This window comes from Sinohyriopsis cumingii, chromosome 12 (assembly GCF_028554795.1).
Source record: "Sinohyriopsis cumingii isolate HCF-2022 chromosome 12, ASM2855479v2, whole genome shotgun sequence".
NCBI lineage: Eukaryota > Metazoa > Mollusca > Bivalvia > Unionida > Unionidae > Sinohyriopsis > Sinohyriopsis cumingii.
Genome location: NC_142972.1, coordinates 42,974,145 through 43,118,323, shown reverse-complemented (window position 1 = coordinate 43,118,323; position 144,179 = coordinate 42,974,145). Strand labels below are relative to the sequence as shown.

General features: G+C 37.0%; 4 protein-coding genes across 6 annotated transcripts; all 4 read right to left on the bottom strand.

The window, feature by feature from the left end:
* Positions 1 to 31,544: 31,544 nt before the first annotated feature.
* On the bottom strand, positions 31,545 to 38,299 carry LOC149786344 (ubiquitin carboxyl-terminal hydrolase 45-like). The gene is made up of 4 exons (XM_089976760.1): positions 37,909 to 38,299; positions 34,279 to 34,370; positions 33,098 to 33,187; positions 31,545 to 32,497 (listed from the first exon to the last, which is right to left on the bottom strand). Exons 1-4 carry the CDS (start codon positions 38,297 to 38,299, stop codon positions 32,381 to 32,383), a joined length of 690 nt encoding a protein of 229 aa, XP_089832886.1. The 3' UTR covers positions 31,545 to 32,380.
* LOC149786343 (uncharacterized) lies at positions 38,300 to 40,714 on the bottom strand. The gene is made up of 2 exons (XM_089976755.1): positions 39,280 to 40,714; positions 38,300 to 38,847 (listed from the first exon to the last, which is right to left on the bottom strand). The coding sequence occupies exons 1-2, from the start codon at positions 40,712 to 40,714 to the stop codon at positions 38,300 to 38,302; spliced, it is 1,983 nt and encodes a 660-aa protein (XP_089832881.1).
* Positions 40,715 to 40,741: 27 nt separating this feature from the next.
* On the bottom strand, positions 40,742 to 56,599 carry LOC149786342 (uncharacterized). Of its 3 annotated transcripts, XM_089976756.1 has the most exons (3): positions 50,262 to 50,547; positions 44,755 to 44,811; positions 40,742 to 41,839 (listed from the first exon to the last, which is right to left on the bottom strand). In XM_089976756.1, exons 1-3 carry the CDS (start codon positions 50,364 to 50,366, stop codon positions 40,742 to 40,744), a joined length of 1,260 nt encoding a protein of 419 aa, XP_089832882.1. In that variant the 5' UTR covers positions 50,367 to 50,547. The 3 variants fall into 3 exon arrangements, with proteins under 3 accessions (XP_089832882.1, XP_089832884.1, XP_089832883.1); XM_089976758.1 differs by lacking the exons at positions 44,755 to 44,811; positions 50,262 to 50,547 and adding an exon at positions 56,581 to 56,599; XM_089976757.1 differs by lacking the exon at positions 44,755 to 44,811 and having other exon boundaries at positions 50,262 to 50,546.
* Positions 56,600 to 57,331: 732 nt separating this feature from the next.
* On the bottom strand, positions 57,332 to 88,993 carry LOC149786341 (ubiquitin carboxyl-terminal hydrolase 16-like). Its single transcript, XM_089976759.1, has 10 exons — positions 88,833 to 88,993; positions 87,365 to 87,489; positions 86,852 to 86,937; positions 68,310 to 68,450; positions 63,175 to 63,278; positions 62,603 to 62,688; positions 60,499 to 60,618; positions 59,428 to 59,516; positions 57,979 to 58,104; positions 57,332 to 57,475 (listed from the first exon to the last, which is right to left on the bottom strand). The coding sequence occupies exons 4-10, from the start codon at positions 68,355 to 68,357 to the stop codon at positions 57,338 to 57,340; spliced, it is 711 nt and encodes a 236-aa protein (XP_089832885.1). The 5' UTR covers positions 68,358 to 68,450; positions 86,852 to 86,937; positions 87,365 to 87,489; positions 88,833 to 88,993; the 3' UTR covers positions 57,332 to 57,337.
* Positions 88,994 to 144,179: the final 55,186 nt, after the last annotated feature.

Below are 144,179 nucleotides of genomic sequence, written 5' to 3'. Positions count from 1 at the left end.
TGACGGCACGTCAATTACTCCAAGGAATCATTCAGATTCCTCATCAAACCAAACGCTTTTTCGATCGAAACAAAGTCGCTTTGGTCCAACTGGCCGATCCCCGCATCGACACTCAAACCAAAAAACAAATCATTTTGAAACCTGGAGGGAGCGGTACTCTAGGAGGGGTCATCATTCGCTCACTCTTAAGATGGGATCCTAATGCCCCCAAAGTTATCCCCAAGACAAAAGTCCAACGAAGCCCCAAGAAGAAAAAGAAAAAGACCAGGTCCCCAAGAAGAATAACTTCTCCAGTGGCAGGACCCTCCTCTTACCAGACACCACCACCCCGGAAAAAGAAAAGAAGCCCCCAGAAAAAGAAACAGAGAAAAAGTCCCCAGAAAAAGAAAAGTCCACAGAAGAAAACTAGTCGCAAGAGAGGCACTTCGGCCAGGACGCAACCTTACACTCGCAAACCACGACCTGCCACGGCAGTGACTGCGTCTCCGGCATCCTCACGTTCATCCACTTCTCCGTTGATGACACCCAGAACTGAAGAGTACTTGGAGACGTTGATCACACCAAGAACATCTCCGTTGATGACCCCCAAAAGAACTTCCCCAGTGGCAGGACCCTCCCATTTATCGGCAGTGGCTGCTGCTCACAAAGTACCTTCTCCCAAAATCAAAGTCCAAGAAAGATCGGGCATGTTACAAAGTTTACTGGATTTGTCCAAGCAAGAACTGGCTCGATTTAGTCCGTTGCGTACCCCTGCACGACGTGTCATGCCTGTCCTCAAACTGATAAAACGTAAAGACAATCAGTGGCGACGCGTTCCAGTATAAAAAGAGCCTGTGACCAAGTCGGGGTATCAGTGAACTTGTAAAAAAGATGTCACCTCCAAGAAGCCACAAAAGAAAGAGACAAAGGCAGACGCGTCATCCGACAAAGCGCTTAGCCAAGCATCGACATTACCCTAAGAAAAGACACAGTCGTTCCAAGAAAAAGAGGCGTCAACAAAGGGGAGGATTCCTTGGTGATTTTGGGAAAAACATTGTCACCTTTATGACAAAGCGATAGTCCCAAAAAAAGATAAAAGGGTGTGCGTTAAGTCATCGACGTTAGTGTCTGTTCGGTGAATGTCCCGGAACCACAAGCAAAAAATGTCACCCTCCAGAAAACCCCAAGGAAAGAAAAGGAAAGGACTGCCACCACGTTTAGCTAAACATGGGGACCTGTTATCTGTCCTGTCCAAAGCTTCTTCACCCCTACGAAAAAAACTCATTCAAACGGCCTCCAAAGAGGTCATCGATACCGTGTGCGAATGTTGTTTGAACGTTTTGAAAGGCACGATCCCTTTGTCCAAACACCAGAAACAATGCTTAGGCAAACATCGTCACGTTCTTCGCCAAATGGTTCAAAAGAAAATTCCCATTCGTCAAAAAAAGAAGATGTTGGTCCAACGTGGAGGCATTTTACCTCTCTTGTTAGGCCCCATACTGAAAGGAGTCTTGGGAACCATGTTGGGAGGACTGGTGGGAGCAAGATAAAAAGGCCTCGGAAGTTCCAAGATCTCAGAATCGACCCCTGACAACCCCATGGAAGGACGAAAACTAGCTTTAGTGCCTTACAAACGATGGATGGAATACCATCGGTGGCAAGAACAACGCACCCCGCATTTACCTCCCAATCCCAATTTGAGCGAGATGTCCCAGTTACAACACGAATTGCAATCCTTGATGGATCGCCAAGATTTGTCCGAAACAGAAAAATCGCAAAAGTACGGTCAACTCTTGCAACGACTGCAACTCTTTCACCAGAAAGCTTTAGACGAAACAGCTTTACCCACTTTGAAAGATTTTAAGACCTTGATGAAAAGTCCAGCACCATCACCAGTACCAGTACCAGTTCCACCACTACCCGTGACCAAGACAGAAAAAGGAAAAGAAGAAGAAGGGTTTCAAACTCCACCAGAAAAAGTACGCAAGTTAACAACACCACCTACCTCCAGAATTGGATGGATTAAAAAGATGATGGCCACCCCTTCTTCATCACAAGAGAAAAAGAAAGTGAAGACAGAAGTGAAACAAGAACCGATATCCCCCGCTCAGACATCCTCCTCTTCAACACCTATTGCCGGTCGCACACGCAAAGCCTTGCAATCCAAGAAAATACCCCAAGAGAAAAAGAGTAGCCTCTTCCAAGAGTGGGTGCCTTATTAACACACCAATCAACACAAAAAAATGGAAAAAGTCTTAGCTAGCATTTACTACGATCCCTCGCATCCTGCAGGTTACGCAGGAGTTCAAAAATTGTATCGTGCTGCCAAAACGCGACTGAAAAGTCTCCGTTTACCTCAAGTGCAACGATGGTTACAAGAACAAGCTACCTACACTTTACACAAACCCATTCGACGCAAGTTTGCCAGAAGTCGCACCCAAGTGGAAGGCATCGATCATCAATGGCAAGCCGATTTAGCCGATGTCTCTCATTTGGCCAGCTACAATCGTGGCTACAAATATCTGTTTTGTGTCATCGACGTCTTTTCCAAATTTGCCTGGGTCGTGCCCTTGACTTCCAAATCCAGCAGCGAGTTAGTGCAAGCCCTGCAACGAGTGTTGAAACAAAGCGGCCGTCACCCTCTTCGATGGCAAACGGACAAAGGCACCGAATTTCTGAACCAAGCTTTCCAAAAAGAATTAAAGAAACGTGACATTCATTTTTTTACCACCGAGAATCCCGAAACCAAAGCCAGCATCGTGGAGCGTTTTCAACGCACTTTGAAAGAACGCATGTGGAAATATTTTACGCATCACCACACTCTGAAGTACATCGACATCTTACCGCATCTGGTGCAAGCGTACAACCAATCTTACCATCGAAGCATCGGACGTGCCCCGCAAGACGTGACTCCCGACAACGAAGTGCTGGTGTTCGAGCGTCTGTTCGGTACGTCCCCGACGAGGGCTGTCCCCAAGAAAAGTGGAGAGTTGACCGTAGGAGATTGGGTGCGCATTGGCAAAACCAAACGCACTTTCGACAAAGGTTACTTACCTAACTGGACGACCGAATTGTTTCGCGTCACTGGACGAGTGCATGGCCGTCATCCTGCCGTCTATAAATTGGAAGACATGAACGGAGAAGTGCTCAAAGGAACGTTTTATTTGCCCGAGTTACAACGTGTCACCAAAAAAGAAGACGACGTGTACGACATCGAAAGCATTCTCGAACGCAGAACCCGTAAAGTGGGCAAACGACGTGTCAAAGAAGTCAAAGTACGTTGGAAAGGATATCCACCCAGTTTCGATTCTTGGATCGACGCTTCGCAAGTCATCGACTATAAAAAGAAGTGACCATCATGCCCTTTCACACAGCAGACGCAGCTACGTCGACCACTCCTCCTTCACCTAGTTCTTCTGTGCAAGATTTACAAAAACAACCCTTGTGGGTGTGGTGTGGAGAACGTGTGCCTAAAACGCAAATCGTCTTTTTCTGCCAAATCTTCGTGGTGTATTGTGTCATCGGGGCAGCCATCGCCAATTTGAGTTTGCAACAAGGAGACAAACAATTGTGGACCATTTTATTGAGCAGTTGCATCGGTTACCTGCTTCCCAATCCCTCCCTGAAATTCTCCTCGAACGGGAACGTTGTGTCCAGTGCCAGTGCCAGTCACCAGTCCAACCACAATCAGAACCCCATTTTGGGCGGAGACACACCTCTGACATCCACTAATATTCCCTCGGACAGCCACAGAACTCTGGAATTATGAGTCACCAAAACCAATTTTACTTAACCTTACCCAGTGACAGTTCCATGGAGGTGTTTCCCAACAACACGTTGTGCTGTTACACAGCCAAATTACCTCAAGCCATCCAGTTAGATCACGAAGCCCATTGGGAAGTGGCTTTAGTGGAAATGATTCACCCGACCCAAGTCCACAATGTCCTTAACAATCAAAATACTTTTAAGGTAGAAGTTCATGACGAGCAATTGCAAGAGTACTTGGATAAGAATGTCAAATATGACAATAAAACCCATGATGAGAAACTTAAAACGTGGACCTACAACTTTGTGATTCCTCCAGGCTATTATTTCAGTGGTCATCATTTGGTCAGCGCCATAGCCTCCAAGTTTAATGGTGTGTTTGGGGAAGTTTTTAAGAAGGACAATTTCAGGAACAAAAGTGTCACCATGGAGTACCACAAAGTAGCTCGTCGCTTCTTGATGAAATTTGAGCGAAGTAAAATCGTCTCCATTATATTTTGTCCCGAATTGTTTGACATGTTGGGCGGTGACATGGAGCTGAGGAAGAACTTAGAACGAAAAACATTACCCGAATTACCAGTCATTTTCGACAACGTGACTTTTGGCCAGTATTTTCGTACCCCGGTAGAACTGAACCAAGGACTGAATTTGATGTTCGTGTACTCCGATGTGGTGGAATACAACGTGGTGGGACACACCTCCGTACCGTTACTGCGTGTCATTCCTTTCAAAGTGGATTCTGCCACAAACGCTGACGAGGAAGGTGGAAACACTTATCACGTCCACCGCGAATTTGTCCATCCTCACTATTTGCCGGTCACTAAGTCGTATTTGGACACGGTCAACATTACTATAAAAGGAGATTTGGGACAAAATATTCCATTCACTAACAAAGGAAAAGTCACGGTGAAACTCCATTTTCGAAAACGGTTCTCTCACGACTCGTAAGTAAGTCATGTATCCAGTGTACCAAGGGGTGGCTCGACAGCGAGGACACGGTTTAGGAGACATGTTAAAATCGGCCTTTCGTTCGGTGGCCCCAGTGTTGAAACCGATGGTGACACGAGGATTGCACGCCTTGAAAGATGCGGCACTGACACAAGGCAAAGAATTTCTCCAAAATGTCATCATCGACAAACAGAACCCTAAAGAAGCCTTCATGAGGGCAGGCAAAAATGTCTTGCTGCAAACGGGCAAAGACATTTTAGGCCGACGAGACACACCTATAAATGCCCTGCAGGCTACCGAGTCAAGCATTCAGCAAGGACAAGGCAGAAAGAGACGACGAAGAAGAAAACACCCTTTCACCAGACTTCAAGCGAGAAAGGCCAAGAAAAGAAGAACCGTTCGAGACTTAGACGTTTTCGATTATTGAAACACAGCAACAACAAAAAGTGATGCACCGAGAGTCTTGCGCTTGTTCCAAGACGGAACTGGATCTGTTTGCCATGCCCCCCACCATGATGACCATGCAAGAATCCCAATGGGTGGAATTTCATCCTGTCTCCTCATTGACAGCCTCAGCTCCCATCGAGTTTGAAATCAAAGGACAGCCCGAAGATTACATCGATCTGAATAGCAGTTACTTGTACCTGAAAGTCCAAGTTCTAGATAAGGAGGATGGTGCAGTAGAAGACACTGAGAATATAGCTCCCGTCAACAATTTCATGCATTCCTTGTTCAGCTCAGTGGACTTGTACTTGAATAACAAACTAGTCAGCAGTAGCATGGATACTTACCCTTACCGTGCCTACCTGGAAAATCTCTTGACGTACGGAATAGATGCCAAGGATACTCATCTCAATGCTTGTGTGCTGTGGGAACCTGACGAAGCGAACGAGTTCAACACATTAAAAAAAGACAATGACGGCTTTGAGGAAAGACAAAAGAAAATCCTAGGTGGAAAGAGTTTAGAACTGATGGATCGTTTGCATTTGGACATGTGGTTGCAAGAGAAATATTTGCTGAACGGTGTCAATGTGCGCCTGAGACTGAATCGCAGCAGTGCCGCTTTCCATTTGTTGGCTGATAGTGATGCTACTAAAGGTGGCAATCCTAAAAGCACAATCCTACAAGCCAGACTCTACGTACGGCGCGTGGAAGTGTTACCCAAAGTGGCAAACGACATCAGTCAGACGTTGAGCAGAACGACAGCCAAGTATCCCATCCGACGCGTGGAAGTGAAAACGTTCACCATTTCTGCTGGACTGCAATCCATAACCGAAGATCATCTGTTCCAAGGACAGTTACCCAAACGTTTGATCCTTGGTATGGTCACGAATTCAGCCTTCAACGGAGCCTTCGGTGAAAATCCTTTTAACTTTCAACACTTTTTAGTGAAGAAAATCGAAGTCAGTCGTGATGGCAAGACCTTGTGTACCCGACCTTTCGAACCTGACTTTGCCAAGAACAATTACTTGAGATCGTACTTGTCCCTGTACGAAGCCACCGGACAGTTAGGAACCAACACCACTCACGGCATTACGTACAACGATTATGACGGAGGCTATGCTTTGTGGGCTTTCGATTTCACTCCAGACCAAGGCAGCGACGAGGGACATTTCCACCCTATAAAATCTGGCCAGATTCGTGTGGAACTTCAGTTTGCAAATCCTCTGACAACAACAGTGAACGTCATCCTGTATGCAGAATTCGATAATACGATAGAAATCAACAGTTTGAGAGAAGTCATTCTAGATTATTAGAAACCATGGAAGACTTTTATCCCTCTTTACAAAGTGGAGAAACTTTGGAGACGGAATGTGAGGAGATCGTGGAAGAAGGATCCCAAGACAAAGACGAAGAAGTTGTCATGATGAAGTCAAGATGGCCAGAACAAGAAGCCCATTTAGTCTCCTGTTTTGCCAAACACTTGGTCGACAAAATGACGGAATTGATCAAGAAAAATTGCTATGGATGTCAAAACGATCATCCCAGTCAAATTCAACACGATAAATGCCTGATGTTAAGTCAAGAAGAAAAATTGGACGAGTATCTGGACGAAGCTTGGAGTCTCATCTCAAACAAAGACGTGTTGCACCAGTGGTATAAAGACTTGCGTGAGCATTCTTGTCCACCATTAACCACTCAAGAGATCCATCGTATCGAAGCTCTCCTGAATCAGAGTGAGGAAACAGAACGAATAACCGTTTATTCGTCAGACATTTTCAAGCAAAAAGTCAGGATCGAATTGACGACTTATTATTACCTGTGAAGAAGAAAAAACACAAATCAATGGATACCTGGGAACTTTATTACCTTTTGAACCACAGTTCGTATACGTCTTCTTGGAATCCTGTCGTCTGTGCTAAAGATGAACTCCCTCATCGCAAACCTAAAGACCATCAAGCTTACGTGATCAACACGGACGACAGTCATCTCCCAGGAACCCACTGGGTAGCCGTCTACTTTCCTCAAGAAGGCTGTGTCGAATATTTTGATTCGTACGGATTGCCCCCTTTGGAAGACGATATCATCGACTTTATGAGAAGAAATGCTCAAACCACCCGATTCAATAATGTGAAATTACAAGGCACAGATTCCTTGGTGTGTGGACAGTACTGTGTGTATTTTCTGCATCATCGCAGCCTGGGCTATTCCTTAGAACATTTAGTGACTCATTTCGATCCTCGTTCTTCTGCTAGAAACGATGTGAAAGTAGATCGATGGTTTTGTGACCATTATGCTTATCTTTTGTCTCAAGCTAGGAAACGTAGTGTCCATCAATGGCCTAATGATTTCCAACAGTGGAAATCACAATTTCATTCACAACGTTGTCAGCCCTGTTTAAAGTAGATTGTATTTGAAGAAAAAAATGTTTGTGATTTGAAAAAAATTGTTTGATGTTATAGTGTTGGATTATTGTTAAAAATGTTGTTGTTTAGTGTTAAGTGATTTTTGAATAAAAAAATGTTGTGTTTTGAAAAAATGCTTTTGTCTTTTGTTTAGCTATAAGAATGTTGAATTGATGCTCTTTCATTTCTTACTATCCCTCTCATGACACTCACTGAACGTTGCGGCTCGAAAACCGTGTGGGGGATGTTTTCCTTCACGTCCGCGCTTTCACTTTAAGAACCGGGGTTGTTTCCAGTCTAACCATCCATTGTCGACTCATCCTCCTACGAAGATGTGCTCCAAACTAGCTAAGCTCAACGAAGCCTACGTGAATTTGCATAGGGTCAGACACAGTCTGATACCGAAGCCAGAAGAAATAGAGAATGTGAGAATGTTAAAAATCACTGAAGACCTGATAGAAGAGCTCTTCAGAGAAGAAGTGAACAGGGAGAAAGAAGAATGGACAGAGAAGTACAGACTTCAAAAACAGCAGCAACAGCAACAACAACAGCAGCAGCAGCAACCTGAACCTGACAGAGGCTTTGTCGATTGCCGTATCGACACCAAAGAGTTCTTCTTCTCTTTCCGAAGAAGCAGACCTATTGCCAGAAAGTCTATAATCAGAGGACATCGCATTCTTAGAAACTAAAAAAAGAATGCCATAGCAAAACAAAAAACAGCCCTTTTCAGGGCTACCCAATACTCTAGAAAAGAAATAACTATTAATTTGCCAATGTGTGTAGGTGGAGTAGTGTGTATATAAACACTAACTCTTTTATAAAAAATGTGAGGGTATGTGTTTGTGTGTTTGTGTGTTTGTGTTTGTAAGAGCTCACGTAACTTGGTATGGATAGTAGATTAAAATGATGTTAGTTTTTTGGCTGTTAGAGGTGTATATTTGGGGTTAGATTGGATTGCTTTGCGTATGTGGATAGTCCACTGAAGTGATTAATAAAAAATTTTAGAATAGTGAGTGAGTGTTTCTTTTAGGTCCGCGCGTTGTTGTTGATTTTGGTCACGATCTAGGTAAGATCCATTTTATGTTTTTTAGGGGGATGTTTTCCATCACGTCCGCGCTTTCACTATAAATTGAAACTCGTTCGGCAGTCCAGCTACCCTTGTTGATTGATCAACACCAAAAAATGAACACGAGACTTGAGAAACTGTTGGAGCTTCATGTGCATCTGGAATATGCCAGGCGCATATTAAATGAACTGGCCGCGGAAGCCATTGTCGAGGAGGGAAGGATAAGAGAGGAGGAAAGAAGAAACAAAGAAGAGGAGGAGAGAAGATATAAAGAAGAAGAAGAAAGAAGATATAAAGAGGAAAGAAGAAACAAAGAAGAGGAGGAGGAAAAGGAGAGAAGAAATTTCAAAATCCCAGAGAGCGAAAATTGGGATTCTGAAGCGAAATATCCTGCCTCTGCTCTCTCCCCCCAAAAGGTAAAAAGTAACTGGGGGATAAGATGCGTATGTGGCGCCAGGCCTGGAAGGTGCCACCATTAACCACCTGTCCATGAAGTTCCAAACAAAACAGCCCTTTTCAGGGCTACCCAATACTCTAGAAAAGAAATAACGATCGATTTGCCAAAGTGTGTAGGTAGAGTAGTGTGAAAATAAACACTAACTCTTTTTTTAAAAAATGTGAGGGTATGTGTTTGTGTGATTGTGTGTTTGTGTTTGTAAGAGCTCAGGTATGTTTGTGTGAATAGTAGATTATGGGTTTCTTAGCGTATGTGAAGAGTATAGTTGGGGTTATATTATATGAAATGAAAAAAGTGGGGATGTTTTCCTTCACGTCCGCACGTTGTTTGGTCATGATCTAGGTAAGATCAATTTTATGTTTTTAGGGGGATGTTTTCCATCACGTCCGCGCTTTTTGTATAAGAACCCACAGTATTCGTGGTTCAAACCATTCTGCAAAGAATAAAAAAAGAAGATGGCTTCAAACCACCTTAACAAAATGGAAAAATTGCAAAACGTCATGGACAATTTAGGAATGTTTGAGCAAATGTTGGTTAACCTAAACGAGGATCACTACTCATATAGTCCCCATAGAGTGAAGATGGAGATAAACAATTTACGAAAAATGAAGGTAATCATCAGTGATCTGTTGAAAGAAATAAAGGAGGAAAAGGAGGATGAAGAGGAAAGAATAAGAATACGCAAATGGAACGAAAAAATTGAAAAAGAAGAAGAAAATGAAAAGAGGAAGAAAGAAGAGGAGGAAGAGAAGAAGAAAGAAGAGGAGGAGAATAAAAAAAAGAAAGAGAAGAAGAGTGTAGGAGATAAAATAAGAACTTGGTGGAGGAAAAGAAGAAATTAGAAGAAGAAGAAGAAGAAGAAGAAGAAGAAAACCCAAAGGCCCTTTTCAGGGCCAGCCATATATCTCGAAAAGAGATAGTCTTTCCATTGCCTACCCCTTTTTTTATTTTTTATTTTTTTAAAAAAAAAAAATCCCATGTTAATTTCCTTTGTCGCTATATGTTCCCACGATTTTTCTCCATGTTCAAATCCCCTTGTCGCTCAACAGTCCCACGATTTTTCTCCATGTTAATTTCCCTTGTCGCTATATGTTCCCACGATTTTTCTCCATGTTAAATTTCCCTTGTCGCTATATGTTCCCACGATTTTTCTCCATGTTAAATTTCCATTGTCGCTATATGTTCCCAAGGGGTCCTGTAATGCTAATTTTCATTGTCGCTCTATTATCCCACTTAACTACTCATTCCCCTTGACGCTAGACAGTCCCACGATTTATTCCCATGTTAAATTCCCCTTGACGCTAGATTGTCCCACGATTTTTCTCCATGTTAATTTTCCACTGACGCTAGATTGTCCCAAGGGGTTTTGTAATGCTAATTCCCATTGACGCTAGGGTATCCCCTTTCACTACTGATAAAAGTGTAAACAGGAAAATGCAACAAAAGATCAAATCATTTGGAAGTGTGACAGCTATATGAAAAAGTTCTATTTTGCTAATTGTATTCATATGATCAAAATATGTGGAAATGACATGAATGCCAAACGCCGCTTGGTTGCATAGTTCTGAACATAAAAATCAGCCTTACTTAATTGCCAAATCAAGCTTGTCCTTTATGATGTGTTTGTCTTGAATATGTAACTTTATTTATTTAATTTAAGATACCTCCTGAGACCGTAAAACGGACAGGACATTTAAAATGCAATAACGTTTGTTTACCATTTATGAAGAAGGTAGAGCAGGGAGCACTGTGATGAGTAGATATAATGCTCAAGTTTTAACTGCGATTTGCCTGTTAAATATTAAACCCAGGAATATATCGTAATAATATGAATGATACGACCATAGCAAATTGCATGTTATATGTAAACCCTGAATATATAACACGATAATATGAACAATACAATTATAACAAAATGCATGTCAATTGTAAACCCCGGGGATATATTGTAATAATGTGGCGATGAAAACAAATTTGTATGTTATATGGCAGTTATGGTGTCGTTTTGTTGAATGATCTTCGTTTCGAACCGAGTGTCGTACAAATTTTGGTAAAAAGCACCTGTGTATCCAATATGCAAATTAGCCATAACTGTACACTGGGATTTTAAGACCTGATGAAGACGTAGCCACACACACACACACACACACACACACACATTAAATGACATTTCACTCACACCCATACACGTCGGGCAATAAAGTAAGAGTAAGCAATACAAATAAAGATAATATATTTGATTTTAATCTAGAATGCTCTGAATAATATGTAAAAAAGACAGTTTTTAAAACAGAACGATATTTAGTATTAGATATATAACAAGTTAAACAGTTCCAAGGAATATCTGTTGAATTCGTAGTAGTATTTGTTCGAGCTTAAGATAATAAAAATTGCTTTTCAGCGATGGTTTGTTCATTAAGAGTGTGTCAGTGATAGGTTTTAGAACATAAATAAAATACACAGAAGAAAGATTGTTGATGTTTTGTAAAAAATCAAATAATTATGCTTTTATTTATTTGATTCACATACAACCAGTGGTGTAGCGTTAAAGAAAGAAGTGAGAGAACGCAATAAAGAAGTCGGGGTACGCAGGTTACTCAGCCGGGAAGGGGGGGGGGGAGGGGCACAATGGCGATCGCAAAAATCGTAACGCGCAAAAAGTAAGGAACGCCGTTCCAACAGCATTATGCCCCTACATGCAACTAGCTTAATTTTCGAAACACAGTTATCAACGTAGTTTAAAATTCAACGGTTACTAGAAGTAAAAGCAGCATTGTATTTACAAATTAGGGGCATAGACAACATACAATAAAACAAACAAGAGCATGAAGACTAGCAAATGTTTACATTAGGAGACTCACGCTGTATTTCGTAAACGTTTGTGTATATATCAATAACGAAAAATAGCAGTATGTCTAGCTGTGATATTCCTATTTGAAAGTATAATGCAGCTGCCTTCCAAGATTGGTCAACTATATAATTTTTACATATTTTTTATATTTTAACAATATAAAAAAATTTATAAGCACTTGTCTTTTTCCAACTGAACGGTCTCTTAGTTCCATCTACATTTCGTATTCTAAAATAAAATAAAATGATATTCGTCTTCAACTACATTAGAAATGCAATTTTCACAGATCCTATTTAGTGTGGAGTATTTTGGTAGCGACTCAGTCAGTAAACTGTGACATGAATGACGCAAATGTTCGAATACGTTTCTTAAACTTGAATTGTTTCCTCATGATAAGCACAAAAGTGTTGGCGCCATAAAGTGTGTGAAAGTCACGTGTCTTTAATATTAGTTATTGCATTTAACTGAATTATTCCGATATTATTACCACAGCAAAACTCTAAGAAAACTATTTTAAACAATTCGCTTCAGATATCAGCGGTATAGCATTACGGGAGTCAAAGACAAGAGTGTTTCATTTCTCATCCACGAGACAGATATCTAACTGAATGGTTACTTTGCTTTTCTTACCTCGCTCCGCTGTCTCAGTCCGTTAGAGTTAGCCACGCTGTATGCGCTAGAAACTACATTTATCATGGAAAGCGACCCTTGTTGTCTTCTGTTGTGCCTGACGGAGTTGCTTAAAAATAAGACAAAACACCGAAACTTTAACAAATTGATATAGTTACCGCAAAGAAACAGAAACGCATAACGTAAAACCTGCTTCTTCTAACTCTGCCAAGCAGCTCCTCTTCTGCCCTGGTTGAATTAGAAATAAATATGCAATTAAAGACGAAAATACTGCACTTACCAATCAAAGTGGATGATTTATTCAATCTCACGTTATTCCACAAGCATATTTTTGTGGCCTATTCCTGCTCCAGTAAAGAACAATATTCGTAGTATTTCCAAGACAGATAATATCAGTTTTTCACGAACCCATATAAGCAGACAGCTTCTCACATGGGTATCAGGTGGGTATTTCGGTTGTTAGTTCTTTCATACACGGGGTAATATAGATTACGATTCTAGTAGAGCACAGTTCCGTCTCTTTGATAGAAAATGAGAGTTACATATGATAGTGACACGAGTGGCGTCGCAAGGGTTGGCGGAGTCCAGGGGCAATGTTCTAAATTAGTGACACCCCTACTGACACTCCTACTTTGCTACAGAGAACAGCGTTTTGTCACTTTTCAATTACCGACCAACCCCTCCCTCCTAAATAAAAGTTTCGTGAACAATTGCCCCGGTTACACTGTGGTGGGGGTGAATTACTCCGAAACTTTGCCAGGCGCTTAAAGGGGAAGGAAATTTCGGTTTCAAACCTCAACCTATCGCACAGCAACTGTTAATAATCCAGCACATGGACAATCACTCAACATTTTACTCTACGTTAGAGCTGTATACCCAGTATCGTGTCATTGACAGCAGCATAACTTTTCGAAATTAGAACTAATAAAAGTTAAATGTTATCATTATAAAAATAGTTATATATGATTATTTTCATATTACATCCATTGAAAAAATGTGATAATGCCTCAATGCTATCGAATGTTTTATGTCGTTATTTTCTCACGCGTAGAACTTGTGTACTTCGGTTCGATATATCACATCACAGACCCCTTTAACATTGTAGGAATGCACTGTCTTTATAAAACAATAGCTCATTGCTCGAGACATCATGGTGTAATACTTACAACATGTAAAAATTATAACTGTTAAATGTTTGGTGCGTAAGTGTGCCTCTGTCTCTGTGTGTGTGTGTGTGTGTGTGTGTGTGTGACATTTTTAGATGTATTGCGCTGAGATGATTTAGATTCTCATAAAGCACTGTAGATAGAATGACCCTTAGGAAAACGTGAGGAAATAATAGTACCTCATGACTAATATATGTATGTTGTATGCGCTAAGCTATAGAGTACATTACGAAGTGATTTTTTTTAATTTTAAAGGAAAACAAAAAATGGGAGAGAAAAATAATCTATGGAAATCTCACTCGTTACAAATAATGTCAATCATTGACTGGAATATCCTTGTCTAGGTGCAAACTGCAAACAGAGATGGGACCAGTCTACAAATTATTGCACTATATATTACATACATGAATTAGTAGTGAAGGGGAATACTTCAGGGTCACGTAGACTTCTATGTTAAATTTGGGTGTTTGTACTATAGGGTCAAACGGGACTTTAACATGGGTGGGATACTCTAGGGTCAATAGTAGTAAATGGGGGCACTTTACCGTCAATGGGAATTAGCATTACAGAGACCCCTGGGTCAGATTAGCGTCAAGGGAAATTTAACATGGAGAAAAATCGTGGGTCAGATTAGCGTCAAGGGAAATTAACATGGGAATAAATCGTGGGACTGTTGAGCGACAAGGGGGAATTGAACATGGAGAAAAAATCGTGGGACTGTCTAGCGTCAAGGGAAATTGAATATGGGAATAAATCGTGGGACTGCCTAGCGTCAAGGGGAATTGAACATGGTGGGATTGTCTAGGGACAATGATGGTAGAGGGTCAAACACAACAGAGACAGAAACATACATACACTAGTACAAGCGTGAGATTTATATATAAAGCATTACCAAGACCTGAAATCTTGCTGGGGTGTTCAAAAATTTGCATAATTGTAATGATGCTATAAATAGCTATAATCAAGGAAATGCTCAACGACAAAATGGATGTGACTAAAAGTAACGCTAAAATGACGAAATTGTCCCAGAATTTAAAGGAAAATAAACATATCCCCGAAAATTAAGTTACAATGGTTTAGACTAAAATGGATAAAATTAGTAACTACTTACAATATCAACTTCTGTGACGATCGTGGATAAATACCTATGTATCTATAATCAGCTGAAATTCCTATGAAATCCCACTATCTATTTATAGCTCCAACTTGTGGGTTTTTCCTTTGGAAAATCCCACTATCTTTTTATAGCCTCAGCTTGAGTGACGTTCCTGTTTATGAATTCTAGTATATATGTATAGCTACAAAATGTGGAAATCCCCAAGTCGATATTTATAGTCTCAAAATTTCCAGCGTCAGTGACGTCACTGTACTGAACACTAGGGGATAAATGGCAACAGTGTTGCAAGTGGCTGACCTGAATACGCGCTACTGTAGGTAGGTAGGTAGAGTGTATCTGATAGGGATAAAGTGAGTTTTATAGGGACAAACAGAGACCAATACACACACACACACACACACACACACACACACACACAACATACGCGCGCAGACTCACACACACACACACACAGAGGGAAGAGGAAAAAACAAACCCCAAAATATACTATCCACACTCGGGAGGAAGAAAAAAAAACAACCAAATATACGATCTACACAACGTACGCGAACAAACACACACACATACACACACAACATATGCGCGCAGACTCACACACACACACACACACACACACACACAGAGGGAAGAGGAAAAAACAAACACCAAAATATACTATCCACACTCGGGAGGAAGAAAAAAAACAACCAAATATACGATCTACACAACGTACGCGAACACACACACACACACACACACACACAACATACGCGCGCAGACTCACACACACACACACACACACACACATACACACACACACACACACACAGAGGGAAGAGGAAAAAACAAACCCCAAATAAACTATCCACACTCGGGAGGAAGAAAAAAAACAACCAAATATACGATCTACACAACGTACGCGAACAAACACACACGCACACACACACACACAACATACGCGCGCAGACTCACACACACACACACACACACACACACACAGGGAAGAGGAAAAAACAAACCCCAAATATACTATCCACACTCGGGAGGAAAAAAAAAACAACCAAATATACGATCTACACAACGTACGCGAACACACACACATACACACACACACACACACACACACACACACAGAGGGAAGAGGAAAAAATAAACCCCAAATATACTATCAACACAGAAGGGAGATAATACAAACCCCAAAAAAACTATCCACACAAACGTACGCGAACGCATGCAAACCCCAAATATACTATCAACACAGAAGGGAGATAATACAAACCCCAAATAAACTATCCACACAAACGTACGCGAACGCATACAAACCCGAAATATACTATCAACACAGAAGGGAGATAATACAAACCCCAAATAAACTATCCACACCAACGTACGCGAACGCATACAAACCCCAAATACACTATCAACACAGAAGGGAGATAATACAAACTCCAAATAAACTATCCACACAAACGTACGCGAACGCATACAAACCCCAAATATACTATCCACACAACGTCGCTAACGCATACAAACCGCAAATATACTATCCACACTCGGGAGGAAGAAGAAGAAAAACAACCAAATATGCGATCTACACAACGTACGCGAACACACACACACACACACGCACACCACAGAGGGAAGAAGAAGAAAACCATTATACACTATCCACACGCAGTGAAGAAATAACCCTTTATATATATACTATCAACAGAGAGTGAAGAAAATAACCCATTATATTCCATCAACACAGAGTGAAGAAGAAAAAGTTTTTTGAAAGCACCTAAGCCCTCACCTGCAATGACCAACTCTGCCAAACACCTACACCCCACCCACCCCCACTCCCAACACTACAAAACCCATTTAACCCGTTATTTTATGGCATCAGTGTGTGATTTAGGAAACATCAAGACACAAAATGATGGACGAATAGACTGACTATTGTTTACGGACTTGCATGCCTAAAGAGCGCGCGTGAAGGAAAACATCCTTCCATTTCAATTCTAACTAAAACATGATCCAGAGGGATAGAGAGAGGTGAAAGAGCACAATTTCATAAAGTGTGAGTAAAAACAAAACACGCCATCCTTATTATACAATGTCAAGACCAAGAGACACTTACGTTTTCTTTCTGGTCTATTCTCTTTTAGAAGGTAGTATGAAATTTCACATCAGGGCCAACGCATCGGCTCACATTGTCAATTTTTCCATTTCCATGTCTTTACTGGCAGAAGTTCTTCATCATCTTCAATTTCTTCTTCTTCTGAATCCCTCTTCTCTGTTTCGTCTTGTTTTTGTTTCTTCTCTTTTCTCGTAGGGCACTCTGAATTCCAGTGTCCTTTCTCCTGACAACGATATTAGGTATCTTGACTTTTGTCTCTCTTTCTTAGACGAAGCAGGTATTCTGGAGACAAATACCCATTTACCTTTGCAGATATAGCAAACTTCATTAGCACTTACACACTTTCGTTTGACTCTCATCAAATCAACGACCAAAAGAGTAAGTTTTGTTGCCACTTTCGCATGTGAATTATGCTTTCGTATGACCTTTAGCAAATATTTGACCAGCAGGTCGATTTGTGCTGACTCTTCCATCTTCTTGATCGTTTGAGAGCGGAATGAATACTCTGACGCTAAGACACTCTCCTTATATACAGAGACCTGCCGCGTATGTAACCTAGTCAAATGTAATTTTGCAATAAGATGAAACGATTTCATTGATGAAGTAAAAGGCAATGATGTACCGTATCGCCTCACACAAAACCTGAAGTGTTAGTTCAAATCCGTGTCAGCGATTTCGAAGACGACATAACTGGGCTTTAATCAATGCTCTCCAATTATGACACAAAACCACGAGTCCTGATTCACGACAAAAGAAATTTCGTTCGGTCCATAAAAAATAGTATCACATCTGAGAAACGCAAAAACGAACTTCCAGAAAAATGAGAACGACGGCTTACACCTACAACGTAAATGTATGAGTTCAAGTGGTGCGTAAAACTTAGTCAAATTAAATTTTTATAGTCAAGACGAAACGATCTCTTTTCGAAGAAGAAAGCAGACACCAAACGACAATGGCGATCCGTGTCACACAACACTTTTCAAAATGTGTATGATCAGAGGTTTGTTCTAGCGATCTGCACGGTTAAATTAAATGTTGATGTATTTTGCAATACGACGGACACAATTTCCATGGGATCGCCCATGGTACGATTGTTCGTGCATTAGTTTAATTTTTTAAAATATTTTTTTATGTAAATCGCCTATAGGATAGACCCAGTAAAGCATGGCCATTCTCGTCACTGTCTGAATAGCTACTCAAGTCAATTCGAAGCGAACGCGGTAAGAAAATAAGTATAGCCAATGAAATGGCTTACAACGGGTGATGCATTGTTTTGTTCTAGGACTGTGTGGCATAATAATCCCTATGTTCTTGCGTTGTTACCATTACAGTGCAGACAGACTGAAATGTGAACTTACAAGCCCTCTTTGTGTGTGTTGTACCATTTCCTCTTACCACATCAAAATACTGAGCGTCACAGTATTGGTTCGCGTTTTCAAGCTGACCATTTTTTTATATCTCACTTAAACATTTCGACATAAACACTCACATCGGTAGAGTCAGAACAGACGTGTTACAGTATTGAGGGGCATGTTATCTTTTCTTTTTCAAACTAATAAATTTGGGGTTTGTATGAAGTAAAGAACCGAAAGTACAGTGAAACTCAAGGATGATGACCCAATCTGTCTGTCTATTGATGCGTGTATTTACTTAAGAAGAAATATGACCTCTAAAACACAAAGAGATACGGCAAGCATGATTAGATTAAACACAACGATGTTTTCCTTCACGCCCGTGTAATTTAGAGTTTCAATCGTCTTTGAAGACAAACTTGGTCTCCTTTTGTAGGGCTTGAAATAATAAAAAAGCTGAAAAATCTTAAGCACTTTGCTATAGATAATTTCATCAACAGACCAAACAACATAAATACCGTTACAACAATAGAAAGCCTTAAATCTTCTATCAAAAAGAAATGCATGAAAAAAATTAAAGATTAACGATAACTAACCAATGAAACCGAATTTAACAAAGGCAATGACATGTGAAGAAATGCCTCTCACTTTGGAAAGGTAGGCGAATGTACTCTGTCATGCACCGTCAACTTGAAAAAAATTATAAACAGAGAGAAATCTGAATTCAAAATTCAGTTGTTTCTTTTTCTTCAAAATTATTTCGTTTCTTTTTTCTTTCTTTTTTTTGGAACAATACTAAGCACTAATATAGAGTGGAAAAGGGAAAATGCACATACAAGCTTTGATATTTCTGAAAAAAGGAGGGGATATTCCTAACGTTCATAACCACCTATATATGCTTGGACTTGTCTGTGACTTATCCACAAAACAAGATATACATATTTCTGGTCAAGCTGCAAGTGTGTGCGTGTTTTTGAAAATGGTAAAAATTGGATATACAATTTTCTCGTGACACTTATAAAGTGAAGAGTCTGTGCAAGTGTCAAAAGCCAAAGTCATATAAGTTTTGTATTTTGTACGGCTTGTAAATATTTCTACTTTAGAAAATGTGAAGTATCACAAGTTATTATCACAAACAGAAGTGGAACATAGGGGCTTGCAAGAAAGAAAATAACCCAGACAGTTGGTGTCATCAAGAGTGCTAGAGACGGTACCCGAACTTGCTTGCCTGCTTACTTGAATTAAAGTGATTTTCGCTCTAATGGAGCATGTATCACTGGTTTAATAACGCACCGCGTGATTTTTAATTACTCCTGGGGAAGGAAAGAGAGCCTCATCCCCCAGGCTTTTATGTACTCACAGACTATTTTTAAATTTAGCCACTCAGGTGTAGGACTAACTAGTCCTTAACAACCTGACTGAAAGACTTTAAACATGAGTGGGAATTGTCTCACCACACACTCATTTTTCTGTCCGAGCGTGGTAAAGGAGGAAAAAGGTGCTCAGCAAGACAGCCATGGATGTTAAGTACTCACCAAAACGCTAGCCCGTACTTATTTCAAATCAAGTCCCGTTTTTGCTAATGGACAATAAAAGGTACCAATAATGTGTTAACCACCTGTGCAATTAGTTCAAATCTAACGAGTCTGTTAAATTTCCTACTTCCTAACATATCTGTCTAATATTAGTACTTAGTGTACATAAAAATAGCCATACTGATCTTATTTTAAATTATTATGTCTAAGCGACATATACCAGTTTGGTCACTGTTAGGTTTAAAAAGTTAAGTTTGTTGTGGTGTTCCAATGGGTCAAGTTTGTTTCGAGAATAGTTTAGTCAAGGAGGGATACCAAGCCAAATATGGTTCCCTATTTAATAAAAAGCAATCTTTTGGAGCCCTAAAAAAAGTCTGTTTTTTCTGTTAGAAGGTAACACGTCTCTCTTTTGCTTTCACGTTCTTTCCCGCACTCCTAGTCTCATGATTCTTGATATCAGGAAATGCGTAGCCATGATGGGCGGTAATGTAAGCAGCGGTTTCTACCAGTTGACTGAGGGGGTATCCAGTGTAGGCTTGTCTGTAGAATTGGGGAAGAACTCTGACCCCTAATCCCCATTGAGAAGGTCTTGGTTAAAAGGTGTCTAGAGATTTGTAGGCAACGTATTGTATGGCTGTAATAAACTGCCCTGCTATGTTGACGTCATACAATGCTTGATCTAGCCCCATTTCGGTGTACTTCTCAACGAGGGTCAGCGTCCCCCTCCTCCTCAACCGCCTCAATTTCCTCTTCTGGTTCTGATACTAATTCTTCAGTTGAGGTAGATAGTTTCGAATCCGCTGCTATGGTGTCTGTCGCTGTTATTGTTGTTGTGGTTGTTCTTTCAGCTGAGATTGCCTGTAGTATCGGAGTGAGAAAAGAACGTAGTGCCTCCGATAATTACATTTGAGTTTGCCATACCGTTTGTGTAACATAATTGGACCTTTGTTTTGCCACCACTCTTTCCGGGACGGGTTGTTTGTTAGGTATAGTCGGCTGTTGACTAGCTGTTATTTGTGTTCTCGAGGTGGGTGGAGTGCTAACTGGCTAGGTCTGAATTTCTTGCTCCCGCTGCTGTTGCGTATATTTCTTCCCTCCACACCGAGTTCTGGACCTAATTCTTTAAATTTCGTTGTACCCGAACTTACATTATCCATATTATCACCAACAAAAGAAAACAAAACGCACAGACCTAAAAGAAACACTCATTCACTTTTTACAGAACATTACTATTTAGCACTCCACCCACCTCGAGAACACAAGCCTACACTGGATACCCGCTCAGTCAACTGGTAGAAACCGCTGCTTACATTACCGCCCATCATGGCTACGCATTTCCTGATATCAAGAATCATGAGACTAGGAGTGCGGGAAAGAACGTGAAAGCAAAAGAGAGACGTGTTACCTTCTAACAGAAAAAACAGACTTTTTTTAGGGCTCCAAAAGATTGCTTTTTATTAAATAGGGAACCATATTTGGCTTGGTATCCCTCCTTGACTAAACTATTCTCGAAACAAACTTGACCCATTGGAACACCACAACAAACTTAACTTTTTAAACCTAACAGTGACCAAACTGGTATATGTCGCTTAGACATAATAATTTAAAATAAGATCAGTATGGCTATTTTTATGTACACTAAGTACTAATATTAGACAGATATGTTAGGAAGTAGGAAATTTAACAGACTCGTTAGATTTGAACTAATTGCACAGGTGGTTAACACATTATTGGTACCTTTTATTGTCCATTAGCAAAAACGGGACTTGATTTGAAATAAGTACGGGCTAGCGTTTTGGTGAGTACTTAACATCCATGGCTGTCTTGCTGAGCACCTTTTTCCTCCTTTACCACGCTCGGACAGAAAAATGAGTGTGTGGTGAGACAATTCCCACTCATGTTTAAAGTCTTTCAGTCAGGTTGTTAAGGACTAGTTAGTCCTACACCTGAGTGGCTAAATTTAAAAATAGTCTGTGAGTACATAAAAGCCTGGGGGATGAGGCTCTCTTTCCTTCCCCAGGAGTAATTAAAAATCACGCGGTGCGTTATTAAACCAGTGATACATGCTCCATTAGAGCGAAAATCACTTTAATTCAAGTAAGCAGGCAAGCAAGTTCGGGTACCGTCTCTAGCACTCTTGATGACACCAACTGTCTGGGTTATTTTCTTTCTTGCAAGCCCCTATGTTCCACCTCTGTTTGTGATAATAACTTGTGATACTTCACATTTTCTAAAGTAGAAATCTTTACAAGCCGTACAAAATACACAACTTATATGACTTTGGCTTTTGAACTTGTACAGACTCTTCACTTTATAAGTGTCACGAGAAAATTGTATATCCAATTTTTGCCATTTTCAAAAACACGCACACACTTGCAGCTTGACCAGAAATATGTATATCTTGTTTTGTGGATAAGTCACAGACAAGTCCAAGCATATATAGGTGGTTATGAACCTTAGGAATATCCCCTCCTTTTTTCAGAAATATCAAAGCTTGTATGTGCATTTTCCCTTTTCCACTCTATATTAGTGCTTAGATTTGTTCCAAAAAAAAGAAAGAAAAAAGAAACGAAATAATTTTGAAGAAAAAGAAACAACTGAATTTTGAATTCAGATTTCTCTCTGTTTATATTTTTTTTCAAGTTGACGGTGCATGACAGAGTACATTCGCCTACCTTTCCAAAGTGAGAGGCATTTCTTCACATGTCATTGCCTTTGTTAAATTCGGTTTCATTGGTTAGTTATCGTTAATCTTTAATTTTTTTCATGCATTTCTTTTTGATAGAAGATTTAAGGCTTTCTATTGTTGTAACGGTATTTATGTTGTTTGGTCTGTTGATGAAATTATCTATAGCAAAGTGCTTAAGATTTTTCAGTTTTTTTATTATTTCAAGCCCTACAAAAGGAGACCAAGTTTGTCTTCAAAGACGATTGAAACTCTAAATTACACGGGCGTGAAGGAAAACATCGTTGTGTTTAATCTAATCATGCTTGCCGTATCTCTTTGTGTTTTAGAGGTCATATTTCTTCTTAAGTAAATACACGCATCAATAGACAGACAGATTGGGTCATCATCCTTGAGTTTCACTGTACTTTCGGTTCTTTACTTCATACAAACCCCAAATTTATTAGTTTGAAAAAGAAAAGATAACATGCCCCTCAATACTGTAACACGTCTGTTCTGACTCTACCGATGTGAGTGTTTATGTCGAAATGTTTAAGTGAGATATAAAAAATGGTCAGCTTGAAAACGCGAACCAATACTGTGACGCTCAGTATTTTGATGTGGTAAGAGGAAATGGTACAACACACACAAAGAGGGCTTGTAAGTTCACATTTCAGTCTGTCTGCACTGTAATGGTAACAACGCAAGAACATAGGGATTATTATGCCACACAGTCCTAGAACAAAACAATGCATCACCCGTTGTAAGCCATTTCATTGGCTATACTTATTTTCTTACCGCGTTCGCTTCGAATTGACTTGAGTAGCTATTCAGACAGTGACGAGAATGGCCATGCTTTACTGGGTCTATCCTATAGGCGATTTATATAAAAAAATATTTTAAAAAATTAAACTAATGCACGAACAATCGTACCATGGGCGATCCCATGGAAATTGTGTCTGTCTTATTGCAAAATACATCAACATTTAATTTAACCGTGCAGATCGCTAGAACAATCCTCTGATCATACACATTTTGAAAAGTGTTGTGTGACACGGATCGCCATTGTCGTTTGGTGTCTGCTTTCTTCTTCGAAAAGAGATCGTTTCGTCTTGACTATAAAAATTTAATTTGACTAAGTTTTACGCACCACTTGAACTCATACATTTACGTTGTAGGTGTAAGCCGTCGTTCTCATTTTTCTGGAAGTTCGTTTTTGCGTTTCTCAGATGTGATACTATTTTTTATGGACCGAACGAAATTTCTTTTGTCGTGAATCAGGACTCGTGGTTTTGTGTCATAATTGGAGAGCATTGATTAAAGCCCAGTTATGTCGTCTTCGAAATCGCTGGCACGGATTTGAACTAACACTTCAGGTTTTGTGTGAGGCGATACGGTACATCATTGCCTTTTACTTCATCAATGAAATCGTTTCATCTTATTGCAAAATTACATTTGACTAGGTTACATACGCGGCAGGTCTCTGTATATAAGGAGAGTGTCTTAGCGTCAGAGTATTCATTCCGCTCTCAAACGATCAAGAAGATGGAAGAGTCAGCACAAATCGACCTGCTGGTCAAATATTTGCTAAAGGTCATACGAAAGCATAATTCACATGCGAAAGTGGCAACAAAACTTACTCTTTTGGTCGTTGATTTGATGAGAGTCAAACGAAAGTGTGTAAGTGCTAATGAAGTTTGCTATATCTGCAAAGGTAAATGGGTATTTGTCTCCAGAATACCTGCTTCGTCTAAGAAAGAGAGACAAAAGTCAAGATACCTAATATCGTTGTCAGGAGAAAGGACACTGGAATTCAGAGTGCCCTACGAGAAAAGAGAAGAAACAAAAACAAGACGAAACAGAGAAGAGGGATTCAGAAGAAGAAGAAATTGAAGATGATGAAGAACTTCTGCCAGTAAAGACATGGAAATGGAAAAATTGACAATGTGAGCCGATGCGTTGGCCCTGATGTGAAATTTCATACTACCTTCTAAAAGAGAATAGACCAGAAAGAAAACGTAAGTGTCTCTTGGTCTTGACATTGTATAATAAGGATGGCGTGTTTTGTTTTTACTCACACTTTATGAAATTGTGCTCTTTCACCTCTCTCTATCCCTCTGGATCATGTTTTAGTTAGAATTGAAATGGAAGGATGTTTTCCTTCACGCACGCTCTTTAGGCATGCAAGTCCGTAAACAATAGTCAGTCTATTCGTCCATCATTTTGTGTCTTGATGTTTCCTAAATCACACACTGATGCCATAAAATAACGGGTTAAATGGGTTTTGTAGTGTTGGGAGTGGGGGTGGGTAGGTGTTTGGCAGAGTTGGTTATTGCAGGTGAGGGCTTAGGTGCTTTCAAAAAACTTTTTCTTCTTCACTCTGTGCTGATGGAATATAATGGGTTATTTTCTTCACTCTCTGTTGATAGTATATATATAAAGGGTTATTTCTTCACTGCGTGTGGATAGTGTATAATGGTTTTCTTCTTCTTCCCTCTGTGGTGTGCGTGTGTGTGTGAGTGTGTTCGCGTACGTTGTGTAGATCGCATATTTGGTTGTTTTTCTTCTTCTTCCTCCCGAGTGTGGATAGTATATTTGCGGTTTGTATGCGTTAGCGACGTTGTGTGGATAGTATATTTGGGGTTTGTATGCGTTCGCGTACATTTGTGTGGATAGTTTATTTGGGGTTTGTATTATCTCCCTTCTGTGTTGATAGTGTATTTGGGGTTTGTATGCGTTCGCGTACGTTTGTGTGGATAGTTTATTTGGAGTTTGTATTATCTCCCTTCTGTGTTGATAGTATATTTGGGGTTTGTATGCGTTCGCGTACGTTTGTGTGGATAGTTTATTTGGGGTTTGTATTATCTCCCTTCTGTGTTGATAGTTAATTTGGGGTTTGTATGCGTTCGCGTACGTTTGTGTGGATAGTTTTTTTGGGGTTTGTATTATCTCCCTTCTGTGTTGATAGTATATTTGGGGTTTGTTTTTTCCTCTTCCCTCTGTGTGTGTGTGTGTGTGTGTGTATGTGTGTATGTTCGCGTACGTTTTTTTTTCCTCCCGAGTGTGGATAGTATATTTGGGGTTTGTTTTTTCCTCTTCCCTCTGTGTGTGTGTGTGTGAGTCTGCGCGCGTATGTTGTGTGTGTGTGTGTGTTTGTTCGCGTACGTTGTGTAGATCGTATATTTGGTTGTTTTTTTCTTCCTCCCGAGTGTGGATAGTATATTTGGGGTTTGTTTTTTCCTCTTTCCTCTGTGTGTGTGTGTGAGAGAGAGAGTCTGCGCGCGTATGTTGTGTGTGTGTGTGTGTGTTTGTTCGCGTACGTTGTGTAGATCGTATATTAGGTTGTTTTTTTTCTTCCTCCCGAGTGTGGATAGTATATTTTGGTGTTTGTTTTCTCCTCTTCCCTCTGTGTGTGTGTGTGTGTGTGAGTCTGCGCGCGTATGTTGTGTGTGTGTGTGTGTGTGTGTGTGTTTGTTCGCGTACGTTGTGTAGATCGTATATTTGGTTGTTTTGTTTTTTCTTCCTCCCGAGTGTGGATAGTATATTTTGGGGTTTGTTTTTTCCTCTTCCCTCTGTGTGTGTGTGTGTGTGAGTCTGCGCGCATATGTTGTGTGTGTGTGTGTGTGTGTTTATTGGTCTCTGTTTGTCCCTATAAAACTCACTTTATCCCTATCAGATACACTCTACCTACCTACCTACAGTAGCGCGTATTCAGGTCAGCCACTTGCAACACTGTTGCCATTTATCCCCTAGTGTTCAGTACAGTGACGTCACTGACGCTGGAAATTTTGAGACTATAAATATCGACTTGGGGATTTCCACATTTTGTAGCTATACATATATACTAGAATTCATAAACAGGAACGTCACTCAAGCTGAGGCTATAAAAAGATAGTGGGATTTTCCAAAGGAAAAACCCACAAGTTGGAGCTATAAATAGATAGTGGGATTTCATAGGAATTTCAGCTGATTATAGATACATAGGTATTTATCCACGATCGTCACAGAAGTTGATATTGTAAGTAGTTACTAATTTTATCCATTTTAGTCTAAACCATTGTAACTTAATTTTCGGGGATATGTTTATTTTCCTTTAAATTCTGGGACAATTTCGTCATTTTAGCGTTACTTTTAGTCACATCCATTTTGTCGTTGAGCATTTCCTTGATTATAGCTATTTATAGCATCATTACAATTATGCAAATTTTTGAACACCCCAGCAAGATTTCAGGTCTTGGTAATGCTTTATATATAAATCTCACGCTTGTACTAGTGTATGTATGTTTCTGTCTCTGTTGTGTTTGACCCTCTACCATCATTGTCCCTAGACAATCCCACCATGTTCAATTCCCCTTGACGCTAGGCAGTCCCACGATTTATTCCCATATTCAATTTCCCTTGACGCTAGACAGTCCCACGATTTTTTCTCCATGTTCAATTCCCCCTTGTCGCTCAACAGTCCCACGATTTATTCCCATGTTAATTTCCCTTGACGCTAATCTGACCCACGATTTTTCTCCATGTTAAATTTCCCTTGACGCTAATCTGACCCAGGGGTCTCTGTAATGCTAATTCCCATTGACGGTAAAGTGCCCCCATTTACTACTGTCAATGGGAATTTAACATAGGATTGGGACTGTCTAGGGTCAATAGGAATTGGAGAGGGGTGACATGACGGTACTGAACACTGGCAACAATGTTGCAAGTGGGTGACCTCAATTGGGTCGGATCCTGAATACGCGGTACTCTAGGTATGGACAAATACAACAGAGAGAGACAGACAGACAGACATACACAATAAAAAATTCCCTAGATTTATATATAAAGCATTACCTAGACCTACAATTATGTTGGTAGTGTTCATAGATTTGCATAATTGTAATGATGCTATAAATAGCTATACTCAAGGAAAAGACCAACGCCAAAATGGATGCGACTAAAAGTAACGCTACAATTAAGAAACTGTCCCAGAATTTAACGGAGACTAAACATATCCCGGTACATTCCGACACTATAGAAACAAAATGTATTTTAACAGGGGTGGGACTGTCTAGGGACAAAAGAAATTGATCATAGCAACAATGGATTGGGACTGTCTAGGGGCAATGGGAATTTAATATATACATATGTAGACATATACAAACAAACAAATACATCAATAGGGCAAAGAGAGAATATGCATTTTTTCGAGTCAGGTGAGGGGCCCTGAAAAGGGCCTTTGGTTTGTTTGTTAGCATAGAGGGCATCTCACGAGTTTTCTTCTCTTACTCAAACTTCGTCTAACTTCTGGATCCTTAGATTAAGACTCTCTTCAGGCAGCAAGCAAAGGAGTTAGTGCTTATAGTCACACTACCCCACATTTACAGAAAACAAACACACATGAGTGTAGGGAAAAGGGGTTTAATAAAGGAAAAAAGACACACACACGTACGCGCACTCACACAAATAAAAATACACTCGCATCAACGTTTGCCAAAATAAAATCAAATTCAAATCCCTATTTTGCCTATGATATACGCGTGCGAGTGCGTGAGTGTAGGTTCTTATTGTAAATATCAAAACCAAGAGACTTACGTTTTTCTTTCTGGTATATTATCTGGTAAAAATATACAATCCAATGTCACAACACATCACTTTAAAAAGTTCATAAACGTCTTCTTTGTTTTTTCACTCTCCTTTTTCTGAATTTCTTCACTGTCATAGGATGTTTCTCTTCTTTCTCACTTTCTTCTCGTCTTCTTTTCGTCTCTGTCTGGACGTGTCTGGGTTCTTCCTTTTCGGAGATTACCTCTTCTTCCTCCTCGGAAATCCTCTCTTCCTCCCGTTCCTATTTTTTCTTAGGGCGGTCTGAATACCAATGTCAGATCTGGACCTTTGTCTTTTTTGACGCCTGTTTTGATTTGATAATGTGGACATTCAGAAGACCAATGTCCTTTCTTCTTACAGATATATCAAGTATCATGACATTTATCTTGAAAGGAGGAGGAGTAGTCCGTCAGCTTCTCTGCAGAAAACTTTCATAAGACACCACGCAAAGCTTTGATCAGAAGTTCGATCTGTGTTGGCTCTTCCATCTTTCTGCTAGGATTGAGAGTGAAATGAATACTTTGAGAGAAGAGGCTGACCCTTTATACTGGAAAGGCGCGGGCCTTACATTGATATAAAGGCGTGTATAAAATAAGTCATTTAACGTTTTGCAATCAAGATGAAACGATCATCATTTCGTGAAGAAAGGAGAAGAACGTAATAGTCAGAAAATCCATAATGATTTCATGAACACATGAATAGTATTTTTTCCAGATGAAGACAGTTTCATCAATTACAGTGAACCTGATGTATATTCCAACTGATCCAGAAGAGACCTGATATTTTCAACTTTTAAAAAAGTCTGTTCTTGTAATCCAAAGATGCACTGATATCCATTTAATGTCCATTTTGCACACATAACTCTGTTACAAATTTATGAATTTGTAAGACTTTAATAGAAAAAGATTTCTTCCCAATCTCCTATATTTGTATTGGCTTTCTTTGATGCCTGTTTCCACTGAGTGAGCTTAATTGTTCCAAAGTTGCATTTAACCTACACAGCCTATCAAATCTGAAGTTCTTTTAAACATTACCTGCATGCCCTAGTACACATGCAGTTCTTGTAAACGTTGGTGGAAACAAATTGTCTCCAGATGACCATACCTGGAATGGAGTTTGTGCATACAGAAAAAGAACAAATAACAATGTTCTTTCAACTTTTCTCTTTAACCATTAGTTTTCATGTTTGGACAAAAAAGTTGTTTTTGACAACAGATCTTTTAGAACAAGCTTTGTGGCAGACATAAAACTGAAATAAGACATCATAGAGTTTGGAGAAATGTACAACAAATGGTTCAGAGAGCAAGATAGATTGAGAGAGAGAGAGAGCAAGAGAAAAGGAGATAATGTGAGTGGAATAAAGACGTGGAAGAAAGAATTCTCCATAATTCAGCCATGAGCAACTGATGTGGGGAGAAATGAAGAGATGTGAAAAAAGGGATAGATGAGGAATGAATAACTGAAGGAAAGAGATGGGAAAGAAAACAGAAAAAGAACACAGGATAGGGTAAGGAGAAATGAACAAGAAATGGGTAAGAGAGAGAGAGAAATTCAAGGAGACAAAGAGAAAAAGGCAGAAGATGGAAATACGAATGCATGGAAGAGAAGGGAAAGAGAAAAGAACAAAGGAGGAAACAACTATAAATGTGTTCATATGACACTGATGTCCCAACCAATATAATGCAATATAGGGGTGTAGTTTTGAATCAAACAAGGCCATATCTCCATATAATTTTGGCAGAAAATGGATAAAATCAAATATGACTTTGAACTTCATAATGCACAGCCTTGTACAAAATTTCATCTTGTTTTACCAATAAAGAATTACGAATTTGCCTGAACGATCCAATGAGAATGTGACTGACCTAATTTCAAACATACTAGTGTAAACCATAGATTATCCATATATGACAGTGTAGGTCAAACATGCTTTGAAAAATCAATGCTCACCAATGGAACTGGTGTCATAAGAGGTCAGTGAAAATACAAGTGATATGAAGCAAACTTTTAATACAAGGTTTCAAAGTTTTGGAAATCTGAAATGGAGTTATGTATATCAATAAGAACTTTAATGACATTCATCGATGAACTAAAATGGAGTTTTGCATGACATCATTCACTGATGGACTGAAATGGAGTTATATATACCAATAAGAACTTTAATGACAGTATTCATCGATGCACTGAAATTGAGTTATGTATACCAATACGAACACTAATCACATATTCTTTAAAAAAAGTTGCTACGCTTATTTGACCTTTATTTCTCTCTTTATTGGCTTGCAAATGAACTGGAAGAATGCACTTTTATTCTCACTGCCTTTTGAAATTGCAAAATATACCCTATATACTTGCTTATAAGTTGAGTCCAACTGCTAACTACACAGACCCATATCTGCCAATGCATAATGAGCCAGCACATCCAACTCCATGAAGTTTATTAGGAGCAATCAGCAAAACAAACAAAACAGACCCTGACTTGATGGCACATTATGCAATGGAAGATCAGTATCTATGCTGCTTGCTAAATGACTTGATTTATGGTTAACTATGAAGGGTAGTGAAGTGAAGATGAAATTCTAATGTCTGCAGTAATTGTTTGGTGTTGATGATGTATTTCCAATATTTAAATTTTTTTTCTTCTCAGGAATGTCCACATTTGGTTCTAAATTGATAAAATATGTACAAATTTTTACTGATAAGTCATCCTTACCTAAATGAAACTGCAAAAAACAATATTTCTACAATAAATCCTACTCATGCTTACCACATGTTTACAAATGAAGCATACACTTTTAAATACACAGAATTATTGAAAGCACAGACTTTTAAATACACAGAATTTTTGAAAGCATAGACTTTTAAATACACAGAATTATTGAAAGTACAGACTTTTAAATACACAGAATTATTGAAAGCATAGACTTTAAAAAATAGAATTATTGAAAGCATAGACTTCTAAATACAGAGAATCATGGAAAGTTATAGGTACTTATCTTTAAAATTTGTGAAGGTTGTATGTTTATTTCAAAGATCTGTGAAAGTCATATGTTTATTTACATTAGGCATTTATTGTTAGGGAATTTTGTGGTAACAAAATACTTTCTAAAGTTTTGATATTAACACTTAGCAATTAATTTTAACATATTGATATTATTTCTTTTTGTTAGTTTTACTTGAATTTTTAACACATTACTGCAACATAATTGAAGCCATCTTATAGAAGCATAAGTCTGTTATCTAATGCAAAATGCATCAACTTGACAATTTCAACTTACGCTGGATTTTAAACTCTGAGAATGGGTATACTGTATTGGTTGAATAACTGAAGAGGCTGACTCACTTTGTAGATCAAATACTGAATGGACTGGTTGGGTGAGTAATTCAGTTTATAGATCAAATATATATATATATATATATATATATATATATATATATATATATATATATATATATATATATCTATAAGCAAGACCCAATATAAAGATGCGCTATAAAGAATATTAAATCCTGTGAAGTAAATAAATGAAATACTGTACAATCAAAACCATAAAGGTAAATACTTGGATTTTACATTAATGAAGGCCAATTACACTTACAGGGCAAATCTCCAAAATAAGAAGATATGAAGAACATATGCTTTAAACACAAAAAGTGAACTTTGGGTTTCTTTTATGAAATATTTCAGTAAGCACACTATCCAGCTATAAATAGATAAGAAATTGACACTTTTTCTGTCTATTAGACAAGAAGAAGTTCAAACACAAGAGATGTATTTTACTTTTCATATATTATATAGGTGCTTATATTGACTACAGAAATAGGAAGGCATATATATATGTACATTTTATTTTTACATGGGTACCCGTTATCCTAATTTTACTGTAATTTCTTTGTTCCTGGGATAAAATGAGATGGTTACACACAATACAGCATATGCATAGAAAATTCTTTCTTAACAACTATAATTTTCTTTATACCATGAAATCACATGAATAAAATAAGCAGAATTATAATACTTCATTATTAAACTAAACTAAAAAATTATATCATCAACAATCAACTAAATTCAATTGAATCTCTAATATATTCTTTCATAAAAAACATATATGCCTGTGCATGTTTGACAGCGGCTTCCGTTACTTTGCTAACATGGTCATCACTGAAGTGGAACTACTGGCCTGGTGGTACCATGATCTCACTAACATTATCTTCTTCCATCTCTTCTACCATCTTATCACCCATTTGGAGGACATTCTCTGTGTACTGGTCAAGGTATTCTTTAACAGAAACCTGATTAGTACTGAGGAAGTTGGTCAGGGACTTGGCCGGACTTTAACATATGCTGTATAGTGGCCACCCTTCAAACCTCCTTTGTGCTCAACCACACCGTAAAGAGAATTCAGGATTTTCTTCTGGCCTGGTTTTACATTCTGCAAGAAGAAACAGCCAGAACTGAAAATCCTACTTTTAAAATTGAAGGTTGGAAGAATTTATGAAACTAAAAATGAACAAGTCAAGGAAAGTGAAAAGATTGTTTTCTATGTTTATATGCATTTTGTATGAGTGACATCTTTCAGAAAAAAAAAAGAATTCTGCTGAGTTGCATCATTTGTGTTCCACCAGGCAAAACCTCTCAAAAGACAAATAATATAAACCCTAGATTGGGGTTTTCTTGTCTCAGTGCCAACTCTAACAGAGATTGCAATAGTCTTGCCCTACTTATATGCCATGTAAGACAAAAATGTATAGCATTTGCCTAGATCAAGTTATATTGGTAAACTCTGGCAAAAGTTTTGACCAAAATGTCTCTGTACCAAATACAAATGATTGATTATAAAAATACAACAATTATTTAAGTGGCTCAAATACTTAAACATCTCATCTAAATATACATAAATTGGTTTTTCTTTCAACATGCTAACAGGTTACTAGCACAAAAGGTTTGCGTGGGAATGTATATAAATGAACATTTCAAAATGCCTCTGCTGTACTTGCAGTGAAGACATAAAAAGCCACAACCCCCTACTTACCTGGCAAAGAGCACTGCAATATGGAGACAGATCCAGGACAAAAGGAAAATCCACATGGCAGTCCGGCTTGTTGATGTTCTTGATTTCAAGCTACAATCACAAAATGATACAGGTATTGCTTAGAAACTACAAAATAAACAAGACCTCTGCTGAGGACAATGTCTTGCATTTAATTTTGTTTAACTTGTAACCTTGAGGTGATGCTGCCAGATCCACCAGCCAAGCACTAATGTATATATTTTGTTAAACAATATTTTAGCACCAATAAATTTGTGGCATTTCAGTAAACTGCACAGCTTTAAACTGATAATTGTTGTCATTTTTTGTCATTTTCTCACTGGCAATACACTAAATGAAGAAGAAATAGAAGACATATTCATCCTACTTAGATATTGCCGAGTCAGCAAAAAACACCCCTTCTCTTAATACTAAGCTGTATCGATAGTTTGAATCTCAAATATGATACACTATTGTCTGAATCTCACATGTGATACACTATTGTCTGAGTCTCACATGTGATACACTATTGTCTGAGTCTTAAGTGAAATTCACACAACATGATTCATATATAATGGCTTTACACATAACAGGCCCCACCACACAACAGGAATGTTACAAGCTAATTCAAAATCAGAGTAAGGTTTACCAGCTTTAATCACCTCATATGCAGTTCAGAAAACTCATGTATTATGCATAAATAATTTTTCTTCTTTTGTAGCCTTTTGATGTCAAGATGAATAGGCTTTCTCCATACCCCAATTGCAAGTTATCGACAAAGTTTGCACCAGGTCTGTGATATAGACCTGTTATTTATGAAGAAATGATTTATTTTCTTTCAGTCTGTGACCTGGATTGTTGACCTTTTGACCCCCAAAATAATATTTTTTTTATTTCTTCATCAAGAAAAACTTTCCTGTTAACTTACACAGGTAGGTGTTGCATAACTTAAGCTATCATGTGAGAAAAAAAAGTTAACGGGCAGATGCATGGACATTCTGGGCCTGCCAAAAGCATGTGTACAATCCCGGACTTTTGAGCTTTTCCAAGAAACCTAAGAAACGGATACCAAGTCTGGTGAATTTCCATTTAGGAGTTTAAGTGGAGATAAGGTGATAGAATGAAGAATGGACAGACAAAGGATTTTAAAATATCTCCACTGCCTTTTAGAGTCAGCAACCTACCTGTTCAAAGCGTTTCAAATGCAGGGTTAGTACAGCTGGTGGCTGGATTATTAGGTACTTCTTGCTGGCATTGGAGTAGACTGTTTTTATCTCTGTATGAAAAAAATTAAGAACATCTGTGATCCAATTTGGAATAACCTAATTAAATTAGTTCTTTTAAAAAATGACATATAGTTTTGGATTTTTTTTCTCACATCTGCATGCAATGGTAATCCTCATAATATTCAAATTATTTACAACACTTTCCTGACAACATAAGCATGGAATTTGTATACATTTCAACCCCATATCCCTCTGCCCTTGCATCATGTTGGAGAGTTGAAAATTACTGGAATATGGTGCACGTCTACAAACATTTCCAAATAAATCCCATTGATACAACACACAAAATTGTTGCCTGCCCGCTGATCTAATGCCAGCCAATTTCACTGCATATTGGTGCAAAAAACGAGCAGCCAGTCTGTCTGTTGAAATTTTTAGGCATATATTTATCTTTTCATTATATTAAAAGAAATATTTGTAAAAAAAGTGAAAAAATAAAAAACAATTCTTTCTGAGGATCACTCATAAATCATGGTGACATGAGAAGATAAATAACTCGTGTTTAATCTTTGTTCATTAGACTCTTATATCTCCAAATAAAGTCTCTTCTGCATCTATATGTTATGTTTCATGACACCAAATACTTCCAATTCCCTAGGTGAACATGTTGAGATATGCCTTGATGTCAACAGAGACTAAAAGACCAAATAAAAACAAAGGAAAAAAAACTATCTAAAAGTAATAGAATACTGTGAAACAAAAATGAGAGTTGCATAATTCACTTAAAATATGTAAACTGAATGTATGACTTGACCACAATAATACTATAGTTTGTTCACCTCAAGATCATGAATGATATCTGAGACAGTCACTGTAGCTCAGTGAATTATCCTGTGAGCTTCTCTAAATGAAGCTGACATAACCGATTTTCTTTTGCACATGAAGGATTTCACCACCATTTGTATCAACATACTGAGAAACACTATTTTGTTTAGTATATCCTGAAACAGAGTGGTCTGTGTATATGTAATCAGCCATGTTGCTGCTGGAATTACAGAAATGCACATGAAGGATTTCACCACCATTTGTATCAACATACTGAGAAACACTATTTTGTTTAGTATATCCTGAAACAGAGTGGTCTGTGTATATGTAATCAGCCATGTTGCTGCTGGAATTACAGAAATGTTCATTTTTTATGCAGGACTAAAACGTTAAGGGAGCCATCACATGCCAAGGTAAACAATCCTGGTCTATTCATTAGACAAATACATTACAAACATAAATGAAATAACAGTGTAAATTAGTTTCAAGAAAATTAGATGATGCAGATGATGTTTGAAATAGGAAAATTTATCTACATTTCAAGGCAATGATGTTAACTACAAACACAGATATCATTCAAGATGCTGAGTTGAAAAAACTATAAGCTGCAATCTACAGATGTGAATGCCTTTAATACATTTCCTTTTCCTGCAATATACTGCTGAATCGTAGCTTTCCACAGACCCAATGTCATGAGCAGCTGTACATTAAAAGGCTGGGTCTAGTTCTCATAACTGTCCTCAATGACAAGTCAATCAAAGAGGATCCTGCTTTTTAATTCAGACTATATTCAGACTGGCCATAATGGCCAAATTATGATGACTCTAAGTAACTTGTGTATTGACCTACATCAGCTGGACAGTAAGTATCATTGTCCTGGACAGTAAATAGTGGCCATCTTGTGCTAATTTAATAAAATGTAATAAAGTTTGTATATGATATCAATATTCTGTGTTTTTCATCATCCTCTAAGTTTTCATTATATTGTTGTTGTTGTTGTTGTGGGGTTTAACGCCATTTTTCAGCACATGATAGGCTATACATGGCGGCCAGTATTAGTGGTGGAGGAAGAACCTGGGAAAACCCCGGAAAGAACCACCGACCCACGAGAAGCTACTGGCAAGCTTTCTCACATACCCACATTGGCTGAATCCGAGACTCGAACCCATGCAGACAGAGGTGAGATGGCAGTGATCCGTAACGGAGAGCGCTTTAGACCACTCGGCCACTCGAGGCCCCCTGTTTCATTATATAAAGGTCCTTATTAAAGGCTAATATTCATGTCTACACTGTCTGATGAAATGAAGGACCAGTTACTTACAGAATGGACCATTAGTATTTTCAGGTTACTGATTCTGTATGATTGCATGATCTTTTGGCAAGTTTCATACACTGCATGGGTATCAAGTCTCTATATCCCATGGGTATCAAGTCTCTATATCCCATGGGCATCAGGTCTCTATATCCCATGGACATCAGGTCTCTATATCCCATGGGCATCAGTTCTGTATATCCCATGGGCATCAGGTCTCTATATCCCATGGGTATCAAGTCTCTATATCCCATGGGTATCAAGTCTCTATATCCTTTGGGTATCATGTCTCTATATGCCATGGGCATCAAGTCTCTATATCCCATGGGCATCAAGTCTCTATATCCTATGGGCATCAGGTCTCTAGAGCCCATGGGTACCAAGTCTCTAAATATCATGGTATCAAGCCTCTCAAGACCATGGGTATCAAGTCTCTGTATCTCATAGGTATTAGTTATCTATACCCCATGTTTATCAGATTTATAAATCCCATCGGCATCAGGTCTAAATACCCCATGAGCATCAGGTGTCCATATCTCATGGGTATCAGGTCATTATAACTCATTGGTGTCAGGTCATTATAGCCCATGGGTAACAAGACTCCATAACCCATTGATATCAAGTCTCTATATCCCATATTTATCAAGGCTCCATATTCCGTAAGTATCAGATCCCTATATCTGACAAGCATCAAGTATCTAAGTTACTGAGTTAAGATCAAATGAAGTGACTTTATGCATGTATATGGACCCCAGTGCATACATGTACACCAGGTCAAGACCGCAAAGTCCCATGTTGTTTTTGAAAAATTACAATAAAGATGAAAGCTATAAAAAAAATGTCCAGATTTCTAAACTTTTTTACACAACCTTCCAACTACCACCCACTCTCACCCCATCTCCCTTGGCAACATTCAAGATTTTAATCCTTCAGTGTCATTTAATGATCCCCCTGAAACTTCATACCAACATCATACCAAAATATATCCCTCTCACTGAATTGGTGTACATGGTGTTTAGGTTACAAGGCAAAGTCAATACTGCCTCTGAAAATGTAACCTTTGACACCATCCCCACCTCTCTTAGAAGGTTGTATCCAGGATGTCATACCATCACTGTCCCCACTTAACTCAGCCTTCCAAAGCATTCTACCAATTCTTCCTCAATTGGTGTGGAAGAGTTCAGTTATATGGAGAACTGAGTAATGGACACTCATATGGATATATGATACAGATAACAAGTATTTGTAAAACAGTTACGAATATGAAACACTAATCATGGGGTAAGGATACAAGAAGTACATATATAATAACTGGGGCTGGGGTAAGGATAAAAGAAGTACAAATAAAAACGGGAAAGCATATGGATAAAAGAAGTACATATATAAAAACGGGATGGGAAATAAAAGAAAAGAAATACAAAAATGGTGGTAGATGGGAGAAAAACACTTACCTGTATTAGGATTTAACTTCTTCTTAAGCTTTGTGCAATTCTTGCAGCCAAACTTATTGTTTCCAGTCAAAAGTTCTGGAAAAGTGAACAGATTGAGACAAGACTCAAGTGAGCATTCACTGGAAGTTGAGTGATATCTTGGTGCTAGAGTCAAGACAGATTTTCTCTGCCCCTCTCTCCAGATCTCTTTACCTGACCTCACTGGCTGTGGATCCTCAAACTCTGATGGTTTCAAGTACTGCACATTGAATGAAGCAGATATATCTTCATCATTTCCAGCTTTAAGTGGAATTTCATGGTTTCCTAAAGTGGCTGAGTCCATACTTCCAGTTCCTTGTAGACATTCCTGTATCATCTGAAACATTGGACTGACTAGACTTGACTGGTGCATCTAAATCTTTAACTTTCTCAGACTCTTCACTGGATTGGTACAGCATATTCTGAGACAAATCTTGTGAAAAACCTGAAGAACCAGTCTCACTGACACTTGAGGTGTTAAATGTTTGTAACTAGAAGAAGACAACAGAATGCTGCTGGCAGCTGCCTCCAGTTCCATTGGATCCTTGGAGCTTGTATCGCCACTTCCAAGATAACCACTGGCAATTGGTCCATTCATATATTCTACATGTACAGTGACTTTTGATTTATGCATCTCTTGATTAGCAATATGACTCTCCTTGCTGGACCCATCAGTATCTTCTGTCTCCCATACTGCAACACCACTGGGAATCAAGTTGTAGACTACACTTGCATCTTTTGTTAGTGTAGTTTCAGCTAGAGCAGGTAAGCTGATGTGAGGGGAAATGTGGACAGGACTTTGGGATGGTTCCACGCCATTTTCTGCACTGCCAACCGATCCAGAATCACTGGTCATGGAAGCCTCAAGAGAATGGCTATACTTGATTACGTCCCTCTCCAAGTTCTCTTCTATACCAGCATCTGTTCAGATACAGAATAATGAAAACATGATATAAATCTTGCCTGCTAACCAATCCTGTAATGATGTGTCATACAACAGCAAAACAAGTATTAAACATGAAGATTACAAAGTTTTTATTATGACAAAACATGATAGCATTGCTGAAAAGAAAGGGAGAATGTACTAAAGTTAGGTAAAAAATAAAAGCATTTCCAAGTTACTTGGCACACTATGATATTTTCTACTCACATATAAAAGCATTCCCAAGTTATCTGCACTCTATGACATTCTCTACACACAGATAAAAACACTGCCAAGTCACTTGGCACTCTGGGACATTCTCTACCCACAGATAAAAGCATTTACAAGTTACTTGGCACTCTATGGTATTCTTTACCCACAAATAAAAGCATTTCTAAGTTATCTGGCACTCTATGGCATTCTCTACTCACCAGATGATGATTTTTCTTCCTTCATATCTTTGGTATCCTCCATATCTTTCTCAATGTCTCCTTCCTCCTCCTTGCCTAACTTCTCCCATTCCCGAGGGACCATATCCTCCTTCACATCCTCATCCGTGTCTCCTTGCTCCTCCTTGCCTTCATACTCCTCTTCCACATGGACAATATCCTCCCTCATATATTCCTCCAAGTCTACTTCCTCCTCACCTTCCCTCTCAACTTCCATAAGGACAATATCCTCTTTCACATCCTCATCCCTGTCTCCTTCCTCTTTGCCTTCCTTCTCCCCATCTGCAGGGATCATTTCCTTCTTCACATCCTCCTCCATGTCTCCCTCCTCTTCCTCAACTTCCCTCTTGCCTTCCACAGGAACCAGATCCTCTCTCATATCTTCCTCCCTATCTCCTTTCTCCTCCTCGCCTACATACTCCAGTACAACTAGGACAATATCCTCCCTCATATCTTCTTCTGTGTCTCCTTTCTCCTCCTCACCTTCCTTCTCCCATTCCACAGGGACCATATCATCCATCATGTCCTCATCCATGCCTCCTTCCTCTTCCTTGCTTTCATACTCCACTTCCAAAGGGAAAATATCCACTTTCACATTCTCCTCCCTGTCTCCTTCATCCTTGCCTTCCTTCTCCCCTTTCTCAGGGACCATATCCTCATTCAGATCATCTACTTTGTCTCCTTCTTCCTCCTCATCTTCCTTCTCCAATTCCACAGGGACCATAACCTCCATCACATCTTCTTGCCTGTCTCCTTCCTCCTTCTTGCCTTCCTTTTCCCCTTCCACATGGACTATATCTTCATTCAGACAATCCATCTTGTCTCCTTTCTCCTTATCACCTACATAGTCTCCTTCCACAGATACAATATCCTCCCTCATAACTTCCTCCCTGTCTCTTTCCTCCTCCTTGCCATTCTTCTCATCTTCCACAGGGACAATGCCATTTTTCACATTCTCTCCCCTGTCTCCTTCCTCTATGCCTTCTGTCTGCTCTTCTTTAAGGACCACATCCTTATTTTGATTCTCCACATTGTCTCCTTCCTCGTTCTCATCTTCCTTTTCCCATTCCACAGGTAGAATATCTTCCATCACATCTTCCTCCCTGTCTCCTTTCACTTCTTTGCCTTCCATTTCCCATTCTACTGGGACCACATATTCCTTCACATCCTCTTCACTGTCTCCTTCCTCTATGCCTTCCTTCTCCCCTTCCACTGGGGCCACATGCTCATTTAAATCCTCCACTTTGTCTCCTTCTTCCTCCTCATCTTCCTTCTCCCATTCCACAAGGACCATCCTGTTTTCTTCCTCCTCCTTGCCTTCATTACCTCCCTCCTCAAGGACTATATCCTCATTCAGATCATCCACATTGTCTCCTTCCTCATCCATGGCTATCTTCTCCACTCCCTCAGGAACCATATCCTCATTGAGATCATCTACTTTGTCTCATTCCTCCTCATCTTCCTTCTCCCATTCCACAGGGACCATCTCCTCTATCACATCTGCCTCCCTGTCTCCTTCCTCCTCCTTGCCTTCCTTCCCCCCTTCCACAGGGACTATATCCTCATGCAGATCATCCACTTTGTCTCCTTCCTCTTCCCACTCAACAGGGACCATAACCTCCATCACATATCCTCCCTCATTCTCATCTTCCTTCTCCCATTCCACAGAGAGAATATCTTCCTTCACATCTTCCTCTCTGTCTCCTTCCTCTTCCTTGCCTTCCATTTCCCATTCCACAGGAACCACACTGTCCTTCACATCCTCTTCCCTGTCTCCTTCCTGTATGCCTTCCTTCTCCCCTTCCACTGGGGCCACATCCTCATTTAAATCCTCCACTTTGTCTCCTTCCTCCTCATCTTCCTTCTCCCATTCCACAGGGACCATCTCCTCCATCACATCTGCCTCCCTGTCTCCTTCCTTCTCCTTGCCTTCCTTCTCTCCATCCACAGGGACCATATCCTGCTTAACATCCTCATCCTTGTGTCCTTCCTCCTCCCTCACTTCTTTCTCTCCTTCAACAGGGGTCATATTCTCCTTCACATCCTCCTCTCTATCTTCTTCATCCTCCTTGCTTTCTTTCTCCACTTCCAAAGGGACCATATCCTCCTCCACATCTGATTCCTTTTCTGCCTTCTCTCTGGCTTCCTTCTCCCCTTCTACAGGGACCATATCCTCCTTTACGTCCTCCTCCCTGTCTCCTTCCTGCTCCTCACCTTCCTTCTCCACTTCCAATGGGTGAATATCCTCCTTCACATCTGCCTCACAGTCTCCTTTCTCTTCCTTGCCATCCATCTCCCATTCCACTGGGACAATATTCTCCTTCACATCTGCCTCCCTGTCTCCTTTCCCTTCCTTGGCATCCATCTCCCCTTCCACAGCAACAATGTCCTCTTTTAGATCTGCCTCCTTGTCTCCTTCCTCCTCCCCTTCTACAGGGATAATATCCTCCTTCATATCTTCCTCCCTGTCTCTTTCCTCCTCTTCACCTTCCTTCTTCCCTTCCACAAGGACAATATTATATAGAGATGCTATACTAGGTCTCTGAAATGAGAAAAAATCAAAGTTTAATACTAATGTACTGTCAGTGGGACTAAGAAAACTGCAGAGCATAACCTCAGTAATTTCTCTGCTTTTCACAGAAATTAGCAAGAGAAGATTCAAATGAATATAATCAATACTAGTGTAGTCATATTACATGGCTTTCAGAACCAACATACATGTATTGTATGACAAGAGAAAGATCATTTTATTTTAGTTAACTATGTTTCTCCAAGAATATTAACCTGATCACACTAATGTGATCTCTGCATGATAGAGCTAAAGGTTGACCGTGCATAACAGTCAATGGTTTCTATAAATCTCTGAATTGTAATTGGATTTCTCTAAGGAGATCTATCATAAGATTGAAAATATCATTCACCATAAGTTGTCCATGACTTGTTCATCTGACAGAGGTTACCAGAATAACTTTGCAAGTCTAGTTCCTGATTTTCTGAATGACTCTGAATCAGAACAGGTGAAGGGAAAGTGTAGGCCCTAATCCCACTGCAGCTGACTGCTTGAGAATCCATGGCTCAAGCCTCTGGATATGGGACTGGGGTGAAAAAGGTTAGCAGCTTGCCCCCAAAGTGCATAAATAAACTGAAGAATCTACAGCTAAAGTGACCTCTTGATTGGCAACATCTGACCTGTTCCTTACAAAGAATTGACCAAAACATTCAGTTTGCCCAGAATGTGTCTTATCTAGACTGGATCCTGTGCTAGAAACACCAGCATAAAAACCTCCTTGACCAAGATACTTATATTGGGCGATTTGGTAATCCTTCCATACACCCCACCCACAACTGAGGTGGTCAGCAACTACTGCAGAATTGTTCAACATTACCAGGATCTCTTTTCCACACAGGTGATCACTGCAGCAATGAATGGCTTTCCTTACAGCCTTCAATTTTAAAAGGTGTATATGAAGTGCTTTCTCCCTGGGCTCCTGTTGTCACTTACCATCATCAAGTGAAGCAACAGGTGTCCCCCCCTCCACTTCTGCCAGCTGAATGAACTGATGTTCATACAAACCATACCACCAGATTTAGGCTTCTCCAGAAGAATTCCAATGATATGACATTACATGTCTTGCCACTGTCAGTGGAATGATTTTATTTTTGGTCAGGTCCTGGATGGCCGAGTCGTCTAAAGTGCTAGCCTTTATCAATTGCTGATATCTCACCTATACAGATGTGGATTAGAGTCTCAGGCTTGGCCAATGTGGGATGTGAACAATCTTGCCAGTAGCTTCCACTTGGTTGTTGGCTGTTACCAAGGTTTTCCAGGTGTAACAGCCAATTCTTTCCCTGTTACAAGGGGTAAATTTGGCTACTACACCAGGTTCCTCCACCACCAGTTATACTGGCCACCATGTATACCCTATTTTGTGCAGAGAAATGGCATTAAATCCAAAACAACAACAGCAAAACTTTTGGTCAAGATCATAATGTGCTTATCTAGAAGTCCAGAAAAGGAGCACTACTAGGCCAGCATTGCTATTGGGAGAGGGCACAAAAAACATAGCTTAGAGGAATCACATCTGCCGCTGCATTTAGTACACAAAGGTATTACAGAAAATATCTCATAGAAACCCACTTCCTGTTTCAGATCAGAATTAAAAGCTCTATAATCCATGCAATTCATATTTGAGGGATACAAATGACATTTAGAAGGGTTAGTAATTCCATACACACAGAATACGGTACAGCTTAACATTTAAGAAAAAAAATGTAGCTCACAAACTTTGAAAAATATAAAAAACTATTCACTGAATAAAACAAAGGTTACCATTCCTTTTACAGAAACTTTAAAACACAATTTTATACCACAGTTATTGATGAGTAGATTAAAATGAAGATCTTTTAGGAATTGTATAGACAATGTAGGACAATTTTATGGATAAGTTTAAATGGCAAAGAAAATGTTGATGAGTAATCACCTCATGGTTGTAAGTTGAGGGATTAGGTAAGAGTTTTTTTTCCTTTCTGTACATGACATATGGATGGGGAAGACAAAAGTTTTGTTTTTCTAGGACTGCTAGATTTGAGAGATGGCAGAGCTTATTTCCTAACAATGATGTCATTTGGAATGTATTCAATGGAGAAATATCACTACTGGTATGCAGTAAACATTGACTTGTTATAATCAAGGCAGAATGTTATATTCAACACTGATAGACCAAAATAATGCGCCTAGTAATATGTTCAATATTTCATGAAATCTGGCTGAATTATAAACAGCATTTACTGTATTAAGGCAAAACAGCACAGTCAAAAACAGCTTACAATGCAGTGAGTGTAGCTTTCACATTTAAATGTATAACAGTTATACTTCAATGATACAACATATTTGTAAAGTTGCTGCATTAAGCAAAATGAATATAACTGCTGTAAACAAAAAGAAAGATGTTGTGTAAGTCATATAGAGTTGTTAAATTATTCAAAATCATTACTGTTAAAGAAGGAGGAGAGCAAGAAAAAGTTCAAACTGTGTAGAGTGACAATTTTAAGTAAAATAGATAGTACCAAGGAAAGAGAAGGATGAAAGATAGATGAAGCTAAACAAGCACTGCACAAGAGAGCCATATCTGATACCTTCACCAGGTTTTTGCTTGCCTCCTCTTTCTCCTGTCCAATTACATCCACTGGCAAATGATTTTCAAATTCTATCCAAGTTAATTGAAGCTGACTGGACAGCAAGTTCTTGATTATATGATTATACTTGCAACTGTGTAATTACACTTGCAACAGCTCAGCTGTTGGCCAATTTGGTCTATGGATACAGAAAGTAAAATGAGGGATATTGGATTTCAAAGCCAAGTAGCTACTATCTAGATTCTACATAACGCATTTAACTGTAAAGGATCTTTTTAAATATAGTGAATTAACTGCAGTTTTCACTGTAAAAAATCTCACTTTTTCTTCCTGAACAGGTAAAGACAAATTCAGAAATGGTTCTAAAGTCTCAGAGATCTACAAAACAAAATAAAGTTACAAAGATTTAAAAAATTACAACTTCAGAAGAAATAAAACTACATTTATATGCAGCTGCCTAAAGAATTGGGACTCCACTGGTAAACATGATAAAATTAATTAAAGAGAAAATCCAGGGTAAGAATGTTTAAAAAAACATTCATTGGATAGGGTTCACATTATAATAATAATAATAATAATAATAATAATGAGGACTTTGTATAGCGCCTAATCTTTAGAAGCTCTAAGCGCTTACAACATTTGACAATACCTATAACAAAAAAACATATAATGATATGATTACAAAAACAAACACCATGAAATTAGAAAACATTAGAAAACATGCTGAGAATATTTAAGGTAGGAAACATTATTATGTCTTTAAGTTTGTTCTTGCAGTCGAAGTAAGAGAGTTTTGAGAACACTCTTGAATGGGATCACTAAGTCTTTGTGTCTAAGTTCAGTGGGCAATTCATTCCATGTTGTTGAGCCCTGGTATGCAAAAGAACACTGTCCATATGACTTTGTTTTCATAGTGGGAATAATGAGTATACGATTGTCAGATGAGGAACATACATATCTTGCTGGTGTGTACACATGGGTGATGTCAGATAGGTATGTTGGACTGGAGTCTGTCAGTGAAACGTACCACAGAGAACAAATTTTGTGTTTGATTCTGGATCGAATGGATAGCCAGTGTAGGGTACAGAGCAGTGGGTAGGTGTGCTCTGATCATGGTATTCTAAGTATGATCCAAGCAGCTGTGCTTTAAACTTTTTGAAGTTTCTGGAGTAGATATTGAGATGAACCAAACAGAATTGAGTTACAATAGTCCTGTCTCGAAAGTACTTGTGAACACACAAGTGTTTTAGTGGCATCAACTGAAAGATAATTGCGAATGGAGCTGATGTGTCTCAGCTCAAGATATGCAGCCTTGCATATGTTCATAACATGTTGGTGCAATGTGAGAGTATTGTCCAGAGTAACACCTAGGTTTCATACTGATTGTGTGAATTTAATGTTGGTGTTGCTGATATTTATTGTTTGAGGTAAAGGATGTGAATGAGAAAGTCTTTGTGTTGTGATCAGAATGGCCTCAGTTTTATCATCATTCATCTGCAGCTTGTTTCATGTCATCCATGATTTTACATCAGAGATGTACCTCTTTACACCTTGTATGGTAGCATCAACTTCAGTTGGGTGGCTAGATTTGTATATTTGGGTGTCATCAGCGTACAATTGGTGAGACACTGGATGATAATCTATGACACTTGAGAGTGGCTGATTGTATAGAGTGAAGAGAACAGGTCCAAGAACAGACCCCTGTGGAACACCACAACATAGATTAACTGGGCTAGAGTGTATTCCATTTGCAGACACAGTTTGTGTCCTGTTCACCAAGTAGGACTTGAACCACAGTAAGGCTGTATTACATATAAACAATCTGAGTACAGTTGGTCCACCAGTTTAAGAGAAAACTTTTAATATCTCAATTTTCAAGACAAAGCACAGTTTTGCCATTCTCTTGCAGAGGGCGCTGTGTTTATGACATTTAACCAGCACTTTCAGCAATTTCTCTGTTATCATCCTCTGTACTGAACTCAAACTAAGGTTTATAAAGTAGTTTCAATTTACCATTATTTTCTAATCGGACCTATTTTGAAGTTTGATAAGATCCATCCTGTCAAATAACATCCACAACTCACATCGTAAACATTTCACTTAACATCTGGCACCATTTTCTTTAAAAGTACAGACTGGTTCACAACATCCTTAGCTTATTAATAAAATGAATCTGTGAAACAAAGTTCACATTTGAAGAAACCCATCTGTTTTCTTGGAAATAGTCATATACAGTTGCTATAAATAGCAAATAAGGAAAGTACTTTTATGCTATTCTCATTCAGCAGTCACCTTTTTAAGAATATTCTCAAATTCATATCAGTGGAGTTAAAGAGATGATAATAAAAATGAAAAAAAAACAACTTTTTATTGCCAAAAGCATAATGGTTGGCATGTAAGCAAGAGCCAGAAATATGAAAATACCATAAATCAATTTAGTTTACTTTAAAGCTGATACAATGCATGTCATGAGCTTCCAATAAAAAATACATTTTTTGCAATGGTCACAACTAGTAGTAGTTTCTACCCCTAAAAAGTTGTTATATTTGCCAAACAAGAGTCCAATGAAGGGGTAATGCTCTCCTATATGCAATGAATGTCCATGTATCCAAGATAAAACTGCTTCTCTGTTTAACTGCAAAGTGCTGAAAAGATCCTTGATATTCTTCAGTGAAAACAAGATTTACAAGATGGTCACTGTGGTGGCCACAAGAGATGTAAAATTGGCCCCATTTTTCATTTAGGACCAACTGGTCATCATAAGAAGTTTTTGGTGTAAACCCCATGTCAGTATGACCATTCATTTAGAAGGACTAGCAATACCAAGATTTTCAATGTGGCAGCCATTTTGGATGTAAGATTGGAACCATGTTCATTGAGAAAAATCTAGACATCTTAAGAGTTAAATGTCAATATGATCATCCAGTCTGGGAAAGTAATGATAACAAGATTTTCAACAAGGTCACTATGGTCATATTGGATGTCATATCTGCATAATTTTCATTAATGATCAACTAGTGAAAACACCATGTTTAGATAAGTTTCTTTTTAGCAGGTGTAGCACTATATGTATCAGCATGACTATATTAAAAGTCAGATCATTTAGGACTAACCAGACTTCATATGAAGTGAAAAACCTTTGTTAATATGACCTGCATCAAGACACCTGAAATTGCAATAACAAAATTTTCATGTTGGCCACTAATGTGGCCTTATAAGAAGTCAAATCAAGATATTTTTATTTAGGACCTCAAGACCTAAAAATAACAAACATTTTAATGAAAACCTAAAGTTGATGTAATCATTAATGCAGGTGTAGCAATAACAAGATTTTTCAAGATGGCCACAAATGCAGCCATGGTGGCGATCAGATCAACACTTTACAACCAACTAGATAGATACTTTAGGTGGCGCTCTACAGTTTCCTATTTTGCATAGGGTTAAGATTTTAAAGAAGGAAGAATTTCTCCAGCTTTCCTCACTGGTTATACTGGCTATTTAAAAATGACCTTGTATATCTTAGGTATAATTCAAAGAACCTTTAGTTCCCTTTATTTTGGTATACGATTGATGGGTGCAATATGGGTTATAGAGTATACAGCTTGGCCTTACTTCAGATGTGCACCTTTCAAAAAAGTGTTAGCTCCACTTGGTCATTTTCATTTTCATTTCCTAATCTTCAGAGGTAAATTGTATAAAAAAGAGCCGATAACTTTTTTTACGTTTTATATATCTGGTAATTCATTCATTGTACTTTCAGAAGCTGGTATTGTCTAGTCTGGCAAAATTCGTTTGCCCTATTTTAATAGCTGATATGGATAGTGTACTTTAGACTAATTCAGGCTCATTTTTTAGCACAAGGGACCATTCATTTTAGCTAGCAGTGTGTTTAAATCATGTACACTTTCCTAAAGTACATTATCCAAAGAAATATCATCCACATTACATTAATGTAGCATAGAGGTATGCCACCATTCTCTCCATTGTGCATGTTTTAAATGCAAACAACTTCACTTTACATTCGTCACTCTCTCAAAAGTACATAATAACTGGTGAGCACCCCGATAAAGAGAATATAGGTATTATTATTGTATGATTTAATTATGATTTTATGGCTGAAACATTTAAGTCGCAAGCATCAAAACAGTCCTTTTGAATAATTCTCCTGCATTTCCCACCACAGAACAGTATTTATGAGTGTCAGAGTCTCTAACAAGTCCAGCCCCTCCCATGATAAAAAGTGAGCTATTTTAAGAATGCACATTACATTTTGTAAACACAGCAACCAATGTTATGCTGAATGACAGAAACATGAAACTAGCCAGAATTATTTCTGAGATATCAACAATGAATTTTACAGTTTGAAAAGGGATGGAACACATCAGGTTCATAAAGGTCAAAGGTCAAAGTGTAAAATATATGTCTATTGTTTAATATGGAAGAAGTGAATTCACTTTCTCATCATTTATTATTTATTTCATTGCAAATAAATGAAAAGAAAAATTTTCACTATATATTTCTTTTACTTATTACAACAGTTTTAAATTTAAGTTGACTCTATTCCTATATTCTAAGACTTCTAATTTCCCCATAATTAAGGTCACTACTCACACAAACATGCCTCATGGCAAATTATATAAGCAAGAGCAAAATGAGCATAATTTGCTTATTTTCATGCTTAACATCAATATGAATGTACCATTTTATTCAGAACATCATACATAATTATCTGAAAATAAAAAAATAATTGCATACATTTTTATATTTGCTTTAAGGTGGCGCTCTACAGTTTCGTATTTTGCATAGGGTTAGGACTTTAAAGAAAAAGAATTTTCCTGGCTTTCCTCACTGGTTATACTGGCTATTTAAAAAAGACCTTGTATATCTTAGGTATAATTCAAAGAACCTTTAGTTCCCTTTATTTTGTATACAATTGATGGGTGCAATATGGGTTATAGAGTATACAGCTTGGCCTTACTCCAGATGTGCACCTTTCAAAAAAGTGTTAGCTCCACTTGGTCATTTTCATTTCCTAATCTTCAGAGGTAAACTGTATAAAAAAGAGCCAATAACTTTTTTTACATTTTATATATCTGGTAATTCATCCATTGCACTTTCAGAAGCTGGTACTGTCTAATCTGGCAAAATTCATTTTCCCTATTTTAATAGCTGATATGGATAGTGTACTTTAGACTAATTCAGGCTCATTTTTTAGCACAAGGGACCATCATTTTAGTTAGCAGTGTGTTTAAATCATGTGTAATTTCCAAAAGTACATTATCCAAAGAAATATCATCCACATTAATGTAGCATAGAGGTATGCCACCATTCTCTCCATTGTGCATGTTTTAAATGCAAACAACTTCAACTACTACATATGTCACTCTCTCAGAAGTACATAATAACTGGTGAGCACCCCCTAAGTCCTTGGGTGAAAACTTCAAACTGAAGGTGTAGTAATAACAAGGGGTTTTGATAGACTGTTGCTATGGTAGCCATATTAGATCTCAGATCAGCCCCATTTTCATTTGGAAAGAACTAGACATTATACAAAGTATTTTGGTCAATGAAAACCATATCATGGAAAAGTAACAATAACAACATATTCAAGATGGTCACTATTGTGGTGTCAGAGTGGTACCATTTTAAGTTAGGACCAATTTATACCTTGCGATGAATGTGTGTGTAATGTTTTCATGGCAACCCTCCATGTGGTTCAGGAGTTGCCTTAACAAACTTGTGCTAACAGAAGTTCAGACAAATGACCATGGATAACCATCTCATAAGCTTTTCTAGTCTATGACCAGTAAAGCTAAATATATACTTACATACTGGCATTTTTCACACATTACAGTGCTAACAAGACAGCCTCCAAACAAAGCATCCACAAATGTGTAATTAACCTGATGACCATATTCTGCGATGGAAAACATACTGGGTATATTTATATACTGTATAGAATCAATTTTGTCTGGGATATACAGGTATGCAACTTAGACCAGTAATATAACTTTTAAATGTTGGCTAAAATTATTTTAGCAGTTAGAAAACCAGAGTAAATTATGTAAGGTCAAAAAAATTTATGGAATTTATTTTTACATCCTCATTCAACACAAACATCTCTCTACCACCAAAAGCCCTCTTTATACAGTATATGATTTTATGACCACTAAAAATTCCCCCTATACAGTATATGATTTTATGACCACTAAAAATGACCCCTATACAGTATGTGATTTTATAACCACTAAAAATGACCCCTATACAGTATGTGATTTTATATATCCCTAAAATTGCCCCCTATACAGTATGAGATTTTATAACCAATACAAATGCCCCTATAGTGTATGATTTTATAACCACTAAAATGCCCCCTATACAGTATGTGATTTTATAACCATTACAAATGCCCCCATACAGTGTATGATTTTATAACCACTAAAAATGCCCCCCATAGAGTGTATGATTTTATAACCATTACAAATGCCCCCATACAGTGTATGATTTTATAACCACTAAAAATGCCCCCCATAGAGTGTATGATTTTATAACCATTAAAAATGCCCCTATGCAGTAAATTATCACCATTAAAACTTACCCCTATACAATATATGATTTATCACCACTAAAAATGCCCCATATACAGTATATGACTATATAACCACTAAAAATGCTCCCTATACAGTATGTGATTTATCACCACTAAAAATGCTGCTGAAATACAGAGGGTATTTAAAAAGTTCTGAAAGTTTCATTAAAACCTTTTTAGTTTCCAAAACCCATCAATACATTTGATGCAGATCAATAGACAAAATAATGTTCTTTAAAATCAATTGCTGTTGCACATATTTAACAGTAACATTAAAATGTCAGAGAAGGAAAAAATTTTTCTACTGAACAAAGTGCATACTATAAAATCTGGGTGGTCATAGACTACTCATCTCTGAAAACAAGGCCAATTTGGATAAAAGTTTATGAATGCAGTTCTCTCCCTTATATTCTACAATTCTGAGGTAGAAGAAGATGACCCACATTCAGGAAGATCACTGTCAGTGACTGGTGAAAGAGAAATGGCAGTTGTCAAAGGGGCATCTGACAAACAGCCTGAATACAAGTGGAAGGTTTTACAATTTTCACAAATGATCTTTAATATACTGAAGAATCAACTGAAGCTCCATGAAGTTTGCACAAGATGGGTCCAGTATTTGTTGATGGCTCATCGAAACAGGCTCAGGCTAAAATTGCCAAACAGCTACTCATCAAACATGAAAGAGTGACTAGAGACATTAGAATGAGAATGTCACAAGTTATGTAACATTTCTGTACCTGACTCAAGAGAAAATAAATAAACTCTGGATTGAAGAAAATCAACAGTGACCACAAACTGCTTCACATACTTGGACTGTCAAGAAAGTTTCATAAACAATATTTTTTATGCAAAAGGACCGGTCATACAAGTACGAGTGCCAGACTTTGCTAGTATCACAGGACAATTTTGTGTCTCCAAAGTGATGCCAAAAGTTGCGGAACACTAGTGAACAACCTGCCCATGCAACAGTACACAACGTATCCATCTACTCCATGACAACACAAGCAAGCCATCGTAACAGGCTTCCTAAAGGAGTACAGCATTCAAATTTTGCCACATCTTTTATACAGCCATAATTTAGTTGAATTCTGTTATGAAAGATTTGCTAAGGAGCAGATAATTTGAATGCTATCATGTGGTTGTAAGTACAGTTTTCTAGTGTATGAATAACATATCAATAAGTGAATGGCATTTAAAATGATTAGATAATCAGACAGAGAAAGTGTTTAGAGGTGCATGGGGAGTAATTTGAGGAGATTCACTGATATCCTGACCCATTGCCCTGCAGTCCCTGCTGTCAACAGAAACAATGAAGGCCTGGAAATGCCAAACTCACACTTGCAAGTCAGCTGCTCATGTGAACATAGCCCAATCCCTTATTGTCCAGAACACCACTGACACTCACACCTGGAAGTAAGTCACTCATGTGAACATAGCCCAAACCCTTATTGTCCAGAACCCCAATGACACTCACACCTGGAAGTAAGTCACTCATGTGAACATGACCCAAACCCTTATTGTCCAGAACCCCATTGACACTCATGCTAGGAAGTCAGTCTCTCATGTGTCTCACAGGCTGAGAGAACAGCTCAACACTTACTCACCCAGTGTCATCCATTAATCTTTACCTGGAAGAAAATGATGCAATTCTCTCCCCATCCTGGGAAAACCAAAACAAGCCAGCAAAAAAGTCAACCTCAAAGGCCCAACCCAGAAATATCCTCTCATTTCTTTGGGCGGGTATTTACAATGGTCCTGGAAGGTTTATCTTATGATGAAGCAAGTAAAATGAAGTATAAAATATTCATCAATGATGAAGATAGAATGAGAAATACTGTAGAATCATTTATTTTTGTTGGCTCAATTTTCGTGGCTTTGTAAAAAAGGGCATTTTTGTGGGGACTTAAATTAAAGGTTTTGCCTGTCAAAGTTTGCATATTAGTAAGTATTTAATTTCATGGTTTAATCTCTACAAATACCCAAAATAAATACAAAAAAATAAAACTATGCCGACACAAACAGTGGTCACTTACATGTTTAAGCAATACTACCACCTGTATGAGCACAAATCAAAGACCTGGCCAGTTCAATACTTACACAGTGTTTTCCACCAAGTGAATAACATCAGTCAAAGCTGACACTGCCAAAAACACTAAAACAATACTTCCATCTCTATGAGCACAAATAAAACACCTGTCAAGATTAATCACTTTTCGCCGTGTTTTCATTTGAGTACTCAACATTAAAGGAAGCCATCGCAGCCAACAACACTAGGCCAATTGGTTATTAAAGAAGAATTAAAGTCACACTTCCATGAGTAGTATGCTAAACAGGTCATGGACGTCATTATGGAAAAAGATGTTACTGGTGATTATCAGTGCACTGTATTAGTAAACCTTGCAACCTCATTAATCAAGCCAATTCACGCTGAATGGATAGTGGTCTTGAGAAAGCTGGACTTGTTTAATTCAGCAATTTGGGGATTATTTACCTGAGAAGCATTTGTGAGTACCATGAGACTTGATTGACAAGATGTTGATACAGAGGCTTTGTCCAAAAATCTGTGAAGTGTAATCTTTAATACTTTGCTGTAATTAGTGTATATACATAGTGTTTCATTAATAATAGTGTTCAAGAAATAGTTAAAGAATTTTACAGGATTGTTGTTCTTTTGGATTAAAAATCCAGGGATAAAATGAAATGTGCTTTCAGAAGGATTTAAATGTTTCAACAACAGTTGTACTCGAATGAAGACTCAATTGGAATAAGTATTAAATTTAATCTTCATAAACTATTATTTTGTATTATTTTTTCTTTCATTTTCAGTATTACTATTGTTTGAATACCTTATGCATTTTCTCTATTTTCTCTCTATCCTTACTTACCTCACATATCAATTTAAGGATGTGAGTGTAAAGTTACAGCTATCAGATACCTTACTGAACGTGTGCATTGAAACAATATAAAATGATTTATAATTCTTGTTTCATAACGTTAAAATAAAAAATAAAACAAACACATGTAAAAGCTAAAAGCTAATATTTAATAACAGTGTTATAGTATTGAACTTGATTTATCAAATACTAGTAGCTGTGTTAATCTCTAGGAATGTAGCACTGTAAGAAAACTGGGGGTGGGGGCATCATCCTACGTGGCTCATTTTTTGTTGGGGATTTAAATTTGTAGTTCGGGGCAACAATGAAAACCATGAAAATGGGTCCCCCATGAAAACTGATGATACTAAAGTACACAGAAATATAGCTAGAATATAATTCTCTGGCACGAAATTAACTCCATAGAATTGATGAATTAATAATAAAAAAATAGGCTATGTATTTGTGATAGGCCTCAAGAGAGAGTGTGCTACTATGCAGATGGAAGTATTCATGATCATTCTAATCTGACATGAACTTGGTCAAGCCAAGTTGTTCTCCCTTCTACTGCTAAATCAAGCCTGAGAGGGTTGGATGTACAAGATGTTATCACTTCTACTGCTAAAACAAGAATGGGTGGGCTGAATGTATACATGATCACTTCTGTTGAAAAAAAAAGTCTGGGAGAGATGGATATACAAGATGTTATTGCTTCTGTTGCTAAAATAAACCTGGGAGGACATGATGTGCAAGATTGCGTTCTTAATGTATTATGATTAGCAAAAAAATATGACAAAGAAACAGACTTGCATGAAATATATATGTAACCTAGAAAACCATGATAATCAACTACAAACATGATTCACACACATAAGTACAATATATATATATATATATATATATATATATATATATATATATATATATATATAGAGAGAGAGAGAGAGAGAGAGAGAGAGAGAGAGAGATACTTACTCCTGACTTTCATCCTGATATCATGATCCACTGTTTGGTGATTGGATGTTACTACCAGCTCAAAATATTTCAATACTGCAACCTGACCTCTCTTGAAGAGGTAATTTGCATTTCAAAATCAAATTTTATTGGAATGAGCAGTATCAATGATCTAATTTTGATCAAGAGATACTATTTTACATAAGACCACAACGAAGAACATAACTCCAGAGAAACTGCTATTAATGGTCTTTTTCACAATCAAAAACCTAATGCATGAAAAAATCTTTCTATTTTCTTAATTTTTCTTTCTTTGTGTCACTAGAGAATTTATATTAATATGTACAAGATTTGTTGCTAAATTAATGTTATTTTCCTTCAATACCATTTTCTACCATTGAGACAGGGGAACAATATATAAGGGAGATAACCAACACGGATATCATCATTTGAGTTGTCTCCCTTGCCACATAATTGACATGACAGTTCAGCGGATCAATACTTTCTCTGTAAGTTTAATAATTCATAAAGTTTGGAACTGTTATTAAAATGGAATCTTTTCAAGCCCAAATCTGCATGAAGCAATTGTTTCATGTCCATGACATTAAAGTTTAACAAAAAAACAAACAAATGAAGGGCATATTTTGGCATAAAGGGTGCAATGAATCTGATTGATGAAACAAGGGTTGTTTCAACGAATGTTGATCTGCACTGTAAAATTATATATCTGCCTCATGTTTAATACTCCTCTGTGTAGGCATTCTTAGGGTATGGTTGACTCTCTACATTACTGACCAAAGAGTCATAATTAGCTCAGCCTTTGGTCAAGGTATGCTGGCGTGAATTAAACTTAATGAGCAGAAACCATCATTTTCATGTCAGACTTATCATAATCATGACCTTTGATCTTTAAACCCCAGAATCTATAGGGTTTATTTTACTACCCCAAGAGTAAATCATATGAAACCATCAGCATTTCAACAACATGGGAACATAGGTAAGCTGTGACAATATTTCAGTATACACCAACTAGGAAATATAGGCATGCTGTGACAATATTTTGGTTTGCACCAAAGGAAAATGGGCGAACTGACAATATTTCAGTTTGTAACAACAAGGGAAAATGGGGAAACTGTGATGATATTTTAGTTTGCATAAATTCAGCTGTATGGCACAATAAGTACTGCACTTGTTCAACCTAATCCTAGCTGTATGGCACAAAAAGTACAGGACTTGTTCAACCTAATCTAGCTGCATAGCACAATAAGTACTGGACTTGCTCAACCTAATCCTATCTGTAGGGCACAAAAAGTAGCGCACTTGTTCAACATAATCCTAGCTGTATGGCACAATAAGTACTGGAGTTGTTCAATCTAATCCTAGTTGTATGGCACAACAGGATCTGCTGTTGGAAAAGTATACCTATCTTGCCTATTCAAACAACAACATTGCTGTTGGAAAATAAAACAATGTCTTGTGTATGCAAACAACAACATTCCTGTAGAAAAAGTATACCTGTCTTGTCTATGCAAACAACAACATTGCTGTTGGAAAAGTGTATCTGCCTTGCCTATTCAAACAACAGCATTGCTGTTGGAAAAGTATACCTGACTTTTCTATGCAAACAACAACATTGCTATTGAAAAAGTATACCTGTCTTGTATGTGCTTCATAGGCAGGAAAAAAATTAATTCTGGTCTGAAACCAATTATCAAAGGAGTGTGTATTTACCTTGATTTCTTCAGATCACAAGATGTCCAGCATGTGACTTAGAAGCTCATGGCTATCATGTTGCTGGTTGCCTCTGAACATCGGGGCCCTGAGGGAAAAGGAAAGCACATTAAAGTGACTGGGTCAAGATTTGCAAGTAGTAGTCTTCCCTCCTGCAAAAAAAGCAAACGTTACATGCTCTAGGGCAAGACAAAGAAAGTCAAATTAACTGAACCTAAACATAACCCATTTTTTATGTAAATTCACTGCACAAGCAAATCTTCAAGAAAATAATGTATCCATCATTTCACAAACAAGAAAAAAGAAATACAAGCCACAGTACTTATAGAAAGATGTAAGAAAAAACAGAAAATACTCCATGCCTTCAAGCCAGGCTCTTGACCTATGAACATTACCTACAGAGTATTTCATCACTGTGGAATATCATGCATAATTGTAACAGACTTGCAGTAAAGGTAATGGACTTGAAATAAAGGTAATGGGCTTATAGTAAAGGTAACGACTCATAGTACAGGTAAAACGTTTCTCATTCCTCATAAGTTTCTTGTGATGAGGTCAGTGTTTTTATGTGGAGTATTTGTATTTATTGATGTGACTGACATGATTTGTTCAGCTAATTCATCATTTTATACATTTAAAAAAATAAAAAGTAATGCTATGCACAGAGACACTGAAGCTCTCATAATTACAGAGTCTCTCATCATATAAGCACTTTGAAAAAACTTTTATTGATATCTTAGACTTTGTGAAACTTGGATTACTCTTTGCAGACTTGTCCAAAGAGGGCACTAGGGTTGACAACATTGGTTCGAGTCATAGAGTTGATCTCCTGAAGGAAGTTTACTAGTGTCATGGTAAGGAGTCTGGCTTTACTAAGGCTGATCCTAATGCTTGGCTGCAACAACAGAAAAGATATAATGAGTAAATCATACATTACACAACCTTCAATACCTAATTCCTATAAAATATACATGCATAAAGTCATGATTTTCAGCAGATTTGAACCAAAACATATTTAAATAATGGAATATGAAAGAATAAGTTACTTTAAGATAAACAATAATAATAATATCTACTTGTACAGATGATGGAATAACTAACATGACAAATAGCATCCCATGTCAGAAATATTCAGTGAGGTCAAGCTGATTATATATTCAAATAGTAAAAAGTGTTCTGTCCAACCCAGTGTCTCACCTTCATCCCTCTGCAGATGTATATTTGACTTATAAAAATTAAGTTGACGATGAGACCATGACAGTATGACACTCATGTCGTATCATACTTTCATATGTGATACAATAAAAACTGTCAACCTAGTGGAAATCCTTCACAGAAGATAAAAAGAGGATATGTAGAATAATTCATGCATTTAAAAGACAATCTTTAAATCTATACCAAATCCATAATATAATCATCCTCATCTCTACTGCTGGAGTTGTCACTGATGTATTTCATGCCAGGCAGAAAGAGTGATCCCCCTTCTATGTTCTTTTCCATCAAGAGGTTCTCCAGACTGTTTGTCTGAATCAAATTTTGAAAACAAAATGTCAGCATTATTTATTCATCAACGAATAATTTAATGGATTTCATGATTCTCTCTTTAGAATAGATTAGAAATATGCAAATGAGCCAGTATGAACAAAAAGTAACAATCATCTCCTTAGATAAGTCATCTGCATGTCACTGCAGCCTACTTTGCTGTTGAATACTTACAAATTGTATCAGAGGAAAATTAATGAATTCTGATAAAGACACCATACCTAAAAGATGGTGGTACATAATCAATAAGGCAATATTAAAGCTTAAAACTTTGAGTCTAAGATTTTATGTTCCACTCAAACTGAATCTATAAAGATTACGTCAAACAGAATAATTCCTTCTGAATAAGGACAGACTTCAACACAGATTAATATGGACAGAATTTATAACAGTGGGGGGTGAGAGGCAAAAAAGGAGAGATAATGATCTAATGGATCAAGGCAAAGTCTGTTTTACTCAAAAATGCATTATTCAACAGTAGTAAAGTAAAGGACAATATATTAGATTCTTGTTTCTTTTTTCTTCTTATATATATTACTCACCTGCATGGCTGCATTGAAGTAACATGTGTTCCCCACATTATGCAAACCCTGCAAGTATTCAAGTTAATAGATTTCAATGAACAGTTTGTAGTGTTTCATCAGACAATTTCAAAGTCTGGCCTAACAAAGCAATTTTAGTATTGAGCTCTTAAATAACATATCCGATAATTACTACCCATCACTTGTTAGTTTTAGGGGTGTATAAAATGTTTTTAATTACTTTCACAACTTAACAAATATGTTTACATCTGCTCTTCACACTCATTGAATTTGGACATAACTTTTTTATTATAAAACAACTGCCAATCAGCAGAAGATGTGTGTGTGTGTGTGTGTGTGTGTGTGTGTGTCTGTGTGTGTGTGTGTGATTTGGATTCTTAACGTAGCATTAACAATTTTTCAGTCATATCACTATGATGTCTGCAGCATGACAGTTTTATAGTGATGTCTAGCACTGGGGCATCATGTCACAGACATGTAGCATGATGTCCCACCTAGTCACATTATCCTGACACCAGGCCGACCAGCCCTAACATTAACCTCTTAATGCAGAGTGCCAAGCAAGGCAGCTGTTAGTACCATTTTTGTAAGTCTTTGGTATGACTCAGCTGGAGATCGAATCAATGACCTCCCACATCCGAGGCAGACGCTCTAACCACTAGGCCATGGGAGTGGTAATCAGCAGAAGACATAATAAACATGTTGATAAACAATGTTCTTGTTAAAAAGGAGGTTCTTTAATGAAACAAATTTGGTTCCATACCACTACTTTCTGGCCTGATGGGCCCTTGTTCTCCTGTGAGGAATAAACATTGAAGGATGCAGTTGGAACCGATGCAGTATGGGCTGTAACTGGGAAAACAGAAAAAGGAATATAAAAGGCTGGTTACTGATCAACTGTACAACTAGTATACATCTCTCTCTCTCTCTCTCTTTATCTATATATATATATATATATATATATATATATATATATATATATATATATATTTCACTTGACAGTGCTAACATGGCCATAATTGGAAGTGCTGGATGTGCATCACAGATATACCATCTCTATGATTCTCTTAAACTTGGGGGTTCAGTTGTACTCAAATTTTATACATGTAAGAAATAAAGTGAATACATGAAGGCATGTTTTGGGAAGAAGTTCTTGTGGAAAGGATTTCTATATCAATTCAAAATAGAAATACAATGACAGGTCATTAGTTACCTCTGTTACATAATTGCCCTTTCGTATTCATTTAAAACTTTCATATTTCCCACTCCAACAAAATTTATTGCATCATGAAACAAGGAATCAGTAATTACATAGCCAATCTTTGCCTTTACGAGTCTCAAACAGTCATTATAGACATTATGATGCAGAAAATAATATAGACCAAAACAATCTTTCCCCTATTCTAACTATAGATTTTTTTGCAATCTTTTATACTTATATTTGAACTTTGAATCATTTAACAATTTAAAATTTGAATTTTAATCAGCACTATATAACATGTATTGTGCTGATGCACCATAAACTACCTACATATTTACCTCCCCTACATACTCACCTACCTACCTACTCCATTTAAGACAAAAGAAAGCAAAATAAAAAAGAAATTTTTTTCAAATAAAAGTGTAGGTACTAAATGGACTTGGAAAAAACCCTGAAATTAATGGGGTTTTTTTTGTTGTAATATTTTTTTTTTTTTTAAATCGTTCTTCTAATAATCTGTTTGATAAAGCTACAACCACCCCTAGAAGCCATATTTTATTGGATGAGGTTCATAGGATGTGAGTAACCTTTGAGCAACAGCCTGCAGGATAAAGTTCACGCATCAATAATTACCTTGATTTGCCACTACAACTGCGGCCTTGGAGGAGCATGCAGTATAGAAATCACCAATCCATGCCATAACCTTCCGAGTTAATGAGCCATTTCTGCCCTTTAAAGAATCAACACTGGGGACTGTAAAAGGAAAGACAGTAAAAAAGTAAAAGGTTGTTTACTGATTGAACTTTAACCTTTAAATATTTTTCTACTATTTATACTTCAGTAAGCTTAATGGCTGAATGTGTGGAACAAAATTAATCAGCGTGAAACTCCCGCCTTCATATTTGTTATCATTATATTAATCCTCATTAAATTCTGCACTACTTTATGAATACCCAATGTTGTGGCAAACTGTATCATGATGATATCAGCTTAAAATTTAACTTTCACTGGACCATATCGTGTTGGTTCTCCTTCTATGTGCTCCAAGATGAAGAAAATGAAGTCCCTTCCTCTTCTGGGGATCTCACACTGACACATCTTGCTGGAGATAATGGTTGGGATGTAAATAATTTTATTCAAGTCACACTCTACAAACTGCTTCTTTAATTCTGCATTTACAAACTTATGGCACATGATATTAAGAAAGATAGCAACACTGTATGGATACAAATTTGTCATTTTTATCAATGGTTACAAATTCTTCATAAATAATTGATAAATAATCCATAAAAAAATGGGTCTTTCTAAATCAAATGTTTTAAACTTCAACAACTGCTAAAAAAATTTAAAAAGGACATGATCTATACATGAATAGTAAACAAATACTATTAGTGTTATTTTTCTTTTTCTTTTAATAGCAAGTGTGAGAAGGAAAACAATCAGCAAACACCATCAACAAACTGATCAAGGATAGAACATGTCATCTGACATGGTTAACATATCTCCTCATATGCCCTTTGCAGACAGTGCCATCGGTGTTCAATTAATATTCAAGTTTTTTTGTGTTTGAGGGCAAGACCATTAGGAATTGAGTTTTATGTAAGAAGTCAAGCTCTAATTTACAGTTACAATTACTTACTTTTTACATTATGTTTGGTATTTTATAAAACCACATCAATTCATTTGCAAGTGAAAATGCACATTGCTCTATTACATTCACTTGTGGTACATGCATACACACAAGGACACTATATGTCTTGGGACACCCTCAATTATTTTCAAAAGTAATATTTTATGACCTATACAAATTTGGACAATAAATTATAGCAGTTATATGGTAGTCTGCACTTATGTAAGCAACCCTTAATATGTATATGTTTATTGGCCTGGATTTCTATCAGAAAACATGAGGCAAATAAACAAAGATGAAACAATGAGCTCACAAATGAATATCATGTGAAAAATTACAATTTATGTTAAGCCAAAACACAAGACAAAAATGAATTAATGTGGAACAGTAATCATGTGACCTCCAATCACTAATGACCCTATCAACGGTGTGACTATATGTGAACTCCCCAACAGTACAAGCTAGTGTGAAAACTAATGCTACTTTCCAGATGGGACTCATCAATACATAGTGCAAACATTTACATGTAAAAGTAACAATACATAGTGCAGACCTTTCCTCAGCAATATCAATACACAGTACAGACCTTTACATACAATAGTATCAATACATAGTACAAACTTTTACATGTAATAGTTTACCACATATGTTGATGGATGGTGTACTAATCAACAAGACTGACTTAGAATCCCAAAGAAGTATTAGAGATGATGTAATTTGTATCAGCAAAAGCAAAAAAACTGGTAAACAATCATAGCTGCCTAGCAGTGGTCAAGGGAGGTAAAAGCAAGGGTTGGTAAGAATTTCTTCCCTTTGCCTTTGACAATTTTGTTTTTGCTTCTCTTCTTGTGATTGCTGGATTGGATAGCTAACAGAATATCTTCCTAATGTTAATGCAATCAGGTAATGTATTCAAAAGAGAAATTGAGATATTTGAGGCTGATTTACCCTAAACTGGTAGGCCAATAGTGCTCATAATTTACAGATCAATAAAGTGAACATTACTGATTGAGTTCCCACTATACTTTACACTAGATTATCTCTGTAAGGGATTGCATGAAGGCATGTGTTTGGAAGAAGTAATTTATAGTAATGAATTCTCTTTACCTCTTTCTAACTTCTTAAAATGTTTCATGCATTTTTCCAGCTGCTTGCTTTGGACAACTGGGATCTCTTTCTTGCATTCAAAACACCTGAAAGTTTATGCTTCTATTTTTAGATTCTGACAGAAGTAAAGTCAATATATGTTATCATAATAAAAATAAATCCTAACATTTGCTAACCCAAACTGTTTTTTAAGTGGGTTAATAGGTATTTATTTCCTCTGAGTTTAGGATCTTCAGAAATAAGCACTATTCTGTGGATTTTATTAGTCCAGGTTTAAATTTTAAAAAAATTCCAATACCAAGTTTGACTGACATAGAATCAAATTTTATAGTCAGGCCCCACAATACAATCCAAATATGTAAATCCAACTTTCTTACATTCTTGACATATTTCTGTAAAATTAGTTTTAAAAAACTCAGTTAAAAACATTTTATTGCCAAAGCAAAGAGTCCAAAAATTATTTTCTTGTTAAATGTCAGCTAATAATATTCTGGTTAGGTAAGGTAATTTAAGCATTTATTGCAACTTCTGACATGCATAAAATGTTTTTGAAACACAAATAAATTTCTTACAAAACAATCCATGTAGTTGTATTGATGACCAGAGCATGAGAGGTGGAGCCTGCAGCAGCAACATGTCTCAATGCATGACTTCCTGGGGAGTTACTGCCACAACCCTGTTACAGGTAACAGAAAATAATCATTAGAGTGAAATATATTCTTCAATAATAATTACCCATTCACAGTTATGTTAGGAGTTTATCCACAATCTCACAAATCCCTCCCTCCCAAGTTAAAACAAAATGTCAGTCATGTCTTTGGCTCATTTTACCATCAGAAGTGATAAAAAATAACCTTATTTCTAAGGTAAGTTTAAACAAGAGTTTGGATAGAGGGACTAGTGCCCAAACACAATAAACTGTCAATTACTACTGAAGCCACTGTTTACTGTAAGCTGCACTTCAAAGCCAAGATTGGGTTCTGTTGATGCCTAAGGACAAAAGTCCAAAGAAGAAAGTTGAAGGACTGATTCCCAATGAATGGGGAACCTGTTCTTGAAAATCAATGCAAGATTAATCACGAGTGAAACCAAACCACTCTGGTCGAAATGCCCATAGTCTGGAAAAACCAACGAGGTGTATTATCTCAATGTATCAGACAGCTAAAATAGCTAGGAACCAATTTTGGTACTGGAGAGGGGTCAGTGCAGCTACAGGCAGTGGAATGAAGGGTGTCTTGCAACCACATAAGAACCCATGTGAAAGTTCACATGATGTCTATGTCTGAAATCATAGAACAGTACCTCTGAACTGCAATAGGAGCTAACTAGAGCCATATCAAGAAGCAAGTTATCTCTGGTACTGAGGCTTTTAACTACAGATGTGTTTCTGTTCCCAACACTATTAGAAAACTCTCCATTTCTCTTCACAGGTTTTCAGTGTGCTAGATCATTTTGCCTGACCAAGTCTGTTCACCTCTAGTTCTAAGAAGAATTTCTTTCTGAGAGTTTGCTTGATGGGAGCCATACAGGTTCAGCATCTCTTGGACAGGATAGAAAAACTATATTCACAACTGCCTGACCTGGTGAGGAGAAAACATGATCTTCTGGGAATCTCTGAATGCTAACTTCAATAGTCAAGTGATCCATGACCTTCCTCGCTTCAGGGGAGCTATTAGGATTAGATGGCATTCAAATTCAACAAATAATTTATTTCCCTAGAATACAAAGTGAAAATGAAATTATTACAGACACAAGTCCTAATAATTAAAAGTTCTAAAATAAACTTTAGCAGATATCCAAACTGAGTCCAATGCTGAAGTGTTCATGTGTCTATGATGCCCTGTATAATGCTGATGTGCCAAGTCTTTTGTTGAAACACTGTAAAATAATTCCAGCTTGAATTCACTATAAATCCCAGTGAATGTATATGTCCAAGAATATTAGTTTTTTATATTTTGAGAAAAAAATCACTAAATTAAATAATTTGTAGAAAAAAATTCCAGCCCAAATGAACACTGAGCACAATAATAATACAAATTGATTCTGCTAAAACTTTAAGCATGAATGAATATTTTTTCCAGTAACAAGATTATTTAGTCTTCTACTTGACCTCAGGTCACAATTAGCATTTTTTATTTAAAAAAACAAAAAACACTACCTAACTGAAAATAACGTTCTAGAAAGTTTTAATGTTTACAAAATAAAATGTTAGTTACTATTAGTAAGTCTGTTATTAAAATTATAATATATAATTTAGACAATCTCAGGTACACCAGGTAAATTGTTGGAGAATCCCAATAAGCTAGACCCAGATCCAAATACACATATTTATTTATATTAATAATGATCCTGATATTAATGGCATAAACACAGAGAATATGCTAGCTATGTATTAGTTGTTTACAGAATAAAATATAAAAAAATTAAAAAGATAAAAGAAATACTTCTGGTCAAGTAGAAAAGAAACTTGATTTTGGACAAAGTCCAACATACAATGTTACATTACAATAGCATATAATGAAATTTTAAAAAAATAATAAAAGCAACAAACAAAACAATGCAATTTAAGTATACATAAAAATAGATCTATGAATGTGAAAGCTATTACCATGTCTACTTCAATTAACATGTCTAATTTTTTTTTAACTTCATTGAAAAAGATGTTTTTGATGCATTTTTATTATGTTGATCTAGTATCATTTACTATTCTACTAAACAAATGGAACACAGTAGCATATTTTTATTACTAAATATGTACCAAAGGCTCAACTAAATCCTAAAATAAAACAAACAATGAATCAATCGCACTTTCTCAAAACTTATTGTAGACAGTTCCATCCAATGCAACACTTTGTCACATGTGGAGATAATCCGCCTGGTTTAAACTGGCTTAAGGGTACCTATTTTCTGTTCAATCTGAGAGAACATCTGGATTCATTTTCACTTCACTAAGCAATCACCTGAAATGTGACAGATAACTCAGGGGCTGTCAATTATCAACACAGGGAGCTAGTTCCTTTAAATGAGACAGCATCTTACCATGATGTACAATGCAAATATCAATAAGTACTACATGTACTTTGTTGTGATTGCACTATGGGGCACAAAGCCATGTACAAAGTTTCTGTATCAGATTCTGGTCGACAAACTGCAAGAGGAATCTTCAGGTTCACAACAGTAGGAAATATTACTTCAAGTTTCCATCTCTTTGGCCACTGTGTTAGCGACAGAATGATAGCTGAGAAAGTGAAACTACAATTTGACAGAACTCTTTACATATGATCAAAACATCAGGTTTGTTTTGAAAAAAGCTTGGTTTGCTGCCATTTTGGGGGGAACATAATCCCTAAATGTCAATGGCTTCACCATTTTACAGTAATCTTTAAGACCACTAGAAAAACTAAATGCAATCTTAATTGCAACTAAAACTAAGCATATTTTCTTGAACATACATGCTAATGGATGTTGACCTCTATTTTGAATCAATATGACCATCCATTCAAGGAGAGTAATGACACCAAAATTTTCAGGGTTGTCATACAGGATGTACAATTGATACCATTTTAATTTAAGAATAACCCTATGTTGATTGAAAAAACCATTTGGGAGAAGCAGAGACAACAATATCTTCAAAATGGACACCACAGTGGCCATACTGAGTGTCAATCTTATCATTTTCATTTAGCACTAACTAGACACATTAAGAACTTTTCTGATGAAAACCTTGTGTCAAAATGTCTAATATGATTTTCAAGATGGCAACCATGGTGGCCATATTGGATGTCAGATCATCACCATTTTAATTTAGAATCAACAAAATATGATAAGAAGACTGCCAATGAAAACCCCACATTGATATGACACTGCATTTTGGAGGAGCAACAACAGCAAGATTTTCAAGATATCAGATGTATAACATTTCCATTTGGAATCAACCAGACATCATAAGATGTCTTTCGGTAAAAGCACAATGTCGATATGACCAGGCATCTACACTAAGTAGTGATAATAAGATTTTCCACATTATCATTCTGGTGGCCATACTGGAAGTCAGGCTTACACCAATCTCATTTATGACCAACTAGCAATCATAAGAAGTCTTTAAGTGAAATTCAGATACTGATGTTATCATTTATTTAGGAGAATTATTGTCACTATAATTCAAATAAACCAAAGGGGACATTGGGGGAAAATGGACAATTCAAAGTCTCAATGAATTCTGCCCAGTGGAAACAGCAGATTCATACAGACCTTTTCCAGGAAGTCAAATCTGGGGTTTTCCACGCCAATATTTAATGCATACGCAATCAATGTAGCGCAACTTTTAAGCGATTGTCATGAACATAGTGTATTTTTGTGAAGAAAGGTTCAAACAAATTTTTAAATGTTTGACATCTGTACACCTTTCACAGAAATAGTGTGTTTAAAAATCATGAGTAAATAGTTCAGTAACCTTCCTAAAACAGAAAAGTAGATATGAGCACAAAAAGCATCATAGAGGACCAGGGCAGCAGACAGGATTTGTGGGCCCTAGGAAAAATTATCCAATAGGCCACAATGAATCACAAATTGAAACAACGGTGGATCCCCAGACCGTTGCGGTCCCAAGGAATTTGTCCTACTCTGTCTGCGGTCCTGGATAGGACTTAAAAAGCTGTATGATCCATTTCTGAAAGGAAAGGGGTGGGTGGACGATTTTCATATGTGACCAGAATTACAATCAGATCCCAAGCCCAATCTGAGAAGCCACTGGAATTACACATAGCTGATAGTACTGTAGCAACTGGCCATTGCTAATGTATCACAGGATGAGTTAACTCATTATTGTTATCCGTATTTTTTCAAGGAGTTAGCAAACTGAGAGAGAGAGAGAGAGAGAGAGAGAGAGAGAGAGAATAAATTTCTTTGCCAATCCAATGTATCATGAGTAGTTTTGAGATTCACATTCATTTCCATTCAATTTATTAACTAAATGGCAAATCTTTGAGGAATCTGCTTAACATATGATGTGCCGCCTTGGAGTTCACTGTTTGCTACTAATTAGACACGTTAACTTGTTTATTTTCGGATTATTCATTACCATGCAGTCATAAGGGGGGGGGGGCAGAGTTGAGATGAGAGTCACGATGCAGTAACCTAAAGCAATAGATAGTCATTTATTGTTAAAAATACTTGATGAAAACATACATTTCAACTCTTATACTTGTGTGCTGGCATATTATTGTTTACTACTATCTGCGGTGATCTATAATGACAAATGTTCTATTCATGTAAGAAGTGTAGGTCACTCGAGTTGCCCTACGTCAAATTCGCATGACCGTACTGGATGCGGCTATGGAATAGGTTTGGCCTGCTAAAAATAGTATCTGAAAATGATATATACTGCAATTACTTCACTAGGTTATAATAATTTGGTATCATCTTTATAGCAATTACCTGATATCCACTCGACTAGGTCATAATAATTTAGTATCATTTTGTAGTAATTACCTGATATCCATTCCATTAGGTCATAATAATTTAGTATCATTTTGTAGTAATTACCTGATATCCATTCCATTAGGTCATAATAATTTAGCATCATTTTGTAGTAATTAAAGATATCCACTCCATTAGGTTATAATAACTTAGTATTAATTTATCATGATTACCTGATATCCACTACATTAGGTCATAGTTAGCATCATTTTGCAGTACATGTAATTACCTGCAATCCACACTGCAGACAGACATATATGGTGGTGATCTCTGACATATAAAGCAAATTGTCAGACCCAGTGTCCTCTTCTGTGATGTAATTACAGACCAGGCCAGTCTTCAAGGAGCTTAATACTTCATTGGCACATCCCTGTAATAGCAAAAGAAAGTGTATCTGATTTGTACACTGCAAAAGCATTCACACAACTTTGCAACTGGGGGTAACCATTCCAATTTCAATCAATTAGCGCTGTATGAATGATGTAAAATAAACTATCAAACAATGCTACCAAAAACTCTGGCTAAAAGAATGAAATTTCACTTCCTCAACAAATGAATTATAATTGCCCAGGCTAGCATACTGTACTCCCCAATGCATGGAACTTTATGTACACTGTACAATTTGCCTTTCGAAAGACTTCAGACACATGAATTCAGATATTGGCTCGATAATTAAACCCTTCAGAGCAGAGTTTATGCCTTCTACATGGAGCCACCAATCAAAATAAGCATTGTTAATGCCTTCTACATGGAGCCACCAATCAACATAAGCATTATTATTGCCTTCTACATGGAGCCACCAATCAACATAAGCATTGTTATTGCCTTCTACATGGAGCCACCAATCAACATAAGCATTGTTAATGCTTTCTACATGCAGCTACCAATCAAAATAAGCAGGGTTAATGCCATGTAAGTTAAGTTTACCATTCAACATAGGCAAAAACATGTGTTGCCAACAAAGAAAGTTGGTACTCTGTGATCTTTAATACTGAGTAAGGCTTTAATGTTTAAGCATGGAAACAGCTTAGTTTAATTTACTGAATGTGAATGTTTACAAAATCAATAACGGTGTAATCAAATCCGAAGATGGCTAAGTGACTCTGGAACAACCCACTCCAATTAAGTGATATATATCCATGTCTCTGCTTAAGCACACAGTTTAACAAAAATTTTCTGTTAATTCTTTTCTCCACGTATGATTGTATTTGGTGCTGAATGTGGCACTGCAACAAAAAAGGCTGAAGGTCATGAGAATTAGCTGTACTGCTCATTAGACAACATTACATATCAGACTGATATTACTTACAAAAAGTACATAGTGCAGTCCTGCTGCATTATTCTTTCATTGTGTATATATTCCATGCAGCAATGATCCTAACTGAATCATATCATAACAACAGGTAAACAACATAAAAAACAAATGTTACAAATGTATGCTGAGTGAGTACTACACATTATTAATGGCTTACATATAAACAGCCTAATTACATTAGATTTCACATGTCAAACTTTCAGTATTTACCTCTCTTATCTCTTATACTGACAGACCACTTCAGTGGCCTAGTGGTTAGAGCATCTGCCTCAGATGTGGGAGGTCGCAGGTTCAAACCCAGCCAAGTCAAACGAATGACATACAAAAATGGTACTTACAGCTGCCTTGCTAGGTGATCAGCTTTAAGAGGTTAGTGTTAGGACTAGCTGGCCTGGTGTCAGGATAATGTGACTGGGTGGGACATAATGCTACATGTCTGTGGCATGATGTCACAGTGCTAGACCTCACCATAAACTGCCACACTGCAGACATCGTAGCAATGAAAAATTGTTAATGTATCGTTGAAAATCCAAATCACACACACACACACACACTTATGCTCATACATGTATTTTTTGGGATGAAAGTGATTACACATTCCATTAATGTCAAAAGTAAATATCAGACAAAATATATTCACATCTAATGTGGCATCTTATGTTACAGGGCTGACATAAATAGGTATCCGGTGTAAGCATAACATGCAGATAAGTAAAAAAGATCAAGCTTTACAATTGGTTCAATTAATTGGCATCATTTTGCTTATTGTATAATGTGTAAACATTGCAGCCTTAAGAAATAATTTACCATATGGAACATTTGCACAATGATTTTATGTCTACTTAAAGAATCCTCTTACAATCAAGTTCCAGCTCAAGTGTACTTTATCTTTTACTTCTGTCCTGTCATTTAGGATCATACAAGCACTGTTCTCCCCAGTGATATTTAGTCACAGCACACTATCATTTTAGCCCCCTATCTTTTTTAACACAACAATATGCTAAACACCATTTTGATCTGCCCATTATCCTTATAAAGTAAATAAGCTAACTAAACATTGTGTTATCACTTAAGTGACAACTCTTCTCAGTTATTTCAGTATGTAATTAAGATAATCTACAATAATTACCCACATACATAGATACATATATCCTATCTTTTGTACTTTGCTTGGTTCAAATGCTGGTATTCAATCTTTGATGATGGTTCAGTCTTTGCAATGACATAGTCTCATAATTGATCTGTGATGATGGAGACTACTTGGCAATGTGTGTTACCAGTTCAATAAGTGTCACATATTACTTTTCAAGAATGTAAAATCCTTAGCGCTCATTTAATAAAATGGACACACCACCATAAAAAGAATGTAAATTAACCAGAATGTGGCCAGTCCTATTTTTGCCTAGTAAGAGGATCAGCTACACAGCTAGCAGCCTACAATTCAGGTAGCATTATTTCTCCAGTGACTGAAAGGAAAGATCTAAGAAATGAAAGAAATGACTGGAATGCTTCAACACTTGAAATGTAGTTTCTGGAGGCGTGCAACTAATTTTAATTATGTAATACTTAACTGTTGCTATTACACAACTAGTACTTTTCCAGGAGGCAAATACCCAACCCAAATGATGAAAATGTTGTCCTCCCATTACAGTGAACCAGAAGCTTCCAGAACACTGGACCACCCCTGCCTGAGAATCCCACACATACTAAGCATGCATTATGGTGTCTTTTTATTATTTTGAGGGAGAAGCCTAACTTAGTGGGACATCAGTGCAGGATGAAAAGAGGAAATCTGGCAATAGCAGCAGATAAATGTTATATCAATAAAGTCAGTTTTATCGCCAAAAACTAATTTTAATATCGGTAATAAAATAACTGTTGTTATTGCATAGGTGAATTTGTTAGTTTTGAAGGAGACTGATGATCCCACAACTGATGAATAAAAAACAAACACAAGGAGTACACACCCTCACAGAAAAGCAGGAAACAATTTCATGATGGAATCCACATGAGCCACTTTTCGAGTAATGGCATCTGAGCCCAGAAGAAAATGCCTAAACTCTGGCTAACAAGCAGAGATAAAAGAAGGGGAAATTAAGGTGACAGTGCCAAAAATGTACCTTTCATCACATTGTCAAAGATGAATGAATTAGACTGGCCCATGAGGCAGCAATACAACCTCATGAGTTTTACTGGTAATTTAAAAATGAAAGGGAGATCCCTATTAGTAAGAGACTTTTAAGCTCTCATGATAGTTAATGCAATCTAGTACCAAGAAAGGATATAAGCTGAAACATCAGTTGAACCTTTAATAGAGGAGGAAAAGATGCTTCCTAGCCTTCCTTCCCCCTTTAGAGGCTGCCTAATAAAACCATAAAGTCCTAACTGGATATGAGAGTCTATCCTGGTCATCCACTGCACAAATATGGTTGAGACTGGGGATCTCAATCAGAAGTGGTGCAACTGATGGAAGCTGGGTTTTTCCTAAATAACCTGGTTGGCAAAGAAGAGAAACTGACATAAAATACCCACGGAACCTGACACAACCCTTCTCTATGGATAGGGCATGAAACTTGCTCCTTTGTCTCACAAACGCAAAGGTACCAAGCATGATCAGGATAAGGTTCTCAAATGAAGCTTCACCCAAACGTACATATGGGAGAAGTGGTATTTAAAAACCACAAGACATAAGAGAGATTCCATTTAGGCAAGACCGTGGTCTTTGCAATTGAAAATACCTGATACGGTCTTTACTATTAGGGGAGAATTTGTACTGCTGGCAGGGAATTTTGAAAACTATAGAGTGTTGAAAAGGAATGCTCGATAGCCCATAAAGGTAGAAACTTATCATTGATTTCAACTAACCCAATCACAAAAAATTCTCCATATGGCATCACACACCTTACATGTTGACATTCTACTGTAATGAATGATGCACTTGGCAACTATGATTGACATTTTTTCTTTGCAGAGCGATTGTCTGAGATGAGCCAAGCACGAAGGTGGAGAACCTTTGGACTGTTGTGTAGTAGAGACAGCATGTTAAGACAAGAGGTCATTCCTCTGAGGTAAGGTCCCTGGATGGTCAACCCATAGATCAAGGAGATCACTGAACCATGATTGCTGATGCCACAGAGGGGCTATCAGAATGACCTAAGCCATGGAGTGCCTGACCTGTGTAGGTCATGTAGGACCTGTGGGATCATCCTGAAGGGTTGGAAGGAGTAAGTGAATAGACAATCACACTTCAGGCAGAAAGCATCTAATGCATGGACCCTCTGGTCAGGGAGTGATGAAATGTGAAAAGGGAACTTGTTGTTCAGCTACGTGGTGAACAAGTCCACTGTAAGAAGTTCATTAAAGTAGCAACAAGGAGTCTGCTACAGATTTGTGGAGTGATCATTCTGTAAAAACTGTCTTCCCTTTCCTTGACAGACTGTCTGCCAAACCATTCTTCTTGCCAAAATTATGTCAATCTCAGAGGAATATTCCTTCTGAAGTTGCCAGGTGATGGAGGTTCCAAACCTTCATGTAGTGAGAAGGTGCATGCATTCCTTTTCATCTCCTGTAGCATACTACCACTGACATGTGGAAGGAGACCATCCTTAGCAACTTCTTATTTGGTGGACACATCCCTAAAGGCCTAAGAGTACTGACTGCCATCATTTCCAAAATTGTTGATATGAAGGGTAAATTCTTCATGAGTCCATGGACCATGAAAAATCAGTCACTCTGCCTCTAAATAAGCATCTTGACCTGAATTTGATGCACATGTGAACAGGTAAGAGTGGGATTTGACAAGTGCATGGGGACTTGAGCCAGAAACCAGTCCCAATTTGTCCACCAATTTTGATGAGGGTGGGAATCCCAATCGAGAAAATAATGGAACATTTAAGAGGTTCATGTGCAGTTTCAAAGCAGCAAAAAGGAGCAACTGTGGAGTACACAAGTGTAGTCTGCTTAAGGGAACCTAGTCCACTGCAGAGTTCAAAGTCCTCCTCTGGGAAAGAAAAAGACAAGTGTACAATTCAGTTTTTACTTTCAGCATCTCTATTAGGGACACTCTACTCTATCAGGCAAGACACTTACTAACCCTCTCTTTGTGAGAAAATTCATCCCTACACAGACAAAATCTCAAGATGGACTGAGCTCTGATTTCTCTAAGTTTGATAAAAGACCCAGCCTGGTCACTATGGAACAAAAGGGAGACCTATCCAGTGTGATGAACTCTGGATGGCCATTTTGGACCAACCAATCTGTCAAAATATTTGAGGATTGAAATACCTAATGATCTAAAATTGGCCGATGCTACTCCCATGACACTGGTAAAAGATCTTAGTGCAAAGGCTAGGCCAAATAGCACAGCTCAAAATTGCAAGACCTCCTATTGTAAGCAAAACTTAGTCTTAATGGGACTATCAAATCCTAAGCAACTACAGATAGGATGAGCCATCTGGAGGGAGTCTCTGACTTTAGTCTGCAGTCCTTAAAAAGTTCTTATTGTGCTCTAGTAAAACCTTCAATGAACCCAGAGAAATATCCCTACAGAGGTGGAGAAACTCCACCAAATAAGGCCATGGACAAGGATAATGCATTCCTATAAGTTTTTTACACTGCTTTAAGCAAACAATGGAAAGCCAATGGCGACAGTGATTCCTCCTTCAACAGGTCGAATGAAGTTGCTGAAAATAGAACAGCATGCAAGACTACAGTTACTAGTAACCTAGCCTATTGTTCCAAGGATCTAGTGTTTTCATTGCAAGGCAAACTCAAGCCCCCATAGAAATACCCACTTAAGACACTTCAGGGTAAAAGGTGGGAGGTTTAGTGAGCCAAGAAGGGTAAAAACTTTGCTGCCATTGTTAGGTATATTATCTTTGCTTTGTCTGTTAGTTAGCTTTATTTTATTTCATTTTAATCTACTGTGATGTAACATTGTATGTTGGATGTAACCTTGTCCAAAAATTGAGTTCATTTCTGCCTGACCCAAACTGACTTTTTTTATTTTAATCATTGTAAACAACTAATATACAGCTTAATTATTTTCTATGTGTATGGGTTTATAATCAGCATTATTATTAATAAAAGAAGTCAATATGTTTATTTGGGTCAAGGTTTTGGAATTTCCTAAGTGAAATATACAATATCCAGATTACTGTTTTGTAAACATCAGGATCATTCTACATGTATAAAGTTATTTTCATCAGGTAAATTTTTTAATAGAAAATGCTAATTGTGACATGAGGTCAAGTATAGAACTAGATATACTGATTTAACTGAGAGGATTTTATCGTTCGTGCTTTAACATCTAGCACTTTCAAGTTGTATTATGTTGTGTCCAGTTGGGATGGATTTTATTTCTTCAAATTACTGAATTCAAGTGATTATTTTCTCTGGAAACACAAAAGTGTTCTGATTAAATTCTTGGATAGAGACATTCACTGGAATTTATAGTGTATTCAAACCTGGAAATATAATTCTGTGATGCAACAAAAGACTGTTTGCACATCAACACACTAGGAGTTATAATAGACACATCATTGCCATCAGTTTTTGGATTTATTCTGGACTAATACTGAGTTTTATTCAGGACTTTAAATTATTAGGACTTGTGTCTGTAATTTATGGATTATTTTGGGATTTAATCTGCAATAAGTTCTTTTCTATCATTAGCACTTTATATTCAATGGAAATAAATTATTTGTTAAATTTTATTAATCTTGTTTTTCTTTCACTTTTTGATGTTACTTATTTTAAGAGCATAGACTTGTAATACTATAAACAACTATCAAGGGTCACAACATAAACAGGAATGAAGACCACACCTATGCTGTTAAGTAAAAGCTTGTCCTTGCTATACCTTTGAGAGAGCTCCTTGATTGTAACCAAGTGACAAATGAGCACAAAACCTGGTCAAGAGTTAGCTACCTCCAGTGCCTCTTTAACCAAACAGTGAGAATAGGCAGGGGATCTGAAATGGAGAGAGGAGAAGTTAGAATATGTAACTCCTCCCACAGAAGTTATAGCAGTGGCATCTGCTGGTGGTTTAGGGTGATTCATCACCCACCTGGAGAATTCTGTGGTAGAAGGTATATCCCCCTCCATCTTTTTAGTCCCAACCTCAAAAGACAATGTAGGTTTATGGCCCACAAGCATCACCTCACCTCTGGCAGAGGACCCTACATACCATTGGGATTTAGAAGGATACAGAGAAAGGGGGATATTACAAATGGATCCACTGCCCTAATCTGGCATCTGTAAGCTGTTTCCCATTCTCTCATAGGATAAAACAGTAGTCTGGAGAGAGGCTGAGTCAATCCCTTTCCCCATACTATAGGGGCTCCAAGGAAAACTGTCCAAAACCCAGTACCTGATGTCCAGTGCTGGGCACCTGGTGTCCACTGCTTGGTGACTGGTGCTCAGGACCCAGTCACTGCGCAAGGCCTTGACAGGTGACTCAGATCTGTAGAAAGGTTTATCCCCCAGATCTGACAGATTTAGATTTGAGCCATCCCTTTGTCACTGGGCTTGATTATGTCTCTGGGACTGAAAGGTTGAAAGTGAGCTTCTCAACCTTTACAGTAGGGGCCCAATTCATAATCAGCCCCTAATGAACTGTGGATCAGTATGATAGAGTACTGGTCCCACTTGCAATGGTGTCAGACATGCTCTCTGCCTTGTTGGATATGAAAGAGTGATGTTCCTCACAGAGGGGAAGGCTTGCCTTGCTCTTTATCCTACTGGTAAAGAGAGAGTGCTGCTCCTAACTCTTGGGAATGTGTGACTTACTCTCTGGCCTCATAAAATAGGGACAGTACTGCTCATCCCTCTCAAGAGGGTATGACTCACCCTCCACCTGTTTATAACCTCCCTTGGGAGCTGGACCACTCCTCATGGTTTACACAGCCCTCAGTATGTTTTCTTCTCCCCAAGGAATTTAAAACAGTATTTAAGGAGTTTTTCTCCTTTTAGGTACTGACAATAATGTAATAACCTTTAGTTTTGCAGTTTTACATTTGCAACATTCTTTTCCTGTGACCCAATTATAAATTGACACATATTTCAAATTTCACTTAATGTAGCATAACATATGGTATGCATATTATTTTCAGGTAAATTCTAAGCACCTATACAAGTTCATGCCACAAGTACCATTCATATTTTCTTTTTCCAATCATTAAAATAACAAATTCTTACATTAGTCAGACCGGAGTCATTCAGCTAACATGATGTAACCTTGGGCACAGCACTTTACTCACTTTACTCCAATTGACTCAGCATTAAATAATGACTTGTGTGCCGTAAAGCACCAAAACCAGACCCAAAAACAAACATTATTCAGTGTTAGTACCCACTCTATTTCTATGTTGGCATTATTGATAAATTTGTTCCATGGGAGAAATTTTATCCAGTCCTGATCTCTATCACAAAAAACACTTGGCAAAAAACATGCCCTGAAAGCCATACTGGAAATAAGATAAAAAATTATAAAGTATTCATGCCTAATAAAATATGCATAGCATTAATATATGTAATGAATAAAATCAGTTTTTCTTTAACATAACAAACTTTATCATTGTCAATCCATTACTCTGGAGCAACTAATCACCCCAAGACTGTGCCAAAATAATCTCACCAACCCAAAATACATTTATAGAATTAAATAAATTAAAATAGAAAAAGTGATTAGTATAATTATGCAATGTATAATTATCGAATAACATCAATAGAGTTTTTTTTCCTTGTTGATAATCGCCAAAGGAAAGACCCCAAGACTAACTCAATCAATGCTCAAAATATCTGATAACCTGATGCCAGGGGCCCCTATGATTTCAGTTAGGGACTGACCTGTATTCTAAGAGAGGTACCTGTTGGGCTTGTCAAAAATAAAAAAATTGCCAGAGAAAACTTTGGTCACGCTGATGAAATGTGGAAATGTATATTCAAGATGTTGAGATACCTGTCATAACACAGCAGTATCTAAATAAGATAAGACCACCACTGTCCTATGTGAAGTGGAGACCTGATTTTAATCAGATTGTAACATGACATAAGATAAGATCACCACTGTCCTATGTGAAGTGGAGACCTGATTTTAATCAGATTGTAACATGACATATGCTAAAAATATGATTTTGTACTCCCAAACCCCATGACTATGTCGTGTTTTGAGAAACTGCAAAAAATAACAATCACCATCAGTTATTTGTTACACAAAGAATAAAAAAAGGATATGAAAAACTTCCTGACAAACACAAAGAATCAATCAACTGGTATTGACAGAACATTTAGCCTTGGAAATCATTATGTGACATTAGTGTACAATTATCAGATAGTTGTGCAGAAAATACAAATGACCCCATCCTATCTTTCTTGGTCCTCTACTTCTGCACAAAGATGTATCATATAAAATATACATTAGCATTCCTTGAACAAGTGGCAACAGAACTTGATAGTGATGTGGAATCTATTGAAATGAGAATATCAGAGAATATGGTATTTGATACAGATGATAAGAAAGATGTGACTAAGTCTATCGAACAAGACAATATTTATGCCCAAAACATCTAAAAGACAATATTAAGTTTTAATCACGAAACAAAGTAGGAACTGTAGTGTATCGCCATAGGGATGCAAGACTGAGAGTTAAAAATCACTTTGGTGTCAAAACTGGGGGTCAGACTGAGTTCAAAACAAACTTTAGTATTAAAACTGGGGTCAAATTAAAAATTTGGGGGTCTCTAAAAAGCAAATAAGGGTAAAGGGAAACACTGAACTGAAAAGGTCAAGCATGATACAGTAATGAGGTGTATGTTTTGTAGCAAAGGTAACATGGATGCCAATACTGCCAAACTTAATACATAATGAAAAACTTAATGCATAATATCTGAGCAATTAATTAAAAAAAATACAACAGCTTTTGACAATACTATGCAAATAATCTACAACCAAGACTTAGCAAATTCTTATTTGAACTGAATCAGCAGAACAATAAAAAAAAACATTGGACCAATAACAAATTTTGGTTGACTGCAAGCATAATCAAACTTTACAGCATTGCATATTTCCACTGTATGGTTTATAAAAGTTCTCTATATGAGAGAAGAAATTATCAACTGATTAATGAGGAACGAATTTACCATGTATATGATGCAGTCTGGCATTGCAAGTCTGAAGAAGAAAAACTAAATTATTCAAAAAATTTCTTGTGGAATCAAAACATAGGCAAAATTCAAAATTTTTAAATCAAAATATGGGAGATGTTCAGTCATTAATAAGACAAGAGGAACTGCAAGCAAACCGGGACAGTGACAGAATCTCATGAATGAAAGGAGAAAAAAATGCTGACTGTTTTTTATAAACTTTATCTTAAATGATATCAAAAAGGAAAAGAAATGGAAGAAAGTAGAATAAAAATTAACATAATACAAATGGGCCCGGAAATGAGTGCCTTCTCATGGTTTGGCCTGTATACATATGGATAAATAAAATTAAAATAAGTAGTCATTACTTTGCAGGGCATTTGTATTTCATTCATTGATATGAACGCTTTTATTCAGTATTTAGAATCAGATACACGATAACTCTTCGCTACTGTGGTTGTCTAGGTAATCGACTTAAAACACTTCTTGCACTGCTAATTTTAAATTTTGGGTATTTATGATTAAATTAGACAACTTTTATGGTCAAGTGACAAAAGAATATCAGCTGTAAAAAATAAATTTAGGTGACTTTGGGTGTTTTCAAAAGTCTTGGGTGACTTGGGGGCTTTCCTTTGGTGATTACCAACAAGGGAAAAAACTCTACAGAAGTTACCTTGATAAATATATAATGCATAATTATGCTGATCACTTTTTTATTTTACTTAATTGCATACATAATATATATATATATATATATATATATATATATATATATATATATATATATATATATATATATATATAATAATAATAATAATAATGAGGACTTTGTATAGCGCCTAATCTTTAGAAGCTCTAAGCGCTTTACAACATTAGACAACACCTATAAGATAAAAAACATATAATGATATGATTACAAAAACAAACACCATAAAATTAGAAAACATTAGAAAACATGCTGAGAATATTTAAGGTAGGAAACATTATTAGGTCTTTAAGTTTGTTACTGCAGTCAAAATAAGTGAGTTTTGAGAGCCCTCTTGAATGTGATCATTGAGTCTTTGTGTCTAAGTTCAGTTGGCAATTCATTCCACGTTGATGGGCCCTGGTATGCAAAAGAACGCTGTCCATATGACTTTGTTTTCGAAGTGGGAATAATGAGTATACGATTGTCAGAAGAGGAGCGTACGTATCTTGCTGGTGTGTACACATGGGTGAGGTAAGATATGTATGTTGGACTAGAGTCTGACAGTGAAACGTATCACAGAGAACAAATTTTGTGTTTGATTCTGGATCGAATGGATAGCCAGTGTAGGGTACAGAGCAGCGGGGAGGTGTGCTCTGATAGTGGCACTCTAAATATGATCTGAGCAGCTGTGTTTTGAACTTTTTGAAGTATTTGGAGCAGATATTGAGATGAACCAGACAGAACTGAGTTACAATAGTCCAGTCTTGAAAGTACTAATGAACACATAAGTGTTTTAGTGGCATCAACTGATAGATATTTGCAAATTGAGCTGATGCATCTCAGCTCAGATATGCAGCCTTGCATATGTTCATGACATGTTGGTACAATGTGAGAGTACTGTCCAGAGTAACACCTAGTTTTCATACTGATTGTGTGAATTTAATGTTGGTGTTGCTGATATTTATTGTTTGAGGTAAAGGATGTGAATGAGAAAGTCTTTTTGTTGTGATCAGAATGGCCTCAGTTTTATCATCATTCATCTGCAGCTTGTTACATGTCATCCATGATTTCACATCAGAAATGCACCTCTCTACACCATGGATGGTAGCATCAACTTCAGTTGGGCGGCTAGATTTGTATATTTGGGTGTCATCAGCGTACAATTGGTGAGACACTGGATGATGATCTATGACACTTGAGAGTGACTGAGTGTACAGAATGAAGAGAACAGGTCCAAGAACAGACCCCTGTTGAACACCACAACACAGATCAACTGGGCTGGAGTGTATTCCATTTGCAGATACAATTTGTGTCCTGTTGACCAAGTGGGACTTGAACCACAGTAAGGCTGTATCATGAATGCCAAATACATGCTGGAGACTGTGAAGTAATATATCATGGTCTATTGTGTCAAATGCTGCAGACAAATCGAGGAGGGTGAGGACTGTGATCTTTCCACTATCCAACGCAGAGAGAATGTCATTAACTACTTTTAGAAGAGTAGTTTCAGTACTGTAGCAAGGGCGATATGCAGATTGTACATTGCTAAAAAGACTGTTTGAATTTAGATGAGATACAAGCTGGGATAGAACAACCTTTTCTAAGATTTTTTATATGAAAGGAGATTAGAAACTGGGCGGTAGTTCTTTAAATTGTTATGGTCTAGTGTTGGTTTCTTCAGCAGAGGCTTTACAATTGCAGTTTTGAAAAATGATGGGAATTCCCCGGATGAGAAAGAGGTATTAATAACATCAGCTAGTGAAGGCAATACTGGATCTAAGCACTCAAGCAGCAGTGATGTTGGAATTGGATCAAGTTCACATGACTTTGGTGCCCTCTTCATCAGGATTGTACGTACAAAATCCATAGAGACAGGTTCAAATGCTGCTAATGGTTGCCGCTCAAATTCTGTATCCCAACTGTATGGTGACAATGAGTCAATTGAAATTGTGTGTCAAGCTTATCCTAATGGTTTGTACTTTCTCACAGAAGAAATTTGCAAACATGTTCGGAAGGTCGACTGGAGAGAAGGTAGTTGGAAGTGGTGTAGATTTGTTCCTTGACATTAGCTTGTTAGTAATCTTGAAGAGCTCTTTGCAGCTGAAACTTCCCATGATCGTAGTAGTATAGTGGGCTGATTTTGCTGCATGGACTATATTTGTCACATTCTTCTTAGCGGCTTCATAGATTTGCTTATGAATAGCGAGTCTGGTGGAAAGCCAAAGCCTCTCAGCTTTACGGCAGTCTCTTTTAGCAGTGCAAAGCTGGTCCCTAACACTGCCATACCATGGAGAACACTTTTGAATTGATACTCTGCACTTGGTAGCTGGGGCATGTTTGTCAAACAATGAACGCAGGCAGTTATCAAGTTGTTCTGCAGTAGGAGGTAAGCAAGTTGTTAGGTTAGCTTAGATGTTGTGCATTAGTTTGGTTCTATTTATCATACAGAGATTTCTCTTAGTAGCAGATAAAGGTGGAGGGTTAGGGACTGATACATCAAGATGGCATATAATGCAGAGGTGATCTGATGCAAGGTCATGGGATACCAGGGAGGACTGTAGAATGTTACCATCAGGTCTATGAAGAATCCAGTCTAAAATGTGACCATGTTTATGGGTGGGTTGGTTAACTGACTGTTTGAGGTTGAAAACATTAATGGAATCTAAGAGTTTTGATGATTTGGGTTTCCGGGACAGTCAAAGTGAAAGTTGAAATCTCCAAGAATAATCAGGTTGCCACCTATCAAATTTCCATAGTCCAGGAGATTCGGAAACTGCTCCAAAAAGAGAGAGTCAGCCAGCTTGTTTCTTTTTTCTACCAGTAGGTGGGCTAGTTATATATATATATATATATATATATATATATATATATATATATATATATATATATATAATGGGTAGGTGAGAGTGTTTGGGAAACTTTTGTGGTGTCTTGGGGTAGTCTTAGGGTCTTTAGATCGTCCATTACTCCAGATGAATGGGGGGGGGGCGCTTTTTCTATTATATACTGTAAGTGGGAAAAATTTAAACACATCAAAATAGTTTTTCTTACATCAAAATAGAATTTGTTCCGATCGTCTAAATTATCCTGAAAATGATGAAGCAAAAAAACTAAAGACAAAAACAGCTGAAACATCGGGGGAAACGTACATTAGTCCTACAATGTAAGACGTCGAACCTAATATGTTTTTGGGTCGACCAAGAAACATAAACTTAGAGTAGACGTCTTATACTGTACGACTAGGGGGAAATGTTGCGATATTGCTTCTGTGTTTTGGGGTTTTGTATTGTCGTCTGAACTGGTATATAGAGAACATTTTGACAGTTCTCGAAATTACGGAGCATGCTTGCTAATTTTTACATGTATCTATATTCTCTGAACTATTCAGTCTGCATATTACGTAGTCAATGTGTTCATATCATATTGTGTTCATTTCTTTTTTATCTTTGCGCTTAATTTAATTTACTTTCTTTATCTGTTGACTTTGCAGCAAGTTCACGTGCCTTTGTTAATCATGCAGTCGATTTCGGTGAAGTTGAAACGGTGCATAACAATTTCCGAAATGGCAACGGGTCAGAAAGGACCGGTACGGAAAAGGATCGGGTTTAAAAGGCCTGGTCCAGAAAGGCCAGTAACGGGTCAGAAAGGACCTGGACGTAAAAGACCCAGGTTAAAAAGGACCGTTTAAAAAAACTGAATAATAATAATAATAATGAAAAGAAGAAGAAGACAGCTTTTCTACAATACACATATCTATTCACTTCTAAGTCAATGACATTTTTACATATATTGCTAAAACACTGAGCTGCACAAATTGAAGCACTGGTCAGTGATGATGAACACCTAGAATACAATAAAGCACAGATAGGAAACAGCAGCCCTTTAAGGATTACACAGACTGTAGTACCGATATCAGGAAAGAATCGCGATCGCATTGTACTTTTCACACTTCCTTTACTTGTTTTCTATCTCAGATTTATTTAATATGTTAGGAAACTTTGATAATCACAGTTAAGACGCGAATACAAGTCTATACAATCACAACTCTTTTCCATGCCTCCAGTCTCAGCAGAGCTTGATGTGTCATACTATTTTAACAGTTTTTGTAGCGATTACTGAGACACTTCCGACTGAACTACCCCAGACGATTATCGGTAAACATCAGGTGTATAGTACTTGTACTTCTTTCTTCTCTTCACTCGTAACATTTCCCAGTTATATGTTTGGTAGATGAACATCCGGCAAGATGTGAGAAGAAAATACATCTATAAAACATTAAGTGTTGAAAATAACACTTAGCAACGGGCACGATCAATGAAATTCCGTAACTTTTATTTTTAATGTTTTCCCTTTGATGACATGACATCATGAAGTTATTGTGACGCAGTATGAACAATGGGCAGTTAAAAATGCTAATCGCAAGTTGTGAACCAATCTTGTGGATTATGGGCATGGTTTTGTGGTATGCTCTTCACAACTCGTTTAAATATTATGTAATCTGTGCAAAGGGAGTTACCCTTCTGGACAATAAGAAATAAGTATCGTCGGCTTTTTCCAACGCACGCTGAAAACCGCATTTGAAGTAAATCACGGCCAAAAATTTAACAATTTCAGAAGTATGAGTCAAATTACCTCCGAGTCTCTGTCAGAGACTCTAGTGATTAGAGCATCCGCCTCAGATGCGGTAGGTCGTGGATTCAATCCCCGGCCGAGTCATACCAAAGACTTACACAAATGGTACTAATATCTGCCTCGCTTGGCGCTGAGCATTAAGAGGTTAGTGTTAGGACTGGTCGACCTGGTGTCAGGATAATGTGACTGGGTGGGACATCATGCTACATGTCTGCAGCATGATGCCCCAGTGCTAGACATCACTATAAACTGTCACACTGCAGACATCGTAGCGATATGACTGAAAAATTGTTAAAGCTACGTTTAAAATCCAAATCACACACACACACATACACACACTGTCAGAGACTCCAAGGTATTCGGATCGCATCGAAAAGACACGAGGATATTCTGAATGGAAGGAGTGGAGAAAGGGATTATCTGTGTTGGAAATTCGGCTCACCTTTTACAAACACTTCACATCACAGTTAAACTGAGCCATATTACTTTTCTATTCGTTTAGATTATTACTTTTATGTGCATAGTTTCGAAATTACATGAACTCTATTAATTCTTTAAAAAAAATTGTAAGGAAACTGTAGAATGTAAAATTATATGTTACAAAAACTGATTTTTATGATCATTGTGAGTGATGACTGATCAGTAATTAGTCTAATGATCTATCAGTTTGTAACGTCGAAAACAATCCTGTTATTCATACATCCAATATATGCCTATAGCTGCTTTCATGTCAGTCTGATTTAACCCAGATCTCCACTGTCCCACGTGAAGGCAGGGAAGATCTGATTTTACTCAGATTGCTTTGATACCACTTGGGATATTTACGAAATTTAGGCTCACCAAGAAGTTGCGAATGCATCAAACTTTTTTTGTTTTCATTGGTATCTTATCGGTCAATCATACCATTTATTTAATAATAGAAACAGCAGATGTAGTCCGAATAGATTTCAATTTGTTTGGGGGTTTTTTGGTGGTGGTGGTGGGGTGTTTCTGACGAACAGTATCTTTGATTTTTCTACATCTACATCCGAGGTTTATATTTCTCTCGCATAACTTACCATGTCATTTGAATAACGCCAGGCATTGATCGTCAGGTATTTTTATTGTTTTTTGTTGTTACAAGATCAACTCCAAACTTCATAAGTTCCGGTGTTCTTTAAAAGGGATTTCTTCAATTTAGCCATTATAGGAAAGCGGCTACATGCAAGATTTATTTATATAAAAAAGACTAAAGATTTTAACAACGAGCAAAGACTACGACCTTCAAAACTGAAGATTTCTCAACTGAAATATTTCAAAGAGTATGGGCAATTTTACATTCTGCAAAAGCTTATGTTAAAACATTTATTTGATTGACCTAAGCAAGACATCACAACAATGTAATGAGGCCATGTTTTGGAATTATTTTGTTGGACTCTAAACATGCACACTTTTCCGTCCATGTGGTTGGCGTAGGGAATATATAAAAAAATTACGAAGTAATTCGCAAGATAGCATAGGTGCTTACAAAGTGGCGATTGTGGTGACAGATCGACTACATTCGCTACGTCGATTTCAGTCCTACGGATTGTACCTTAAATGTATGCCGAGAGATAAGATTCGACTTACCTCTGCTATGCTGTGAAACAAGAACTGACCGAGAAGTTACAAATGCATTGAGCAAATTTTTCCTTTGAAATTTTTTGGTCAGTTCTACAGGGAACAAAATGTATGATTTTTCTGTCAATTACTATGCCGAGATACATCCGAAATGTATTGAAATAACAGATGTGGTCCGAATGAAATTAATTCGAATTGTAAGAGCAACACTGCTCAAAAACACGCAAGAACATATTAAGACGCGGCCTTAGTGTCTGACCCCAATCGGAGAACAGCGGTTGGATGCGGGGGGTGGGAGTGGGAGCAAAACAACAGCAATATTTCCCAGATAATGTTTTCTTATGAGTTAGAGGATAGAATGATACCCTGAACTTTGGAGAGCTCCACCCCCTGGGCTCCTACCAAGGGTTCCATTCCACGTACTCGTTGCCTACTTGTGTACGTTCCCTAAACCACATTCTTGGATCCGACCGTGAGAAAAGGTCACCCATAGATGACCTGTATACGTCGACTTGACAAAGTCAGTTTATCATAATAATTCAATTCAGTATTATATCAATGCATTTAAAATCATTAATGTGTTTACCAATTCATTTCAAACCAAGTGATATGCTGTAATTGAACTGTAAACTCAAGCAATTTTTCTCCATGCAGATTTGTTATTTATGAATTTATACAATACCCACACGAGACAGCGAGAACTTGGCAGACAAGTTTAGCGATGAGATTCTCTTGTTATTTTCTTTCTAATGCGCGACATTAATTTTCTGGAAAATAGATAAACAAAATGTTCTTGAATTTAAAACTATTTTATTTTAATCGGTTTCGATAAGCTGTATTCTCTGAGATAAAAACAAAACAAATTTTTTAAAACAAAATTTAAGTTTTACAAAAACTTTGTTTTAAATGCAACCCTCACATAATCAAGAATGTGTTCAAAGTGGTAAGAAACATCCATGTCATTTGTGATAACGGACAAAAGCGTAACTGAGCTACATTAAACAAGTCAAATAAAAATTGTAAGAGACAGAAAAAGTACAGCTGAAAATAAAGCTAATAAACACGAAGCATACGAATGGCAAAGAATACATTAAATGGAAAAAATAAATTTAACTACAAAACCGAGTTTTGGGTCTACAGCACTTGCACCAGTGGTTCCCAACCTTTCTTGGTCACGAATCTAAAAAAATAAAAATAAAAAAAAATAAAAAAAATAATAAAATAAATAAATAAATACTTTTTTCTCGTAGCCTCACGATCCAGTTTCCACAGTTTGATACGTTTTGCCACCCTCAAAAAAAATCCTGGCTAGCCTGCAGAAATCTTCGCGACCCTGATTTGGGTCGCGACTGGGGGGTTGAGAACCACTTATTAACACTGTAGAACCTACTTACTGCGCATTGTCCAAAAGCCTATTGCTGCAAGCCCTTCTTCATGGCAGTGAAATTGATGGCTTCTTTAGCATGTGCACATCCAGAAACTAAAAGAGAACATGAGTAAATATTGCTAGACAGAATGGTTTCAACATATATCGTGATACAATGAGCCTGTATATTTTTAGGATACATATCTTTAACGATTAAATTATCGCGAATGAATTGACTACGTTATTGTGCATCCCTCATTCACACCAACATTTTGTTTTGGACGAGTCCATTGGTCATCTATGATCAGATATTTCATTCCCACTCCATAATGCTAGGCCACCAATCTTGAAAGACAGTGCTTCTTTCTGTTTTAACTTACTTTGGCACATACATGAATTTTAGCTATGACAGGACAGAAATACACTGTTCCCTGTTCTAAGAAATGTGACATTCTGATTAATGACTGATACACCTAATGTTTTTTTTTTAATGAAGATTAATCAAATGCACAGTGACACTGATTGTGAATAAATCTAGTACCTGAGGCTGCATCATTCTTCTTCCTCTTTAGAATCTTGTACGTACGCTTCTTTCTCATGCTAGGTACTTGCAAATTTTCTTTCATCAAACACTCTCACTAAGAATGTGGCAACGGGTTCAAACAACTGCAACAGAAAAATAAATAGAAACAACATCCGAGTTACTTCAGATGGTAAAATAAAGTTCTCCGTCAATGTAAAGATCGTGTGTGCGCCGCAGTTCCTTGTCGATGTTGTCTATTAACAATAAAAACGGGCAGTGTTTAGTGTCTCGATAAGCGCACTTTAAGCGGAATAAAAGCACTTTTCACGGAACAGTAGTTGTATCGTAGCACAATGCTATTGGTATTTCTTTATTTTCGTAGAACAACTATAAGTGCATGACTTCCAGACAACTTTTAAAGCAGTTTAATTTATATGAATTAAATGTTAATTTGTTTCAAGCAAATCAACATAAAGTTTATTGGTTGAACTTGCAAAAATGGTTTCATTACCAGGGCAACACGGTGCACAGTAAGCAAAGGCAGGGTGGATCTCCAAGCTATTTTGTACAAGAGGAGACACTGCTTACATAATGTTAGGATGCAAAGTCGGGACAGTAACATGAGTCGAAGATCATGATAAATATGGATACTATCCACAACTGTCAAGGATCATCCATATGAATAAAAAAGAAACTCTCAATTTCACATACAATCATAGCATAACTCAAGCACAGGCAATACAAGCATTGTACAAGACAGCAAATAATATAAACAGATAGGATTTGTATAGTTTTAGAACGCAAATAGACATGTACTGGACCATAATTCCATGAGCATCAGACCAAAATCTATTTTTGCCATTGTCGTATCTACATAAGCTCCAAGTGGACTTTATAAAATGGTTGGACAGCCATCGGTTTTAAAATGTATAATTTGTATGTTGACGCCCATGACTTTTAACGGTAAAAGAAAGAGGTACACAAACGTCAAATTACTATATTGAACAGAAACGCAGAAGGGGCCTAAGGATCATCTACACGTCACTGAAAGATACAGAGACTACAAAGCAATGCTGTTTTGAAGTGACGAACACCAGTCACAATGCATTTAAGGTTGGAGCAAATGTTGAATGTTAAAACAAGTGAAATCCACCAACATAAAACAAAGTTTCATGCAGCGTTAGTGTTTTAACATACGCTATAATCATTTACTTTAGTGAGGAAGCTAAAACTCTTCTTTTTTTCGAAATGAAAATCTTCCAATTTGACTACACCACGTTAAGCCACAGTTTATTGTTTAAAACTGCAAAGTAAAAGAGGATAGAGGATATATTAAAGTTGTTCGTGTTCGCTCGTACAAGGACAAAGAAGGGAAGCAAGAACTCATTCATGGAACATCGATATAGGCCAGATTGCTTAAACCAAACAACCAAACCAACCCGTCAAGTACATATAACAATATAACAATACTTGAGTTGGCACGAACCTGGAATATAGTTGGTTCTGGTGTTCCATACCATTCCATATCATCATCATAATTATCTTCATCATCAACATAATCATCAACATCATCATCGACAGCCTCCTCAAAACAGCAGTGGGAGACAGAGGCCACTGTATCTCTGAGCCTTCCAAGAAAGACCATCTTGTTAAAACTTTATAAAGACCATTTCCGATGAAATGCAATGTAAATGCATCTTCTGTATGCGTGTTCTTGATGGTAGCTATGACGTGACGTCATGGAAACAATTACATCAAAGCAATCACGTCACGCCGAAAATAACGTGACCTCTACACATGTATTGTCGATGTCACATGATTCTTAAAGTCTGGTCACTACGCGCGCACGCGTGTGTGTGTGTGCGCGCGCGTTAGCGCGCGTGACATTATTTTTTACGGTTTTCAAAAGTTTCACTTTCTCATACTTATGTCAACCGCATGTTGTTCAAACTTTGCAAAGCAAAACTTACTGAAATATTTTTCATGTTTTAGTATCCAGAATAAATTTCTATAGCCAAGAGTGTGATGAAACTGCCCTTAAGACCAACAACTATTCTGAATGCTTAAACAAGAATGACACACGCCAACTTAAGCATTCATGCCTTGTACTTTAAATAACTCATGATTCTATTGTTTAAATGTAGGAATTTGTATTTTATTTACAAATTGCCTCCTGTGCGTAATATAAAATTGGAGAGAGAGAGAGAGAGAGAGAGATTATTAAATATATTGTTCCATTGTCTACATCCAAATATGTCGTTTATGTCACCCAGGGTTTATATCAGTTATTCCCGTGCAGTAAGAAATATCTTTGTAACAAGCCAAGGGTATAGCCTATTTTTATTTACATTTCCGTTTATAGCTTTATTAGATCTTTGCAATTAATTGTTTGATTGTCGGGAGTTGGTGTTGGGAAGATGTTTCTCAAACCGAGCAATTAGCGTCATAGGACCTCATAATCTATTGAATTCACAAAACTATAGTGTAAAAGGGATTCGTTTCGTAACCTGGCCATAATTAATTTTTTAAAATAAGGAAATCTCGGAAATGGTCACACATGAATGGTTAACAGTTTGAGATAGTAATAATTATGTGTATTAGGCGCTTCATTCATGCTTTTTTGTAAGTGGAATGAAATAACCATTTTCAAATGCGTACTGATAAGTCATGTGATGTGATGAAATAAATGCAAGTGTGTGTCTCTAAGTTGATTGGTGACTAAAGAAGTTCTGCCCAGCAAGATCTAACCCCAGGGTTTTCATTTTATAAAATATTTTACAGAAGGCGCTAAGAAAAATCTGGCTTTATTTGAGAGCACGATACCAGGCTGTATGTTAGCTGTGTTAAATTAGTCAATGTGTGACAAGGTATCCGTTTTCTAATCGACAGAAGATAAAATGTCGTTGCCGACAGAATGTATCTTTCGTTTAAAGAAACCCATTACCTGTTAATTTGTGGAGTGACTAATTATAGCAAAACATTGCTTTCACTAAATCCGATTGAAAAATAGAATACAACAAATTTTTATTGAATCGTTAGCATCTGTCCATTGTTTTCTGTTTAACAAAACACATACTATAAATTGGTTATTCAAAGGTGAAAATTAGATTATGATAGATCCAGAATAATCAGAACAATTAGATAAGTGAGTAGAGATTCACACACACACACAAGTAGTAATGTGGGACGATCTAGAGACAAGGGGACTTTCATGTTAAACTAGGGGGGTTGTAACCTGCGGACTATGGGAATTTAACATAGGGCATAGTGAGTTTGTAACCTGGGGACAATGGGAATTTAACATGGGGACAATGGATTGTGACTGTTTAGGGACAATGGATATTAAACATGGTGGGACTGTCTAGGGACAATGGAAATTGAACATGGGAAATGGATAGAACACAGACAATAGACAACAGACATTAAAAAAAAAGAAATTAGGTAAGAAAAGTCAATTTCTTTTCGAGGCATATGAATGGCCCTGAAAAGGGCCTTTGGGTTTCTTCTTCTTCTTCTTCTATTTCCTCCACTTCTTCATCCATCCCCTTATCTTTCCCAAAATTCCTTTCTTCTTCCTCTTTTCATTTTCTGGTAACCAGTCAGGATGACCCATGGACCTAAACTTCTCCTGTATCCTGATCCAATTGTTATTCAGTTTTTCAAAGGCCTCTTTTTTCTTTAAGTTTTCCTTATCCTTTCTTTCTTTACTCCACTTGTCTTTAATCTTCTTTACTTCTTCTTTCATCACTTTTCTCATAAGTTCTTCAGCTTTCTTCAGCTTGTCCAGGCCTCTTTTGACAAATGGCCAATCTGACCATTTCACCATGCCTTCCAAACAACACCTTACTTCTATAACGTTATTCAGAGCCTCTTTTAAAGTTCCAACTCTGACATAGGATGGATTAATGAACCCTCTCAACTTCTTCACTTCTTCTTCAGTGATCTCCTCTATCTTCTCCCTGGCTACTTTTAGTTTGTTAGCAAAGTCCAGACTGTTTCTTATCCTCCATTCTCTTTCAATTCTTTCCAATACATATTCACTATCTATCATCCAATAGTATGTTTCCTTCAAATTGTTGAACAGGTTTGAAGCTGCTGCCGTCTTCTTTCATTTATTCCGTAGAATGGTGCGAACGACGAACGCTATGAGTTCGTATATGTAAAGCACGGACGTGAAGGAAAACATCCCCTACTTTTCTCTTCTCATATTATCTACTATAAACAACGTAATCACTAGACAAATAACATAACCATAATCTACTATCCACACACGTGAACCAGCAAAAAACATAACTATAACCTACTATCTACACACGTAAAGCAGCAAAAACAAAACCATAATATACTATACACACAATGAAGCAGCGAAAACGTAACCAAAAATATACAGTCCACACACGGGAAGCAGCAAAATCAAACCCAAAATATACTATCCAAATACCCCGAAGCAGCAAAAATAAAGCCATAATCTACTATTCACACAGGCATTGGGAAGCAGGTAACCGATGCAACCAAATAAAATGGTCCACAATTGTTTGTCTCCTTGTTGCAAACTCAAAATTGGCAATGGCTGCACCGATGACACAATACATCACAAAGATTTGGCAGAAAAAGACGATTTGCGTTTTAGGCACACGTTCTCCACACCACACCCACAAGGGTTGTTTCTGTAAATCTTGCAGAGAAGAACTGGGTGAAGGAGTGGTCACAGTAGCTGAGTCTGTGTGAAAAGGCATGATGGTCACTTCTTTTTATAGTCAATGACTTGCGAAGCGTCGATCCAAGAATCAAAACTGGGTGGATATCCTTTCCAAAGTACTTTGACTTCTTTGACACATCGTTTGCCCACTTTACAGAGAATGCTTTCGATGTCGTACACGTCGTCTTCGTTTTTGGTGACACGTTGTAACTCGGGCAAATAAAACGTTCCTTTTAACACTTCTCCGTTCATGTCTTCCAATTTATAGACTGCAGGATGACGGCCATGCACTCGTCCAGTGACACGAAACAATTCGGTGGTCCAGTTAGGTAAGTAACCTTTGTCGAAAGTGCGTTTGGTTTTGCCAATGCGTACCCAATCTCCTATGGTCAACACTTTACTTTTCTTGGGGACAGCCCCCGTTCCACGATGCTGGCTTTGGTTTCAGGATTCTCGGTGGTAAAAAAATGAATGTCACGTTTCTTTAATTCTTTTTGGAAAGCTTGGTTCAGAAATGTGGTACCTTTGTCCGTTTGCCACCGAAGAAGGTGACGACCACTTTGTTCAACACCAGCTAGAGGGCTCGCACTAACTCGTTGCTCGATTTGGAAGTCTATGGCACGACCCAGGCAAATTTGGAAAAGACGTCAATGACACAAAACAAATATTTGTAGCCGCGATTGTAGCTGGCCAAATGAGAGACATCGGCTAAATCGGCTTGCCATTGATGATCGATGCCTTCCACTTGGGTGCGACTTCTGGAAAACGTCGAATGGGTTTGTGTAAAGTGTAGATAGATTGTTCTTGTAACCATCGTTGCACTTGAGGTAAACGGAGACTTTTCAGTCGAGTTTTGGCAGCACGATACAATATTTGAATCCTCCGTAACCTGCAGGATGGGATGGATCATAGTAAATGCTGGCTAACACCTTTTCCATTTTTTTTTTTGTTTGTTAATAAGTGACCCACTCTTCGCTGATGCTACTTGGAATGGGGCGGAAGGGTGGCTCGGAAACGGATGTACGTGTCCGATGGGCTACGGGAGTAGAAGTCGAAGCTAGTGGCAGAGGTGGTAATGGAATGGCTTTGGTCTTCTTTTCTTTTTTCACTTCTGTCGAAGGAGGAGTGGACATCATCTTTTTAACCCAAGCTTTAATTTCTTCTCGTTGGGGTGTGGGGGAAGGGGCCAACAAGGATGGGGCAATCTTACTAGAAATGGGAGCTGCTGATGGTGTTTGAAAAACTTCTCGTATCTCTTCTTCCTCAGGCCTTCGTGAATTAGCGTTCCTGGTGACCCCTGGGGATGGTAGTAGTGGTGGTAATGGTGGTGTGGGGGATGGACTTTTCATCAAGGTCTTAAAATCATTCAGAGTGGGTAGAGCTGTTTCGTCTAAAGCTTTTTGGTGAAAGAGTAGCAGTCGTTGCAAGAGTTGACCGTACGTTTGTGATTTTTCTGTTTCGGGCAAATCTTGGCGATCCATCAAGGACTGCAATTCGTGTTGTAACTGGGACATCTCGCTCAAACTGGGATTGGGAGGTAAATGCGGGGTTCGTTGTTCTTGCCAACGATGGAATTCCATCCATCGTTTGTAAGGCACTAAAGCTAGTTTTCGTCCTTCCATTGGATGTCAAGGGTTACGTCTGAGATCTTGGGACTTCAGAGGTCCTTTTTATCTTGCTCCCACGAGTCCTCCCAGCTTGGTTTCCAAGACTCCTTTCAGCAAAGGTCCTAACAAGAGGGGTACAATTCCTCCACGTTGGACCAACATCTTTTTCTTTTGACGAATGGGGATTTTCTTTTGAACCATTTGGTGAAGAACGTGACGATGTTTGCTTAAGCATTGTTTCTGGTGTTTGGACAAAGGGATCGTGCCTTTCAAAACGTTCAAGATCGCCAAGGGATCCTCCCCTTTGGTGACTCCTCTTTTTCTTTGAACGACTGTGTCTTTTCTTAGGGTAACGTCGATGGTTGGCTAAGCGCTTTGTCGGATGACGAGTCTGTTTTTGTCTCTTTCTTTTTTGACGATAGTGACGGCGTGCACCTCTTTGAGGTGACATCTTTTGGAAGTTCACTGATGCCCCTACTGTTGTCGCGGGCCTTTTGTATACTGGAATGCGTCGCCACTGGCTGTCTTTACGTCGTATCAACTTGAGGACAGGCAACACACGTCGTGCAGGGGTTTGCAACGGACTAAATCGAGCCAGTTCTTGCTTGGACAAATCCAGTAAACTCTGTAACAAGCCCGATCTCTCTTGGACTTTGATTTTGGGAGTAGGTACTTTGTGAGTAGCTGCCACTGCCACTAAAGAGGAGGGTCCCGCCACTGGAGAAGTTCTTGGAGACACGGGCTTCCATGGTGTCATCAACGGAGAAGTGGATGAACCTGAGGCTACCGGAGATGCGGTCACCGTTGTTGCAGGTCGTGGTTTGCGAATGTAAGGTTGCGTCCTGGCCGAAGTACCTCTCTTGTGACTAGTTTTCTGTGGGCTTTTCTTTTCCGGAGGACTTCTCTGTTTCTTTTTATGAGGGCGTTTGTTTTTCCGGGGTGGTGACCTGGTGTTGACACCGTTGCTCTTTTTCTTCTTGGGACTTCGTTTGGCTTTTTTCTTGGGGAGAACTTTGGGAGCATTAGGATCCCATTTTAAGAGTGGAGAGAATGATGACACCTCCTAGAGTACCGCTTCCTCCAGGTTTCAAAATGATTTGTTTTTTGGTTTGAGTGTCGATGCGAGGATCGGCCAGTTGGGTCAAAGTTACTTTGTTTTGATCAAAAAAGCGTTTGGTTTGATGAGGAATCTGAATGATACCTTGCAGTAATTGACGTACTGTCACCGTAAACCATCGTAAGACTTCTTTGAGACTGGCTTCTAAGACACGAGCACGTATTTGTGGATTTTTTTCGCGATTGATGCCATACAAGGCACGGATCAATTTGACAGGAAGATGGGACTGAAGGGACGTCATGTTGACACTGTATGAGACGAAAAGTGTCCGAGGCTTTTATAGATATTTTTTGGTTAAGTCGAGGACGGAGACGTGTACAGGACAGGCCCTCCGTCTTGACACCAGCGGTGAAACAAATGGGTACGAAATCGCAAATAATCGGGGGTTGTGGGTTTCAAATCGACGAGTAAATAGGCGTGTGGAGTTTGAGTGGCATCGTCGTACGCCTGAGTGAGCCAAGGTGTTCCTAACTGTTTGGCTAAGACTTGCACTTGCGATTTATCTCGAGGGCTTTTAAACAAGACCACGTAATGAGCAATGAGACTGATGGTGCGATGGGTTTACTTTGTTGAAACAAATTTTGAGTGATGTAAATGACACTGGCATTACGATGATGTACTTTGCGCGTGAACCACAGTTTAATTTCTTCTTCGTCTTCTCCTAACATGTCGTCGAAAATGACCAAATGGGTTTGACGGGAGTCAGACATGATTCCGTCGTCTTCGTTAGGAATGCTTTCCACAAACACGATTGAATCGCCTTGATTTTCTCGCAAGAGGTTGTATGCCGATTGCCACTCTTTGCAACACCACACGATGCGTTGAGGTGGACGATCGATCAAATGATGTTTATATTCGATCAAACGTTTGACAAATTTGGTTTTGCCTGAACCGCTAGGTCCAGCAATGAGCATGTTAACGGAATGACGAAGATACAAAGCCTCCCAACAGGCACGATCTAAGTGTTTGTCGATGACTTTGAAAGTGGAGGAAGAGGGAGCAGAGATAGCAGAGGTAGTCATAGTGTCAGGAATGTCACTTGTGACACGAAAACAGACAAGACAAGAGTTTTTATACTTTTTTCAGGACACGTTTATTGATGTTTTAAAAATGAACACGAAAGACAAAAATACATATAAACCAAATGCTTAAGTACAACAATAAAATGCACATGAAATCGATCAACGTGGAATAGAAACAAGTTTCTGTACAACATGTTTTGGGTAATGTCCTGACAAGTTCTACAGGGGGTAATGTCACACAAGTGTCCCCCCGAAAGGGCCTTTCAGGAATGTCCATGACAGTCCTGTCCTGGGTGAAGGTTCTTCTCGCACTGTCACCAACACAGGTTGAAAAGTGACTTTTTTCTTTGGACGTTGGAAGGAAGGATCACAACTCTGGAGCATACTGAGTCACTTCTTGGGTCCAAGCCTCAAAACCCCATTTTTTCCAGGCACGTACATCTGTCCAACGGAGGTGTAAGTCACAAGCTACACACACATCGTCATACACGTCTTCGGTAGCTAAAAGTTGACGAATCTTTTTTTCCCGTAGTGGTCGAGAAGTATCCAGATGAAAACGCAAGGCTTTGAGCAAAATGAGTCTCTCGTGACCATTTAAAGGCACCACTTTCATGTTGAATTGGGTGGTAAGTACTGTTCGTAAAGAGTCCAAAAGGAATCGGCTGGTAAACGAAATCCTAGAAAACAAGTCACCAAGGCACACACTATGCGTCGACCAAAATTCAATGCATACAGTTGTCGTACTAAGTGTTGGTAATCATCCACGGTTTAAATACTGTCATTGAGTTCCTTCCACGGAATCTGTTCAATCACTTGTGGTATAAGCCGTGACATGGCAGCCTGTTTTTATATTCTATTTTTTTCGGATGCAATAAATGTACTTTCTAGCCAGAGATGATTTTACTCCAGTAGGAAATTTAAATGTTGCATACTGTAACCTAAAGTTTAGAGTTCGTTTAGATGTTTCCTCTTCCACTAAGTAGATTCCACGCAAAAGATGTTGGTAATCCTTTAACTCTTCTTCCTCAATTCGTTGCACTAGGTGAATCACGAAGTAACCAAAATTATGAACATGTCGATTATTTGCGACCTCAAAGTGTTGAACAATGTCTGACCACTGGAACAATTTCTTACGAATCAGTTCTCTTATAGCATTCAGGTACCAGTGGTTCAAACACCGGTGACGTAACGGATGCAATTGTTCTTTACGTTTGACTTGTATTTTGACCAGTTCTCGGTAAATGCGTTCTCTCAATTCCACAGGCAAACCACGAATGTTCTCTTGTAAAGTATCCATGAATAGGTCATACTAAAAAACTTTTTTTTTGGTCGGAGACAATAAGTGTACTGTCTGGTCAGAGATGATTTTACTCCAGCAGCAAATCTAAATCGTTCAGTCACTAACTTGCACATCACAGTTCGTTTAGAAGTTTCCTCTTTCACTAAGGTGACATTGTGTAAAAGATGTTGGTATTCCTTTAACTCTTCTTCCTCTGAAATTTGTTGCAGTAAGTGTACCTGGTAGCAAATAGAATCATCAATAACAAAACAATCCTTTGAACGACGGGATAGTTGATGAAGTTCTGTCCAATGAAACACTTTCAACTGAATCAGTCCTCTTATAGCATTCAGGTACCAGTGCCTCAAACACCGGTGACGTAACGGATGCAATTGTTTTTTACGTTTGACTTGTATTTTGACCAGTTCTCGGTAAATGCGTTCTCTCAACTCCACATGCAAACCACGAATGTTCTCTTGTAAAGTATCCATTCAGGGATTACTGATATCGTCCTACTAAAGGTAAACAGTGACAACTGGGAGACCATTGAGCATGTTCCAGGTAGGCCGAATCTTGTGGTTCCCAGTGGTGAAGTGACGCACCGCAACTGAACCACTTGACTTTTTCCCCTTCGCCCAAGTAGAAAAATCCGGCTCTGGTTAATTCTTCAGCGACTGGTCCTCCCAGATACTTAGGCCATTTTCGTTTGAACAATTGAAAACGATTTTCAAAGTTGCAGTATTCAGACAAGCGCACAGGGAACGAATATTCGTCTTTCACAGGTTTGTTTCGATGAGGGCAGGGTGACATCGACAGGAGTTTGCTCAGGGCTGTATGACATCCGTAGGATGGTAGACGTGAAGGTTGACATCCACATTTACCATGAAACCCAGTAAAGTGTCCACGATAAGGAGCAGCATCGCTTTCGCATCCATCAGGTTTGACACGCACAGCATCACTTTCCATGATAGGTGTAGTGAGAACAAAGTTCCCGTGATGCTTTACTGCATCACTGAGGTCACAGCGTACAGCATCGCTCAAATCGCAAGGCTCAGCATCGCATTCCACTTTAGAGTCTCCAAACTTGAATTGTGCCTGTCTGAACATGTTTTGTGTTTCTCTGAAAGTATTCATCTTGTTCACATGGTCTTGGTAGTCACAATGAACTATTGATCTTGGACATTGTCCCTTTTTAGATACAGACCAATACCGACGTGTCCATACGGCAAAGTGAAGTGACAATTTGGTGAGTGGGAAAACGTACAATCTTATTCGGTTCACGGGTGGTCACTTTAAAGTTGTATCTTCTCCAGACTGCAAGGCTTCTTTCAATACGCCAAAGTTCACCACTCGACTGGTGCGATAATTCAATCCTTTCACTTTACCCTCCATGTGCTCTTCTTCTTGTTTGTCCCGGTATTCGTAGCCGTAATTTTTAGGACCGCCACTCGCGAAACTTAGAATCTTGTCGTCGGGGTGCTCGTCTGTCCAGGCTCCTAAACGGTCTCCTTCGATGTCAGGGTGATGTTGACCCGGGCACTCGATGTAAATATAACTGTCCGTGTCAAAGTACAAGACGCATTCCCCTAACAGTTCTAAAGTTTCGTACAATTTTAAGCAAGCATGAGCTGTCACGTAAGCTGCAATGATGACATTTCCAAATGCGTCGGCTTCTACAAAGTCCAGATCTTCTTCGTAATTGATCTTGATCAAATCCTCGCGAACGACGTCCACGTGTTTCATGAATTCGGTTTTGTCGTGAATCATCTGGAAGTAACGGGAAAGTTCTGTCAAATATTCCGTCTTGGGTAAACACGGTCGTTGTGCCATTTTACCCCACAAACAATTTAACATCACTTTGGCAAACGATCGCCTGCTTCGTTTTTCTCGATGTGATCTAAAGGGATACCTTCCTGCTCCCAGTATTTCTCCTTGAATTTCTTTTGATCTTCGGGAGTGTGACACCAGGAAGGAGAGCCACTGGCTTCTTGCTTCAGTTTCAAAAAGGCATTCACGTTGTCTGCGAAAATGCCTTTCTGACATGGGTCACCCTTGTGGCATTGTTGTGTCTTGGGAAAGTGGCAAATTTCGTACATTTCTAACAGTTGGTATCCCATGTCCAGAGCCTTGAATAATTCCACGCTGACCCACGTTCCCGTCAAGGTGCGTTCTTTCTGGGTGTGCTGACAAGGTTGGTCTTGGTTGCACGTTTCGGAACAAGTATGGCATAAGGGAAACATCAGCTTGCCTTGACAATGGTAAGGTAACACGGGATGGTACAAGTTCATGGGAGGCAAAACTTTACATTCACTCAAACCTTCGTATTCTCGAACGTTTTTCAGGTCAATGTGTTCCGTCAGCACTTGTGGGTGCCCTGCAGGAAAGCGACAATATTTGCACACGTACGGATACAGGGAACACACGTCCAAATATTTGATTTCTTCTCCTTTCTCTTCGTCGACTTGGTACAGCATACAGGTAGCATTGGTCCTTCCTCGGTACCAACTATTCCTCTGGTTCAGGGGGTCCACCCACTGGTAACTTTCCACGATGCGTTTAAACTCGGGATCGATTTTCAAACGGTGATCGTATTCGTGTTCCCACATTTCCACCAACTGGTATCCTTGCTGTTCTTACTTCAAACGTCGCTGACAAGTGTCCTGGTACAAATCTTCCATGGTTCGTTGTAAAAACTGATTTTTATTGTTACGATCAGGGTAGCAGACGGGACATCCGTGAAATAAACAACCGTTAAACTCGTACACGATCTTGGGGTTTTCTAAGTCCCTTCCATCTACCGAATGTGCTCCGAAGGTATTTTCACCCCCTCCGTTGTGGGCATGCTGAATCCATTTGTCTTCCTTGCCGCACAAGTAATGTAACCAACGTAGGGCTTTGACCGAGTATTGACGTTTGACAAAGTTGGTCGTTTGAGGGCTGATGACAGCCAGGGTGTTTTCGGGCTTGAATCGTTGTCTGTACACTACACGCTTTGGCAATGGTACAAGCTTCTTTGAACAGTTCTCGAAATTTTCCACAGCAACGCCGTAAAATGTCCACGTCGGAACGACAATACTTTAACATTTATTACTGAAAGTCGAAAGGGTCAGAGACCTGGGTCTGGTACCAAGCATAGAAAGCTTCTCGTTGTTTAGTACACATGTTGTCGCGGTCGTAATATTGAGCCTCAGGCAAATGGGGTAGAACAGCATGTTGATTGGCTTCGGTTTTGAAAAAGTGTGGAAAGTACCCTTTAGCCATTTCTGTGATTCCAAACGTTTTAGGCATTCGACTCAAAGGCGTGGTCAAATAGCTCATCGAATCTTTAAACTGTACTTGTCCCACTTCCATGGAAATGATTTTGGCTCCGTTCAAAGTGACTTTAGGACGTTCGGTGCCTTGTTAAGTATAGTACCTCAAAAGAAACTGTCCATCGTATCCCGATAAATTGTGGGCCATCACCGTGGCATGGCAATGACAATCTCCGTAACGTTCGATGTCCTCTTGGCTCCATGTTTCGTCGAAGGGGTCCACTGAGCGAAATCGGCTAGCGTGTTCGTTCCTCGAAAGATTTTTTCACGCCTTCCAGGAATCTTACTGCAGTGAGGGCAATGACTAAAGATAGGATGCACTTTTTACACCCTCGGTGAGCCACGCAGAAATTAGGAATGTGAATGCCGGTCTCTTGCATGCATTCAAAACCGAAAAAGATGAAATTGCCTTTCTTCTTGTGGTCCTCATTTTCCTCTTGTTGTGGTTGATATTTCTGCATGTAGCATTCGTGTTCCAAGTCCACGATTTGGTGACAAATGTGACATCGTTTCTTTCCTGGACATACGTGTGCCTTGGCATTATTGGTACGTATACCTTGTCCACACGTAGGGCACAATCTCAGCAGTTGACAAGCTCTTTTCTGCTGTGAACCTTGCGTCGTCAGATGTTGTTGGTAACAGGTTGGGCTGACAAACGTGCGCAGACAAGCTGGACGATGCACTCGTTCTTGTCCTTCGTCCAGACAGGGATGAAAGGCCAAACATCCTGAGCATTTCGATCCACAATGTTTGTGTTGCTCTCGATTGTTATAGCCATAGTCACATTTCTCACAGTAATAACCGTATCCCATGAATCCGGTGATACTGGTAATGGTATCGAAATGTTCATCATGATGATAGAGATGAATGTATTTTCCGTCCTTAAAGTCTTGACCACGAAACAACAGAGGTCCGCGCACTTTTTGGGGGTGCACTTTCAAGGTGTAGCGTGGAGCTAGGGCATCTTGCAATTTTTGCATCTCAGGAATGCCACAGGGTGTGTCTTTGGACAGGCCAGCTTGTTGTAACAGGAGTTCTGCTTCACTTCGTTGATTGGCTCGGTGCGATTTTCGAATGTTCTCCCAGGCTCTTTTCCATTCTACCGTGTCGTTCTTGTTGACATACGTTAGTCCCACCACGATAGCCCTGGCTAAACAATTCTGGTCTTGAGGGTTGTTAATTTGGACGAGACTTGTTTTGGTGCTGCGTAGGTCGTTCACCAATAACACCTTTTTGCGTTGTCCGGTCCCTTGAGGAGTAGAGACGTGGGCCATGAACAGTGTGGCTTTTCCATCGGTGATGTGAAACTGGTCTTTAGATTGTTGCACGTGTTGAATCTTGTCCATGACTTTGGAAGGGGTCAGTTCTGCAGGACTGCTAAACTCGATCCAAGCAGGGGATTTCAAACCGTCGTGTTGTATGGAAAGTCTCAAGCGATCGTCTTCTTTGGCTTGACATTGTCTCTTTAGTGTGGTGAGCAAAGAATCCCTCATCTCGGTGATGAACCCTTCTGCTTTCTCCAACGGTACGTCGGACTTGAAATCTTTAAACTTTACCCTGTAAGTGTAAGCCGTGGTTCTTAATTTTCTAGAGGAGCGCTTTTCCGTCTCTCGAATGTGATAGTAGTTATCATGGTTGACTAAGGGTGGTGAAGTTTGGTTAGGTACAGACTCTCTAGATCTGGATTCTGGTTCACTCACGTCATCTTCAAAGTCACTGGCATGAATTTGTGCCAAGACTTCAGCGATGGTACGAGGTGATAGATCACGTTTCTGCCTCTTACTTTCTTCTTTCTTCTCGAATGGATTCGATCGTTTCATCTTGACTGCAAAAAGTCAAATGACTACACGTGAAACACCATGGGTCACTTTATATCCATGACAGACCAGCGGATATATAAAGGGTGTGTGTCTTGTCCTTGCACTATTCATTTCACTCTCAAGCCGATCAGAACGATTAAAGAGACTACCCAGATCGAACGTTTCATCAGAGCTTTGCGAGGAGTCATCAGCAAATTTTCTTCAGACAAGCCGACGGACTACTTGCCCTCCTTTCGAGATAAAAGTCAAGATACTTGCTATATCTGTAAGAATAAAGGGCATTGGTCTTCAGAGTGTCCAGATCGTCAAAAAAGCAAAACAGGGACTAGAAGAGACAAAAGTCAAGATACCTGTTATCATTGTCAAGAAAAAGGACATTGGTCTCCAGATTGCCCTAAGAAAGAACAGGAGCAAGAAGAAGAGAGGAATTATTGAAGAGGAAGAAGAAGAGGTAGCCTCCCCCAAGGAAAAATCCAGACATGTGCAGAAAGAGAAGCAGGAGAAGAAAAGAAGGGAAGAAAGTGAGGATGAAGAGGAGGCAAAAAACTGTGAAAATGAAGAAATTAAAAAAAACAGAGAGAGTGAACAAATACAGAGAAGAAGCCTATGAACTTTTTAATGTGCTATGTTGTGGTGTGAATTGAATTGTAAAAAATTAGTACCAGAATAGACAGTCTATAAAACGTAAGTGTCTTTTGGTTTTGATTTTTAGAATAAGAATCTACAGTCACGCACTCACACATTCACACGTACCATAAGGGTAAAAAAGGGATTTTTGAGTTTTAATTGATGTTGGCAATTGAAATACTATCTCTTTTCGAGAGAAATGGGTGGCCCTGAAAAGGACCTTTGGGGTATTTGTTGATTCAAACAATCAACTTTAACTGTCTTAAGCCTTTGCTACGGCCAAGGCCTACTTCTGGACTGCGTACTGTCGATGATGATTTGGTAGAAATCACTAAGAGTGGTATGGTAGGTGTTGTCACAGGGTTGGGTTGTTTAGCTTAGGAAGGTCTTTTTCTCTTCGGTCGTAATAAAGAAGTCTGATACAATTGTTTCATAGATTATTATATTTTTCCTGTACCTATGTGGGCAAATTGTATTCAAGAACAGGAATGCCGTGTGTCCATGGGGGTAAATGGTACATAAAAACAGGAAAGGTCATGTGTGGTTCTGTATGATGACATAGAAACTGTATGATGAACGGAGGCAACGGTATACATATGTAAATACAGCAGGACAAATGTTTAGATAGACGTTGGTTTTGAAAATACCATTGTATCCTACTCAGAAAGTAATAAATCATGATAATGAACACAATATATTTTCCTTACTTTCAGAAAATAAACCGATTCTTAGAAAACGTTGAATACTTTCTCGAGAGATTTTCATTTTGCTGAAAATAAATGAATACAAAACTCTGATGTCAGTTGATAGATAGGTATATATAAAATTATTACTTGGTGTACTTTTGCTGTGTGGTCTGTAATACATGGAGATAAATACGAATTGGTAAGTAGCTAGTTATAAATGGAGGGAAATAGGAATTGGTAAGTAGATAGTTATACATGGAGAAAAATAAGAATTGATAAGTAGATAGTTATACTGGGAGCGAAAAATGAATTAATAAGTACGTAGTTATGCATGGAGAGAAATAAGAATTAGCAGTAGCTAGTTATACATTGTAAGAAACACAAATCGTTGGTCTACTTTTTCTGCAATTTGAGTGAACGTTAAAGTAATAATTGCACTGATATCAGTTTAAAGAAGGATTATTGCAAATCAAAGGCAATCGCTCTGATGATTTAGTTTAAGCTAGCAAAGAAGGATTACTAGACAAAGGCAATCTCTCTGATGATTTAGTTTAAGCTAGCAAAGAAGGATTACTAGACAAAGACAATCTCTCTGATGATTTTTTTAAGCTAGCAAAGAAGGATTTCTTAATCAAAGGCAATCTATCTGATGATGTTTTAAGCTAGCAAAGACGGATTACTAGGAAAAGCAATTTCTCTGATGATTTTTTTAAGCTAGCAAAGAATGATTTCTAAATCAAAGGCAATCGCTCTGATGATGTTTTAAACTAGCAAAGAAGGATTACAAAGAAAAAGGCAATCTAATCAATTGTTTTAAGCGAACAAATACATTTTACAATCTTACAAATGACCTTACTTGAAAACATACGTGTGATAAATAATATTGCCACGATTGATGAAACACACGTAGACTCCTGGATGACAGATTACTACAGGATTTTGGAAATAACTTACACAGTGTGTTATATTAGCTGACATTGTTTACTTGCTGAGTATTGGGATACATGACATGCAGTTTCAAAGTAGTACTGGACACCTTTATAAATTTGTTCGTTTCTATTTATGGTATTTATTCTGTCAATTACTGATACTTGCTGAGTATCGTGATATATGACATACAATTTCAAAGTAGTAACTGGACGCCTTTTGAAATATATTTATTCCTATTTATCGTGTTTATTTAAAGTCTATATTTATATTGGGGTTGTACTTATTTACGTCCAGAGAGATTCATTCTCATTAACCCAACGCCAGGGATTGAGTTTCCTTCTTGGAATACCAATTCTGTTAATAAAACTTCAAACTGACATATGCATCACATTATTTCTTCGTATTATTATGTGGATTTGGACTTTATAATAATGACTCATATATTTCTGGAAAAGGAGTCATTTAAGCAAGAAAGCTAGCAAGAACATATGTAACCAGGCAGCAGAATGAACGATTAACTAAAGATACAAATAACAACAAACAAATGTCTTAAAAGTGACGAGTTCAGTTTTAAATTCCTGCTTAGAAGCGATTTCGTGGATGTGAAAGGGAACAGACATATATTAGCCTTTTGGTTTACCACGTGATAATAAAACTGACATCACTACATTTTTGAAACTTATATTGCTTATTTCTCTGTTCATTGCGAGAAACTAGTATTTCACGAAAACCAAAACAAAATACTAGTTTACATATGAAAATACCCACTCATTGTGCATAATACATTGTTAACTTTGATTGTTGTAAGTGACTGTGTATGGTATCATCTGTACTGAAGAAATTATTGTACAGACAGATAACAGCATATTGGTAAAGTATTTCATATTCCGTTATTTTTTTTTTTCTGTGAAGAGAATGGTATTCATAAACAAATGCAGTGTTTCGTGGGTAATAGTACAATTTTGATAACTTTTAGTGATGAATAATAAACATGGTATTTCTAGGTCAACCGTCAGAGTTATACTAACTCGGAAGAATGCGTTTATAGTTATGGATTTAAATACAAATCATTTCATGTTTGTCGCTTGAATTAACAGTAGATAAAATGTTTCATCGAACAAACACTCGATACAAGAAGTTAGTGAAAACATGTATAATCATGATACAATGCAGTCAAAATAGAGATAGGGCAAAAAATCAGAAACGTCCAAAGCTTTTAAATGGCAGAGGTTTTCATGATCACGATTATTGATTGCATATCTATATCATATTTCTGGCAATTCTATTATTCTTCGTCTCTTGAGTTATACATATTTCATGTTTTATAGTTCTTGTAGTGAGTGCTCTTGTTTTGTCCAATACCCCACATTTACTTTCCGCGCATTGTGAGCAATACTTGGTTATCAACCATCCACCAAGAAAAATTTGATATTATCCAACACGCCATACGAAATGAAGAGAACCTTATCACCTACTGCCACAAGAAAATGGTAGGATTGAAAAAAGTTGGTTGAAATTGCACACGATCACGCGCAAGATGATAGGAGCGTTTATACGTTTGCTATCAGTATATGCACACAAAGATACTATCACACACGACAGGTTACTGATAGCATATACCCTATATCAAACAAATGAATTATAGAATAGTTTTTACGTTTTATTTGCTTTTGAACAGACGTAGACATATACAAACACAAAATACAAAGTGATAATGACTTGGAGCAGCATCTTGCTTTTCCAGGAGATTTGGGTGGCACAGAACTGGTCTTAAGGTTATTTAATCAAAGATGTTTGACACATGCATCGCTTCACATTTCATTTTCTCAAACGTTTCCTTATAGCTTGTCCATAGACTAATACTCCCTTTCACATATAATTTTTGTTTCCTTACCAAATTGTTGTGTATGTGATGCGTGTCAAATTGGCATAACTGTATAGGAATACAGTTTTTGCACTGCAATCAATTCCATCACCATTTATGGATACCCTTTCATAGAGTGTTTCGGCACCGACACACAATGCTCTCCAATGTTGCGCCGACTTAGTGGATACGACTCCACTAGGGCCCGATTAGCTTTTCTACTGCTCCTCGTTCTTCCGCTAAATTAACTGTGAGGCTTCCTCGGCCTGTTTGCCAACCGCATGACGAACTTATTGAGGTTAGCTTCTGTAATACCGATGATTCCCATGCACTCTATTTCTTCGAGGGCCAGATTTCCGGGATGGAAACTACATTCACGTTTATCTTCATCAAAATAATTTTATTGTTATTTCACAAGATTTATATAAGTAATGTCATGGTTGCTTAAGTTCTAGACCCTGCAATTCGGAAGGAAACTAATTAGTTCATTAATCAACTTCCAAGCTAACATTGTTCAGTCCAGCCTGCTATAAGCATCTCCATTCCAAAAACAGAACAGTGCTTGCTACTTATTGATAATGTACATCACCGGTGGACATCTTGTTTCAACAAATAGCTAAAGGTCACACCTTTGTCCAGAAACAAAAATGTGTCTACATCCAAGTTGTCGACTTCAATCATTCCATTCAAAGACATGACAATGAACACTAGAACTATTAAGGGACGGTCAGAATAAGAACAAAAAGAAAAAGAACGTGAATTTTATCTTTTGTTATTTTGCTCTGCGTGTTCACAAAAGACTGGAATTCACATCCATACTTTATGTGTGGTTCATTGCAATTGTGACAAATGTATTCAAGAGTCTTTATTGTGTCACTGTCCAAGTTGTAGCTTGATTCCAGAAGGACGCAAAAAGGACCATTCAGCTGGAAACGACATTTGTCTTGGGGTCTTTGAAAATAGTTTTATATATGTGTTGTTGGTTGCGTTAAAGCCTTGTTTGTCATGTACGTCTAGCACAAGTTCCTATAATATTTTTCTTTCTTGGAAGTAACCGCCAAATTAATAGATTGATTTGAATAATTTTTGTATTAATTGGTTTTTTAAGTTACATTGTGATATTCTAGAGCCAGTTGATGCCTTCCTTGGTACAATATTGACGTACTTTCCGTCAATTTCCTTATACACGCAATAGATATTGCACGCATTCTGGTGCTATTTAAGGTATATGTATCATATTTGGAAGTGTTTCATATTGTAACGAACATGGGGTGGGGGTGAATTGTAAATATCTCTCTATTTATAGTCTTCTTAGATTTTAGCGATTATTTCTTTGATTATAGGTTGTTGGTGGCGTGAAAATATTTCTCAAAACTAGTAGTTTGTCATTTTTTAAGAACAGAAATTATAACGTATATCCCTCGCAAGACTAGATGGTAGCATAGACTGATTTCGTAAAACAAATTCTTCTTAATTTCTTAGCATAAGGAAGTCCCTTGATATTTTCAGGTACAGGTATTTACTAATATTCGGCATGGAAAAGTTTACTGATGGGTCACGCAATTGTAAAGCAATTGAGACCATGCCAATCTGGAATTAGGATCTAGTGAGTGTTTGGCTGTTGGTTGATTGGAGGAATTTATATGCTGCACTTGTGCGATTAAGAACCCTACAGCAGAGAACGGCTGTTTTATTGACGTCCATGGAAGTAACAGAAACAGTGACATCAAGCCAGACTATCAGAAGTGTTGTTTGATTCGCTCGGTAGTGAGACTCATTGCTAGTTATAGTTATGTAATGATCGTATATAATACACTTGCGCATACATTTAGAAAACCTCTGGTCAGTTAGCACTTGCATTTACAAAGCAGATTACAAGACACTTCCAGAAAATATACGAAGCCTGGTACGTGACTTCTAAAAAGTACACTATTTGTGTGCATTAGCATTTTTACAAAATTAATATCTTACTGAAATCAAAGCAAGAACAGAGTTTCCAGCTATCCGAGGGTAAGAACTTTTTTCTCTAAATGTCACAGCCCTACCGACCGGAAAATCATTTGCTGGTCCCTTATTCGCGAAGACAATCGTGGATGTAAAGAAATTGTTCTTTTATAAAATGATCAACTGCTTGTACAACACTAATGCTCAAATGATGGTCACTTAAAGTTTCAGCTCAGAAGCATTGTGTACTTTACGTTATTCATATAATGCATGCTAATGGTCAGGAGTTATACAGTTAGCTGGATATTTTACGTATCACCATGACTCGGTAAAACTTGAGATCTCCGTACCACAGTGTCATATCGTGAATGCAAATCTTGCATCATATTTCTCGAGCAAAACATTTGCTCGGGTGACCTTTGTATCCTTAAATATCAGGTTCAGTATAATTTTTTTTTATCTTTACTGCAACTACGTACTTACTTTATGATTCATGTCTAGACATTATGATAATGAGACAGATGTTCCTGATCTAAAAGGATGTACAAAGTTAAAATCTATTTAATTTATTTTTCTCCCCGGCTTAAAATGTATAAAACCTACAAATTGGACCGACTAATTTATTACTGAACAAAATGCTTTGTTCTCTTTTTTCTCTTCTTGTTATTATTACCGATATATTTGTTGCTGCTTGTGTTGTTGGTGTCTGTTAAATGTGGTTTATTATGTGTGATATGTCTATAATTTAAATACATGCTTACAAACACTAATTATTCTTTCAGATATGTAACCTTATATTGATTAGTTACTTCAGCTTAAGGAACATTATGAATGCGCCTTCATTAGATAAACCAAGATTGCATAGTCAGAGAAACAACGACTTTCCGTATATGCAACAAAAGTGTGTTTGCGCGGACAGTTCGGGTAGTTGTTGTTGTTGTAGGGTTTAACGCCATTTTTCAGCACACGATAGGCTACACATGGCCGCCAGTATTAATGATGGAGGAAGAACCCGGGAAAACCACGGAAAGAACCACCGACCCACGAGAAGCTACTAGCAAGCTTTCTCACATACCCAAATTGGCCGTATCCGAGACTCGAACCCACGCAGATAGAGGTAAGATGGCAGTGATCCGTAACGGAGAGCGCTTTAGACTACTCGGCCACTCGGGGCCCCAGGTTCGGGTAGTGGATTATTGCATTCATATCGCACGGATTTGATGACGATATGGAACCTACACAAAGTCCTCCACAGCACCCCAAACCATAACCAAATCCAGTCTAGCAAATATAAAGTAGACCTATTCAAAAGATAAGAAAGCAAACATGGATATATTTCTGAATCCAACTGAATAATATTATAAAAGCCTTGTGTGTTGTTAAAAGTGCCTTTAAAGCAACAAAACAAAAACACATCATTTATAATAAAGGAATATATCATTTCATATGATGTAGTAAGTTCAGTCTAACTTGCCTTGAAGCACTGCCTGGCGTCGTTCGGGTCAAGGTCGACAATTGATTATTTTAAATGTCAATAATTTCAAGACGCCAGAGTGAGCACGATTTTAAGCGTGTCGCCAACAAAGTTTGCAAACTACGTTTGTTTTGTATGACTCGGTCTTCAGTTATGTAAATATATCTTAATATTAGCCAAAACTAATGCTACAGCGAGAGGGATTACTCTGCAGACGGTAGACATATATTTCCAGTGGAGGTAAATCTAACCGGAACATTTGCCGTTCAGTCATGACGACGACATACACTTAATGAACGTCACTATTATTTTGATATTTTAATCAAACGGGTAATAAGAATTCAGGTCACTGGATGATTATGGAGTGCCAGGGGGAAACCTATTAACGTACTGTGATACCAGCTATATGATTAATAGTACAAGGGGTGATTGGGGAGTGCTGGGATGAAATGACTATTAGGGTCTTATGATACCAGATATAATATTAACAGATCACTGGGTAGTTGGGAAATGGTAGGGCGAGATAATTATTAGCTTGCTATGTTGCCAGGTGTATATTTGATAGAACACGGGGTGACTGAGTAATAGTACGGCGAAATAACTATTAGCGTAACATGATTCCCAATGTCTGTTTAATAAAGCATTGCGTGTTTGGGAAAAGGTAGGTTAAATTAAATGTTAACTTATTTTGGTGCTAGCTGTATGTTTAATTGAGCGTGGGCCGCTTGGGGAATCTTATAGTGGAACAAATGTTAGGGTCTTATGATGCCAGCTGTGTGTTTAATTGAGCATGGGGTGATTGGGGAATGTTAGGGCGATATAAATATTAGCATATTTCGATGCCAGCTATATGTTAATAGAGTACTGGGTGATTGGGAACTGGTAGAGTGAAATAAGTATTAGAGTATTATGATGCCAGCTATATATTTAATAGAGCAATGTATGATAGAGGAATGGTAGGGAGAAATAACTTTTAGCTTCTTATGGTGCCAACAAATGTTACTAGTAAATTAATGCCTTTAATTTCATCCTAGGCCGTGAGTTACTGTAGGCCGTGAATTACCGTAATCGGTGAATTACCGTAGCCTGTGAGTTCATTTAGCCCGTGAATTACCGTAGGCTCTGAATTAACGTAGACCATGAATTATTGTAGGCCGTGAGTTAGTTAGGCCGTGACTTACCGTAGACCGTGAATTACTGAAGTTTAAAGTTAAATAAGCATGATAATTGACTGGAGTGAAAGAGATCAGTATTTTCTCTACCGCGTCGATAAGATAATGACCAAGAAATTTTAGCTATTTTTAGAAGCTTGCATGGTGTTATGGTAAGATTAACAGATGTCGCTATGGCTCATCAATTTCTAGGTCAAAATAACATATCTTCCAGCATCCGCAACAAGTCATAGTCATGTAAAGTTTTGCAAAGACAACGGTTTTCTGTTTTATTTGTTTGTATTGTCTATGTTTTGTATTTGCCTTTGAAAAAGACTCATTAAGAGTCGAAAGCGCTTAGGCTAGTTAGATACTAGTTTTGCACTGTTCGTAGTCAGTTTATTACATTTATCTTAATCAATCCCTGACAAACGTGATACCTTGCTGGAGCCAGTGCACTTGAAAGGACTGTTATTCGCCATATGATTTGTATTCTTATATATATATCTCGTGGGTGAAAAACGACAGTGTCAATCAAATCTCCTCACAACGTCTTATATTTATAATGAAATATAGAGGCAGTATGGTTCATAATATTTGCATCATGAATGATCTTCTACAGTCACTTCCATAAACAATTCATCGTCTTGTAGTGTACTAACGTGTGCGTGTGTGTGCGTGTGTGTGTGTGTGTGTGTGTGTGTGTGTGTGGTTTGGAATGTTAACGTAGCTTTAACAAATTTTCAGTCATATCGCTACGATGTCTGCGCTGTGGCAGTTTATATTGATGTGTCTTGCTGGGGATTCATGCCGCATACAGATAGTATGATGTCCCACCCATTCACGTTATCCTGACACCTGTCCGACCAGTCCTAACACTAACCTCTTAATGCTGAGCACCCAGCGAGGCAGCTGTTAGTACCTGCAGTGTACTATAAATTCATTTGTATATTTGTAGGGAAACGGTGATATTTTGAAGCTTAACTCACATTTTCCAATTCGCCTCGAATAGCATTAATATGTAACATTCTTTATATATATCTCTCTATAATTACTGGATTAGTGTTTTTGAGAATCAGCCTTACTCAATCACGATGTCGATGTACTGTAAGTATTATAAGGAGGTGGTTAGAGAATAAGCAACCCACGGAACAAAATGTATGGAGTCTGAAAATTGTTCCTTTCGTTATTGCTTGCTTGGTTAGTTTAATGTTGTCATGTGTCCTAATTCCTAGTACCAGTTCAAGGGATGGATGGAAAAAGACAATGTAAACAAGCGGAACATACTCAAATAATCTCAGACGCCAATCTTATTCTATGTCGGAACTAATCTTGACACCGACAATGATTTCTGACGCTGAGCCTTTACCATGATGTCACTGATCTCAGACGCCTATCGTGTAAGATGTAGGCGTTGATCTTAGGTGTCAATCATGCACCTTGTTCTAATTGATCTCATGTGCTATTCAAGTACAGTATTGATAGTAAAGTCTCACTGGACAGTTTTTTTTCTGGTGAATTGTCATCCGATAATGACCTATTGCAGAAAAATGAGAATAATTTTAGAATGAAGTTACAAATAAAAACAGAAAAATGATTTTTGTAGAAAGCATGCATGTGAGATTTTGACTGCGGAAATCAGGTTAATTTCTTCTACAACTGGTGTATTTTACACTGAACCAACACTGCCACCAACCCCTCTTTTTTACATTCATTTTGGACAGCAAAGAGCTTTTTTGAATATTTTCCCGTGCCAAGGCAGCTAAAAGAATCAGTATGTGCCTTGTGCATGAATAAAGTTCACTAGTACTATAACAAATTAGCATATTTTTCATCACCCCTCAACCCTCTCGATTTTTAGATACTTACCTCTGTAGCAGACATACGTAAATACGTAAGCCAAGTCGGCTGTTCATTTGCAGCCCAAGTTACGCATTTGATCTGCAATGCTAGTCTTACTGTGACAGGCAGTCACCAAAAAAGCCAACCCATTTTCAAGCCTAACTCAAATTAAATCTAAGCCACATTACAGATTTAGCTTACGTGGGAATTTATAAATGCTAGGCTTATAATAAGTACGTTCATGCCTTCTACCTTAAAAATTAGGTTGGTGTCAAAATACGAAACTATTCAGTGAGACCTAACCTCAGACACCGAACATGCACAAATCTCAACATTAATTTCAAATGCTGTTTATCAACCATACTGACCGTGATTGGAGATGCCTATCATATATCATGTTGACAGCGATCTCAGACCCTGATCATTTCATACGTTGATAAACATTAATATGTACTCATACATTCTCCTGTAGAAACCAGTGATATAACTTTCCGTTCTATTTGGATTATATTTTTAATTCTCTATAATTAGTCTATATACCTTGATTTGATGCTTTCTTTATAGGAATCCGGAGTGACTCTAGATTGATGAGAATTAATTACTGTGCCTGCCGTTTCAAATTCACCAGGCCGATTCTGATAGATGCAGGTTTCAAATTCACCACGCTGATTCTGAACGATGCATGTTTCAAATTCAACAGGCCGATTCTGAACGATGCAGGTTTCAAATTCACCAGGCCGATTCTGAGAGATGCAGGGTTCAGATTCACCAGGCCGATTCTGAACGATGCATGCTTCAAATTCACCACGCCGATTCTGAACGATGCATGCTTCAAATTCACCACGCCGATTCTGATAGATACAGGTTTCAAATTCACCACGCCGATTCTGATAGATGCAGGTTTCAAATTCACCACGCCGATTCTGATAGATGCAGGTTTCAAATTCACCACGCCGATTCTGAGAGATGCAGGTTTCAAATTCACCACGCCGATTCTGATAGATGCAGGTTCAAATTCACCAGACCGATTCTGAGAGATGCAGGTTTCAAATTCACCACGCCGATTCTTATAGATGTATGTTACAAATTCACCAGACCGATTCTAATTCCGAGTTTCAAATTCACCAGGCTGCTTCTGATTTCGAGTTAAAACATTACATCAGGTTGCTGCTTTTATGATGTTAAGTATGTCGTCCATGATATTCGTCTACCTACCAACATTTAGCCCATGATATGTAATATGTGTTTACATGTCAAGATTTAGCATGTGGGGGTTGTTATGATTGGGGTAGGGTGTTCCTTATAGTTTATCAAAATTATTATGGAAGTCCCGCCCAGGCTCGAATTTGGTTGGAAGTTAAATTAGTAAAGGATAGATGTAAAGCTCCGAGCCCCCAGTCAGCAATGCCGACGGTTAAATGATTGAATATAAACAAAAAGTGAAATTCAACGAATAACAATTCAATAGTCAAGTGATTCAAATTGCCCAAGTACTCCATACATACCGCCAAATTAAGAGTGGCTTTCTCGGATTAATCCTATTTGCTCAGCAATTGTCCCAGGAGAACTACTGACCTCAATTCAGATTGGATATCGCCGTGAACCGATCCAGTCAAACTTACGGACAATGTCCTTCTTGCTGTCTATCCACGTGGGGACGGATGAGAACACGCCCCATTCACCCCGCGGGTTTCCTCTGATTTCTGAACAAACCTTTAACATGTAGGTGTGATACGGAAAGCCGTTATCCAGTTGGCACGATCTATCACCTGTGTCGATTCAAGATTCCGCTCTCTGGCGGGTCACTGTAACCTTGCGTAAGAGATTAACTCTAGCCCGCGGCAATGTTTAGACATCAAATACATGGCCACGGCACTTATACATGTCTTAATACCTGTGCTTAGCAAACGTGACATAGCCCATGTCAAGTGGTAGCGGTCTACGTGTCAACATGTAGCCCATACTATGTGATATCGATCTACATGTGAACATTTAACCCATGCTTAGTGATACTGGTATAATGGCTACATTTAGCCCATGCTCAATGATATCAGTCTAGCCGCCATCATTTAACCCATGTTCAGTGAGTATCGTTTGTATTGGTGACGAGAATGGTGCTCGTTCAAATCCTGCAAACGTTTGACTGAAGTAATGAGTTGCTAGTGTCAGATTGGATGAATTTATTGCTAGTGTCAGCCTGGAGACCTTACTTGCTAGTATCAGATTGAAGTAATGTATTGCTAGTGTCAGATTGGAGCAATGTATTAATAATATCAGATTGGAGCAATTTATTACTAGTGTCAGATTCGAGCAAAGCGTTCTAGTATCCGACTGGAGAAATATGCCTCTACTGTCATATCGGATCAACGCGTTTCTGTTTCAGATGAGGAAAGCAAATCTAGTGTCAAAATGAGGAACGTTTTGCTAGTATCGCACTGAACCAATGTAACGATGTCTTCAGACTGGAGCAGTATATTGATATTGTCAGACTGAACCAATGTAACGATGTTTTCAGACTGGAGCAATGTATTGGTATTGTCAGACTGTAGCAATGTATTGGTAGTGTCAGACTGGAGCAATGTATTGGTATTGTCAGACTGGAGCAATGTATTGGTATTTTCAGACTGGAGCAATGTGTTGGTGTTGTCAGACTGGAGCAATGTATTGGCATTGTCAGACTGGAGTATTGTATTGGTATTGTCAGCCTGGAGCCATGTATTGGTATGCTACATTGTTTTTGAGAGTACCAATAGTTAAAGTGACATTATAATTCATACAGACAAACTGCCACTATGGTATCCCGCGGCAAACTGACATTATAATTCACAAAGTTAAACTGACATTTGAGTACCCCAAGTTAGTCTGACAGTATGATAAGCACAGCTAAAATGACATTATAATACATAAAGTCAAATTGGCATTCTAGTACAGAGGTAAACTGACATTAGAGTACCCACAGTTAAACTGTCACTATAGTACATAGAGTTAAACTGCTAAAATTAAACTGATATTATAGTGCACAGATTTAAGCTGACACGAGAGTACATGGAGTTAAACTGTCATTATAGTACACAGAGTTAAAATGACATTATAGTTCATGGAGTTAAACTGTCATTATAGTATCCAGACTTAAACTGTCATTATAGTACACAGAGTTCAACTGACATTATGGTACATGGACTTAAACTGTCATTATAGTACACAGATTTAAACTGACATTATAGTACACAGAGTTAAACTGTCATTATAGTACACATAGTTAAAATAACATTATAGTTCATGGAGTAAAACTGTTAGTATTGAACATGGACTTAAACCGACATTATAGTACACAGAGTAAAACTGACATTATAGTACATAGACTTAAATTGTCATTATAGTACAAAAAGGTAAACTGATATTATACTACCCAGAGTTATATTGGCATTATAGCATAGAGAGTTAAACTGTCATTATAGTACAGAGTTAAACTGTCATTATAGTACTAAGAGTTAAACTGTCATTGTAGTACACAGAGTTAAACTGTCATTATAGTACATAGAGATCAACTGTCATTATAGTACACAGAGGTAAGCTGACATTATAGTACATAGAGTTAAACTGTCTTTATAGCACATAGAGTTAAACTGTCATTATAACACATATATTTAAACTGTCATTATAGTACACAGAGATAAACTGTCATTATAGTCCACAGAGTTAAACTGTCATTATAGTACGTAGAGTTAAACTGTCATTATAGTACATGGACTTAAACTGTCATTATAGTACAGAGAGTTAAACTGACATTATAGTACATGGAGTTAAACTGACCTTATAGTACATGGAGTTAAACTGACCTTATAGTACATGGAGTTAAACTGACCTTATAGTACATGGAGTTAAACTGTCATTATAGTACGTAGAGTTAAACTGTCATTATAGTACATGGAGTTAAACTGTCATTATAGTACACATAGTTAAACTGGCATTATAGTACATGGAGTTAAACTGGCATTATAGTCCACAGAGTTAAACCGTCATTATAGTACACAGAGTTAAACTGTCAATATAGTACAAATAGTTAAAATGACATTATAGTACATGGACTTAAACTGTCCTTTTAGTACACATAGTTAAACTGTCATCATAGTACAAGGAGTTAACTATCATTATAGTACACAGAGTTAAACTGTCATTATAGTCCACCGAGTTAAACTGTCATTATAGTACATAGAGCTAAACTGACATTAAAGTACATATAGTTAAACTGTCATCATGTACACGGAGTTAACTATCATTATAGTACATAAACTGTCTTCATAGTACATTGAGTTAAATTGTCATTATAATACATATAGCTAAACTGTCATTATAGTACACAGAGTTAAACTGTCATTATAGTCCACAGAGTTAAACTGTCATTATAGTATAGAGAGTTAAACTGTAATTAGAGTACACATAGTTAAACTGACATTATAGTACATGGACCTAAACTGTCATTATAGTACAGAGAGTTAAACTGTCATTATAGTACACAGCGTTAAACTGTCATTATAGTACAGAGAGTTAAACTGACATTATAGTACACAGCGTTAAACTGTCATTATAGTACATGGAGTTAAGCTGACATTATAGTACATGGAGTTAAACTGTCATTATAGTACACATAGTTAAACTGACATTATAGTACACATAGTTAAACTGACATTATAGTACATGGAGTTAAACTGTCATTATAGTACACATAGTTAAACTGACATTATAGTACACATAGTTAAACTGACATTATAGTACATCGAGTTAAACTGTCATTATAGTACATATAGTTAAACTGTCATCATAGTACACGGAGTTAAACTGTCATTATAGTACACAGAGTTAAACTGTCATTATGGTATATATAGTTAAACTGTCATCATAGTACACGGAGTTAAACTGTCATTATAGTACATAGAGTTAAACTGTCATTATGGTACATATAGTTAAACTGTCATCATAGCACACGGAGTTAAACTGTCATTATAGTACACATAGTTAAACTGTCATTATAGTACACAGAGTTAAACTGTCATTATAGTACATAGAGCTAAACTGTCATTATAGTACACAGAGTTAAACTGTCATTATAGTACACAGAGTTAAACTGTCATTATAGTACATAGAGCTAAACTGTCATTATAGTACAGAGAGTTAAACTGACATTATGGTACATGGAGTTAAACTGTCATTATAGTACACAGAGTTAACTGACATTATAGTACATGGAGTTAAACTGAGATTATAGGACCCAGATTTAAACTGTCATTATAGTATATGGAGTTAAACTGTCATTATAGTAGATAGAGTTAAATGACGTTATAGTACACAGAGTTGGAATGACATTATAGTACATAAAGTTAAACTGACATGATATTACCCTGACTTAAACTGCCATTATAATTTCCAGGCTTAAACTGACGTAATATAAAAGAGTTACAATGGCAATATAATAAAATGGCACAACTACAGAGGGGAGATATGGTTAAATATTGTACAAGTTAAGAGTATGTTTAAAATGGTACAAAAATGGAGATTTACATATCTGGCTTAAAATATATGTTTGCGCTCTTGATAAAGGGACGAGTATTCATTTCGCTTATTTGCCTCTATGGGCTTGTACTGTCTATAATCACATCAAACACGACACGGAATGCTTACAACTTTCACATTCCTGTCTAGTTACCTGCAATCGTCTGATTTTAATACGAACATATTTTCCCAAGGTCTGACAATTTAAACAGAAAACTTCGTTTATCTTGTTTGTGGTTTTTCAACAACACGACTCAGATTACCTTATTGAAATGCATACAGTTGGGTAATGTTGCATCCTTATGTCCCGGATGCATTAGTTTATTATCGTCGGTTTCGCCAGATAGTATGTTTATTCCTAAACTAGGACCTATATCGCATTTTCGGTAAAGACCCAGATAATTGACATGGCATAGCTGTTTTGTTGCGGTGTCTATTCTCACCAGTACAGCTATGCATTTTGTAGAACGGCACGTCCTGGTGTTGCGTTTTTTTTCTTCTTATTTTGTTGTGAATCTTACTCTAGTAGGAAAACAAAAAGCATATTTCAGTTTTTCAAGTTTTATATTTGCACATATTTTCCAAACCCTTTTAATAACGTCATCATCCTTAAGATGAATCAGTTTAAAGCTAAGCTAATTTATGCCATATCAATAACGCTTGCTATTTTACACTGGGTCAAGTTCATAATCAATGAAACATTCTCGCTAACCTCTTTGAATTTTGGGTCATTTCACAGACACAAATTTCTTCAATTAAGCTTTTGCTTGAAAGGTTTACATTTCCTAATGTTGTAATCCCATTTGCGAAATGCCCCATTTATGATTAAACTGCAGACGGTCAAATGTGAATAAAGTGACGACCTTGATGCTAGTGAACAGTATAGTGATAAAACTAAGAATTCGTGAGAGGATACCTGAATTAAATGAAAATGGTCTTTGAATGGTTTGAACTGTGATTTACCGGATATGAAATACACTAACTCACTTGAAAAGATTTAGTTCGCTGGCTATGATTGTCATATTAACCCAAGTTCACGAGCCATCATTTCAGATTATCAGTTAGCCCACGTTTTTCTATGAATTGCTAGACAGCCGTTTTGTTTCTTTCTGACCATCAGTTAGGCATCGTGTTTCTATAAATGACTTGGCAAACATCGTTTCCGATTATCAGCTCGGCTCATCTACTAATTACGTAATCACACCTTTTCCGATTTTCAGCTAGCCCTCGTGTTTCCATGAATTACTTAACATCCATCTTTTCCAATTTTCAGCTAGCCCTCGAGTTTGTATCAGTTACATAGCAGCCATCAAATACCTCTTGTTTTTCTATGAATTATCTAACCGCAGTCTTTTCTGATTATCAGCTAGCACTCGTTGTTATGAACTGCATAGCCGCCATCTGTTTCGATTGTCATTTAGCCCTCTTGTTTCTATTAATTACATAACCGCCATCTTTTCCGATTATCAGCTAGCCCAGTTGTTTCGATTATTTTCATAACCATATTTTCCGATTATCGGCTTGCCCTCGCGCTTTGATGAATTACATGACATCCATCTTTTTCTATCATTAGCTTATCTTCGTGTTTCTACGAATTACAAAACAGCGTTTACCGAACACCACAAATTTATCTCATGATCTGACAAGTTTATATGATTAGTTACTGATTAGAGTTAGTCGCTGCTGATATACATGAAATAAAGCACAATGCAGGTGAACAAGGAGACAACACATTCTTGTTACTGCTCTTATTTAAAGACATAGCTCTCAGTTTGTATGTTACTAATGTAGCATCATATTTATATGCAAGTTACGCTACGGTTTGTTTACATGGATCCGATATGACTATGCAAGTTATGTTACATTCTGTTTGCTTGAGCCTGACCCGACTATGAAAGTTACGCTACAGTTTGTTTTCTTTCGCCTGCCCTGAATATGTTAGTCAAACTACAGTTCGTTTTCTTGGATCTGATCTGACTATTCTAGTTACGTTACAATTTGTTTTCTTTGGCCTGACCTGACATTGCCAGTTACGCTAGAATTTGTTTTCTTGGGCCTGACCTGACATTGCCAGTTACGCTAGTTTGTTTTCTTGGACCTGACCTGACATTGCCAGTTACGCTAGTTTGTTTTCTTGGGCCTGACCTGACTATGCCAGTTATGCTATAATTTGTTTTATTGGACCTGACCTGACTATGCCAGTTACGCTAGTTTGTTTTATTGGACCTGACCTGACTATTCTAGTTAAAATACAGTTTGGTTTCTTGGATCTGACCTGAATATTCTACCTATACTGCAGTTGTTTTCTTGGGCTTGACCTGGCTATGCCAGTTATGATACGGTCTATTTTCCTGTGCCTGATATTGGCCACATGGCAACGGACACATGCAAACTGTTGCAAACATGTATACACATGTTTTGAAGCTGTGTATAGAAAGAAGAAAAAAAGGTTTGGAAAGTGGTTGTCACATTGTTTACTAGTTTACTAGTCCTAAAAATAAATATAATAATGTGTAGTTTTTCATAATTAAAAGAAAAATGGTTTTGTCTGTCAGACTAAGATTTATGAATACTCATTTTTCCCAAGATGAGGTAGCGGTTCAGCATTTAGCCTGTCAGACGTGTGATCGAAAGGGTGAAGGTTTTACTACCACTGGGTCAGCCCGGGCTCTATTTAGTTCTATCCCATGCTCATATACCATAAGACTATGATTTTAATAACAGCTGGTGAAAAATATCCAAGCTAACATGCAATAATTTACGAATGGAGAATAGCTGGTAAAGTCATGCTTTGTGCATACACAGATGACATTTGAAATGCATGAATGACTGCAGTTTTACGTCGTTTGAGGTTTTAAATTAGCAGCTGGGGATGCAAATTTTGACATCTGGTCACACGAGTGTTTGTGGAGTGGAATGGAGTTCTTGCTGTTGTTTTGTATGGTATACATTGTTGATATTGACAATGATTCACCTAAAGTTCACTGGAAACTGGTCGGGAACCGAAGGAGGTAGCTATAATTTACCAACGTATCAAACGTCCAGATCAGTATCACGTGACCTTTTAAATAAAACCAAATTGAAGGACACTCAGTCAACTCATAATTATTGGAGTTATACTAAATTAAAAATTAAGGATAACCTGCACAATATGTTTCCTGAAAAGATCTATATAATACCACATTTTAACATTGTGACAAGTAATACTATGTTAGATAACGAATAATTACTATAGATCATTTGCCCGTCCTATATTAATCAATCTTATAATACAAGGCTGTACTTGATTGGTTTAAAATTTTACTGCCGTTTATTCAAAAGCAGCAGTACAGAATAATAATTAATGATAATATTTGAATTAACAAAGTCAAAATATATTTAATTAATACATAAATAAATTACATAACTTAAGAGAAATGAATAAATCGCTATCGTCTATTATTTTGTCACAGACATGATCTCAATGATATGCATTTGCCATGTCCCATGGTAAACATTTATACCAAAACATAATCAACTTATTGTTAGAAAACAATATCGGACATAATTAAACGTTTTTGCTAGAACACAGTTTTCAATCATTCATTTTAAGACCCTGCAATATTACATTTTGATCCATCTGCCCTTAAGCTGACATTATAACAAACTTTATCGAAATACTCTATACAGTATAACAAACTCTAATGGAAATGCTATGTACAGTATAACAAACTCTAATCTAAATGTTTTGTACAGTATAACAAACTCTAATGGAAATGATATGTACAGTATAGCAAGCTCTAATCTGAATGATATGTACAGTATAACACACTCAAATGGAAATGTTATGCACAGAATAGCAAACTTTAATAGAAATGCCCTTTCAGAGAACGTTTCGGTGCTGACACACAATAATCTCGAGTGTCGCGCTGACGTTGTTGATGAGCCTCTTCTAGGGCCTGATTAGCTTTTCAATTGCTCTTCTTTCTTCTGACACTTTTCTTCAATTTCACCTATCGAATTGGTAATTCCTAGGATAACGTGATAACAAACCCACTTTGAACATGTCCAAAATTTTTACGTAGGTTTTAACGAGCTCTCCTCATTTCAGGCATCTTTCATGATATTTAAATTAATTGCCTTCCGACAAGAAAGTGTGATGGATTGTTACTACATCAATGGTCACTCGATTAAAATCAGCATTTTTTATATGCAGACTACATGATTTTATACTAAAATTTAAAACTGGTGGCTGCCAGAAGAATTTAAATATATTCGTTTGTCTTCTACTAAATATATGTGTGCTTAAGGTATTATCTTGTTGCAAATACGTTAAAACACACGGTTGAATATTTCATGCATCTGAATGACAATCTACAAATATTTGATGGAACACCGTTTGTTACAAGAACTGAGCAGATGATTTAATTGATATGAGTTATTTCCTTGGATAACAAGCTCCCAGTAGTCATGGAAACGTACATGATTTCGGATCATTTAAATGATTCAATACATTTTCATAAACAGTATGGAGCAAAGACAATGAATGTGAAATAGTAAAATGTTATATTTAAATTTATTGGACATACTCTTTCTTGCAAGTTCGTCTATGTGTGAATTCTAATGCATCGTTTATGGATACTGTGTCCAAAATGTTGATACATGCATTGTTGAAATATATCTATCTTGAGATAACATTAAATGAACAAATTAATCATGTAACAGTATATATATTTCTCAAGTCTGCAGTTACATATTATTTGTTTGATTTAAAGCATAGAGCGTGAATGTTAAAATGTCATATAAAGAAGATTCATTAACCATCCCTGATAATGATCTTTGTACCACGATTGTGTGAATTCTAAATGCATGGTTTGTGTCCACAGTGTATATGCATGCATTGTTGAAGTTAAGTATTATATGAACAAAATAATCATGTAACAAACAGTACATTGATTTCTAAAATCTGAAGTTGCATATTATTGGTTAGATTTAAAACGCGAATATTAAATTGTAATATAAAAACGATTTATTAACCATCCATGAGAGTAATCTTTATACCAGGTTTGTGTGAAATCTAAATGCATGGATGTGGACACAGTGTCGATACTTGCGTTGCTGAAGTTATATACTGGGGAAAACCGTAAATGAAGGAAATAAACGGATGAATGGTATTTTGATGTCTGCAGTTTGAAGTTAGACATCAATGATTTGATTTAAAGCATGCAGAGATAATATACAAAATGTAATCTTCAATTAAAAAAAAATCTTTCTTACAAGTTTGTGTGAATTTCATAAGCGTGGTTTAAGCACACGGTGTCCACAATGATACTTCACTCATTATGGAGTCACCATGTATTTAGAAAGCACAATATATACATCATGAATGACGTTCACTGTAAAAAACCGTAACAACGTTCTCCACTGAATATCCTCAGGGTACATTCCAATGTTTTTCTTAAATTTTGCCTCACAAATTTGGAAATTCCTAGCATGGCATACAAATAATCTCTTTGAACGCGTTGTCTAAAATCTTTACATACGTTGTAAATCAAATGAGTTCACGTCAATTCATGCACATTTCATGACATTGACTTAATTTGACTTAGGACAAAATGGATCTTAACTACTTCAATGTTTCCTCGATCACCAGGATTTATGTATATTCCGACTACATCTTAAATTATTTGCAGTTTCAAATTAAAACTGTTCTGGCTGCCAAAGCAATTCAAATACATTCTTTTGTATGCTCCGAAATATATTCCTTGAAGTTATTATTATCTTTTTGCAAATATATCAAGACACTCGGTTGTGCATTTCATTCATCTGTGAGACAATCTACTAATATTTGATAGAACTCAGTTTCTTGAAGAACAGGTCTACAGTACTCGTCAGTGTCCATAACTTTCCTGACGACTTACTTAAAACTATTTTCAAATTTATTAAAAATAATGGCAAGAACTAGAATTTACAAAAAGTATAACACTTACTTTTCAGGCAGACGAACCACATATGAAACGAAAAAGAGTATCCCCTAAAGAATTTGCCAAAGTTCTTATCAGGGAGCGAATGAAACCCGATTCTTTGGAAATAACAATAATTAATGACGAAATCGGCGAGTAGTATTTTCATTATAAAAATTAAGAGAGGATTGAAATACAGGAAAGGGTGCTAAAGGAAGCGCTCCACGCTCACTGTACAGTTGTTTAAACATGTTCTATTCATAGATGCTTACAGTCCATATTACAACTACAGCTAAGAGAATACAAACGTTTAAAATAAATACTTCCCCGTATCTTCCAATATCTGACGAAGAAGGTAGATGCCAAAGAATAATTACATTGAAATAATGGCAACAAATAGCGTCGTAATCAAGTGTTTCTATATTTATATTAAGAAGAACCCCCATGCCATTTCAGGTGATACAAAAACGTTTCGTTAGACTATAGATAAATATTATGTCTTCGTTTATATAAATCCAGCGTGGTGCTTTTTTATTGATGAACGTTTAAGAAATAATAATTCCAAAAAGGTATAATATCACTACCTGTGATTTTTACCAGGCTGTTATAACTGTAGAGATAACGTTAAGTTATTTACAATCCATTTTAAGCTGGCTACTAAGACGTCTAAAATCATTTTTTCTCCATAATTTCATTTATAGCCTCTACATATAAATTAAAGTAACATTTAATATGGTGCTTTAGAAACTACCACCTCACCTCGAATCAGAATAATGGACATACAGTCCTCTCACTAGAAACAAAGGTAATTCATCTTCTAAGTTAGTATTTGTAATCTGTATTTACATCGAGAGTAGATACACACGTGACTGAAATAATGATCTAAAATTTAAAGTTTTGCCGTTTATTAGTAGCTTTTGTTCTAAATTCGGTTAGTATGGTTTCTAATACTTTTTTCCCTCGGGATAATAAGATAAGTAAATGTTGTTGGGAGCGCCATCTATTAAAATATGTTTCTACTGACACATCTAATCGCTTATACATGGTGCGATTGTAATAAAGCTTTCATTCATAAATTTGGAAGAATAAGAAAAAAATATGAGACCTAGTGAAGGAGGCAGGTATATCCGACCTTTTATCATTTACAGTACGCTTGACCTGTATTGACATTGTGAGGTCTTGCATATTTATATACTCGCAATCTCCGTTGGAAGTGACTGTTCGTGGTTTTAGAACGTTCATCATGACTGCAGTAAAACCTTGAATTATTGAATCGCTACATATATCCGATATTGTATCATACACATTAACCTTGAATTTAACACACACAGTACCATTGATCTATATTGTCGTTGACCGGTCTTACACACTCGTATTGCTGCAGTCTCTGGAAACGACTTTGTGCTGTATAGTTCGAACGTCTGTCATGACTACAGTCCATTTATTGAAGTATTACACATATCCGACCTTTTATCATACGCATTACCCTTGACCTGTACTGAATTTGAGGGGTCTTGCATACTTATATTGATACAACTTCTAGAAGCGACTTTTCGCTGTATTATTTGAACGTCTACAACGACTGCAGTCCAGTTATTGAAGTATTACAAGGTAAAATAGAATGAAACCTACGATCCAGGTTAACGAAACCACGCTCCAACTGCGAGGAGACACTTATAAACACTTTGTGAATGACAAGACTAGCACACTTATTATTATTATTATTATTATTATTTCTGAAATCACTAGCGTGCGTTTTGTCTGCGAAATGTATAACATATACGTAATCTCTATTATTAGTTGCTTGTTTAATATTATCAGTCACACAAAAGGCCTTATCATTTTAAAATGTGATTGCTAAAACAGTTCATTACTCCTTTTCTGAGTAGGAAATAAGTTTACTCAGTTTGGTAATGTAGTAGTTGTAGTAGGTTTAAAAGCACGTCAACACAATGCCCGCAATATGGTGCCAATTAAAAGTATAGTTCTGCAAATGTTACTATAACGGATTACACCAACAAATACTATAATTTATTTGAAAAATCACAAAAAGCCTTTCAGAAGCATCTAAAATGAAGTATTAAACAATGCGAGTCTAAAGGTAAAGCTGAAATAATTATGTAAAGCGTTTATTAAAAAAGTAGTCCTTCAAATAATTTTGTATATAAACCACTTTCCCTCAAAGTCCAAGATGTTTTCTGGTGGTACATCATGATAAAGTTTATTTATCGATACCATGTATGAACTTTTAAAAAATAATTCTGTCTCACACGGACGAGGTAGACATACTCCACAAGAATGTATTCCACTATTAGTGGATACTAACAGATTATGCAATTTGGTCGAAGTTAACTGTTCAGAATGCATGCACGAGTCAGGTATGTGTGTCCTATATGCGATCTGCACAATACCACCTCATCTCTGTGACTTGTTCTATATGAGGGATGTCACTCTCCGTTGATAAGTTGAATGTTCTGGCACTTATTTGTGGAGTTTCCATTCTCTGTTTAGCCAGGAATGAAGAATAATTACATAATATTTGAAATTAGAATATGGACTCTTCCATTCGGAAATGGGCGGTTGCACGGCAACTTTGCTTTAGCTGCCCTATCATTATCTTCAATACTTATGTGAATAGACAACCAGTAGTACAGACTATTTTTGTCGAGATTGAATCATATTTATGTAAGATTGTGGACATTTCGGTCTTGCCAAAGTTTAGCTTTTGCAAGCCTTTATGTTTGCAAAGATATACCGAATAGAGGGTATTTTTCTCAAAAGATTTTACTGTACATTAAAGATCTAGTATGACTGGAAAATTAAGGCTTTACATAGCAACAAACTCGAGATGCTGCCTGGGGCTTTTGCACTTGTTTCCGGCTTTCGAACTGTCTGTATGTAGGGGCGCATAGTCACGATTGGATGCTTTGATTTAATTGAACCTATTCTGAAGAACGAGAGGACTGTTGCAAAATATTTGATAAAATCAAATTAAAGAGGCTTTTATAACCACAATGATGATTCGGAACACAGAATTTTCCAATATCTTGCAATATTTAGTTTTCCTGCTTCTGTACGGTTTGAGTCAATTTTCATCTGCCCATTTCTAAACTTTATTTAAGCATATATATATATATATATATATATATATATATATATATATATATATATATATATATATATATATATATATATATATATATATATATATAGTTGAGACTCAATAGCATGCATACTCTTTGATTTACAGCATAAAAAACTTTATTAAAAAGTAACGAGCAGTGTCCAGGTTAAGGTATATTACTATATTGCAAATTTTGATATTGATAATATCTTACCCAGAGGTGCACCTCGCATTAATAGCAGATCCTTCCTCCATAATTTTAATGCGAATAAAATAATAAAACATATTTTAGGAAACTCGTGTACCATACTTTTTATTATGTACAATTCCCTTGATCATTTATAAGTACCGATACTTAGAAGCGTTGATTACTAATACTGTTTTCATGTATAGAGTCAACTTTGTAATATGTCTAACGAAACCCTAGAAGTATGGTAATAATTTATTCTAGTTGACGAATAGTTGCTTGGTACATTCAGTTGAGTTTTAGGATTGGCAAAATAATTATAAAGCATAAGTGGCAGTTAAAACCAACTTCGTTTGAAATAGAGCAAACATTATATATATATATATATATATATATATATATATATATATATATATATATATATATATATATATATATATATATATATATATATATATGAAGGACTCGCACTTACATATAATTATCGTTTTTAATACGGCATTTTGGTATATAATAAAATATTTATCTGTCACTGCAAGTGAGGTTAAACAAAAAATTGTAGTTAATTAAATACAACTGTATCAAAACAAGAATCATAATGCGTTATCACAGGAAACACGGACATGATTCATTTGAATTCCGTGATCTGTTTCAACACTAAAAGACTTTAAATGTCGATATTACTCTTTTTGTATATGATAAATAATTGTTAACATTTCTAGATGATTTCATTTCTAGATGATTTCATAGTTGTCCACATTTTCAGGACAGACTGATGAATGTCAAAAATAGAGATTAAACCGAATTTATAGATTGCGTTTCAAGGCCCTATTGAGTGAGTTCCACAAGTTAGATACGACACCCTGAACTACACTTGCATTGAGAGGACATACACATTCTTACAATGTAAGTTGTTCTGAAAATACACTTCATCATATTGTGTAATGGTCAGTCGTGCCTGCAAATATCAGAAAAAGCGTATACTACATTGTCTAAAGGTTACATGGCGACATGGAAATATGCAAGCTACTTTAACGATATAATATATCTGCTTTCGCAGAGTTAGCTGTGAAGGCCTTGATCAGCATTTACTCTGAGATGACTTACACACTCTGTCAAGTTTCGTTTGTGTTTAAAGTAAAGATTTGAACATATGTAGAAAATATATTATTCTTATACTGTTTTCTATTTTCAGAAAGTATACTTTCATATGGTTTTCTAAATTACTAAATTTATATAGAAACTGCGTGAGAATACATAATTTTACACGGATAATAATAATTATAATTCCTAATATCATCTGCTGAGAAATCTCAACCATTTGATAAATACATTTTGATGCCGTAAACACTCTGAGCAAAATGTGTAATCATTTTCTTCGTGTCATAGTTATATCATAAAAATTATGGACAATACAAGTAGAAGGCAATCTTTGAAATAATTAGTCTCATCACATGATAGGACAGCAGACAGAAATCACATCATAGCTTCAGTTTACCTGGGGTAATGTTTCTTGTAAAACTTCGGAAACCAAATTAAAACGCGATTAGGAGAGCATGTGCACTTGTCTTCCAATTGATACATTGGAATTCGACCTATATGGACAATGTGATGTCATATTATCACTATTTCTGAAAACGACATTTTGTCCTTTTAAGAAATAATATGTTCCGTTTGTAAATAGAGTTAACAATTATGCTAGTATATTTACACATCACTTAATTTCACAGGATGGAACATGCAGTGTTTGTTTAAAGCAATCATGTAATAGCCACGAATAGAATCAAAGAAAATCGGATATATAATTGCACTTAGAGAATGCATTTTCACAATCAGCTTATTTCTTTCGTGCAAAATATAATTGTTTATATTTCCATTGCAAACCATTTTGTGATGCCAAAACATTACTGTTATGTATATCTATATTAAATGAATTATTTTTCATGATGATTGTAATGGTCATTCATTTAATAACATTTTAAATACTAATTTTCTCTATGGTTGTACATTTGCACTTTAAAAATGACTCTTTCTTATATGGTGCCTAAAATTCATTCATAAGTTCCAATGCTTGGTTGAGATTTTTAATATGCGACGCTACTGGTATTCTGTCTTGGTAATCTATTAAGAGATGTTTAATTGAAAATTAGGCATTCTTCGTAGCAAACACAAGTCATGTATTTAATCCAATCATTCACATAATGTGCTCGAACAATTCAGTATATTAGGCATTATAAATGTTCCAGAATTGCTGTGCAATTTATTTAAAGACATTTTCGGATTGTATACGAGAGATTTTACGAATGCTTTTCATATACCAGTACATTAGTGAACATCATTTGGAATACGAATGGAACCCATCTCGATTACTCGATACTTTTGGACTTGATAGAACATTCAGGACTATTAAGAATTTAATTCACCATACTGTGACTTTTTATTCAAGGAAAGAAATCAAATTTTGAATTTTACAAAACTTGTTGATCTCACTCTTTCTGTCTGTTTGTCTTTAAAATCATGGATTCGTAAAAATTACATTAAATTGTTCCACACCTGAATCTTTTTTTTGGGGGGGGCTTGCTTGTAATATTTGTACATGATAAGTAGTAGCGTTATTGCAGAAGTACAGTATTATATCAGAAACAGCACCAGAAGGCCGCTAAATACAGAAGAGACGAAACAGAATCCACCAACAAAACATATTCTTTTTAAAACAGGTTAGAATAGAAATAATGGCGACAGGCATGATAGTCAGCTGATACAAGCTAAAGGAAAAATAAAATGATACTCAGATTGGCGTGTATTAATAATAAGAGAACACGCGAACTTATATTGGACAGGGAACATAGTCTGTAAGTATCACTATCTCTACCTTCTAAGACAGGTATGTTTTAGCACAATCGCTTTAAACTCTAGTGTTTGCTTTAGCAGTGGTAACTTATTTTGTCTAGGTATATTCTAGCTCTGTTTATTGCTCCAACCGTTGTTGAAATTTTCACTGCATCTCTTATGGGTAGGGGAGAATTTACGACACGGTTGTATAAAAATTGAGATTAGATTATCTTTGAGAAGGCGAAGTGCATGTTACTAAAGAGTGTTAGCGAAAGATGATACTTACATCAAAGAATTCAAATACAACAACGGTCACAATATGTGGTGTACATTTTGTTGTTATGTTTATACCTGTTGTTTTGTATATACAATATCTGTTGTTTTGTATACCAATACTTTTTGTAACGTTTGCAACACGACTTTATCTAATTTGCATGTTTCAACTTTTACACGCTGACTGCATAGGGTCTACAAAAAGGTGTTGCCAAGGCTCTAATAATAAACATATTTAGAAGTTCGAAGCTATTTATAGTTGTCTAGTTAAAAGGCAAATGGTTGTGTACTTGAGCAAACATTGTAAAGTATTACATTGAGTAGCAGGGGGAGGGTATATTGCGAAATATAGTCGTAATAGACTCTTGGAGAGGAATATATGGAGATGAATGAGCAATTAATTAATTCCTGATTCAAACTCATTCTTATTTCTGATTCTTATTCATATAATATCAGTCTGCATATGGGTTTAATGACGTGTTTAGATATAGTTTGAGAGGAGACATTTGTTGGATCATTCATTGGAACTCACGATGCTCATTAGACTAAAATATTATTCTGGGACTATTGTGTATTTATTTAAAGGAGTTCTGGACAATGTCACTCTGACACATCGTGACTTCTAGCACGCTAGTACATTTGAGGATCTGGAATTCACTCAGAATATTCGGTTTTTAGGGCTTGTGATAGAACTTTTGGAAATTATTTTTGATTTAATCCATAATACTGTACTTTCCTCTTTATGTTTTATTTTATAGCTTTCATAATTAAATTTTTTGATCAGTTGTACAAAACTTGTTTGTTTTGCCTTTTTCTGTTACTTAGTTTATGACCATATAGTCGTAACAGTAATTGGGGGCTCCTTCAGGATATGAATTTCAGAGAAATTAAAATTTAGTTCTGAAAGTTAACTTCTTTCGTTTCGGAATTTCTTTGTCTCTGGTGTTACGATTTCACAGAGTGAAACCAACCAGATTTCACAATGTCGTCTAGGGTGGTGAGTATTGTACTTGCTGGTGGCTATGACGAGTGACCAGCACTCTGTGTTCCGTATATTTAATTTGTATTGTTTATTGGTTTTCTTATTGATTATATGGTATATACATTTGTATAAGGTATCTGATTTTGTCGGATATCGAATCCATGTTGCACCTGCCCAGTAACATTTATTTTGTAAACAACATAATACATAGCTAATATTTTCCTATGATCGTGGATTAATTAGTCCGATAATTATTAAGTAAACATGTTTATTTTTTCTTTAGGTCTATGACATTGGAATTCTCCCGCAAAAACTCAGTGTACCTGATGTTTCCCATGTTCTTTATTATAATTTAGTAATAGGCCTTATCTTGTTGACAACTTAAAAAATTTCTAGAATTGAACTTTTGACCCTCATCCTGGTTCTATTATGTGTCTTAGTATTTTAAAATATAATTTTGTTTACTTGAGAAATTACACTTTCTTGCATTTAACACCTAATCCAGAATAAGTATTATTGTTATGTTCAGTATGTCATTTGGGCAGTATTATTCATTCAAATTATTATTCACCAGAATTACAAAGTGCTCATCAATTATATTCTTGGACTGGAACATTAATTTGAAATTTGGGGAATTCATACATGAAGGCCTTCGGATTATATTATTGTGATACATCAAAGTACTGTTAGCACATCGTCACACTATAGACCACTGGCATATTAGCATATTTTAGAATACACGCACATCAGCGCATTACCGTAAGTTATTGCAATCAGACTATAATTACTTTGGCGTGACCAGTCTTGAGAATTCCGATATTTGAAATAATCTGGACCAGACACTTTCGCTTCTACATACCCAAGAAAGGTATGGGTTAAAACAGCTGATTTACGAATATGTGCGCTGATTTCCAGATGTTCCAACACGAGCTAATAAAACTTACCATGATGTTGAAATTGTAGATTCTACACGTGTGAAACGGCATCTTACAGGATGAATGTTCTCCAGCAGAAATGTTTGAAAAGGAAATTGAATATATGTTTCAGGATAATTTTATTAAACCAAGGAAAGTAATTGGAGTTCGCCATGTATACTAGTGCCAAAACCAGATAATACTTTACCTACGTGCACTGACTACAGAACATTGAACGGTGTCACCAAAACAGATTCATTTGCAATACAACAAACAATGACCGCATTGGCAAAACTGGAAATGAAATATATGTCATCAATTTCTACGTGTAGAGAAAATTTTGGCAAATTCCACTTACGGAAGAGCAAACGAAATTTCGGCATTTGCATTTCCGGGTAGACTTTACCAATATAAAGTGATGCCTTTTGGTATGAAAAATTCTCTCTCAACATTTGTGCATTTAATGAACATGGTGCATCTCATGTAGATGGCTTCGATGCATACGTCGAAGACATCATTATACACAGTGACGCTTTGAAAGACCACCTGGAAAATATCTGGAAATTCTTTATTAGATTGCATGAGACAAATTTGACAATTAATTGGACTAAAAGTGAGTTTACGCCGAGCTTGTGTTAAATCTGCAGGAAATAATGTAGAACATCTTCAAGGTCAACCTATTAAAGGTAAGGTTTGATCTTGCAGTAATATAACTTCGGAATTAGGCACATCAAAGGAAATGGGAATCTGATTACAGATGCACTTTTACGTAGCTTTGTACTATAGTGCTTTCTTTTATATATTTTGTGTCATTCATGAGGCATCTTTCTTTTCCGTTGTGAACGGAGGTGGTATGTATATATCCATTTTGTTTAACTTCTGGTGCATGACTGTATCTATTTTTTGGTTTAAATTCTGTCATAGGATCTGTAAATAGGTCCTGTCAAGTTTTCTAATAATCAACATCTTTACAAGTTTGGAGCTATTTATGGTTGGCTAGTTAAAGTCAAGTGGTCCTGTACATGACTAAGCATTGTGAAATATTAGATGGACTAGTAATCTCAATAAAGTGGGGTATATTGCAAAATATAGTCGTCATATGTTCTTGGAGATGTAAATACGGACAGAACTGAAACATTAATTCATTCCTTATTCAGATTCATTAAATTCAACAAATTATTAAAGGGCAGCTTATACACGTACATTATGACAATTTCTTTTCACATTAACATGGTTTATCCCAGACACAACTGTGGGCACGGAAAGAATTTACGGCATAACGATATTTCCGACTTAAGTAAGAGAGGTTTAAACTGAAGAATGTATGAATGGGTAAGTTCAAAATCACAGCAGACGAAATGTGTTTGAAATATTATCTATGCAAGAATGCCTCTTTTATATCAGTTTCATAAGTATAACTATAGAGACGTTTATCCTCATAAAATACATTTTTATTTTTTAAATGTGGTTGTCTTCAAAATAATATTGATTACATAATCGAAACTGATCATGAAATTGCTTTGACTCATTTAATGGAAGAAGATAACAGATTATACTCATTACCTACATTAGGAGGACAACCCCATGTTTACACATCACCATTAGTAGGACCTCTGACATTAGGAGGATATCCTCTTAATGCTTCCTCCTAATGTATATGGAGTAACATTTGAAAATATTTAGATGTTAGAATTTATATAAGCTTTTCATCTTTGAAGTAAATCAAAATTTTGACCAAACAAAATTTTATTTTGTTATTTGCTAATGAAACTTTTCAAGCAAAGGCACGCCAAGTGCAATGTGCAGCGTCATCACAAGTAACGATAGAGACCCGGCTCAAACAGTCGGTAAGATCAATTTTTATTTAAGTGATGAAACTGTTTCAAGATTGTACAAATGCTGCGACCCTGCCATCGAAAAAGGCTGCCATTACTAAAAATAGGGAAAATTTAAATGTCATAAAGGATCATTCTGACATAATTTGCCATGCGAATTTCCACGGCATTTGGCTTTTTATACAGTTTTTCAGTCAGACAAGACCTTTCAGGCCCACCTGAGACTATTGTTAAATACTTGACTTCATCCTGTTTGTAAGGTAATGTAACGTAATGCATGCACAATGCCTTTTACCGATTTGTATATGCCGCATATGTGAAATTTCAATTTTAAGGAACTTTTTAAAAAATAAAAATGCATGTGATACATTTATTTTCATTTACTTTGGATACAATCAATAGGTACAGCATCTGACCTTTTTAAAACCAAATCTGTGATTAAATGTGAATAAAATTTATCTACATAATCAGAGAATTGAAGGCTTAATTTAGTTTTAACATAAGAGTCCAATGGGTTTTCATGAAGCCAACAGAAGCTGTCTCTGATGAATGTTTAAACCGAGATATTTCACTGTCCCTCGTAGATTTTGAAGCTAATATTCATTTTATTTCTAAAATCAGTTTTACTGCCACTATATATACAACCGTAACATTTCCTTATGAATAGTGAGTCTGGTGGAAAGCCAGAGCCTCTCAGCTTTACGGCGGTCTCTTTTAGCAGTGCGAAGCTGGTCCCTAACACTACTATACCATGGAAAACATTTTTGTATTGATACTCTGCACTTGGTAGCTGGGGCGTGTTTGTCAAGCAGTGAACGCAAGACAGTTACTGAGTTGTTCTGCGGTAGGAGGTAAGCAAGTTGTTAAGTTAGCTTGGATGTCATGCATTAGTTTGGTTCTATTTATCATACGGAGGTTTCTCTTTGTAGCAGATAAAGGGGGAGGGTTAGGGACTGATACGTCAAGATGGCATATAATGCAGAGGTGATCTGATGCAAGGTCATGGCATACCAGGAAGGACAGTAGAATATTATCATCAGGTCTATGAAGAACCCAGCCTAAAATGTGACCATGTTTATGGGTGGGTTGGTTAACTGACTGTTTGAGGTTGAAAACATTAATGGAATCTAGGAGTTTTGATGTATCTGAGTTTCCCGAACGGTCAAAGTGAAAGTTGAAATCTCCAAGAATAATCAGGTTGCCACCTATCGAATTTCCATAGTCCAGGAGATTCGGAAACTGCTCCAAAAAGAGAGAGTCAGCCAGCTTGATTTTTCTACTAGGAGGAGGGCGGTATAGGCAGAAAATGGACTGACCTTTGCTCCAGTGTGAGTGTGGTTTGGACTAGTTCAAACGATGTGTGATCGAAATTGAATGTTGTGGTATAGTTAAGACGTTTTATCATGCAGTTCTTTGTGATGACAGCAATTCCACCTCCGCGAGAATAACGGGGGAAGGACTTGATGGAGTAACCAGTGGGTGTTAGATCCGCTCACTTGGGCTCATCGCCTGATGGTTTTAGCCATGCTTCTGTCAGGAAAATTATGTCAACATTTTGGTCGTTGATAAAATTAACTATTTCTGTGCGCTTTTATGGTGGTCCTACTGACTGGACATTGGATATTGCAATGCGCAGAGGTATTTCTTGGATAGTTGACACAAAGGTTGACGAATTAATAGGGATTTGAATTAGGTTATCTAAATTACGAATTTAACAGCCAATACATAATGAACACAATAACGAAGATGAAAACAGGCAACAAGCACAAATATCATGAAAACGGCAATAAAAAACAGAACAGCTGCTTCAAGCCGGTTAAGCGATAGCGGCCATCTTGTATAATCTGAGATGTTTACGCTTGAGATTGTGAATGTGCAACCTTATCTACTGCGTTTTAGTAATGTATATGTAACAATTATTACGTATAATTACGCATTCTTAGTCGTCCTAACAGTCCTGGAAGTTATTCTGTTAAATTGAGAATAATTTATCTATTTAATTTAATAATTCGTTGGGATTACACCACCTGAAATATTCAGATGACTTGGAATAATATCTGTCACAGAAAAAGTGTGAAGTCACTTAAAGTCATTCGGATATTTAATGGCTGTGATGGAATTACTGTAAATTGATTTAAAGACATTTTGGGATTATAATGTAGCGATTCTTCTGTACATTGTACTGTTGATACCTCAGTATAATAGAGGACATTATTTGGAATTCCTTTGTAAATTTCCAGAAGTAATTGTCATGACTGCGTCTGGCAATACAACACCGTCTAATTCTGTAATGTCGCAAAAAATCAAATTCCTGGTCTTTCTTCACAAGTAATCAGTTTAAAAACAAGGATTTTCATTTGTTTTTCTACGAAATGTATGCTTGACGATGATAATACAACGTGATGTCTTTTAATCATTTCAGGAATCAATCATCTGGTCTTAGTATGAAGACTGGGCGGATTGAAGTTTCTACTGATGTTTCAGAAATAAAGTGTGAAAGATGACAATTAAAGTATATATGCACACCGATAAGTAAATACGTTGAAGTGGTCTCTAAAGACTATTTGAATTTTGTACACAAAAAGGATTGGTGCGAATGTATAAGTTATAACCCCAATTTCATAAATTGCACTTCTCACGAACTATCTTGAAACGTAACAACTAATGTATCGTTGAAAATAATAAAATTAGAGCAGATAGAGATAATGGAGACTTTCGAGTTTTCAACTTCCAGTCTGTACGCGTACTTTATTTATGCATATAGGGTATTTTCTTTTCCCTCTTTAATGCTAGATATATCTTAAAGAGCTTGAAGTTACGAGTTAAAATATCATTATTTGTATCAAAAAATAAAAAATATCAAGTATATATGAAGGACATGAATTTTGTTTTTAGTATACCAAACTTACTCCTGAATCAACGCTAAGAAGATTAAACTTCCTCTTCCTTCCTCTTCAGCATACCACCACAATCCCTTTTTTCGGAATTCCCCTCAATTTCAACTGTTTGAACAGGACAATAATATAAATATTTCAGTGACTCAAGAGAACGGTTGAAGTGGAATAACATAGACTACCCTATTTGACAACACAGACCGATTCAGCAATGCACCATAGCTGGTTTATCATTACTGTCAGGGTAGTAAGGGGAAATACATGAACAGCATCGATAGGTAATGCAGCTCTGTTTATTTCTTCTAGCTCACATAGTTCTTGGGTATAGTATTGCAGTTCTACTTCAGTACAACCACATATTCAGGCACATGTCTTGGTGGGATAGCTTCTATTTTTACATGTGCAAATATAAGGATAGTGTTTCAGTTGGGCAAAATTATAAATGAAAAGAAAATATGAAAATGAATCTTCAATAATCGTCTATATTTCATGCTTAAGTATATAACATTTATTCCTTTCACCTTTCATTTTTTTAAGTCATCAATTAATGTACATCTGGATCCCCGCTTGAGGAGTGCCTGATGTAGGTTTGGTCATATATACAGCAGGATCAAGGGATGATGAACGTTTTCGGTTGTGAAATATCATTGGAAGAGACACAAGGAAGATATTCAGAACATGAGATTAGTGCCAGATGTATACAATCTTCATTAGTCACAACAGAGACTGTTTCATATGGCGTAACATGAAAATAAGGCAGCCCCAAATAGACGATTAGTGCACAATGGACCAATGTCAAATGTAGTCCATAAAATACTGGTGGCTGTGGTCCGTGAACAGTATATAGTAGAACAGTTTTTCAAATACAGATCATTTCCATGGATTTTTATTACAGGGTATAAAGAGTAGTAACATACATCGATTACACATATGTACAATTGAACAGAAAGATCTTGTAATGTATTTGCTATGTTTTCCTTCTCATGATCAGCTTTGAGGTTGATGGAGAGTGAGAGTATATGAAATGGTCCTTTGGACTTGGTTTATCAGTTCATACCTCTGTATGTATGTATGTATGTATATATGTATGTATGTATGCATGCATGCATGCATGCATGTATGTATGTATGTATGTATGTATGTATGTATGTATGCAACAAACGTTCTCCGATGGGACTGGTATTCTGCTGGCCGAACGGAATTTCCAGGAATTCAAGACAAGACTAAAACCTTTTTATAACCGCTCGCTGAGATCAACCATCTCTGCTATTTCAGAAGTACAAAAGGAAGAGTTTTAAAGTAACTACGTTGGCAGATGAACGAACAGCAATATTTCATTTAGCATCAAGGAAACATAATAACATGTATGTATGTATTATTATTACGAATCTATGGCATTCAAATATGTTATAGAAAAGAGTCCAAAATGATCCTAGAATTTCTAACACCAGTCCTAATAATTAAAGTTCTTAATAAACTTTAGTGATATTCTAAACTAAACCCAACGCTAGAGGTGTTGATGTGCCTCTGGCGGACTGTGGTAGTAATACTTTTGTTATACCACAATAATACAGTCCAAGAATATATCCTTATTTGAATTTTATGATAAGTCCCAGTTAATGTCACATTCGAAGAATATACCTTTAGATGATGAGCATGATATATTTCCAGAAACGAATCACTCGAATTAAACAATTTAAATAAGTAAATTGCAGCCCAAATAAAATATTAGACAACAATAATACAACTGATTCTGCTCAGATCTCAAAGAGCGAACAATTAATGTCTAGATAAACACGATCATATAGTCCTCCTATTGACCACTGGTCGCAAGTAATAGTTTTTTTAAAAGCTATTACCTATTAGAAAATTTAATTCCAGGACGTTCCAAATGTTTACAAGATAAAATCTTAGTTATATTTATAAGCTTTGTTTATAAAATTATAAAATGGAATGCAGTAAACAGTTGACCCTGCATTTAATCGGGAATTTCTAATCTTCTAGACTGAGATTGAGATAAAGATGTCGTTTACGAAGGCAAAATCAATGATTCAGGTCAGGTAGGAAATGACGTGATTTCATTCAAGATCAAGTCCAAAATATACTTATCCGTAGCATATAATGAACAAGAAAAAAAATAGACAAAGACTAACTAAGAACAATGCAAAAGAAATATATATATATATATATATATATATATATATATATATATATATATATATATATATATATATATATATATAACAATATCGCAATCTCTCACCTCGCTTTGTATCGTCTTTTTTAAAAAGTTAGACTTATGTCAAAACGTACTGCTGGTTCAGAATGTGATAGGCGATAGAATCCACTCATGTATTATTACTGCACACGTTTGTATTTTTATATCACTTGTTGTAAAAGCCCTTAGTGATTCTAACATGTGGGAGTCCAGAATGTTTCGTAATTTCTGCGTTAAGTGTTATATATATATATATATATATATATATATATATATATATATATATATATATATATATATATATATATATATATATATATATATATATATATATATATATATATATATATATATATATATATATATATATATATATATGTATATATATATATATATATGTATATATATATATATGTATATATATATATGTATATGTATATACATATATATATATGTATATATATATATATATATATATATATATATATATATATATATATATATATATATATATATATATATATATATATATATATATATATATATATATATATATATATATATGCAATAAACTGAACTGACAACGAACCGTGCAAAACTAGTCTCTAACTAGCCTGAGCGCTTTCGACTCTTTATAAGTCTTTCTTATAGCCAAAAGCAAAACCGACAAGAAAAACAAAAAAAAATCCCCACAAAAACCATAGTGTTTGCAAAACTTTACATGGCTGTTTCTACATGAATTAAACCTTTAAATTTATTAGGTTTCAACTAGTTTCAACTAGTTTATTTCAACTTGATGCGGATGCTGGAAAACATTTATATTAACCTTGAAATCGATGATCCATAACGACATCTGTTGTTTTATGTAAGCGCAAATTGTATCGCAAATATTTCATTGTTATAGTAGTAATTATTTACTAGTAAGCAAACTTTAGAGAATTATTTAATAGAAAATATGTCGACTGCAAAATTTAATTTTATTTGTGCATAGCTGTCTTTTTCTAGTCTTCGTGGTTTAAACCTCTTGGTTTCAATGTTCTAAGGCGGCGTATCCAGTAAGATTCCTTTTCTTTCCTGGTTTCGGAACTGCAGTAGGGGATGTGAGCAATTGCAATAAGCGTTACATCACTGAAAGTGTAGCCAGGGGAGAAGTATTCTTAATGGCTTCCTTGTCATCCAATAAAATCTATGAAGATTGATCCTTCTGTGTAGCTTTCAGTTTCTCCGACGTATCGAAGGCTGCAGATCCTGCACGTGATGAGATAAATTACATTCTCTGTTTTGTACGCTTTGTTTGGACCATGCATGTTTAATTTTCTTTATTCATTGTGCTAGAAAATGTCCTGGTCTCTATCATATTGACTAGGGTAGTCTTGGCGTTAGGTTCCACCTGACTAGAATGTCCTTTAGGTTTTTGGTCTCCGGTAGGCTACTACAGGTTTGTGTGGGAGGATTAAATTTAGTACGTCCGACGATTATACGATGGGCCAGTGTTTCCCGATGATTTTATCTACTTTGGGGTTGTCTGGATGGTACGTCAGAATAAATGGCATCCTATCAGCCTTTTCCTTATTTCCATATTTTAGTAGGTCTGTTTGTGTAGCCCTTTGGCTTGCCTCCGCAATCAGGTCTTTGCCGTGGCCTCGGTAAATTAAATGTTTAGAGAGCTCTTCAGACCTTTTAAGAAATGTATCATCGTCGGAGCAACTTCTGCGTATCCCCAGTGCCTGGCTATATGGGATGTCATAATGCAGTATTTTGGATGACGGACGGTTCGGAGTAGATACTGGTTTTGTTGGTTGGTTTGGAGTAGATGTCTGTATGGATTTTTTTTCCTACCAGTTTGGTTGTTGTGTCCAGGAAAACGTGGTTTGATTTGGATACTTCTGCCGTGAATTTCTTTTGAAGGATGGACGTTATTTGCCTTTGTTATAAAATCATCTAGGCTTTCTCTTTCATGTTGCCACCACATTTCTATATCATCGATAAAGCGTAAACAAATTGGTATGGTGTTAAGTTTCACCGATGCTCAAAGTTGACCCTCCAGTTTTGCCATAAAATTATTAGCACACGAAGAGGACATTTTTGTACCCATCGCGGTTCTATTGTTTTGGAGGTAGTGTTCTTCATCAAATTCAAAGTTGTTAGGATTTAGAACAAGCTCGAAGAGTTGGACTAGGAAGTGCGGAGGTGGATTGTCTACAGTTCCTGTTTCCCATGCTTCTCTACACGCCTGTTTCCTATCTTTGTGTGGTCTGTTAGTATACAAAGATGTGACGTCTAAGGAAACAAGCAATGTATATGGCAGTAATGGTTTGCTCGCTTTGCTTTGTATGAGGTAATCGGTCGTGTCCTAAAGTTATGATGGTATTTTGTGGACACGTGGTCTCATAAAATGATCCAAATCTGGATATTATAGGTCTGCTGAGATTTCTTTTTTTGTGGATTTCAGGTAGAAGATAAAACCTATATGCCCTTGGGTTTTCTGGGCTTAAGTAGATTCTCGTTTGCTGGTCTGTGTGCCCGATTACGTACGCCTCGACAATACTATCACTGTGTTTGATCATGGCCTAGGTTTTGGTAGAACCTAGAGTCACTTATCTGTCTACTTGCTTCATTAATGTAGTCTTCCCTATTAATAACGACCACATCGAAACCCTTATCAGCAGAATTAATTATGATGTCTGTTCTGCTTGTTAGTGATTGTAGAGCATCTGTTTCTTCATTTGTCAAATTAGAGTATCTGTTAGTATGGTTTATGTGTCTGGAAGTGTCGTTTTCAACTGAGTTGATAAAGGCTTCTAGATTTGGAATTTAACTTTTCGGTGGGGCCAAATTACTTTTCTTTCTGAATATGGGTTGGTCAAAGTTTATATTGTCCTCTGATGTATTTATTGGCTGCAAGGCAAAATGGACATTGAGTCTTAGTCGACGGCTAAACTCTTTGGTGTCTTTTTTCACCTTCCCTCTGTCGTATTTCCTTGGACGGGGACAGAAGCTCAAACCTTTCGATAAAAGTTTTATTCTGCCTCCATACGTTTTATCTTTGAGATATTGACCACTGTGTTAGTAACAGTTGAATTAACTTTTGCTATAGAGTGCTTACGATTCTTACTTTTACGGCGATTTTTCTTCTTACGTTTGTTTTTAGAAGAAATTGCGTCAATTGAAGTTTCTTCACAACAGTGATTTGGTTGTAGATCATACCTTCTATGTTTTCTTTCTCTAACTTTCAATAGCTTTGCATCTCTTGCTGACTTGTTAGATATATATATATATATATATATATATATATATATATATATATATATATATATATATATATATTAATATATTAATTTAGGACCAACTAAACATCATAAGAAATCTTCTGGGTAGATCTCCCATGTCCATCTGATTTCTTGTTTATGATTAGCAGTGATAAAAAATTCAAGATGGCTGTCACGGACAGTAGAAGTAAATTGATGATGATGATGAAGGAATGTCCAGAACGTAAGAGATTTTACCTTTAACCAGCTCTGGTGACATTTGATGAAGTTTTAATAGAAAATGTAATATAGAATGCTTTGTTACTTACAAATAAAATGAAATGGTGATTTTTCTTCTTTTAGGGTATCAGTAAAGTTGTTTAATTGAAATGGAGTTAAGCTAGTTAAATAGATTATGATAGAAAAGAAAGTGTTATCTCTTCCCTGAGTCCTTCTAGCTACTCACACAATTAAAGAATCACAATGTAAAGTCATTTGTAATTGAATAATTGTGATATCACAATCGCACTGCCTTGGTTTTGCATTCCTTTAATACTAAATATTTCACGATGAATGATCATTAGCAATCTATTGACATATTTATATGTGACACAATAGCACACATAATGATCGGAATTATCGCAAGGAAAAAGGTATCGTTATTAGCTTCCAAGATTTAGGGCTGGGCAGAAACTTTAAAAAAAAAATTGAAGGACATTACGTTTAGGACTAACTAGACATCAAAAGAAAGTCTTTAGTGAAAACCATATTTATTTAGAAAGATTAGCGATAAGAAGGCTAAACAAATAAAGAGTCTTGTGGTACAAACAATATGTCAATATAAAAGTGTAGAAATAGTAAAAAATTTAAGATGAACGCGGTGACGTCCATACTCGATGTCTGGGCGGCACAATTTTCATTTCAAACACACAGGACCATGGGCGGAATTTATGTGTGTAAATTTTTATGTGAAGTAGGTTAGGGACAGCAGTGACAACAAACCTGTTATCACGAATGGACGGACGACAGCCGACATACAAAGGACATCTCCGAATTTCTTCTGGTCTTTCACCAGTAGAGCTAGCAAATGCACTGATCAAAGCAACACACATTCTGATCTATCATGTAGATCTGACCCAATATATTAATTTCAATAGTTTTGATCCAAATTAACATAGGGTATCAGGTTTGTGCCAAAACAAAAGGAAAAGGTATACAGGACGAATAATGCAGAATTATACCGAATAACAGGATTTGTTTTTATATCATTGTTTTTAAGCATTTATTGCATTGGTCAGCTGGAAAGATATGTATGTCATTGTAAGGCATGCAGAGACAAACTGGACATCAAATCAACACCATTTTCATTCATGATAAACTAGACATCTTAAGCAGCCCATGTCGATAAGAATTTCTGTTTAGGATTAGTGATAACACGATTTTAATCAACTTGGCGTTTCC

Coding starts and splice junctions, on each gene's coding strand:
- LOC149786344 (XM_089976760.1), bottom strand. CDS start 38,299: ATGCACCAGTCAAGTCTAGTCAGTCCAATGTTTCAGATGATACAGGAA. Junction 34,371..37,908: donor GAAGTTAAATCCTAATACAG/GTAAGTGTTTTT, acceptor TTTTTCATACAG/AGATAAAAACAGTCTACTCC. Junction 32,498..33,097: donor ATTGCAGTGCTCTTTGCCAG/GTAAGTAGGGGG, acceptor TTCTTCTTGCAG/AATGTAAAACCAGGCCAGAA.
- LOC149786343 (XM_089976755.1), bottom strand. CDS start 40,714: ATGGTTCCTGAGGGAGTGGAGAAGATAGCCATGGATGAGGAAGGAGAC. Junction 38,848..39,279: donor GGAAGAAAAATCATCATCTG/GTGAGTAGAGAA, acceptor GTATCTGAACAG/ATGCTGGTATAGAAGAGAAC.
- LOC149786342 (XM_089976756.1), bottom strand. CDS start 50,366: ATGTTTTCCATCGCAGAATATGGTCATCAGGTTAATTACACATTTGTG. Junction 44,812..50,261: donor TGTGTGAAAAATGCCAGTAT/GTAAGTATATAT, acceptor TTTGTTTTGTAG/ATCTCTGAGACTTTAGAACC. Junction 41,840..44,754: donor TACCTGTTCAGGAAGAAAAA/GTGAGATTTTTT, acceptor TTCTCATTTCAG/AGACCTAGTATAGCATCTCT.
- LOC149786341 (XM_089976759.1), bottom strand. CDS start 68,357: ATGTCAGAGATCACCACCATATATGTCTGTCTGCAGTGTGGATTGCAG. Junction 59,517..60,498: donor AGTTGTAGTGGCAAATCAAG/GTAATTATTGAT, acceptor CTGTTTTCCCAG/TTACAGCCCATACTGCATCG. Junction 58,105..59,427: donor CATCAGGCCAGAAAGTAGTG/GTATGGAACCAA, acceptor AATTTGATTCAG/ACAAACAGTCTGGAGAACCT.